The sequence below is a fragment of the Hippocampus zosterae genome, chromosome 7 (genome assembly GCF_025434085.1).
Source record: "Hippocampus zosterae strain Florida chromosome 7, ASM2543408v3, whole genome shotgun sequence".
Classification (NCBI taxonomy): Eukaryota; Metazoa; Chordata; class Actinopteri; order Syngnathiformes; family Syngnathidae; genus Hippocampus; species Hippocampus zosterae.
In genome coordinates this window covers 5,735,530-5,836,455 of record NC_067457.1, presented here as the reverse complement: position 1 = coordinate 5,836,455, position 100,926 = coordinate 5,735,530, and the positions used below count along the sequence as shown (strand labels likewise).

At 45.3% G+C, this 100,926-nt stretch overlaps 5 protein-coding genes across 7 annotated transcripts; 1 reads left to right on the top strand and 4 right to left on the bottom strand.

The window, feature by feature from the left end:
• The first annotated feature begins 6,712 nt into the window (after window positions 1–6,712).
• On the top strand, window positions 6,713–40,566 carry fam20cb (FAM20C golgi associated secretory pathway kinase b). The gene is given in 12 exon segments (XM_052069281.1): window positions 6,713–8,226; window positions 8,762–8,937; window positions 11,644–11,722; window positions 34,321–34,413; window positions 38,016–38,131; window positions 38,545–38,725; window positions 38,808–38,820; window positions 38,822–38,918; window positions 38,996–39,077; window positions 39,518–39,577; window positions 39,668–39,818; window positions 39,956–40,566. Coding segments are annotated over 12 exon segments (1,674 nt in total). The 5' UTR covers window positions 6,713–7,711; the 3' UTR covers window positions 40,067–40,566.
• A 2,667-nt stretch (window positions 40,567–43,233) lies between these two features.
• On the bottom strand, window positions 43,234–59,703 carry si:dkey-191m6.4 (rho GTPase-activating protein 22). 2 transcript variants are annotated; one of them, XM_052069572.1, is made up of 10 exons: window positions 58,002–59,703; window positions 53,440–53,639; window positions 51,662–51,749; window positions 48,044–48,172; window positions 47,396–47,603; window positions 47,173–47,305; window positions 47,018–47,091; window positions 46,817–46,938; window positions 45,587–46,559; window positions 43,234–44,992 (listed from the first exon to the last, which is right to left on the bottom strand). In XM_052069572.1, the coding sequence occupies exons 1-10, from the start codon at window positions 58,042–58,044 to the stop codon at window positions 44,770–44,772; spliced, it is 2,193 nt and encodes a 730-aa protein (XP_051925532.1). In that variant the 5' UTR covers window positions 58,045–59,703; the 3' UTR covers window positions 43,234–44,769. The 2 variants fall into 2 exon arrangements, with proteins under 2 accessions (XP_051925532.1, XP_051925533.1); XM_052069573.1 differs by lacking the exons at window positions 51,662–51,749; window positions 53,440–53,639; window positions 58,002–59,703 and adding an exon at window positions 49,952–50,718.
• Window positions 59,704–62,357: 2,654 nt separating this feature from the next.
• Window positions 62,358–64,665, bottom strand: LOC127603379 (leucine-rich repeat-containing protein 18-like). 2 transcript variants are annotated; one of them, XM_052069571.1, is made up of 4 exons: window positions 64,368–64,665; window positions 63,474–63,525; window positions 63,022–63,303; window positions 62,358–62,850 (listed from the first exon to the last, which is right to left on the bottom strand). In XM_052069571.1, exons 3-4 carry the CDS (start codon window positions 63,277–63,279, stop codon window positions 62,437–62,439), a joined length of 672 nt encoding a protein of 223 aa, XP_051925531.1. In that variant the 5' UTR covers window positions 63,280–63,303; window positions 63,474–63,525; window positions 64,368–64,665; the 3' UTR covers window positions 62,358–62,436. The 2 variants fall into 2 exon arrangements, with proteins under 2 accessions (XP_051925531.1, XP_051925530.1); XM_052069570.1 differs by having other exon boundaries at window positions 63,022–63,283; window positions 64,368–64,664.
• Window positions 64,666–68,265: 3,600 nt separating this feature from the next.
• vstm4b (V-set and transmembrane domain containing 4b) lies at window positions 68,266–77,310 on the bottom strand. Its single transcript, XM_052069959.1, has 8 exons — window positions 77,188–77,310; window positions 75,995–76,402; window positions 71,464–71,517; window positions 71,214–71,321; window positions 71,045–71,078; window positions 70,820–70,944; window positions 70,337–70,401; window positions 68,266–69,819 (listed from the first exon to the last, which is right to left on the bottom strand). Exons 1-8 carry the CDS (start codon window positions 77,234–77,236, stop codon window positions 69,694–69,696), a joined length of 969 nt encoding a protein of 322 aa, XP_051925919.1. The 5' UTR covers window positions 77,237–77,310; the 3' UTR covers window positions 68,266–69,693.
• Window positions 77,311–90,009: 12,699 nt separating this feature from the next.
• LOC127604781 (bone morphogenetic protein 2-like) lies at window positions 90,010–94,565 on the bottom strand. Its single transcript, XM_052072064.1, has 5 exons — window positions 92,216–94,565; window positions 91,723–91,862; window positions 91,386–91,502; window positions 91,117–91,306; window positions 90,010–90,824 (listed from the first exon to the last, which is right to left on the bottom strand). The coding sequence occupies exons 1-5, from the start codon at window positions 92,517–92,519 to the stop codon at window positions 90,409–90,411; spliced, it is 1,167 nt and encodes a 388-aa protein (XP_051928024.1). The 5' UTR covers window positions 92,520–94,565; the 3' UTR covers window positions 90,010–90,408.
• Between the last annotated feature and the right edge of the window lie 6,361 nt (window positions 94,566–100,926).

The window sequence follows — 100,926 nt, the reverse complement described above, 5'->3', positions numbered from 1 at the left end:
TTTAACACTAACGTTTTATCTTTTCAAATCCACTTTAGCTGTGTGGTGAGAACTATTCATTTCTAAGCATAAAGGAATGTTTTCCAACCGTGGTTTGCAAATGGATCAGGGTCAGGCCAGTCCAACACTCGCGCTTTTTTTTTGTTTTTTTTTTTGCTTGGCATTTGCGAAAGAAAGTGGAAAAGCAACAGTAGCACCTCTTTGACTCGCTCTCTATTCAATCCAGCTCCCAGAGAGGCCAACGAAACGGCTGAAACACCTTTTCTTCTTTTCACCCTGTAGGGCGGAGAGAGAAAGTCCCGACGCTGGTGCTGAAAGGTCAAACTACTCGCAATCTCGTGGAAACCCCACACCGCCACTCCATTCCGGCAACAGACTGCGCTCCCATCCGCTTTGATCTTCTCGGTTTCCAAAACCTATTTCCCAAAACAGGTAATGGGATCCGAGGCCCAGATGTTTGCAGAATGTCAGGACAATGTTTTGACCTTTTTGATGGGCGTGACTATCAACGAATATCTTGTAGCGTCGAGGCCACCAAGGGGACCTTTTTTGCATTTGTGGTGGCCTTTTAGCCGGTTCGCTGCTCGGTGTTTGTGTGGTGAGCGCACCCGCTGTGATGCCATGTGTCGCTTTGAAATTGGCGGCGCAGATAAGCGAGCACAGCTTCCATGAAATAACTAACAGCCATTGTCACTGATTCGTGTTCATCCTCCCGTTTGTCTATCAGATGCGGTGGCTGCCACGTGGCAATTTTATTCCTCTCGGAGTCAACTTCCTATGTGATACTGTCAGTCCAATTTTAATACACAAAAATGTGTCGCAATTTTAGTTGGGAAAAGGTACATACCCCTTTTAAAGGATTCTTTTTGGCTAATAAGTATTGCAAATTGTACGCGGTCGCCTTGACTTTTCCGTTGACAAAGATGCAATGTGCTGTGCGTCACTGAAGGGATTTCTGGCAAATGCTGGCGGGTTAGCACACGATTCAACAATCTCCCGTCTTCTTTTGTATATTTTGTCTTTGTGGGTGGTTGGCAAGACCGAGGCCATATCTTATAAAGAAAAAACAAATAAAACTCCAAACGCATGTTGGCAAATGCGAAACTAACATTGAACTTTTTGGGGCCGTAATTCCAAAAGTTATAGTTGGCGTAATCACATTCCGGCATAATTGTTGGAAAAGTTTTGAAATTTATCTTGCTCCCGTTTTTTTTTTCCTTCTTCAAATCGCAAAAGCCTGGCATTTCAAAAGGGGTGTGTAAACTTTTCCAAACCACTAAAAGTGAGCGACTGTCATGTTGCCGAGCGCTGCCGAGTCTCTCCTACCCCCACCGCAAGTTCGCCCTGCGCGTGCGTCTCTGACTGACATTGATGGGACTTTGTTGATGCGCCGCGGCGAGGAGAGGGATGAGCGGGTGGGGGGGGGTGCATTGAGGCTTCATGCGGGCTTTATCACCTCCGTGCACATTGGGGGTGCCAGGTTATTGTGTCATTAACGCACAGCAACTGAACCTTGATAATATTTAAATTATGTACGACGTGCAGGCACCTGCACTTGCCGAAGTCTTTTGCCTTTGCTACAATCGGACTGAAAAAACAAAACAAAACTTGATAGCCCATATTTTCTCCACGTGCAAGCGAGAATATCTCCTTTTTTTCCCCCCAATTTGACGTCCAGACGATTAATGGATGGATGACGATACAAGTTAAATTGAAGGTAATACAGCAGGTCACTTTGCGTAAAAGTCGCTTACACTGATCCTTAGAAAGGCCGATCAAAATGAATCGGCAAGCCAACAATATTGGCGGGTGGTCTGAGTGAGGATTACGGCGTGACGGTAAGAATGTATCAGGAAGAAATAAGACAATCTGTGGCACATACACAAAATAGAAGAATGAGCTCGTTACAAAGTCGGCGGTGATAAGGTGTGTGTGTGTGTGTGTGTCTGTGTACACTGTATATTGTCCCCATTGAGTAAAGATCCCGATGGAATAGCCTCATCGATCATCTGCTAATAGCGTTGGCCCCCCGAGTCAAATTTTTGGGAGAATCACTCTTTCTTTATGACTTAATGACTCCTGGATGTGTCTCCTTTTAGCTCCTGCATGCTGTCTCAACTGTGAGATTTAGTGCGCAGCTCCCACTGCATTTGGCAATGCAGCCGTGCGCCTTTGCAGGGCATTTTTTGCTCCATCCAACCCTTCCCTGTAGGGCTTTTCCTCATAAAGGATGATTATTATTTTTTTTAATACAATTAGGTAAACTCGTGCTTGATTTGAGCTATTTGCAGATTTTTTTTTCTGATACAAAAAAATAATAATTAAATAATAGCACCATATTGTCGCATCTTGGTCCCAAAGAACTATGTTGAAAGTGTGTTGAGGAGCTTCATTGAAACAAAAGTGATGCTTTGCTACCATTTTGTGGCGTCTCGGTACAAAGGAGCCATGTTGAAGTGAATTAAGGCGCTTCATTCAGTGCTTTGGCATCTGAGGGCAATTAGACACTTTTTGGGTGACGTCGTTATTTGTGGCAGGTCTTGGCTCTCATACGCACTTCTATATTCAGAACTAAACTGTGAGTTGAGTGATGGTGCAATCCGGTGTTTAGGAGAACCGCACAGTGAAATAAACGACTCCGAGAGCCGCCCAAATTTGAACGCTCATCAATCTGACCAGCCTTCATTAAAATGGCCTGCCTTGAGCTTTAATTATGGGATTAAAGTGCAGTCACGAGGAAAAGGAAAGCAAGGGTGTTTGGGTGCAACTGCTGAAGCGCGTGCACACACACACTCCATATCCCCCCCCCCCCCCCCCCTACCCCCTGCTTCTTTAGGTTTGCTATCTATTCTGTAAATGGATCAACGGGGGCTGCTGCCTCTCATGTAGTGAAATGGAGGAAAAATCCAAATTAATCTGCACCCCATCAACCCCAAACGTTGCTGGCCCACCGAGTATCTGCCCTGCAGCTCAGATGGCCAGTCCAGCCCTGACTTCCAATCCTTTTATCGATGACCAGTGTGGACGTTTAAGGTGGCTTTTATATTAACTTAAAATCACGTGCGCTAACACCAAGCCCCCTAGCATCACGGCTAAATAGACCAAGTGGTGTTTTGTATGATGTGATCTTGCCGTCGGCCATACCATACTCAACGCTGAAGTCTAATCGCCGTTATGTCCTACTGAAGAAAATGACTCTGATTATTTTGAAATCCTCCGGGGAGCGTCTAATACGCCGGCGGATATTGCAATGGCCGCGCAACTGACGATTGAGTCAACAAAAGCGGACGTTCATTCATTTCGAATGTTTTGAGGAAGTCGATGACAAAGAATGAAGTGAAGAGCAATTTGCAGCAAAGCCTCACGAGATGGGTTTGCTTTTAGGAAGTGATGATTATGACAGTTTATACATACGTGTGTGTGTGTGTTTGCACTCATGGTCTGCTTTGTGAAGGAGCAGCTGAGGAGAGAGGGAGCCAAGGGCAGCGTGAGGCTTATTGAGGCCAACAGAGGCCATTGTTATCCGTAATATCAATTCAAGCGTTCGGTATCAGATGCCGCTGCTCAATCATGGAAATTAGACTTGTTCCTCACTAAACCCCGCTCACGCCAAGGGCACATTCCCACAAATGAATTGGCGCAGGCAGGCAATATGGTGGCGCTCGTGATTGCGAAGCAGCTGAGGAAGCTTGACTCAGAGGAGCGGCGCCAAAGAGGACGGACGCCTCATTTCACTTTCCGACCCCGCCTCCTCCTCCTCATCCTCCTCATCCTCCTCCTTAATAAACACAGGGCTAACATTTTATTTCCACGCGTTTCGTTTGAACGTCATCTATAAGCCCGCGTGATAAATCAGCTCAGCTGTGGTTTGCTATTCTACTGTGAGGGTGGAAAAAAAAAATACACACGATTCAACAGAAACGTACAGCAAGGTTAATGGCGTTTTCAAATTGACATATAAAAAAACTGCAACAGGCATAAGATATACTCTACAAACCCGCTCGAATGAAAACTTGACATCCCTGTTTAAAAAAAAAAAAGACTTCAAAAGTTATGCCGTGTCAATCAACTGAAAAGCCTTCCTGCCGACTGGAACCATCTTGCCTCCTTGTCAGTCTTGATCCAGTGACACACCAGTAAGAATTCCGTGTGACCGCGAAGCCGTGATTTCTCGCGCTCCTCTTTTTTTTCGCTATCTCACCAAGATCCGCTGTGGAACACGCAAAAGGGGATATAAATCTTGTGAATTTACAGCCTGTGCCGTAGTCAGCTATCTGTTCCGATGCCCTCCACCTCCTCCTGATCTTGTCTGTGTAAAGCCTGGTCGCCTTTAATACTGTTGTCACACCACATATCGGCGAATGTTGTTTGCTCTGTCACTTCGTTACTGTATGGCGCGCGCTGTGATAAGGACCTCTGAAGAAGAAGAAGAAGAAAAAAAATGTTTCCCACACGCGTTTGGTAAATTGCTTGCAAGAAATGTGCATTGGGTAAATAATCCACAATATGAGGCGATGGTGCAAAGAAATGAGAAAGAAAGACAAAAAAAAAACATCAGGTTCGGCACCGCCTACAATTTTCCCTAATTCCCGATCATCACCGTTGGAGACGATCCGAGCGTTTCGCCATTTGCGTCACTTCCCACAGTCACACAGTGAGAAATATTAATTCCGCGAGCTTGCCAACAGTTGTCCCGCAACTATCCGCTCCTCTGACCTTCTGAGATCATTTGACAGATGACCGAATGAGATTTTTTTTTCTTCACCCCTAGTATACCAACGTCACAGCTGTGACACAAGCGGCGCTTCTCGATTTCCGCCGAAAGGCTGGACCGCAATCACGCATCAGACGCGGCCTTGTGAGGAACCGCTGACCCATCCGCTGATGTGATCCATGGCTGACTGACATCAATACACATTCATCGGGTATTGTTTTACCTCCAGGCCAGAGGGGCCTCGTGGCTGTCGTGACGTGAGGTAAGTCAACAAACTTCACTTTGTCCTCCACACTCACACCAAAGACCACGACAAAGGGGAATCAGTCCAATAGAACCTTGTCGGAAATTAGACGCCGGTTACAGAAATGAACAGACGATGAAGCTTATTCGAAATAGGACTTGGTTTAGATCAGCGGTCGGCAAACTACGGCCCGCGGGCCAAATCCGGCCCGTTGGTCTTTTTAATCCGGCCCGCCGAAGGTTGGTACACAATTAAGGTTTGATGTCAATGACCGCATTTATTTCATTTGGACTTGTAATGACAGGCATTTCAACGCCAGGTGGCACAGTTACTTGAAGTTGCAGAGCATTGGGAGGAAGGGGCAGACGATACGGAAGCCCGCAGTAGCGCCAAGTCAAGCAAATCCCGTTCGATACGACGGAATAATGTACTCTTAAAGTATGAAAAACGTGCCAAAAAATGCAAAATACTGCTTTTTAAATAAAGAAATCCAATAAATATTATGTCGAATTTAGTTCACCCTTTTGATCCGGCTCTCCATAATATTTTCTGGTTCTCATGTGGCCCTATGCAAAAAATAATTGCCCACCCCTGATTTAGATCATAGATTGTTGCACACATAATCAATTATATGGGTCATTTTAACCCTTTGGGGGACAGCGGTTAATGCAGTGGACAGCTTATGTTAGCATGTACCCTCCAATTGCGCCCCCTGATGGTGAGTCCTTCCCACTGCGTCGAACACAATAAACAATCCTGTGACACTCTGCGCTTCTCTCTGCACTATTAAGCAGTCCAGCTGGGAGCGGCTATGTTCGGCTTCCGCTAGATTCATTTTGCGTCTCCGTCAGCCTCATTAGCATTTCCAACGGGTGTTTTGCTCTTAAGTCATCTCTACTTTGCTCCCTTATGAATCTTGGCTTTCGCCTCCTGCTTAAGCCGTGTCCAACCTCCACTCTCTTCCGCCTCCTTCAATTACAACCTCATCTTAAGACGTGATCACAAACAGGCTCGCCGCTGCATGTACACCACAGTACATGTTAGCTTTTTATTTCATGGAGCTTGTTCTGCAAAAGTCATATTTTATATCAATCGTGCAAAGTGGGAAACGTAATATATACAGCGTATGCGTAATAGCCTTTTTTTTGCACGTGAAAACTTAAACGGTAGACATTAAAACAATGAAATGAAATGTGCAAATCGTAGTCCCATTCTGCCGTCATATTTGAATATTGTTTTCAAACAAAGATGGATTTTAATGCAATGAGTGGACTGTATAGTGTGTATAATAATTCCACAGATGTGTTAATAGTGGCTAAAAATGCATCAAAAAATATACTTGGCATATTTGTGCTATTCATTTTTATCTCTTAGGGGCCAGGGTCAAAGTCTTTTCGCCGTGGACGCATTTCGAGATCTCTTTGATGCAAAGTGTGTCGTAAATAAACCGCGGCTACTATTTGCACTCTGTTTTATCGCCACGGAAATGAATATCTTCCTTGAGGTTTCCCGAGCCAAAAAGAAGACTAAAAATGTGTCTTCCATCTTTCAAACAGACTGAAGCAAGATGAGCGCCGGAGCAGGTTGGGGGGTGGAGGAATGGCTGCGGTGACTGATGAGCGCCCTAATAGGCCTGCCTAATGGTTCATTGATGGACTGACTTGTTGTCTCCATGGAGGCATTTCAGAGAGATTCCAGCAGATGAATTTCATGTGAGGATAAAAAAAAATGAAAAAAAAAATACTGCAATGTATATGAGCCAGGCTAAATATTGGCCAGTGAAAAGACGCCCTCTTCTTGCACGGCCGGGACGTGCAGGTTATTCCAAGAGGAGCACAGAGAATCATTTATGTCTCTCTCGCTCTCTTTCTCTCTCCCCTCGCCGTGGATCGGAGTTCAGCCAATCTGCGCGCAGTGACGCAGAGTGAAAGGCTGGATTTTGCCTTGACTTCACCATCATATTTAACACCCTCACTTGCTCCGAGGCGTGCTTCTTCTCCTTCTTCACCCGCTACCCCCTCCTCTTCCGTTTATCCGGCTGCACGCCCCGAAGGTGTCTCCACTCTCTCCTTCGTCTTGTTACCTGTCCAGACAGAGCCGCCTGCGTTGAGAATCGTTAACCCACGGAGAGCTGATTTTTTTTTCTCCCCCGGATAAGTGCGCGTCGGCCACTTGCGGGGACTTTGCCTTTAAAAAAAAAAGAAAAGAAAAGAAAAAAGCTTGGTAGTGAAGAGACGAGCTTTTGGGTGTTTCTTCTTTGTTTTGGTTTTTTTTTCTACGTGCTGCGCGCGGACGTTGGACCGCGACGCGCGTCTCCGGACCTCCCCCCGTTTAACGGATCCCTATCAGGTTTCCTCGTTTTTGGCCCGATGTGTTTGAAGAGCAGCCGCGTGACGACGATGTGGTTTGCGCAAATCGACCGTTGGTCTGAACCAACTCGACCCGGTCCACCTGGACGCTCGCCGATGAACCTTTGAACAATCTGCACAAAGCTCGAGGGGGTGGAGGGGGGCGTCCGGGGGGGGGGGGGGACCCCTCCAATACCACCAACGGGACTCGGATGCTGAACCTTGAACGCTTGAACACTGAATCCTCTACTCAAGACGGCAAGTGAAGATGGGTCATTGGTCTTTAACGTGTATTTCATTAGACTGGCGTCCAGTCTGATTAACATCATCAGCGATGTAGTCAGCCTGTGCATATGCGTGCTCATCATCTGCAGTAAATACTCACACCTGCTCAAAAGGGAGACCATGAAGATGATCCTCCTGCGGAAATTCCGAGTTTTCATCCTGATGGTGTTCCTGGTGGCGTGCTCCATGCACATCATGATAGACTTGCTGCCCAAGCTGGAGAGGCAAGGCGCGCGAGGCTGCTCCTGCTCGCACTCGCCCAGCGAGGAGCCCCGCGGCTGGGCCAAGCAAGGCTGGCCCAACAAGCACACGCTGCGCATACTGCAGGACTTCAGCAACGAGCCCAGCGCCTCCAACGTCTCGTCCCATTCCCTGGAGAAGGGCCCCGCTGCCGGAGACAAGTCTCAGGGTGGGATCAGGAGACCGGAGCACTACGCCCAACGCGGGGACAGGAAGAGGCAGTACATCCAGGACGCGCCGGTCAGCAAGAACGCTCCGGCCAAGGGTTCGAGGCTGGCCGCCCTCTATGAGCACCCTTTGTATAAAAGGCCTTTGCCTACGCTCACAGATGAGGATACGCTGTTCAACGTCAACACGGACATCCGGTTTGATCCCAAAGCAGCCGAGCAGGACTGGTTAAGTATACTCTATATATATTTTTAAATTTATAATCATGAATCCCAAGTAAGAAAGTTGTCGCCTTTGCAAGACAGCACAGTGATACACAGGACAGGTTCAGAGTTTGAATCTCAGCCTCGGTCTTCTCGGTTGGAGTTTGCATGATTCCTGATGGTCCCTCAAACGTGACTCCACAAACATGCATTTGATATCTGTGAAGAAATATCTGGAAACTCGTTCTTGCCAGAAATGAAAATAACAAACCCATTGAGCAGGAAATATGAAGTAAACCCGTTTTAGTTGCTTTCATGGACCAGAAAAAGTGAGGTGACGGCCGTGATCTGGCCCCCGGGCCTTGAGTTTGACACCTGTGCTCAAAATTGTCCATAGGTGTGAATGACTGCCTGATAGAAAACGAAAGGATGGATTTATTTCACATATGAAGCCACGATACTCTACTTCAGTGTGTGCCGGATTGTGCAATCTCCTTTGTTTGGCTTCCGTGCAACAACTGTCAAAAGAAAAAAAAAATATGACAATCCTCTCACACAGGAATGGCGAAGGAAATCCCGAAGAGTTCAGCCCGACCGGAGAGCTGACGGCCGACTCCTATCCCAACTGGCTACGCTTCCACATCGGGATTAATCGTTACGAGCTCTACTCCAGACACAACCCCGTCATCGACGCTCTGCTGAAGGATCTCGTCAACCAGAGGATCACCAGCGTGGGTGAGTGGCAACCTTCCGCGATTGGCGCTTTCACGTTGTACCAGTGTTTTTGGCACCTTGCTGCTAGCGGGAACGAAAACCGACTCGCTGCAGTCTGCCGATTTGCTTCGTGGAAGGGACAGAGCAGGGAGGAGCACAATGCAACGACTAGCATGGCTTCTTTTTAGCCACGTAGAATTCTTTCCGTTGTTGCCTCCTTGTTTGTTTTCATTTCATTCACCAAAGGCCCCAAATGAGACTTGGACAAGTACACGTGTGTAAATGCTAAAAGACTCTTTCATGCACCCTGGAACCTGATAACATGTTCAGCCGTCCACTGTAGTGACCGCTGTCCCTGAAACAATCAAATATGTCCGGAACTTTTCCTACAAGTGCTTCAATATTTTGTTCTAGTTCCATTTGGTTTTTTTTTTTCTTATCGGTGATAACACTGATAGCAGACGTCGTAAATTGTACAACACAACACAATTTTTTTGACTAGCTTGCGCAATGACTTCACCCATTCTCAGTCCATTTGCGGTCCAATGTTGAATAAAGCCTCTGAATTTTTGTTCAATTCGTTTCATATTGTCCAAAAATTTGAAAAATGGCTGGAGCTTGTATGTCAATTTCTGCCCGTGTGTTTGACTGCAATCTTGGAGTGGGAGGAGCAGAAGCAGGAGGAGGAGGCGGCTGCTAAAGTGACAGTCTAATGCGGTCCTCACCGTCACAAGCGGTGACATTGTGAACACACTCGAGCGCACACGCAAGGATGCATCAAGACTTAAGCCGCCCGCAGGCTTTGTCATACGACACGAGCCGAGTCTGATCAGCCAAAGGCCAAATCGACTCTCCTACGGTGTCAAAAGCGCCGCGGAAGAATGCATTAGGCCTGGAAGAGCAAATCTCCTCACAGCTAGTGGCCGCGGTTTGATTTCCGATCAAATGCTTTTTGATCGACAAGTCACCATGTCAATCAGGCACTCCGCAGAGAGCTGAAAAGTAGACACCTGACAGAGCTCGTATTTTGGGGGGTTTTGGGTTTTTTTTTTCCAAATTCAGAAGGGATTGTCTTCCTGTTTGGCTCAGTCTTGTTCCCAAATTCCAGGAGTGCTTCTTGCCTCAGGTCGCTCACGCTCTTCAAGGGGAAATGTCAGATTCTAGGCTCGGAGAAAGCTCCAAGTGGCCTTTGGCGAAGACGAAGAACTTACCTGGGAGTTTTGCATGAAGCGGTACAAAAGCAACATTCTCGGGTCGACTTGGGGAAAATCCCCCCCCCCCCCCCCCCACACACACACACCCCGCTCCAATTTCTGACTGGGTGTTGCGTGATTTCCTCTCCCTCTTACTTTCTAACTCCCCGCCTGGGTGGATTGAAGGAAGGCGCATTCTAGACAGTTAAATACATGGTGACTCAGTAATTACAGAGCCGTGACACAGGCCGAGGGCACAACACCAACACAAGCCATCGGCACTGTGTTATTATCCGAACTTACGGATAGCAACGCTTGCATTTATCATACGCCAACGAGTTGTTTTTGTTTTCATCGGTGGAAAACTAAGCAAAGGCGGCAAAAATACGTCGAAACAGCAAAAAAAGAGACAAGCCAGACAAATAATAATTTCTTTATTAGCTATGGATGTTTATCCGTTCGTATTAGCGTAAAATCATGATATCGTGCCACGACGACTTGCAATTTATTTGCATCACAACAAGCCGGAGACTTGTAAAAGTCTGCACACCCCCTGTTCAAATGCCAAATCCTTTTGGCGGCTTGCTGAACTGAGGTCTTGTGGCGTATGCTCCAGACCTCGCTCAATGCAGGGGCTGCTGGATTACTAGCATTTTAAATCATTTCTATTGGAGGGGTGGGGGGCGGGGGGGGGGGGGGATTGAGATACAGTGGATCCCTTTTGGCATTGGTGGCAGATTTTTTGTTCATATTTGTTAGGAGTCAAATTAGAGGTTTATCCACCCATTTTTTTTCAAGAATTCTTGAGGTTCTTCAACGTAACCTAACATGCTTGTTTTTGGAACGAACCACGACGTCACCGCGCCGCTCTTGATTCAATATATACAACGAAATTAAATCATTGATTCTGAAGGTTGTTCTTTAGCCCGAGGCCTTCCGAACCCGAGCTTTGCAATCGATCAGCGCTGACGAGAAATAACAAGAAAGGAAAGTCACTTATTTTGCTTTTTGGAACACAGCGTCATGTTCAGAAATATTCATATGACACACGTGTTGGGCATTTTGTTGTGACGCTTCTTCAAGGTTATTTTTGATGAAAACAGGAAATCAGTGAACCCCCGCGGGCAAAAAAAAAAAAAAATGCATCGTTCTTCTTATCATGCTTTAAGAGGTTTATTAAGCTTTGTTTAATTTGAGCAGCTTTATGAGGAAAGCTTTTCAAAAAACAGCTGAAACAGAGGCTTTGGGTGATGGGGAGCTTAACGGAATTAAGTCGGTCGACGTTTTGTTTACCTGTTTTGTACAAAAAAAAATCAACTCATTGGATTAAATTGAACCAGTTATTTATTTATCTCTTTATCTATTTTTCGGAATGCATTCATTGAAGCCCAATTATCAGCTTGATGACAAATGATAATCGGAATGTGCAAAGTTCAACCAAGCTGAGCTTGTCAATAATTTCATATCAATAATTTCATATCAATATTTTACTTATGCCTTTTTTTGTTTGTTTGCTTTTTTTTTACTCCAACAGCGATGAAATCTGGAGGCACTCAACTCAAGCTCATTATGACCTTCCAGAACTATGGACAAGCTCTCTTCAAGCCCATGAAGTAAGATTATTATTTCATAACCTTTTTTTTTTTTAACCTACTTGTCCTTCAAAAATATGTTGGATGGATTTAGAAGTGCACTGTTCCCTTTCCGTTTCACGGTCAATGTTTTGACCTCAAATGCTTTGAATATTTGACATCTTTTGCCATTGCTTTTGTGTTGCTTTAAACTTGAACCGCGTTTGGATTTCGAGTGATCCGCGGTGGATTTTGATTGAGCAGTTGAGTTGCAGCGAAGGCAACCCCGCCCCCGACATCAAAAATTCTCTTCATTTTGAGAACTTGATGACTTATTCCCAATAGGTGTGAATGCGAATGATTGTCTAATATGAGCAAATAGACTGACGGAAAGTGTGGCGGGCGTGCTGGAGCCGATCCCAGCTGTCTTCGGGCAGTAGGCGGGTGGGGGGGGGGGGGACACCCAGAACCGGTCGCCAGCCAATCGCAGGGCACACTTAACAACCCTTCGCGCTCACGATCACACCTCGGAACAACTTAGAGGGTTCCATTAATCTGCCATTCATGTTTCTGGGAATGCGGAAGGAAGACTGAGTACCCGGGGAAAACCCACGCAGGCACGACATGATGATGATGGCCGTTGTCTTGACGCAGCTTCACGATGCCTTCAGGGTTCCGCTCGTACGGAACGGCGGATTGACTCCAAGTGAATGAAAAATCCGCTGAAAGAAATGACTTAATGCGATCTCGCGATCCGCCTGTGATGGACAATTTAACAGCCGCTTTTTAGCGCTAATGCCCCATAATAAGTGTACTTTCTGGCTTAGCGCCCAGTCGGAGTTGAAAGCTGCAGCCTTTCAGGCGTCACTCTCATATCGAACGTGCGACGGTGTCATATTTTATTTCTCATTGGGTTTTTCCAAACCAGTCCTCTGTCATTTTGACAAGCGCGGAGCTTTTTGCCTTTTAATTGCAGATCCGCTCCTCTTGAGGCGTGTTCCTCCCTTCTATTGAAAAACTCTGACAGGTGAACCGCCCATAAAGAAGTGATCGAGAATGCAACAAATATCTTTTTTGTTTTCCTTTTCACCCAGCGGGGGGGATCTCCCGCACAACCGGTTGGCTTAACTTGTTACGATAAGTAAAGCCGAGCCGCTTCTAGACAAGTGGGAAGTTTGATGAATTCACATTAGCATTTCTCCACGGCGTCGCCTCAAGATAACGCATCCCGAGAGAAGTACTCTTTGCACCTAATCCTTCCTCAATTTGTGGATTTAAATGTCACCTCGTCTTTTTGTGATGATGATTGTAATTTAATTGCGGGTTAATAGCGTCCTACAAGGGCCTCGTGTTTGGCCCCCCAGTTTGTCAGCATACAGAGCGGGGTTAAGCCCGCGCTTGATAGGTAGCGGCGGCGTTTCTGAGCTGATGGTAATTACTGCTTCAGTCGTATGACACTAAGTCAGGCCCAGCCCACCGAGCCTGAAATCGCACTGACGGGCCGGGAGGGACGACGAGAGATGAGGAACGAAATGGGAAAGGGCGGAGGTGAGGAGTGCAGAAAAAAAAAGCTTATGGTAAATGGGTAATAATATTGATTAAACTTGTTCAGTGAAAATTAATGTCCTCTAAATTTGACACACCACAAAAAAATTTTTGTTTCCATCTCTGCCAAATTGAAAGTTTAAAAACTGCCAAGTATACGAACTAGGGCTCAGCATCTTTTGTCTGCCGACACATATCGACGTGTACGAGCTGTGACAATGCAACTACTTCCCAGAATCCCTCTGTGACAACGAGGCGCTCTATTGCTGCCATGGCGGCGTGAAGCTCCTGTCCGCATATGCCGGCTGTCACAAAAATCTGAAAGCAACACTTCAGGAAACAAACAACTAAATGGGAACTAAAATGGGAAAAAAAATTGTGAATGAGATAAAATAAAAATTCACTGAGAATTGAGAATCAGACTTAAATTTAACTTCGCAACACTTAGAGAACTTTATTATATTATTTATTTTTTAATCTTGTCGCCATGAAATTTTGCACGTTCAGAAACGCGTCATATATGCTACAGTTAACAATGCTAAAACTAAGCCTAAAACTAAATTGAATTTTAAAAAAAACTAACAAACAAACCCGCTCTCAAAACTATTTAAAATAACGTAATCAAACTAAAAAAAAAAAAAAATTAAAAATGAATTAGAATGGGAGAAAAAAAAAATCCCAAGTTTATCAGAAGCCTGCTTTTCCCACTGTTGCAAATGCTGGATGACAAATTGGACGAAATGTGGCGTTATGGCTCGGACACAAATCTGTTGCTTAACAGTCGGGCTTGTCGTAACTGTGTGATGTTTGATTATCCCGAGGACCAAAGGCAGGCAGAGAGGAAGGAAGTGGTTAGTGTGTGTGTGTGTGTGTTGGCTATTCTCTCCCCAGCCCCCACTGCCAATCCTGCTCGGATGCACTTGACTTGAATGAAATAGGGCAAACCATGATAACGTGTGTGTGTGTGTGTGTGCGTGCACTCATTTGGCCCGGGATCAAGGTCTTGCCAGATTTGCACGCTCATTCCCGCCATTTCCATCATCCACACGCCTCCTCATCTCTTCGGCCGCCGTCTACTTTGATTCGGCGAGTCCCAGAGACGGACGGATGCGTCAAGCGTGCCCGCCGTCAGCCTGGAAGTCGACCGCGCGCGCACATGGCGTCTGGGGTGATCCTATCGATCCGACCATCCGTATCTGTAGATAACGAGCCGCGACTATACAATCCATCACCAGCCGCTGTCTTGCGCTCGGTTTTCTGTCCTTAGCATTTTGGGTCGAAAACACACATGCAGGAATCAATCGGGGACGGGGCGGCGGGGGCTGTGTATATTGACACTAGCTGTATTTTCCTTTACTTTTTGGCTTTGCTTTTTCAAACAGGTGCAGGAACTGCTTTTTCCCTGCAATGGTTCCTTTGTGTATTGAGGTGTAAATGAGGAAGAGTCTATCTGGCTTCATCTGTGGAGGAATATTGTCAGTCCAGAGCAATTTCTAGCCCAATGTCTTGACTTCGGGCGGCCCGGTAGTCCAGTGGTTAGCACGTCGGCTTCACAGTGCAGAGGTACCGGGTTCGATTCCAGCTCCGGCCTCCCTGTGTGGAGTTTGCATGTTCTCCCCGGGCCTGCGTGGGTTTTCTCCGGGTGCTCCGGTTTCCTCCCACATTCCAAAAATATGCATGGCAGGCTGATTGGATGCTCTAAATTGTCCCTAGGTGTGAGTGAGAGCGTGGATGGTTGTTCGTCTCTGTGTGCCCTGTGATTGGCTGGCAACCGATTCAGGGTGTCCCCCGCCTGCTGCCCGAAGACGGCTGGGATAGGCTCCAGCACCCCCCGCGACCCTAGTGAGGATCAAGCGGTACGGAAGATGAATGAATGAATGAATGAATGTCTTGACTTCACTTTCTGTCTCAGCAAGTAGTTGTTTACTGGTTTTAAGATCGTGTGTGTGTGTGTGTGTGTGTGTATGTGTTGCATCAGGTGTTCAGTATGTATCACGGTTTTCACAGTTTTGGATTCAAATTAGGGCCGCGCTGTTTTGGCTGGAGGAGTGGGGTGGGTGGGGGCGTTCTAGCTGATGACGTCACCGAGGACTCCGCCCGATGACATTGTGTCTGCATGCGCTGTGGTTTCTCCAAACATCTAAGCCGGCTAAACGAATGACACACACTGGATCATGTTTTTTTTTGTGGTAATGTTTTACACGACCGAAAAAAAATTATTTTCACAAGAATTATTATTAATACCGTTATTGTGAGAAAATAGCCGTATAATATTCTAGGCAAAATGCTCATATGCAGCATATGTGTCCTAGCCAACGCAAAAACTACAATTGCTGATGTGTTTTTCCCTTTAGTTTTAACCGCGGTGCTATTTGTCAATTTGGTTCATATTTAATTACCAAGAGTGCCACGTAGTTTTGTCTGAGATCATACTCGACACCACTCTCGATCTTGACTTTATTTTGTCATTCAATTTGCTTTTTCCGCTTCGTCCGGGCCTCGGTTCTCCGCGCCAATGGCGGCTTTGTGCCAAAGTTATTTCGGGAAGAGTTGATTGTAATATTCACGCTGAAATTAGCGTGGGGATCACACAAAGCCCATTAGATGATGAGTGCGGATGATCGAGGGGAAAGAGGCGGAGGAACGGCCCGATGATTGATGTAATGATGGTGCGCCGCTCCTTCCTGCTCTCCCACTTAATTGTCGCGCTTGCCAATCAGCCGGCACGCATAGTCTCATCCCAATCGATGGGAGTATTCTCACAAGACCCGCCGGCTGGATCTCCTGATTGGCCGATCCATAATTGTGCCGGATCGGGGGCCGTGAGTCATCTTTGATTGAAGCTGCGGGCGGAGACGGGAGGCGACATAATGGCGCCGAGTTTGTGTCAATAATGTCTTGACAAAGGCGTAAATAATAGCCTGAAGGAAATTTCTGTGTTAAATGCGCGTTATCAGTGAGAAATAGTGCACTCGGCATACGGGAAGTGGTTCTTCGGCCTCTGCGGGAGACGGAATAACGACATTTGTCGACATATGTGAGTTCAAAGTTGCGAAGACCTTTGTCAGAGTTTCGTAAACGGTTTTACTGATCGCAAACAATGTTTTGCTCCGGCAAGTTTTGAACATGATCGAAATGTCTTTGCGACAATCCGTGTGCTGCCGCGCGTGCCTTTGAGGGGCGTGGCCTAGTGAGTGACATCAGAGTCGACATCGGGCTGTCAAGGATGTCAAGTTTCATGTTCTAGTGATTTAACATTAAATATTTCATCCTGAGGATAAAAATAACGTGAATTAGCACGAGTATGACGTATCGTTGAATCAGAATAGCTTGAAAATTACAAGCCATTCAACCACTCTCGGATTTATATTTTGAGGGGGGTTTTTTGCGTTAAGTGTTCCGTTAGGTGTTTTTCTGAAAATGATCTTTAAGTAGAGTAAGAATCAAATTGGTAAAAGCTCCAGAACGAGCGGCGGAGGGATTATGAGCAATCCAATTGCGCCTTCAGGCTTCATGAGTTGCCCCGCCGCCACTGCTCAACCAGACCGCGTTTTGCACCGCTTTGACTTATGAACTCATAACGATCATCGATAACAACAGCATCAATAACTTGAGTGGAGCCGTCTTTGATTCGAATAACATTTTACCGAGCCGAGTATTGTTCATCTATCGAAGTGCACCTTAGACGCGCGTGGCAGCACAGTAAAGAGCACAATAACCTTGAAAAGCAGCGGCACTATTATGGCGCGCGTAGAATAAGCGCTCTTCTTTTGTCGGAATTGCCACTCCAATTTCGCATCCGTTCCACCAGTGATCATTTTTCTTGCGTTGAGATGAGTGTGACGGCAAAGGGCAACGGTGCACGGTCGCTAAGGAAGATTATACTGGGACGGTAGAACTCATCTACAGTCTGGCGGGGAAGGGACAGCTTGTGCCTAAACAAGTCTGCGGTCGTAATCTGTTAATGTTTTGTTGGCGGGATGCCATTGGCAGTATTCAGCGGGCATAGTGACTTTTTTTTTTTTTTTTTTTTTTTGGTAGCTAACAGTAAGTCAGAGGGATTTTGCACACTAATGCATTCTAACACAGTGTTGCTTATAAGCTCATCACTTAAAAAAAATCTAAATCTAAATCAAATACAGTGATCCTTCGCGATTCGTTTATCGTGGCTTCAGTGCATCGCAGATTTTTTCCAAACATATTCATAAAAAATAAAATATATTTTTTTCATATACATGTAGTACAGTACTGTATATGTTGTTCTATGTGACTCACTAATGTTTTGCTGACTTTTGCAGCTTCTCGCGGACCGTTTGCGGACTTAAAAAAAATAATTAGGAATGTAAACACTGATTTTTTTTTTTTTTTTTTTTGGGGTGACATTTGTACTTTCCCCAACCTGGACTTGTAACAAGCAGGTCTGTTTTCACAAATGACTGCTTAAGAGTTTTTAGGTGTCGTTTGTTCTTTGTTTTCATTTCAGTCTTCATGACGCATACGCTCCAAAAACCCGATTCAAGAGTTGGCTTTTCTCACGTCTGTCAACTTGTCGATTGGCTTTGGGTGAGCTGTCAGTCAAAGGCATCTTTTTCCCCGGCTGTCTGGATGCGGCGCACTTCAGCAGTTGACACGCCATTGATTCATTTGGCTCAGTCCCGACATGCGAGAAACGCACTCCGCTCTTGCCTGACTGAAGAGGCGCTTTCTCTTTGTCTTCCCAAATTTAATCGATAAACGGCAGCCGGCTCGCAGTCACATGTTGTTGTGTAGTCCGAGTCATGTGTTGACTGCATGGATGCCAAAGGGATATTCATCACACTAAAAAAAAACCAAAAAAAAAAAAAAACATTAATCATGAATTGTGACATAGACGTGGAAATGTTGCATTTTTGAGTCTTGAGGCTCCGAATGCACGTCATAAGTGAACCACAAAAAAAAAAGGGTGCGATTGTCAAGGAAGAAGTGAGAAAAAGAAAACAAGAAATCAAAAAAGAAAGTACCATAAAATACATTTTCAGTTCGATTCCGTTATCTTTAATTAGTTTTGAGAGCGCATTTGTTTTAGTTTTTTTAAAAAATTCAATTCAGTTTAGTTTTAGGCTTAGTCTTAGCTTTGTTAACTATCGCATATATGACATGTTTTTGAACATGTTCAAAATGTCATGGCAACAAAATTAAAAAATAAATAACACAATAAAAATAAAGAATTTGTCACATGAACAAACATGGCAGATTTAGTGGTGAAACTGTTTTTTTTTTCTTTGGAAGGAGGCGTCGGAGAGCAGCCACAGCTTATGTAACAACAGACCGTCTCTTTTATCCGATACCACGAGGGCAGACTGTTTTCGTTCTAACAGAAGTATGCAGCATTTTATAGCGTGGCGTTGGCTGGCGTGCAGCGCTAGCCAAGCTTTATCCTGTGATCTTCATTCGTCGTGGCTTCACGCTCTTGATCGAACCGCAAGAAGAAACCTGTCCGTTTCGAGTCAGGGAAATCACTTTGTGCCTAGTTGTTAATTGGCAAGAATGAAGCATGCGAGCAATCCCGATTTTCTGCCTTGATTCAACATCTTTAGATTTTTTTTTTTGTTTGTTTGGGGCGAGGGGGTTTCCAAGACATTTTTCTCATTCCGTTAGCTTGGCCTCTTAGCATCTGGACATTCGGCCCTAATGAACCTCTCTCCCCTGACGTGTCAACAGCATCTGTTCCACGCAGCTGCATTTTGCCCTGCACTCGATTGAAGTCCGGCGCTTTCCTCTTGTGTCTGCCTATTGCGCCCAACCCCCCAACTCCCCCTTGCTTCACTCTGCCAAGACAGAGGAGGGCTGCGCAGTCAAAACAAGTGATGCAAGCCACCTCTGATGAGGCGATTAAAAAAAAAAAAAATAGAAAATGCAAGTCTCAACTTGAACGCATGAGTCACACGGGAGCACGGCAAGTTCGTTTTTTTTTTCATCACGTTTCTTATTCTTCGCTGTTACGCATCAAACCGAGCAAGGTCTCATATTTCCCATCCCGAGGTAGCTGAATAGCCTCTCGGTTAATGCAGTTTTAACCGTCACCTACTCTTCATTTTTTCCATTTCCCTTTTTTTGTCTATCCTCATGATTGTCCAAATCCAATTTATAAACTTGCTTTACTACGGCCGCATGTAAAACAGCTGATTGTGCGTCAACCTAAATCATGTTCTAAGTCGGTTGGATGGAAACGGGAAACGTCGTCTGCGGATTGTACAGTCATTTCCCCCCTGACGCCGAGTCGTAAAGTGACGGTTTTATATTGATATCAGACCATAAATGCCCATTAGATGCGTGCATAATGATAAAAAAAGAAAAGGGAAGTTGTTATTAGCGTTTCGGTCCCATCGCATCCCTATACCATCCCTGCCGTCCCCCTGATTATTAACTCATTCACTCCCATAAACGTTTTTAAACGTCTTTTCAGACTTGGTCTAGAATTGTCCGGTACTGAATGATTTAATGTCAGTGCGGTCTGGATAAAGAAAAGACCATATGTTTAGGATTCACCAAAAGGGATTACGGTTTGTTGTTGTTTTGCAAAAAAAAAAATAAAAAGTAAAAAAATAAATATTAAGAAGGGAGAAGGGAATAGGAGAGTCGCAGAGGAAAAGTGACTTTCGCATTATTGGGCCTGCCGAGGAGAAAGCGGCTTGGCAAAGTGGGGCGGATTAGCATGCGGGCAAGTTCGGCCATCCCCGCTGCGAGTGTGACGCTGCGCCGTGTATCCAGTTAACGCAGTGTAGGGGGATAACGTTTGTCCGGCGCTTATTCAAATATGAGCTTTGGAGCCTCAACACAAGCTGGACTAAAAAAAATAAAAAATTAAAAAAAGGAAAAAAACAATAATAATAGTTAAACATTCGACTTCCTTGGACCAGTGGGCAGGGGATGTTATCTGCTCATTACATAAGGCATTATCGGTTGCTCCTGCGTACAGATTTGTGTGTGATGCTACTTTGTGTTCTTGTGATTCCCAAGAGGCCGTAGAATGCAGCCAAGAGAGGAATAATCAACTTCTCTGACAGGCATTTTCACTCATTTACTCCCAAAGACGTTTTTAAACGTCTTTTCAGACTTGGTCTAGAATCGGCTTGTACTGAATGATTACTTGGGACTTGGGGAGTGCAAAAATCTCAAAGACGAACATGTTTGAGGAGGATCCACAGCGGATCCTTCCACAGCGGGGAAAACCGCACGCCAGTTGTTGTTGCCTGTTGTCCGTTCGCCCAGTTGGCAGTCGCGCTTGAAACCGCCGTGCTTCTTTTCCCTTCTGTCCGTCATATTTGAGGTATGTCTCACTCGCGCGGGACTCAAGAGAGAGAGACAGAAACGCTTCCAATTTTCTGCTTGGGATTATTAAATAAGATTCTCATGCGGGTTTCGCGGCCAGCGTGCCGACCTCGATGTCGGCAGATTTGCTTCGAGGTTTCACCGATGGCCTTCTCGGGCGGCGTTGTGTGTGTTTCTCCCCCCGCCACGCGTCATTCCGCTTGTTTTGTCCTACGGCCTGTTATTGTCGCGACAAAATGCAAATCCCCCCCCACCCGCTCCCAATATCCCTTAACCCTGCTGTCATCTTCAGGGCTAAGGCCGCTCCTCTCCCTCTTCGACATCAGCATTCTGGCGACGCTCACATCCCGAGGAAATGTTCACATCCGTCATAAATCGCCGGCCCTCTCGCAAAATGTGTTTTCTCTGCTCATAAAAGCCTTCCAGGCAGTCCTTATAAATGTTTAACAAGGTCAGCTTTGCATTGTGCTTCGCAGCCCTGGCCCATCCACGTGGCTTTCTCTTGCACTTCAGACATTTGAAATGCAATTTTAAAAAAAAATATATATATATATATATATATACAGTGTATATATAGATAAATAAATGAATACATAAAAAGAGGGAGTGAGCGCTTTTAAGTAACAGAACTGATTTCATTTTCATACTGGATATACTTGATACACTCCTGATTTTTTTGTGTGTGGCTGTTGGATCGTTTATTTCTGTCTCTTTCCATCTCGCTGACTTTTACGCCCGACATTTTTTGTTTTTGTTTTTTTTTTGCGCTCCCTCGCCGCCATGGTCTCATGGCTCCATGGTTTTCCCCCATGAGTATTTTTATATGCGCCGAGCCCTGTTTCCCGTCTGCTTATCAACGGTTTGTGCACCCCACCTAACAATTTGCCAACATGGGTCTTACCACAGGCGCTGGCTGGAGCCACTCTCAGTTTACCACACCTTGACGTCTGTCCTCCCCTCTCTTATTCCATCCCCTTTTATCAAAGCATGAAAAAATCCCTTTGTGCATGTGCGCTTCCTCTTATGACGCTACTCACGCTTGTGACCCTTTCACTCGGATTCTTCTTTTTTTTTTTGTGGTAGCACCTGCACACTGTATATAACCTGGTGAGTCCCCAATAGTCGCAACATTTGCAGGGTTTGGTTTCACCTTTCCCGGTGAAGTGTTGTCGAGATCATTTTCCTTCCTGACAACTTTTGCGATACTTATCACGCGCACAGGATTGTGGATTGCGCGGCCTCGTTCTCCACAATTTCCTTTTTCCATCGGGCATGTTTGATATGATCTGCTGCAATGTATTAACCCCGGTGTCTTTGTCTCACTGTTTGACATATTGACCTTGAGACCCATGTTGTCCTTGAGACGGCACCTCTCATTTAGCCACCACGTCATTTCCGATGGTATTGCAGTATATGTTTGAGGATTTGGCATCAAAAACCGGTGGTGCGGAAGCATGTCGAAGGTACAGCTAGCGGCAATAGTTTCGGCAATTCAAATCCAACTCCTTTTTTTTTTTCTTCTTGAACTCAGCAAGATTGCAAATGCAAGCTAAATTAAATGGAGAGGGAAGAAAAAAAATCTTTGCTGCTCTGCAGAAATGAACTATTTATGCAGGAGTGGAAGGCTTGAATATGGAACAGCCCGCCCAAAAAAGCAGCGCATATCTTCCGTTATCTGTATTTGAGCTTCCCCCCCATTAGGGAGCAGCCCGCCGGCGTGGACTAGATTGCAGAAATAAACATATCAGACTTTCTGGTTATTAACAGAAAAGCCCCCTTTGACTCTAATGACGCCCTATTAACAAATTCCCCCAAATCCATTTAGCATCATCGGCATCTTGGTGATTTCTTGCTTCCTTTCATGTCCAAAGCCACAGGAAATTGGGAAAATCCATTAGCTATGCACCCCCCCCCCCCCCCCCCCCACCCGATGCTGCCGTTCACGGAACCGCCGTCCTACCCCCGTGGGCCTTTACCGCAGGGCTGAAGGAAATGGCCCGGGCATTAATGGCGGCTTTGATTACTCTCCTGTCACTAATGTAGCCGACATGAAAGCGGAAAATAAAGAGAGGGGGGATGACTTCTCTGCCCGTATCAAAGGCATTCTGAAGGCATCTCGAGTATGTGCGTCTTTCCATCCGCCGCCGCCAACCTCTGAGCTCATACTGGCTTCATTTCAAAGTTTCGGTGCAGAGGTGGCTAACTATTGAGAGCGATAACATATAAATGCCTAATTAAAAAAAAAAAGTCAATATTGTTTTTGATTAGTGGCAGGGGCCATTTTATCCCAAATAAAGTTGAAGACAACCACCTGGCTTAGGGGTGTCAAACTCACTTCACATTGTGGGCCACATATGGACTCGGTAGATATCAAGTGGGCCAAACCATTAACATGATACCATACTGTGCTACGAATCACCAAAATCTCATCTCTTTCCTTTGTTTTGGTCTCAAGAAGCATTAATTGGCGCTTTCATGTCATTTGCTGTGTTGGGTAACAGACTGAGACTGCTGTTTTCTTCCCCGATCAAAACAATGTTGCCTTTTACAGCAATCAAAACAGTGTGCCCCCTAGCGGATAATCCACAAATTGCATTTTATTTAAAATATTCCTTCTGTGTCTTCAATGCATTTTTTGGTTTCACTTTTAAATGATCCCGTGGGCCGGATCGTACCCCCTTGGGGGCCTGCTCCGGCCCACGGGCCGTATGTTTGACACCCCGACCGAGCTAATCAAATTTAGGGAAACCCTTTTAAAAGTCATTCGTCAACTTTATTTGCCACATTTATATCCAGCTGCTAACAATTGAATTCATCCCTGTTTTGTTGAAACACTTCTTTCAATCAATTTGCTCCAATTATGTGGGTGACTGGGTGATTTAAGTATGTCGTTATAACACTTTGTCATCAGAGTGTTTAACCGGCTTTGGCTCATGTGAAGCAATTTAGGGTGTCAACCTGAGCGGTAATGACAGCGGCTTTGCCTGTTTCAAACCACCCTGGCAAAAAGACCGCTTGTTGCGGAGGGGAATGATTTCGCGCAATCCGCGAGAGAAGCGCACCTAAGAAAAAAAAATGCAAATTCTATCGTGGCGGGGAAGTAAAGGCTCCGAAGGAGAAGCACGGGGTGTTCCCGCTAACTGGCATGCTGTAATTTGGCTTTTTGGCCCAAGCGTGCCACACATGCGGATCACCGAGTGAGAGAAAAATCCCAAAACATTCTTCTCAATAGCATGCGAGCCAGCAGTCAAAGTTCAGCTCGTTTCCACCCCTGCTTGCTATTTAGTGCGCGCCAGTATTTACCAAGTCTCGTCTTTCACTGTAAATTACATCACGCTAGCATTAAGTCACATAATTGCCACTTAAGTCGCATGATTACTTGATTACATTCTTGTAATACAATTTCATCGTGCGCATTTCCCCGCCATCGAGCGTTCTTGAAACTACATAAGGTTTGCAAATGCGTTTTTAAACGGCTTGATGGTGGTTAATGACCAGAGGCGGGTCTGCTCGTGCATGATGAGCTTTGGAAGCGCGTCGTGTGATGCGACCCGAACTGACCGACCCCCGATGGGAGTCTCTTTTCCACGGCAGCGGTGCTCACACGCCACACGCGGCGCCCCGCCCATCCGCCATCCTCCTCCTCTCGCAAGAAATGTACCTGTCGCCGATTTCCTCTCCTGCCCGCCTGCTTTGCCATCCCACAAGTGGATGAGTTCCTTCGGGTGCCTTCAGTGCGACTCAGTTCATTTGATGTGAAGCGCGGCCTCCCTGACCGAGCCCACACAATAGCTGCAACATGCTCACAAGGCTTCCGCTTCGGTGCGGGGAATAAATCTTGGCTGCCATTTTCTTCTCTTTCTCCTGAAATCCTTCTAATTCTATTAACGGCGGCTGTTCAAGAGTGGTCTGATAAGGCGCAATGAGGGCCACGCTGGAGTGGTTCTTCTGGGGTTTGGATAGCGCTGGTCTGCGACACTGTTTCAAATATTTCTACTGTAGAAATGTGTATCCACGGTCTGGTTTCGGTGCTCCAAATCAGGGCTGGACAATTCACTGAATTCAAATTGGCATCGCAATGCACTAGACTGTCGTCTTTGAATCGCAAAGGCTGAACAAAAAAATGTTTATTACCCAGAACAAAAGCACACCGACAATGCATGAACAGATAACGCTGGTCAAACGAACCAGGAAAAACAATACATTAACAAAAGAATCCAATTTACACATAACAAAACAAAAAAAAAGTCCAAACAACACTGTACTGAAAAAATGAGGTAGGAAAGGATCAAGGTCAACTATGACGATAACAAGCGCAGCAACAAGGTCAAAATAATCAGACAAACTGCAGGCAGTTTACGTGTGTGTGTCTATGTATGTATATATATATATATAAAATGAACAATGCACACCCCCGATAAACACTAATCGCACGACCTCGGTCATCGTTCACGTCCTCTCTTGTCCTTCCTGCTCTGCACCCATCAGGATGTGAGCACACGCAAATGAGAGACCATCTCGATAGGAACCTGGCCCGCTAATAAATCCATCCTTCTCCACGGGCGCAAAAGTGCGAGCGAGAGAGAGAGATTTGAGGGAAGGAATATGGAAACCTGCGTCGAGTCGCATGGTCATGAATAATGGAAGGCGCCGGAACTTTCCCCATCAGGCTCGGCGACAGCCCAGCATCCTCCTGTGCCATTGTGGTTACAAGCAGATGAAGGCCACTCGCGCAGCGGGAGAAGCAGATAGAACTGCAGAGAAATGGCCCGAGAAGTGAGCCAATGGATGAGATGGGCGTGCTTTGAGAGCTGAAGAGAGAGCTTGATAATTAGCAGTAATTGTTGTTCCGAGAGGGAGAGAGGGGGGTGGGGAGCCAATTAGATTGGGATTTTTTCATCCCAGGAACTTCTTTCTATTTGCTTCTGTACTTGCTTTTAATGCATTACTTCTTTTCATCCTGCATGAATAATGATCTGAACGTGTTTCGCTTTGTGAAAGGTACGCACGCCCCTCATGATTGGTTTCAATTCTTATTGTGTGTGTTGAGAGATTGTGTCCTTGTGGCTTACTGTACTTTAATAGATATGGATTTCTCATTTTAGTTGCCTTATTTATTTGTTTTACGTTTACTTTAAACTGAGTCGGTTTTCATTTATGTACCGTATTTTCCGTACGTTAAGGCGCTTCGGTGTATAAGACACACCTTCACTGAATGACCTATTTTAAAACTGTTTTTGTATCCATGGCGCTTCGCATTATAAGGCGCATAGAAGGGATGCTCCAATTGCGGCTGGGGTTGCGTTATACATCCACTGGATGGAGCCACGCTAAAGGGAATACAATACAATAAAATACAGCTTTATTTATCCAGCGCTTTCGCAACCGTTGCAGCTCTAACAAAGCGCGTTACAGAACATTTAAAATAATACGTCCAAGAAATCTGAATATTGAGCCATATATAAGGCGCACCGGATGATAACGCACTCTGTTGGCTTTTGAGAACCTGAAATGTACGCCTTATAGTGCGCAAAATCCAGTACGTGTCAGAAAATGTCCATCATCATCTGAGCAGAAGCGTTCATCAGCACGCATGAAAAGGCAGAATCTTTCCCCACGCTGCAGGTCCACCTAATGTAGTTCATACGTGCGTCACATGGCCCACGCATCCGGTGAGGAAATAATGCCAGCTGACCCGCAAAAGGTCCAGCGAGAAGCGGCGCACTGTCAATACAGAGCCGCGCTTGGCAGTCTTCCCGCTGAACTGGAGCGCCGCTGGCTGCAGGCATCAAGTCAAAGAAAGATGGGCCATGACAGAGCTGTAAAGCAGCAGCTCTGTATTTAGTTACACGCTGGCCGTCCTCATAAGCTTCTGTTGCAGCACGCCGCAGAGACAAAAACTGCTTGGAGGTGAACAAGCTTACAGGCGACGCGAGAAGTTCCCGGCGCCTTTTTTTTTTTTTTTAGCGAGACTCGAGAGGCTGTTTCGTACGCTCCTAATCAATCACGCCTTAATTATTCATCTTAAGAGGTCATTAAGAGGTCATCAATCATGGGATTTTACTATGTGCAGGCTAGTTGGAATTTAGAGTTGAGGTCTGCTGCAAGAGATTCCGCTTTAAGAGTAAAAAGTGGCAGAGAAGGTCCTGAACAAAGATACCAGTACCGACACAGTAGACTGTCACTCCCAAAGACGTGTTTAGAAGTCTTTTCAGACTGCAGACGTTCAATCCCAGGTACTTAGATTTTTTTTCCAAGACTTAGGGTAACAAAGGGTCTTAAAATTGGCTGGTAATTGATACAGTTCGTGAACAAACATAGACACAAATAAAATGCTCAACAAAAATATTTATTTCAGGATTTTTTTTTCTTTCCTGAAATAAATATTTTTGTTGGACCAACAAAGTACCAGTAATATATCAATACCAACAAAAAGCCAGAAAAAGGAAACGTGAACAGAAAGCGCTTGCAAAAAGGCGAGGGAACGGCAAAACCCGAGAATACCGTACACGAAATGAAACCAGACTATAAACGGACAAGAACGACTCGGGACATGAGTGAGAAGATTGAGAAAGTAACTTTGGAGGCGGTACAGCGACCAAGGTCAATAATCCGACAAAAACTTGGGGCGCATGGCAGTTCTTAAATACTTGAACAGGTGCACATCCAATTCTCTGACCGTAGTGAATACGGCGCATCCCGCAAACACCGTTTGATGCTGTGCCGCAGGCGGAGGGCGGCCATTGTTGACACGATCGGAATAGGGGGGAGGCATCATCAATCTTGTCATCAAAAAATCAACATGCTTGTTTATCTGTGACGGCGTGCGGCCGCTTGCGTGAGTGTGTGCGTGTGGCGCGCCGAAATGAGATTCATCTTTTTGGTCCGAGCCTGGTTCTTGTGGGCTGCGGTCGATAGATCGATGCGGAGTGGAAGATGCACACACTCAGCAGAGCCAGAATAGCTCCGGAAAGGCCACTGCAATCAGTCTTAGGCGAGACATGTCCCGTAATCATCCCGTAAAGATTGCGACTCCGAACCGAGGCACCGGCGACACTTTCAAAAATGCAGCAATTAGAGACGCCGATAAATGAGCGTCATAATGCATTGTCTGATTTTATTACATTTTTTTTTCTTGTTTGCTTCAAATCCAGCAGCAGGTCCGTCTTAAAATAACATGGAGACAGAGGACGGCTGCTTTTTGTCTCATAGCAAGACTTAAAACCGACGTGGGTTGAGCGAGAAGCGCCGATTGCCAGCCGGCGAACGGAAAATAGAACGCCTTTGTCAAAAATGGCTGGCATTCGTCACCTCAGCGGGACTCGGTAATAACGCCGTAGCATCGTCTCCTCCGTGAAGGTTTTATGTGAAGCGATGGTGTTGTTTCTGCCGCAGAGAAAAAGAGGCTTTAGCTGCCCGCTCTCGTGTCCTTTTTCATTTCAGGAGTAGCTATGATGCTATTTAGCGCAAATATGTCATGCTTTTAGCCTTTTAACTCGTTCAGTACCAGCCAATTCTAGACCAAGTCTGAAAAGACGTTTAAAAACGTCTTTGGGAGTGAATGAGTTAAGGTTCTGATCAGTCGGGCAACTTTGATGATTATAAAAGCGCTCGTGTTTTATCCTTCCAGTACACCTCAAGGGCCACGCGGCATACACGAACCCCCCCCCCTAAGACCCCGACTGCAATATTCTATTATTAATAATTCAGTTCACTGTATCGAAGCCGGCTTTCATACGTTCCATGCATTTCATTTCAGTAATGAGTCATGAATCACCGGATTCAAATTTGCACATGGAGTGCGCAACAAAACAACGGTGTCACGCAGATCGGAAAATATTGTTTGAGCATTTCGCACTTGGTAGCTTCTTGCAAATACCTAAAAAAAAAAAATCATCACGCACTTCAAATGAAATATCAACTGGGTTCGCTTCTAAAGAAAAAACATTTTTCCAAGCTAGTCGCGCTACATGTGTGCATCTTGGACCCCCAAAATTACATCCCAGACGACAATGGTGTGTGTTCTCATCCGGTATTCAATGAAGACGTATCCTGGCGAACGTCATCGCGAACCCAAAGAGATATTGTCGAGACTCTTGCACGTTATATTTCAAAAGCATCACTGACTTGTCGGTCTATTCACAGCGCAGGATGTAGAATTGGGTCGCATAACGTGATTAACTCATTCAGTACCAGCCAATTCTGGACCAAATCTCAAAAGACGTTTCAAAACGTCTTTGGGAGTGAACGAGTTAATTGGTCGGGAATGCCGGCCTTGTGTTGCTGGCGGTACATCGGCGCGGCGGCATCAATGATGGGGATTCGTTCTGAAAGCTGAATGAACGGCGGAGATTAGGGTTCGTCTTTTATGCCACCCGGCGAAATTCATCATCTCCCCACCCACTCCAACGAGGCACACACACACACACACACGCATGTAATCCACCTCTGCTCTAGAAATGGAGATTAGAAAGCGGTGAGGCCTCTTTTATGGCTCGCTCGGGGGGGAATTTGGCGATTTGTGTTTACATTTCTGTTCCCGGGATTCAATTTCAATCGATTCTCCGTGTTTGTCATGTCTCGGCTCGGCGTCTGCATGCGTTTTGAAGCCCTTATTTCAAGCACGTTTCCTCCGCATATCTTAAAAGCATCCGTCGCTACCCTGGCAACGCTCGGATGGATTACAAATCTCCATTTTTAATCAAACGGGCCATCTAATGACCGCAGAACGCTTGTCGATTTCCATCCGGCTTTGATGCGTTTTGAAAGCGAATGAAAGCGATCGGCTCGCCGCGCCTCGCGTTCAAAACTGCCCTGTCACGGTGCTCTTGATGCGCGACCAAAAGCGGAAAATTTATAAAAAAAATAAAGCCTTATAATAAATTTAGACCGGGGAGTATGTTTTGTCCTTGAGTGCCAGTTTTTTTTGTTTTTTTTTAAGCAGTATTTTGGGAGAGGCAAGCCTCACGGTTGGGGATTATAGCAACACTTGTTAGTTTGGCATCCCACAATTGTGTTTTGTATCTCGGCGGAGACAGAATTGTGAATGATTTTTTTTTTTAACAAAATTTTTGCATATGAGAGAATAGCTGGCGAGAGTCTGTGAGGACGATGGAGGCGCGCGTGCTGTAATGCGCAGATAAGGAGGCGACGCGAGCTGTCATTGCATCGTGATCAGATTACGTCGAGATGATGGCTTCATCTTGAAGGCCCGTTTATAAGGTAGCATGACCAACAGCTCCTGATGCCTTTGTGTGTGTTTGTTGGGGGGCTGGGGGGGAGGGGCGGTTATACCTGGCACGCCTCTCCTCAGGGATGAATGCACAGAATGACGATACAAATCCATTTGGACGTAGATTAATGGCGTACGCCTTCCTGTAGCGCCCCCCCCCCCCCCCACACCCCTTCCGCACCCCCCCCCCCATCTGAAAAGCCTCTCAATATCAATCTACTCGAGCATCCTTCTTCCGGCATCCTCCACCTCCACCTCCTGCACTCGCGGCGTCTCGCCACATGCGGAAGCTCGAACAAAAGTGCTTCTGCTCGCTGATTTTGATTTTCGGGCTCTTCTTTTTGTGGCGCTCTGTCCTCTTTGAAGTGGCGGTATAATAAGCTAAGCGTACTTTTTTTTTCCTGTGTGTGTTCTGAGGGTGTTACTCAGGATGTCTGCATTTATGCATGCGGTGCGCCGGCCACCCCTGAGGAGACGGAGGTTAAACTTCAACTGGATTTAGTCAGGACTGCATTATTCATCATATCGATACCGTGTTTATTTGCGCTTCTTTGTGAAGTCCGCTTTTGTCTCGGCGACGGGTCTGTGGCGCAGGATGCGTCAAGTACGCCGGCATGAAGATCGATTCATCGCTTTGGTAGCGTTCGGGTGAACTTGAGTAAAGGATATAGCGAGACGCATATCGAAGCAAGCAACATGATCCAAAAATACAAGAGGACGTCCCCTGTACTGTGTTGCTCAAATTCATCCCAAATGTCGGATGACCTCGACTGACCTGAAGAGCACACCGAGCGGGTTGAATTAATGATGCATCTTGACTGTTTTAAAATCATCGAAGAGGAGCTAAATTTAGCCTGGCTTGCTAGCAGAAGTTACTTCTTGATGATTGCATGCACTCGTTTTTTTTTTTTTTCTTCTTTTGTCTCTTAAATCCAAGCACGAAAGCTCCGTCGCCGTGCCTGTCTTTCCTGGAGCGAAGCGTGACTTAACTCACTCTTGGCTTTTACTTCCTGCGAGTGAGTGGCGCGCTCGCTGGAAGGAAACAGCTGTCTTGCCGCATAGACGACCCGGGTTCTGAAGGGCTAATGGAGTAACGAGATGGAGGGGGGGGGGGGGGGGGGTAAGAGCACTGTAGCGCCTGGGGAGCTGTGACAGCCTGACACTGAAAATGTATGACAAACGCACACACACCTGGATCACACTGTGAAGGTTATTTCGAGAGCCTCGAGGCTTGTGTATTGTGCTTTTTCAAAAAGCTGGAGTGTCCCCCCCCCACACACACACACCATAGTGTCTTATTAGATTGCGGATTTATAGAATTTTCTTTTGGGGGGGCACAAATGCATTGTTTTATCTATTTGGCATTGTGTTTGTAATTGATGAGGGAAGGGGGTGGGGGGGGGGGGGGGGGGTGATAACATGCGAAGACCAGTGTCTCCGAAAGCGAAAAAGAAACATCATTCATGCTTTCAAAATGGAGCAAAATACCTTTCATTTCCTTTTCTGTTCATTTTTCTCATCTTATTCTGGATGTCTAATATTGACGATCAACGATCCTTTTCCATCACTGGCGTCTTTTTTTCCTGTTTCCCGTCCCCCCCCCCCTCCCTCCTCGTTCCCCAATCCCATCCCCACCTCCGCTCACATAAACCAAATGTCATCTCGACCATGTGCGGAGCACTTACTCAAAGCACAATAACCTGTCACGCCTCCCCATTTGGGGGCGCCGAATCCACGCCGCAGACATGAAATTACAGCGCGGTGCCACGGTGGCGACGCGGGTAAATAGCCGCGCGGACGGACGCTCCGTCGCGCAAAGCACATCCTGTCTTGCCCCACTCGCCGAGCGGCATTTTGTCACTTTATCAAATGTCGCAGCTGAAAAGGTCAACCTTCACACAGGCGCGCGCTCGAGATAAAACAATGCTCCGACTCCTCTCATCGCCCGCGGTGATGACTCTGTGCTATCTCTGCCTCCCATGCTTTTAAAAACTCACCTTTGTCCTCTTGGCCCTTTGTGTGTGTGTGTGTGTGTGTGTGTGTGTGTGTGTGTGTGTGTGTGGAGGGCGGGCGGGGGGTTGCAAAAAAAAACATTGGCAAAGTTTAGCGAGCTACAAAAAAAAAAGCTTCAATCTCTTCTCCCCGCTGTTTTTGAGTCGGTACTGAACTCTATCTGCAAATAGATTTCTCCACATGCTGCACTTTCACTCACCTTTCAAATTCTCACACCGCCGTGCGTTTGCTGTTAGACAAATTCACCCCCAAGCCCCCCCCCCCCCCCCTCTCACCGGCTGCTCTGGGGCCCTCTCGGACCTTGGTAGCAAAGCCAAGAAAGTGTCTGCCCAACCAGTGTAAACTATGTGTTTACTGTGGCCCCCCCCCCCACCAACCCCGGGGGGGTCAGCCAGGGCACGTTGGGCCCAGTCTGTCTCACCTGCTGTCATTGATCACAGCTCTGACTTCAGGATGGACAAGCTGTTTATTGTAATACAGATTAATTTATTGCTTGCAGTGGTGAAGGAGGGGCAGGGGGTTGGGGGGGGGGTAATCATGGGACCTTGAAAGCCTTTCAATTAATTTCAATGGGGAACAATTAATTGATACGCGAGTCAAAGTGCAAATTAAACTTGTAAATCATTATATGACTATGCCACTGTATGAAAGCAAAGTGAGTTTGTTCCGGGAAAAGGGAAGCTGTTTTCCTCTCTGTTCCCCCCCCCCCCCCCCCCCTCCAGCTTTCTGGCATACTCAAACATTTATGGAGCCGGGACTTTACGATGTGGTCATGCATTTATGTATATTTCCTCGCGATCTCAAAACATGCATGAACATAGGCACGGCTCTTTTCACATTTGCACTTGTCCCCGCCGCCACCCCGCCACATTCTTGTCCAGAAATAACATTTTCCCGCATATTCTTGCCTCGGCTCGCCTTTGGAAGTGTTTGGGTCGCGGGGTGTTGCGGCACGCTCCAAATAACCGTATAGATTAAAGCAGCGAGTACTGTTGTGGACATGGGAAGTCGTTCTTTAAAACCATAGGTGACCATGGCGTGCATCAATCAGTTGAGGGTGGATATTTCCGATGTACATAACGAAAGAAAGTTCCGAATTCTGGGCAGTCTTGACGTTATTTTTGTTTTTCTTTCACGACATTGCTCTCATAGTCCTGCTTTGCTTACCATTGACGCGCAATTAGTCCGACACAACGCAAAGCTGTCAAGCCCATAGCCTCTATATAGTGCACTAAAATAATATTGTCCATCTGTGGACGCTGCCCTCGCGATCCATCAGTATTATTTTTTTTTCTTTTTATTTACTTCTTACCTCATTCACTGCCATTGACGACGATAGACGTCACAGATCCATTTTCACTTCAATGCAATTCCATTTATTTATTTATTCTTTTGCACTTGAACCCAAGGACCTCTGCCTAGCAACAAGTGACCACAATAACACAAACGGAAGATCTTAAAACGGATTCTTGCCTCGAAGGTTCATGCGATCAGCTAAATTATCGCAAGGGCGCGATGCCTGAGCGATTGTGTGTTGAGGAGTCGAAAATGGAGAGTAGAAATTGAGGCTCGTCCAAGGGATGACTGTGCTTCTGGGCACCGCGTTGGGATAGTTAATGACTGGTATGTATGTCAGTTCCACAGCTGTGGAGCGAGCGAGCCAGCTAGCTGAAGAGTGGAGAAGAAAGAAGAGACGAGGAGAGAGCTAGATGCAGCGAGGGAGTGGGAGGTGGGAGGCGGGGGGGGAGAGATGCGGATCGGTATGAGGCATGAAGCTGTGCGCGCACAAGTGAAGTCAGCAGAGAGTGAATGAAGACGCGGCGGAGGAAGAAGGAACGGCGAGTAGATGCCAAGATATTTCCGAACCTTCTCATCTTCCTCCAGCAAGTTAAAGACGAAATGGCAGAGGTTGTCAGTCTTTGAAATTGTTGCTTCTGTGCAAAAAGAAAAGAAAAAGTAGAGCTCATAAAAAAAGGGGTGGGGGTGGGGGGGAACTCAAATACCATGCTGTCTTGTTTGATTTTTACACATCTGTCCTGCGCCGTTCTGGCTGCTGTTCCATCTGCGCTGGCTTTTCAAGTCTTAAAGGGGGTGATGGTGAGGGGTGGGGGGGGGGGGGGGTGTCTTGCATTTCTTGTAAGAGCTTTAAAATCCGCCGAATGTGTTGCAGGATGCAATTTTTCTGCCGGATCAGAGTCGGCCGGAAAAGGAATGGTCGCTTTAGGATAGGTGGGGGTCGGGGGGGGCTTTGACCTTGAAATTGTCCTCGACCCTGAAACACTCACTTCCTCAAGGGTGTTGATTGAGATGCTTTGATTGCGGCTCGGGTTTATTTCTACAAACGGCAAACGGGGGTGCAAAGGCGGAAAGCCACAGCGTTGAGTGCCCCCCCCCCCCCCCACACACACACACACGCACCCAACTGGCTTTTCTGTCGGACGCCATTCAGACAAACGGCTCAAAAGAGGAGTCGAAGACGTCGCGTGAAGTATCGGACGATTGAGTTTCTCATTTCCCTTTCTTCTGTGTGTCCCTTCAGGCAAACTCGTGAACAGGAGACGCCCCCGGACTTCTTCTATTTCTCCGACTTTGAGCGACACAATGCTGAGATTGCCGCCTTTCATCTCGACAAGTAAGACGGAGCAAAAATTGCAGCCGCTCATATGAATGCCCCCCGAATTTTTTCTTTTTTTTTTTTTAAATCGGCAAGTGGATTAGACGAGCATGAGGGCTGCCGCTTAATACGTCTTTGACGAGAGCAGACCTTTGAACGTTTGAGACTTTTTTTTTTTAATTTGGGGGCCGTGGCGATGTGAAAAACATTCCAGTTTAGCCGAATCCTCAAAAAATATGCATCCGACGATGGCTACGACAAGGTCAAGTTGCCAATGTGGAGGCGGGGGGAAGGGGTGCGGGGGTTGACGACAATGTCCTGCTTGATGTCCTGCTGATTTTACTCGGGCCCCGATTGCAAATCTGCACCTCCTCATGTCAGCTCATTAACCACCTGGCAGGGAAGACGGCGAAACCGCAGAACACTTGACGCCAAGGGCACCTTTGCCTTTGGATTATGACCCGTTATTTTACACGCAGACGAGAATACGAATGTTTTTGAACCGTTATCGCGTCAAATGTGCATCGAGTGATTAGAGCGATGATCAAAGAATCATAGAAGGGGAATAATTACGGATAGGAAACACCGGAACGGGGATTGCAAAGAGGGATAGCGCCGCCAAGGTGCCCTCGAGCAAAGCACCAGCGATTGGCCAACCACATAATGACATAACTGCCTTGTGTGGAGGAGAGTCAATTTAATCCCGGCAACCTGTACTGCTTGGTGGGAAAAAAAAAATCCTTTATTTAATACGAATGAGAGCCATACAGCAGGGTTGACTCATAATTTCAATTTATTTTTGAACCCAAATCCAATTTGCAGTTTGAATCAACGTTGACACATTATTCAAAGCTGGTTTGGTGTTTTTGTTCCCCCCCCTTACCCCTTCCGCTACCCCCTTCTGGGTATTGCTTTATTTCTCCTGATAGCAAACCAGCTATGAAACGGTTTTCTTCCAGCGTCCATTTTTTTTCCCTCCCCTAATCAATGTATCAATCAATAAAAATTAGACCGAGTCAATTTTCAAACATACAGCTCGTCAACAATCGCCTCAAAATGATCATGAATGATTAATCTATTAATTTAATAGTCGTTTAATCATTGACCCCCCAAAAGGTTGGTAATTGCCTGTAGATGCTGCAAGGTGGCAACAATGCGCTGTTTGTTGAAACGAAACTCTTTAACTCACTGTAACATAGTTCCTTGGTTCTAAGATGGCAGCGAGGCACTACTTTTGTCCAAATTAAGTGCCTCTGTTCACTTCAGCATAGTTCCTTGAGAGCAAACGTTTCACAAGATAGTGACAAAGTTGTACTTGCATCGCTTAGGATGAGACCAAAAAAAAAAAAACAACCAAAAACGTGTTTTTCAGAAAATACCGCAGGACAGGTTGAAAAAAAAAAAAGAAATATACAAATAAGTTACTTCAGAGATGCCAAATCGTGAATAGGTTGGGGGTTAACTGTTTGAGCAATGCAAGTTAGCAGGGACGCTCTATTGGAGTAAAAACATTAATAATAATCTTGTCAAATAACCTCGAAAGTCACCCAGGCCAACGGTTATGTTTGCAGATGCGTTCCAAATGGTAACAAGGCAAACAAATACCACCGGTGGTGGAAAACATTCCTTACGTAATGCAGCGACATGAAAGAAGCGGAGAGACCCCCTGAGCAGAAGGTCAAAGTCCTCCAGTCATATTGTAGTTAGCGTCTGAAAGCATTGAATGCTTCCGCGTTTGTTTCACGTCGACTGCCCTTCTACTTCTTGCCTTTCACCGGCTCCATCAATTTGGTATTCTCACAAAACGCGGAGCCCGAACAATGACTGCAACCCCCCCCATACTTGGCAAAGCAGCACGCTTCTTGACTCTTCCCCTCGAGGGAAGCTTGATGAAAAGATAGGAAGCATTGGGAGGCTGCAAAACAGAAACGCTGGTGCGCGCCTTTGTGTGTGTGTGTTTTCCCTTTTCCATGCCGGCACAAGACGAGAGCAAGGTTACAACACTTGCCCCGTTCACATGTGCACCATCATGGCGGGGGCCGAAGAGGGGGAGCGACGTTGAATCTGCTCGCTTCCTTCCTTCGGGCACCGTGACACACTTCTGCATAAATTGCATTAGCAGCAGCTTTTGTCAACAGTCTGCTCCACATCTGGTGCGCTTCTCCGCACACACACACACACACACACACGCATACTGGCAACATATGTGTGTGTGTGGAAGGAGGGGGGGGGGGGCAGGGGGTTGAAGCGAAGGGAAGAGGAGGAAACCAAAAGCATGAAAGACCCCGTGCCCATTCTATATATAAGCCAGGCAAGGGTTTGCCAAAATCAGCACTTGATTTTTTTTTCTCTCTCTTATTTTGTCTGTTCTAAATTAGACCTTGGCTGCGGAGTGGCTGCTCGCTGGTGTCGCAGAGTGAGGCTACATTGCCTCCCAAGGGGGTGGCGGGGGCCCATAACCACACAAAGCCTCCTTTTAAAGCAGCACTAACAGCCAACGCCGCTTCTCTTATAGGCTACATTGCCATTAACACACTTCATTATGTGATTGGATTTGCTTCGGGAGGGGGGGGGGGGCAAAGAGCATGGACCAAAATCTAAAATAAATAAAAATAATAATAATTTATGACCGCATATATGACAGTTTACCTCTTGAACAACTGTGCCTGATCAGGGAACCCCCCCCCCCCCCCAAAAAAAAACTGAGCTAATGCATTCATGGCGGCGCGGGCACCCGCAGCGGCTCCTCTTGTTGTCTGTTTGAGGGAGGAAATTTCATCTGTGCTGTATAGCACATTTGACCATAAAAATTGTACTTGATACTTGATCTGCCTTTTATCCGGATTTTTAAAATCAATCACTACAGTGTTTGCTTTTTCTGTTCGGTGCATTGCCATTTTAATCCAAACTGGCGGACAAAAAAACCCAAAAACAAAACAAACACCTGCTATGAAAAGAAATAGTCGTTTTTGTGCAGTCATCTTCTCTCTGCGGTTGCTCTTTTCTTTCATTTCATGTCGATTTTCCGCTCTTCTTTATCTTTATTCTGATCCGTCCTGTCCTCCCACTGTCTCCCCGGGCCCTGCCCATTTGCAGTTCTGGGGCCACCATCAATTGTTAAAGAGTCAGTGCCGATGTCGGACCCGGAACCCACAGATGCATAAAATCGACACTTGGCACGCACGCGTTCGCACATGCAGCCTGAGGAAAACCTCATCTTCTCTTCCTACCGCAACAATACCACAACCTGGCTTTCCACTTAAACTGCGCCAGCTAAAAGGCGCATGGACCACAAAGCCTTCAATGTTGGAGCGTCAATACAATTTCCCCCCCCCCGGACGGATGGTGAAGTTATCTTACTGGGCTTTTACATCAGGATGCTGTGCGTGCGTGTGTTTGGCAGGGGGGTGGGGGTGAAAAGGCGTCTGGTGCGGAACGACCGCGGTGAGGTGATGCAGAGCGTGGTCACGATGCCCTCTAGTGGCCATAAGCGGGATTATGAATTTTGACATCGTCCTCGTCGGCTATTGGATTTGTTTTATGATGGGATTGTTTCAATTTTAGTCACCCGCCATGCTGACAATCGAATACTCTCCCGTGTTTGCTTTGGCTTGCTGTAGGATTCTGGATTTCCGCCGTGTCCCTCCTGTGGCTGGCAGACTCGTCAACATGACCAAGGAGATCCGAGATGTCACGCGGGATAAAAAGCTGTGGCGGACATTCTTCATCTCACCAGGTAGTGGACACCTCGACTTGATGTTTAAAAAAAATCAAATAAAAAAATATCAATTGTTCTTCGTGTAAAGCTATTTCTGTTGCCTGAGGAGGGGAAAAAAATACTTGGCGATGTTCATCAAATGGAGAGTGACTGGAGGCTTGCTTGCATCAAGGCACAGCAGTTAATGAGTTCTGCAACTTTTTTTTTTTGGTCGCAGGCACGTGAGGGGGGAGGAGGAGGGTGGTCTCACGGGAATGAATTTACTCACAGTCTCAGGAATTAATACAAGTCATTGAATCCCCCCAGGGGCCATTAATCTTGTCTGAACGTCCTTCCAAAATATGTGTGCAATGAATTCTTAAAGAGGAAAAAGAGAGCACAACTGAGGGTGTAAATCACCCCCCCCCCCCCCAACCCCCTTTTTCGCTCAGCCAACAACGTGTGTTTCTACGGGGAATGCTCGTACTACTGCTCGACGGAGCACGCTCTGTGCGGCAAGCCCGACCAGATCGAAGGCTCGCTCGCCGCCTTCCTCCCGGACCTGGCCCTCGCTAAGCGCAAAACCTGGAGGAACCCGTGGAGACGCTCCTACCACAAACGCAAGAAGGCAGAGTAAGAAGATCCTCGCTCCACACCGGTCAGCACGCCATTTTTGTCCGTCTTAAAAATGACGTTTGGCTTTTGTGACACACAGATGGGAAGTTGACCCCCGACTACTGTGAGGAGGTCAAACAGACTCCGCCCTATGACAGCGGGACAAGACTTCTGGACATCATGGATATGACCATTTTTGACTTCCTCATGGGTACGTGAGATATTTTTCATATTTTCACTCGTGAGAGAGTGCACGTGCTATTTCCCGTTCCTTAAATCCCTCGACAGGAAACATGGATCGGCATCATTATGAGACGTTTGAAAAATTTGGAAACGAGACGTTCATCATCCATCTCGACAACGGCAGAGGGTAAGAATAAAGTGTTTTTTTTTTAAATTATAATAATAATGAGGACATTTTTTAAACTCAAATACCTATAATTTGTGTCATTATTTTTTATGAAAAAAAGTATGTATTTATTTTTAGTTAATATCCAGGTAGGCTGTTTGAAGCTAGATAACACTTTGTCAACAGTACAGAATGTGCAACGTCCCTTAATATTTTCTCGAGCTGACACAAACTGAAAATGGTGACCAAACGTGACTCCGCCGTCATCGTTCACGCGGTCGAAACGCGACAACGGTGCAGATTTGACGTCACTCCTCCAGATGGGAATGCAAATTCTAAAGTCACAGAATGAAACTCCATTGGATCACAACCCGACAAATCAATAAATACATCAATAAAAGCCACTTCCAGAAGTCATTCCAAGTTGTATTAACCTTCCATGCTTGTTTCTCTCTCTGTAGGTTTGGAAAACACTCCCACGATGAGAAGTCCATTCTGGTGCCACTGACACAATGCTGCCGGTAAAATTACACTTGTGGGGCTGAGAGCATGCCTGAGTGTGTGTGTGTGTCAGAGTGTGCGCTTGAGCTAATCGCTTGGATTTTGTGCAGGGTACGCAAGTCGACCCACTTGCGTCTGCAGCTGCTGGCTAAGGAGGAATACAAGCTGTCCACTCTAGTGGCGGAATCCTTGGTGAGGGATCGTCTCAGTCCCATCCTCATCCAGCCACACCTGGACGCCATGGACCGCCGACTGCGCCAGGTCAGCACTTTTCCACTGACGTTATTCATTACACCGTGAGCTCCTTCCATCTGTTTTGTTTCCATCTGTCCATAATAATAACATCTTTGTCACTTTTTTGGGGGGTGTGGGGGACTGTCACTCGCCTGTTTTGGCAGGTTCTGCAGGCGCTGGTGGAATGCATTGAAAAGGAGGGCTACAGTTACGTGGTGGAGAACGACCTCCAAGGGAGCCAATGGACAGACCACAGTGGGCCGAGGAGGAGTTAGCCGGATTGAACTTGAGCTGGGAGGATTTGAATCGCCTCCTGATGCGAGATGAGCGCTTTCGGGCCTCACTGCCTGCTGGTCGGAACCCGGTGGACGCAACAGAACTTGACGCAGGTGACCTCAATGCGGAACTGGGATCGGACCATGAACTTGAGTTGGACCTTCCTGCATCGTCTTGGCGTTTACAAAAAAAAAAAAAAAAAGACCCAGCCACACTTAGGTGTAGGGTAGTACCACCACAGCCAGACTGACCTACTGCAGCACTAGCAAACCGTGAAAGTCTTGTAAGAGACGCCTTGTCTATGTCTTCTTCCGGACCTCTTTTGAATTCAGTGAATTCTGAGGGATGTGTTGAGATTCTTCAAGCTGAGCAATCTGTTTCGATACATACTGATGACATCCCAAGCGTTCAATTGAGTTGACTTGGAGGAGGAGCTACTTGTTTTTGTCATCACGAAGAGACAAAAAGTAAAGTTGCCTTGACAGTAAAACAAAAAAAAGTATATTTTATTTCCTGTCAATGATCTTTGGGGTTTAAATAATTTTAATTGGAGTTCAGGTTAACTCTTGAATTTGTCCATTATATTGCCCGGAAATGTCCTCGAAAGAGTATTTATTAAAACCCATATTTATTGTTTGAAATCAAATCAGACCCCAAAATAACATCATAGTGATGTACTTTCTTATTTGCCCCACAAGAGGGCGCAATTGCTGCGTGCAAATTGGTCCCCGGCCATGAAATGTACAATAAATTGGGCAAGAGCGTGTTTACATTTTGAGTTTGTGTCATTTAACTCCCAACTGCTGTCTTACCTGTATCACCTGTCATCACCAGTCACAATATTAGGTACACTTTCACAATGTAATAAATTCCCAGTTGAAGGGCTGTATCAAAATAGTGACCTTTGACATATCATTTTATGTATTCGTTGACCAATGAGCGTTTTTACGGTGGTAGTTTTGATGAGTGCGGAACAGCACTGTAACATATTGAGAAGTGTTTCTATTTATTTTCTTACAATACCATGACGGTGGAAAATATATTGGAAATATGCACAGGATGTTCCGGTGCTGTTTTACCTCTGTTTCAATCAAACCGTTTTTTTTTTGTGGTTTTTTTTTAAACGGAGTGTATTTGTCAAAGCAGAAAGATGGATGTTATATTTGCAAGATGGATGTTATATTTGCATGTGCTGTAGGTGTACCTAATTTTGTGGCCAGTGAGTGAAACGGTACCAAAAAGCCAAATGTTACGTCACATCGTTTTGTATTCTTTGTTTCTTTGTAATATACGACTTATTGTCCAGATGTTGCTGTCACAAAGAGATTATTTTTCGGGATGTACATTTCATTCATCAACAACAGCTTAGAGACGGACGGGCGAGCTGGTGGTTCTGTCGTTGGCTCAAATTTAATATATATCATAGGAAAATCTAGTGCCTGTGCATTGATAGAAACTTGAATGTCTAGTTTCATACTTTTCCCGGATGGTGAGTACAGAGAAGATGGGGAGTTGTTTGTATGGATGCATGTGTGTGTGTGCTCATTGCAGTCCCGTGTCAATACATTGTGCGCGTGTTTGTGAGAGAATCCATGGAGAATGTACACAGTATGTTTTCTGGTTTAAAAACAACTGATGCTTGATGCTAGTTGAATTAAAAAAAAGGGTGGGGGGGGGGGTACACGTTTTTCCCAACTTTCTTTGGAAGGCAAAAAAAGGACATCAGGAAACTGGCCTTTTGTAAGAAAATAAAATACTAGATCTGAGAAGTCTTTTCTTGTATTTAGTGTTGTGTGTGTGAAACGATCCGTACACAAATATATAAATATTATATATATATATGCATGTAGGTAAAATATTTATATAGATAAATACATGTGTATATGAATATTATATATATATTTATATATATACAGCATTTATACGTGAATGAATAAAAAATACATATAAATAAATTACAATATATATATATGTATATTATATTTATATATTATATATTTTTATATATTATATGTATTATATATATATTATATATTTCGCCGCCTTATATATATATATATATATATAAAAGAGCGTAGGAGAGGGGGGAGGGGCGAATAAAATAATAAAATGGCTTCGCCGCCGCCCAGACCCAACCCCTAGGTTCTTTTTTGGGGGGTGGGGGGGGGGGGGGGGGGGGGGGGGGGGGGAGGCGGCGGCTATTTTATTCGGGGAAAAAAAACAATTGTGAACCGATTTCACAATGACCAATTTGGCTCAAATCCAGATCGTCTCACCTGCTGGTAGCCAACGACAATGCCGTCGTATGCCAAACCGATGCCTTACCAACTGAGCTATCCAGCTCGCTCGGTCTCTCTCTCTCTCTCTCTCTCTCTCTCTCTCTCCTCTCTCTCTCTCTCTCTCTCTCTCTCGCTCTCTCTCTCTCTCTCTCTCGCTCTCTCTCTCTCTCTCTCTCTCTCTCTCTCTCTCTCTATATATATATATAATTAATTTATTCATTCACTTATATATATATATATATATAATTTTTTTTTATAGAGTGATTAACCTGGCATAAAGTACGACAAACTGCTCTCGTTACATGTTCATCGTCTTCAGGCGCCACGTTGTCGCCCTCACCTGGTCAGTATGAGAAATGCTGTCGGTGACAACGTCTGGGAAATCCAAAATAAAGACTGGTCAACCCAATTCGAGCCCGGGTTTTGTCCTTAAGCAAAGCCACGATCGTTTCACTTGGATTTTTTTTCAGACTGTCATCGGCCTGACAGTGCAGAGATCCTAGGTTTGGTTCCAGCCTTCATGTGTGGAGTTTGCATGCTCTCTGTGTGGGTGTTTTCCTGCATTCTACAGATTCATGAAACACCAAATTCTCCCTACATGGTGTGAGTGCGGACGGTTGTTTGTTGATCGGTGTCATGCGATCGGCCGGCGACCAGTACAGGGTGTCCCCCGCGTACTGACCAAAGGGTAGGCTGGATAGGCTCCAGCATCCCCCAAACCATTGTGAGGACACACAGCTTGGAAAATGGATGGATGGATAAATTTCCACCACACAGCTTTTTCAATTAAAAAAAAAGTGTAATGACTCAAAGAATACTTTGGTTCATGGTTACTTCTTTTTCTTTCCACACTGATTCCATTTCATTTAAATTCAACATATTAGATGAACTTGATATCAGCTTTATTCTCCATACATGTTTCATTCATTACAATCTTGTGTATCCAAATAAATAAAAATAAAAAAAAACCACCACCACCACCAGTGAAAACATTTAGGCTTGGTTGTGACGCACAGATGAGGAAAATAACAGTATGGGACTGCTGTTAACACTTCGGGGTCGCTAAGAGTGGTCTTTCAGGACATTCCTGTGCAATAAAAACCCACATCTGCCTCTAAAATGCAGCATGTTTGAAATAAAGAATAGCCACGCAATTCTTACAAAAGATTTTTTTTCATTGTTGGGCCCTTTTGTGGAGTCATTTTTAATCAGCATGCAGCGCTCCCTGCGCAAATATGCACAAACTTCATTTTCTTCCCAAGTGTGTTCGGTCCAAAAGACACGAAATGGAGGAAGCGCTCAACAGTGCATTTCCTCTCATGCTGGCTTAATCAAACAACGATTACATTCACGACGAGGATACATTCTTTTCCCATTCAAAAGCACGACATCACTTTGACAATAATTGGCACCTTCTAAGTTATCGGTCATCGGCACTTCTATCGACATTTTCAAGAGTAAACGCAACGACCTGGGCGAAGAAAAGCACACCTTTTCTTTTTCCATCTGAATGTTTCAAAGGACGTCCCTGAAGGCACAAGCAAGGAAATCCCATTGTTACTTGAAGGGCAGTGTTAAGCTTCATGCTGCCAGAATGCGGCTGGCAGGTCAGGCGCACTTTGAACTGGTCTTCATTTGAAACCGCAACACGCGGAAGGGACGACCTGGAAATCGTGTGACTTGAGAGGCACTGGAAGGGCCTCGGGGTGGTGTCTGTGGCACCTCTCCTCAGCTATTCGTGGAAAACGAACCCTTCCGGGAACAGCGGTTACTACAGTGGCCGGCTAATAGGAAAGTAGTAAATTCGGTCAGAGATGTAGAACTGATCGTTCTCAGACTATTATTCAAGATCTTTACTTGCTGGGGCGGAGCCAAGATTAGCCTGGGTTGTTCGCATAAGCCACAGAGTGTTTGTTACCTCAGGCAAGACATGACAAGAGGTGTCATTTTTATTTTATTTTACAATTGCTACATGTAGGGATGGTATTTAAGTGTTTAGGGTTCATAGTTTATGGAATTATTTACAGTTTAACATATTATTTAGAGCCGTTCTAAACATTTTGGAAGCGGGAGGGGGTTAAATTCCTCATGAGGTCTTGGTCCCGGTTTCCCTTGGAAAGGGGATTGTGGCGTTTACCGTTTCCGAATATTTACAGCAAACAGACATCATCACGTGAAACAGCAGAGACAGAACAGCATTCGCCCATCTTTTGACTTGCTACGGTTTGGTCAGTGCGCACCAGTGAGAAGTGACTGCTTTCCCAGTGTGAAGCTTGCCAAACAATGCGCCGCACACATTTCACCTCAAGGCCCCCCCCCCGTTTCCTCCCGCGCTTAGCTTCGATGCGCACAAACACGGGCGAACGTGCCGCTGCATGGAGAACGCCGTGAGCCCTTTATCAAAAATGAACCCCGACGTCGGGTCAAATATCGCTGGTCCTTGTCGTCATGGTGAGATCTCCCAGGGTGGAAAAGAAGTCCTCCATCTCCTTCTCCAGGAGTTTGTTGCGGTTCTCGGCATCCTCGCGAGCTCGCTCCGAGTTGCGCAGTTTGATCTCCAGCATGCGCTGCCGCTTCTTCTCCTGCTCCATCTCCTGCTCCAAACGCTCCATGTGGGCACACAGGGCAGCGCTGGAGTCCTCCAACCTGGACATGGCCATCCACACGCGGCAGCGTTTATGTTTTGAGACTAATAGAGTGACCTCGCTTACAACTTATCTGCCGACGGAAATAAATATTCCACTAGTGCACCTGTTCAAATGCCAGGTTTTTGTCACATCGGAAATGAGACTAAAACGATTCATTTCAAAACTTTTACCACTATTAAGTGTTCAAACTTGGATCAAATGGAACTCAGGCGCCCATTACAAGTACCTCAAATTGACCCGAATTCTTGATTTCAGGCAGAAGCTGCAAGGTGTTTGTTCTACTGCTATCTGGAAATGTTCATAATTCCCTCCATTCCACTATACCTCGGGTGTAGATGAAAAACTTTGACCCAAAGCATTTGATTGGCAGTTTGCAATTTTGCAAGTCACTTCATATCTTTATTGATGTAAGCGTTGAAGGACCCAAAACGTTCATTTATTCAGTATAGATTTTTTTTTCACAAATGAAATCAATTATTGTAGTTTAATAATGGTGGAAAACGGTTTTGAAATGACTTGCGTCGTTCTCTCAACTTACTGTACGTATCAGTTATTAGCTTTTCACATATCGTCAGCTAAGTTGTGTACTCACTTTTGGATCCTGACCTCGTAAGCGGCCTTCTGTTTCCTGAGCTCGTCCTTGAGGCCCTCGACCAGACCGCTCAGCGTGACGCCGACTCCGTCTCCGTCGTCAGACGTGACGACGCACGCAACTCCGGCGAGCACGCCGGCGTTGTCGTTCTCGCTGCCGTTGCCCAGCTCCATGGCCTCAGAGCTGTCCTGCTCGGAGCTCGTTGGCTCCGTGGCTGCTCCTCCGTCCCGTCCTCTATCGGGTCCCCTCTGACTCTCCGCCCACTCCCCCTTATCCCCGCCATCGCAGCTGTGGTGGGCCGAAGCATCGCCGCTCGCCGAGTCTGGCGCCGAGATCTCACAGGAGGAGGTGGACCAAGGAGTGCTGCCGACGCTCTGCACGCTACCCATGCTTGACGAGGAGGTGACGTTGTCATAGGTGGAGAGTCTCTGCGAGGAGCCGGTGGAGTCCCGGTCTCGGGCTGACCTTTCGCCCGAGGAGGTACGTCTGTGCCCCCTCAAGGAAGACAAACCGTTCATCAGCCAGTTGCCGCTTCCTCCTCCCCCGCCGGAAGACACGGCGCTCGGTTCCGCCGCCGAGCCGCTCTGCTTCGGCTGCGGCTGACGAGGCGTTGAGGAACTTTTAAAAGAATACTTCCACGAGGGGATGCTCTTCGCTTGTTTACTCGGGCTCACAACCGTCTCCCCCTTTGCCGAAGAAGACCCCAGTCTCGGCCCGGGATTCGGGGTCTGCCCGGGGGCGACGGCGGCGCACAGTTTGGCTTCGAGCGATGAAGCGCTGCTGTTCAGTTCTTGGTCTGGGTTGGAGACGGGGCAGCTCTGCAGGTCCTCTTCCGAGATCCAGGCACCGAGGCTTCGATTGAGGAGCAGGTGCTCCGCTTGGGGGGCAACGAGGTCCTCTTGGTCCCTCCCTGAATACAAACGCTTGTGTTCCCTGATAAGGACCGTCATGAGGTGCTGCACCAAAGAGGTACCTAAGGCAAAAGGGATCACATGGACTTTCACGCACTGTCCCGTTTTCACGTTTTTGAGCAATCCACCCCCGTTCTATTTGAAGAACTCTTGTGATTTCATTTCAAATTCAATGATAAATTTACCCCCCCCCCCCCCCCCCCACATGCCGTTTTTGCACCATCAAACTAAAATGGCACAGAGAGTTTACAAAAAACATGACAATCTCATCTCCTGAAATCTGTGAGGAAGTGGATGCTCGTCATTTTCGACATTGTACCTTCCATGATAGTGACCGGGTCTTCCATCTTGGGTCGAAGGATATTGGGCCCAAACACTGTGGCCAGGTTCTGGACGCTCATCTTGTTTTCATTACAGTGGGACTGGACTTCATCGAGGAACCTCAAAATGACGACAAATGACATTTCATTTCGCGGCTGCACTTGCGGTGACGCAATTGCCATCCCGACTATCAACTCACTTGCATATGTACTTGAGGAGATTGTAATTAGGCAGAGGTAGCGTGTTGACTTGCTTGCCGAGCTCCTGAACCCCCTTGTCGAAAAGGAAAACGTTTCAACGACCGGCAGCTCGTGTCAGGACACAAACGCAAGCGGCGGCGAAATGCGCACGTACCTCCTCCTCATCTTTGGCCAGAAGCTGCGCGCATGTTAGAAAGTCTTCGTATTTGCAGAAGGGAATGACGGGTTCAGGCAGCTCTCGCAGGTACAACTTCAGCAAGGAGGCCACCGTGTGAACGTCTGTGTTGCTGCAGGGGAATTCACCAAAAGGGACGCCAGGCGTCTTCAGTCAACAGGTTAGTTTCTCCGCTTCTTCGGAATCGCTTGACGTTGCCTACCTGTCAAAAAGAGGCTTGTCGCCGCAGTCGAAAGCCTCTTGCAGATCTTTGACCAGGTTGGCCTGGCCCGGCATTCGGAAAAGACCCTCCTCGTCCAAGCCCCTCTCCCTGATGAAATCCACACACTGCTCCACCAGCAGCGGCGCCAGCCGGGGGCCAAACTTCTTCTCATACTGCACCGTGTCCTCTAATCGCTGGCCGAATATCCCTGGAGAAACAAACAACAGCAACCAAAAGATTATTCAGTAGTTTAACAAGACCATTTATCCACTGAAGATAAGCTTGACATTTTCCTATGTTGTGGCATCTGGGTGAACAAAGAACTATGCTGAAGTGAGGTTGCTGAGCTTCATTCAGAAAAGCGGTGCTACCGAGTGTCTTTGTTTCAACAAATAGTTAAACAAGTCACGACGCGACTGAGAAGCAGAAACAAACCATGTTGCTGTTCAAAGCGAGCCAAGTTTGGCTCGACTTTTAAGCACCCCAACCCCATGGCTTTGCTCATGTGACAAAAAGCTGCATTAGCTAATAACAGAAAAATATAGAAGGAATAACCGTGCAATCAAGAGACTTGTGTTCAGATTACAGTTGTTTCGGCAAGCGGCTCTCGCAGTGATGACCGCGCGACACTCGAAGCGTTGGCTTTACCTCCTCCAAACGGTGCCCAGATAACCCGCCGTATGGCCTTGACCCAGTCATCCATGTCTGTCTGGGAGTTGGCCATGAGCAGGAAGGATTCATGGCTGATCGGTGGGCGGTCCTTCTCCCCCGTTCCACCTGCAAACACATACAACGGCTATATAAGGGATGCGCATGTATTTTATTTTTATTACGCACACTCTATTATACACATTAAGATTGTAAAACTGGAATTCTTATTTTACACTATACGTGGTCACTTAACTCTGAATTAAAAATAAACTGTGTACACGTTGCAAAATGTTTAATGTGTCGAAAAAAATAAAAAGGGGACTGGACCGTCTGCCTGAATGTAACATGAAACACAAGCAAACACGCTGTGAATGTTTCTCACCACCAGACGGCAGCAGAGCTCAAGCAATTTAATTCAAGGGTCGTTCTCACCATACGTCAGCTTTTACTGAGAGCAGATTGTGTCTTTGAAAAGAGAAATACTCAAGTAAAAAAAAAAAAAAACAATCAAGGTCACAATAAAACACTAGACATCTCGTTTCTTTGGCCAAAAAAAAGAGACATCATGCAAATAAAGAAATCAATTCTGTACTAAACAGCATTTTGATCTTAAAAAAGTGCACTTTATTTCAGAATCACGGGGTAATGGTGCGACCACATTCAGTCATTCAGCTGTGAGAGTCGGAGTCCAAATATAAACAGTAGTGCCATCAAGCGAAATGCTATTGTCACCCAGCTTTGCAAACTCACACCATCATGATGATCACACCGGTTTGTCTTTTGGTGTACACTTGATATGGTCAACTCAATGCTGATTATTTATTGTTTTGCCGCCAAACACGATGCACAAGCTTAACGTGGGAGATATGGATTGGCACCACAGGCAGTCCGTGGATTTGCCTGCACAGCTGAGATAACTAGAAATGAGACTCGAAATGCAAAGACAAGACTCAGACATGAAGGAGCCTGGACATCTTTTGATTCCACTCTGCAGAATTATGTCCCGATAATGCGCACAGACAGAGATAGCCCGCACAAAATCAATGCGCCCAAAGCTAGTGGACGGCAAAAACCACAACAGCATCTCAGCTTGAAGTGAATGAATGTAGAGTACAAAGATCCCCGTCGGAGCGAATTAAGATAAGAGCGACTGGCAGGCTTTGGAGACAATTTCCAAGATGAGCTCCTCTTGAGGTGAATGGAACCTATTGCGGTGTGTCGACATGGCGTCAGGCAGACGTTGACATTTGGGCTCACCGGGAGGCTGATTGATAAACAGTGTCAGGCTGGAACATTTGAGTGTTTATCGATGATACAGCCTCAATTACAACTGCACTTTTTTGCCAGACAGTACACACAGGCGGTGCTGGCAGGAAGCAGGGAGGCACTGCGGCGTTTATGGTGCCGGAAATGATTTCACAACAAACAAGAAAGTCATCCTTTAATAATTGCCTGAAAGCAAAGGTACGTTAAAAAAAATAAGTCCTTTGAAGGAATCGCACCCACTCTCTAATTAACCATAGGAGGACTTTTTGAAGCACTCTCGAGATTAAGTGTGCCACAGGTTAAGAAGACAACAATGGAGCTGTCAAAAAGTGAAGCATGGAGAGTCTGTGTCATCGAAATGCACAAGTGCAGTCAATGAACAGAGGGGCGGAGGGCTATCATTTTCAACAGCCTCTGATACCTCCACACCTACTCCTTTCTTTTCTGCGATGGATGTCCTGTCTTTGGGTGGGTGTGCAGCAAGAAACAACATAGTAGTGCAACCAACAGCAGAACATTGTGCTTCTCCACAACGTGACAAAGTTAGCTTACATCGAGTGAAGTGCTCGGCTGCCCCAATGCCTCCTCTCGTCGCTTTACTACTCTAGTTAAAAAGCTCCAGCATCTGTTTCCCGTTACCTTGGAGATGTTGCTTCTTCAGCGTGTCCGGCTTACAGCAGACCGGCCCCATGTCTGCGCCAACAGTTCAGACTAGAGCTGGAACCGGCTCCGGGTCTCCCTTTGCACCTAAACCCTGCAAGCATGGAGCGCCTTGGCCTCCGCTTGGAAGCAGATCACGACGCAGGTAGCAGCAGCGACGGCCTGCAAGCTGCAAGCGCGGCACGCTCGCTGCCAAACGGGAACGGAATCCATCCAAGAGAGTCCCACTCCTACAACTACGTCTTGCCTCTTTCCATGAGCCGCTTTCTTCCCGTCTTGCCTATTGAGCATTGTGGCCCGCAGGTCCTTTCCCTCAGCCCCCCTGGGGAGAAGTAAATCCCTGAAGGGGAGTGTGACGAGACTCTCTCTCTCTTTCCCCCGCTCTCTGTCTGTGTCACTTGTGTGTGCTGGAAGATGGGTTGTCCTCCAATCTTTGCCAAATAAACTAGTGTGCACACTTAAAAAAAAGGACTGGGAGGGGATGTGCCAATCAATTACTGTGAGATACAGTCTGCATAGTCTTTGGGTTCTTGGGTTCTTGGGTTCGCCGACTAGTTCATGCAATGCAAATTATTTTCTGGCCAGTTGCTGTCTTTCCAGGAGCATGTTTATGAGATCACCAACCTACATTTGAAGAAAAAGACGACACAGCAGTGTTTAAGATTAAATGCCGTGATCGTTTGCACTTTCTAACGCTTGCATCCGTTTCTAACATTATTCAGCATTACCACCGCGGTATTATGCAGATTTCAATGCGACAAAGGTCAAGCAACATCAAACCCGACAAGTCGGTACGTAGACAGATTGTGTCGTTGTGCAGCCACAGCTCTCGGATGCCGCTTCATCCGAGCACAACAGAAGTTTACGCCCTGTGTCAGCTACTCTATATATATTAAAACAAAAAAAATTAAACTAAACTGCTTCTGTTTGGCCGAAATGCTTCCAGGATTTCTTTTCCAGACAATAACTACGATTGGAAAACAGTCAGTTATTTGTGGTATATGTTGGCGTCGGTGTGGACAAGGAATGCATCTCACCGTCTGACGAGTTATGTAAGGTCATTGTTCTCAGTGACCTTGGAAAGGTGCAACAAGGCATATGGACAGACATGAAATAGCACAGAAAACAAGAATGATGTGCTGAATTTATTTTAAAAATAATGACCGTCACTGAAGGTATAGGGGCAATATAAACGCTCCAGGTAAGTGTCCAGATGTGCACGCTTTGCATCAGTTTCCGCCTGATGACATTTCCAACAGGGCTGTGTGCCCGTGGCGAGAGGCTCATTGGAGTTCGCACCCTTCCGCAACGTTGACCGGCCATAAACTAAACACACAGGAGACTCACAAGTAGGTCGTCCACTCCAAACACAAGGAGAGTTCCTCCGAGTAAACACAGCGTGCCACAGGCAGCGAGAGCGGACTCGACATTATCCCGGTGCTCGGATTCAACAGCACATGGTCTGATTGTAACTCGCTCATTGCTTCATCTCAAAATGTATCCCTGCAGAATGGCTATTAGGGCAATACTCGACTCCTGAGACACACTGGACATGTGAAGGTACACAAATAATATACGATTACAAACCGCCCCCCAAAAAAAACTGATTAGCATTGCCACCGACGAGATGAGAATGTTACTCTGACTTGCACAATGGTGCCACCTGTTGTTTACGTCAAGAAATCTTACTTGGCACAATCTCAAAAAGATGTCTTCCTGGTTCATCCGGGTTCGCGGTGAGCTCGTTCACTTGGCAGGCCTGCAGAGGGATGCAGCCCTGAAATGTACAAAAAAACAACACTGAGCTTCAACAAAAGCAGAAAGCGCGATTTGCTGTCGTTTGTGGCTTCACCTGTGAGAGGCACAGAATTAATTTCATATTTTTCCCCATTTTCTCACCCCTGTCATCCAACGGGGAGCCACACAGATTATCAGAATACATGATCAAGATCAATCCCCTATCTAGGTGCGACAAATTACGGCCAAGTGAGCTGTGAAAAGATGCCAGCGTCTGTTGAGAATCTGTTGACTGGCATCCTCCAGCAAGTCTGGCGAATTGCCTCAGTCTGTGGGCCGGGCCCTCGCCAACATTAGTAGCCATGGCAACAAATGGAAGAGGCGGGTGCTGGTTGCAGCACAGGGGAAGTGTTGGAACGGGGGGATTAAAGGTTCGGGGGGGGGGGGGGGGGGGGGGTCCCTGGGGGATGCCCAGCGCTGAGAACAACGCAGGCAGGGGATTTTAAAGTGCTCACCTCATCGCAGACAATCACACCATTTGGGGGGGAGTGCACATGGAAAATACTTGCCGATCAATTTGAAATTGATCTGGCAAACAGAAATGCAGTGAGGTCACAATTTTCTTTCATTATTTGTACGGGGGGAGAAATTCTATTGCAACAATAAGCCGACATCTCCCCCGGAGAGCACCACTCCCAGATTCAAATATCCCATCGACTAGAAGATCAGAGAGACGACCACGGCAGGCTGACACTTTTGCACGCATCCCGTTTTCAGACGGGGAGGCCGCGTCGATGCAGATGACTGTTCCCCCTCACTGCATGTGCGCCAGAGACCTGAACCCATCGGTGTTTTCAAATCAATACAGCTCGGATGAGTATTGGCAAGCTGTGATGAAAGGGCAGTCTGTGGACTCGCTCCGTCATTCGGTCCCCATAGGATAGAGCGACTGCAATGAATCGAAGACGTCATCCGATGTGGTGTGCGCTCTTTGTACGTGGGTGTGAGGGAAAAGACAGCCATGGCAGATGGGCCTCTGCATTAAATAAACAGCAGTCATCCAGAATGAAAAAACAAAAAAATCAATACAAGTGTCAAGGTTTCAGTCAGGAATTTGCAGCGATGATGTTTTAAATGGCGCGTGTGTATATGTCTGATGAAGATGGACCTGCTGTCTATTTCTATTGTTGGATTACATCATCCCTTCTTGTTAGCCCATTGTAAGCCTAGTCAGCTAACCTGCTGCAACACCCCTCTCCCCCAACCCCTCAACCCGAGCAAGGCCAGTTGAGTGACACGCCCACTCCATTACTGGTAAGTGGTTATTAAAGAGGGAAAGGATGAGTCAGCGCGTGGCCACAAAATGTGTCTTAAATTGAGAAAGGAATCAAATCAGTTGGGGCATTTTTTTTTCCTTATCAATATTTTTAGGTTGATGCACTAATGGAGGAGGAAAACAAGCGCTCTGCTGTGTGTACTAGCAGCACTTAGGGGAACTGTCAGTCTCAAGTGTCTTTAGCCATTAGCATAGTGTTAAAACCTCGTGTTGAAGTTACATTATTTGGTGGCGATTGGTAATTTTATGATACCAACTGCGGCAAAATGGGGAAAAAAAGGTTAAAGTGTGACTAGGTTCCGAAAATTAAAAGACCCCGTAAAGTGAATCCAGAGATTTTGTCATAAAATAAGTTCAAGTAACAGCTTCAACATGCGTCTCGCTTTGCAATTACCTGTGGTTTGGTTTCGTCTTCGTCCTTATAGAAGTCGAGCTGTTCTGAACGCAGCACGAACCAGCGCAGTTGCCAGTTTTTCATGATGCTGCGCTGCTTCTTGAGCCAGCCGGCCTTTAGTGCCCCCTCCTGGAGGCTGGGCGAGGCTGGCTGGCAGGAGCCCCGCGTCACCTCGCCCATCACCATGCTCTTGGACCTGGCTGCACACACATTTCCATTTTCAGTGGGCACACAAAAATACGGTAGTCCAGTGATTAGTGGTTAGTGCGTCGGCTTCACAGTGCAGAGGTACCGGGTTCGATTCCAGCTCCGGCCTCCCTGTGTGGAGTTTGCATGGTCTCCCCGGGCCTGCGTGGGTTTTCTCCGGGTGCTCCGGTTTCCTCCCACATTCTAAAAACATGCATGGCAGGCTGATTGGACGCTCTAAATTGTCCCTACGTGTGAATGTGAGCGTGGATGGTTGTTCGTTTCTGTGTGCCCTGCGATTGGCTGGCAACCGATTCAGGGTGTCCCCTTCCTACTGCCCGAAGACGGCTGGGATAGGCTCCAGCACCCCCCGCGACCCTAGTGAGGATTAAGCGGTTTGGAAAATGGATGGATGGACACAAAAGTACAGTAGGCAGTCCGGATTTTTGGAGAAGCGCAAACACTTGTGACACATGTCTCTGGTAAAAATGCTGAAGTCGAAATTTTTTTTTGAATTTTGTTATATAAAATACCCATTTGATAAATGGACACAAAAAGGAAAAAAAACGACATTGAGTTAACATCTTATGTTGTCACCATCTGTTGAAAAAGGGCAATTTTTGTTTTCAAATGAACAGCAAAAGTCAGAAAAATAAATGGTCAAAATAAAGTACAGATTTAAATACAGTAACACACACCGCTGAATGCAGGCTCGTCAATGATTGAGTTGACAAAGATTAGACGACTCCATTATCCATCTTGGCCCGTTGCCCTGTTTTCATTTTTTTCCTTTTCTTTTTCATTTTCACCCCTGCAGTGTTATCTTTCATTGCGTATGCCGCTCATCACTCAGGAACACACAACCTTCTGCCCCCGGGCTAGAACACCTCAAGATGAGATACAGAGGCAGCAGGGCACAAATATGAATTGAACACAAATAATGTCGAGACAGTGATGGGGGCGCACACACAACACACATACTTCCTGAAGCCTGGGGTGACAGGGATTGTACCCCCCCCGACCCCACCCGCCTTCCATTTGGAAGGTCCTTGGGAGAGAGACTTATTGCCTCGCCACAAGCCAAAAGACAGGCAAACAGCTTTGGCTGGAGATAATAGGACCACGTGGGACCGACTGATTCATTCTCAACAAATGCGCGAAACCTGAGCTGGCTCCACGGCGGTTTCAAACCTAAGGGGACAAGCGGCCGGTATAGCCGTGTCCCAATGCGACATCCGTCTTTCCATGACGCCGAGAACACACGTTGCCCTTATCTTCAAACGAGTTCACGAAAGCAGCAGGGGTTCAAGTTGCAAGGACATTTGGCTGCCAACTGGGCCATATGGATTTATGGGACACAGGTATGAACTCCTTGCAGGCTATGCAAACAAGGCGATGCAATTTAATGATCATGAATAATTTACAGGACTCGACTGCGCAGACGACCTCCCTTGCGTGTGTGTAGACGATATGATCAATGTTGTGGAGGGAATATGGTGATGGAGAAAGGATCAATTGTATTTGATTGTCTTGTTTTCTTTTTTAGCATACATGGGGTGTTTTATAGGCACCACTGTTCCATTTATAGAAAAAAAAATGATCAGGATACAGTTAGATTAGATTCAGTTAATCGCTCTTTGACCTTGTCTCCAAGGTGGGACGTGTTTGATTCATTTGAACTGCCATGGTTCAATGACTACCCAGTAAAAAAAAAAAATCTGTAACTCTAATACCATGACAAATGGATTAATACCCACGGTTACAAAAGTATTCACGTGGGAATATGCTCCAAAATGCGGCTGTGATAAATGCGCACTGCTAACGAGGTGTTTTGAATACGTCTTTTTTTCTTCTCGCAAAAAGGCCAAGTCATCCAAATGGCCGAAAGAAATCTCAGTGAGATCACTTCAAGCTGACACAGTTGTGGCACCGCATCACTCAGAGGCTTGACTGATGTCAACGTCCGCTCAGCAAATACGTCACATTGAAGAATGTACTCGGCACGCTTGGCCATAGACAACTTCATTTGTCAAGTGGACGTTTCGGGCTCTTTGGCATTTAGTGAAGAGTAACAGCAACATTACATTTGAGGGCATTGAAAGCAACAGAGCTATGTTGGAACACTAAGATAAGCAATTTCAGATGGGCAACACTGGCTAATTTCTCTTTGCTCATCCTTCTTTTGATAAGTCTCTCGTTTTTACCAAACACCACATCCATCATGTCGTAATCGATGAAGTGAAGCTCCGTTGTCATATTTCACGTTAATGACGCTTATCCGTGCATGAGTCTTCCTTAGACGCGGTCCAGTTATCATTCCTGTGGCGCCGTTTTTCACCGAGAATCACTCGTTGCTCTGTTATTACCGAGAGGATGCAGACGCATTTATTCTCATGGAGAACACACACGGATTATTGAAAACTAAATTTGATACTCTACTGCTGTAGATTTCCTTTAAAAGATGTGGAAATGTTTTTGCTTCTGACCCATTTCTATCTTTCAATGTACTACCTTCTACGAACATCAAGAGTATAAAAACAGTACCCTGGAGGATACCACCCTTGCAAAGAACTTATGCCACGACTATTGTACCTGCACGGAAACGCAGCTATTATATAGTGTGCATAGTTTCCTCTTGGGGGTCCTTTGAAGGCATAAATTTCAGTCTCAGAATATTGATAAGTCAGAATTTTCTATCACAGAATGTCGTTAGCTGCATATGTCTGATTGTTTTTGTGAAATGCTTTCATTTCGTCCGTACAAAATATTGTAATAATATTGTATTCACTGCCCATAACATTAAGTACACCCCATACAGTAAATAATAGGGGTGTAGGAAAAAAACAGAAGGAAAAAAAAATACACTCCATGTAGTCAGACTTCCTCTTTGGGTGGTCAATAATAGAGTTTGAAGCGGCACTGGGTTTTTACTATGTCTGACACGTACTGTCAAGCTATACATACACTTCATTTCATACACACACCCAAAGATGCGCCGGCATGCCGGAGGAATTTAATACCATTAATCTAGTCGTTGTGTGATGATTGATGGTGGGCATAGTTACAGGTGCATCAGCGCGGAACTCACGGTCAGCCTACCACCGTGGATAAATTACCTGGTCGGTTTGTGTGTGTGTGCATTTAAATCTACGCTCTGACAATCTGCTGGGGCTGGGGGGGCGGGGGTTAAATCATCTTGCGCCTGTATGTGGAACCTGCGGCAAAGTGGAACAGATGCAGCACGATGTGCCTATCTCATCATGTTATGTCCACGTGTATACGAGTACGCCATTGGAGGGATTGCCGCCGGTTGGCGCATACTGTTTTCACGCGGAATGGCAGCGCTGCCACGTCGCCTGACTTTGATCGTAAAACCATGGCAACGCACATCAAGTAGATGCTGGAGGAGAAGGAAGCGGCTTATATGGAGGCAATTAAAACAGTGACGGGAGCACCGAAGACAGAAGCCGAGCCACAATGTATTTGCATTTTTTCAGAGCAGGACACTTTAGATATTTGCTGCTAATGGTTTGACCCAGCACTGTGGGTCAAGACAATACAGCAAGGAGCAAAAACTATCCGTTGCGATGACTTACTGATTGGTCACCAGGTAATCAGTCTGTTGTCAAAATGAATATTAATTTTATCGCCAGCTTTTTCTCATATTCGTCGGCTCAAGAAAGAAAAGAGCAAACTCAACTAGCGAGACGACGGGCGTCACGCAACCTCTCAACAATTTTCAGTTTCAAAAATTTACCAGCCGTTTGGCAAGGCCTTCGAAGTTCCAGTTGAACAATTTGTTTTTATTTCTTTTATTTTCGGATGGATATGAAAATACAAACCGTGACACACATTATCATCATAATCGAGATGCTAGCAGCTAATGTGGCAATTCATAAAACACACATGACCAATGTCTATTGTCTGATAATCTATGCAAATGCAAGGCTGAATCCTCTTTAGGAGCAATTTCACGCAGCTCCAGGAGAGGATTTCCGCATCGCGCACCAATTATCGGGAGCTATTCATTACATCTTAATCACATCCAGATGAATAATTGGGAATCGGGATGCAACGGAGGACACGTGGACTTGGACATACATGCACAGCAAGGGCTTATTAACGCATCCTTTTACGAGTGCAAACACATCACAGGCTACACACGCACGCAGACGCAGGCACGCGCGCGGCACCAGCTGACAGCCGGCGATGAAACTCGAGATGCAATTGCTTCCCGACAGATTTTACACCGGCATCTTCGTCCAGTTGTAGGATCTTTAATTTTTTTTTTTTAATGTTTGAAATGTTTTGGTGTCAGTCACCATAAAGCGCCATTTCTGTTGAGAACAGTCGAGAAGGAGACAAAAGCGTCCTACCTCTTCGGGTCTGTCGGATCTTGGGACTCAGCATGGTTGTCATGGCTTGTGCGCGCTCTCTCCTCTCGGCATGTTTGTGTCCATCCAAGCACCGCACCCGTCGCCTGCGCCGCCCTCAGCCTCCTCTTCGTCTCCCTCTCCTCTCTCTGACCTTCTGCAGTTGCAGCCGCCAGCTGGGGGTTGGGAACACAGGGGAGGGGAACGGAACGAGAAAAGAGGGAGGGGACTGGATGGAGAGGAACTACCCCGTTTTTTTTTCCCCTTGTTCCATGCACATGGCTAGTGGCCTCAACACCCCCCCCCTCTGTATTATTCATAGCGTGGCATCCGCCTCGGGTGGATGGAGCTTTTTGATTCGAACAATCTACTGTATACCTGATCAAATTGAATCCTGCTTTTAGGTTTCTGGAAGTATGTGAATGGTTTCAAAGTGAAAGGCAATTAAGTGGGGGAGGTGGGTCATGTGGCAGGTGTCAACACTGCCTCCACCTCATTAAGACTTTGAGCTTGCCCCCCATAATCACTACCCGCCACCCACGATTAATCCCCCTCCTTTATCATGTACTCTCGCTGTTCTAAGAAGTCCATTTAGTCTCGGTAGAATTCCCTTCTACTGTAAATCTGTGGGTCTATTCAACCACGTTCCTAAAATATGCCATCCAGGCCTCTTCTGGTTTTCCTCGAGTGACAGTGCCTTTCGACTCAAAAGTCAAAATTGCGGAACCCCCACATGCTACACCCGCTCGATAATTACTTGCATTCCAACGGCACAACTCTGAAAAACCCACAGAGAAAAATAGGGTTCCAAATGGTTCTGACAACATCCTATCCAGTTCAAACTGCAATGGAGTCTACGTTTGACACATTAGGATTGTGGCATCAGAGGCAAAACAAGTCGAAATTTGGCTATGCGCTCCGGTTATAAATATTTGATAATCGCTGTATGCTGTCATGTTGTCTCATACATTCATTTTGAGAAGTGTGTTTTACACAGACTGGAGAGTGGCGTTGAAAAGTCAACTCCGCCCAGCCTTCACCTGCAACGCAACACATTTGGGAAGAATCCATGGTGTGAGTTCATACAGGCTAGCAGGGTAGCCTCGTAAACGTTAGCGTGTCAATATCTCTGCATGACTCGACTGTCACCAGTCACCTAAAATGACCCCCAAAGTGTATCATTTCAGGAACTCAACACTACTGCACTTTGAAAAAAACAACACCCTCCACGTCATTAAAAAAAAAATCAAAACCGCAGTCAGGTGAAAAGAAACCTCATTCCCATTAGTGTCCCCTCTGCAACATTTTTTTAAATTTCGCTTGTGGTATGTCTATGTTTACGACTCTCAAGTCAGTTTTCTGGCGTTGTTGGAGGCGCAGCTGTTCCACAGCAGCAGCAGCCAGTCGACACTGGATAATAGCCATAAGTCCTGCACTGCAATTGAATCAGAGCGGCCACAGCTGCTCTTATTACAGAGCAAAGAGGGAAGGAGGAACTGAGAGGGTGGAGGGCCCCCCTCCCTTTTTTTTAATGTGTATGTGCACATGTGTCCTTTTTTGACACATGGTACATGCACCGTAAAGCCAACAAGAGTCTGAAATGAGGCGGCACATGCTCTAACACACGCACGGCTCAAAGTCAAACACACATACAATGAGGTCAAAGACAGAAGGTCACATGACTTGAATGTGGAAGAACCAGGATCTAAAAAGAAAAAAAATGTACAATTAAAAAAAAAAAGAACCTTCAATGCCAGTCTGGGTTTTCAAAGTAAAAGGAGTGTGGGCACTCCCATCCAGGGTGTGGCATTGAAAGTTGTTTGTGATTCTACCACCCAACCCAATGTTGTTTTTATCCCGAGTGGAAATATTTGGGGCGGGGGAAACCATACAAAAAACAGCCGATAGTGTGCAGCTGAAATCAAAAAGGTTAAACTGCCCATTTTCATTTTTTCCAGACCACTCCATCTCCACTAACAACATGACTGCTTCCTTCTCAGAGTGCCAGAGCCCAAGGTGATCTTGAGCGACAGCTGTCCCCGTCGAGTCCACCCACAATACAGCCAGAAGTCGGCCCGTTCTCTGTTCGCCACTGTAGCCGAACGCCATCACTGAATTTGAGAGGACGTTTTGAAATATTGAAACGCGGCGTGATTAAAATTTCATTGCGACAGGGAGGGGCTGGCGTTAAAACAGGACAGTCGGGGGGACTGTTGAAGGTGTGACTGTTGACTGCGTTATTTATTGTTTGGGGCATGAGTGGCTGCAGTGGTCCTGTTTCAGTCATCTGCTGCAGGCCAAAAAAACGACTGGATGGTTGTGTGACTCGATATTTATTCATTTTTAGAACCGATACCAATATTTTGTTACACAAGTATACATCGAAGTGATTTAAATTCATTTGTATGATTTAGTAGGTGACTTATTTTGCTGTCCTGTGGTTAACACACACGCGTCGAATTTACTGCGAGATGTAATGGCATCCATTTCAACAAATTTAAAAATGGCAAAACTAACAATATCTCACTCTGACATTGCCATGAAGTGAAAATGTCTTATTAATTTTGACCAGACTAAGGAGACACCAGGTAGACCAGTTGAGCTTTTTCACTCCTTTCAGCTTGCCTCTCACTCCTGTCATTCCCTCTAACAAATGCGATGAGCAGAGTGGGCAGGATAAGCAGACTGTGACAAACACGAAAGATGCCCCCCCCCCCCCCCCCCCCCGACTGAAAGCTTCAAAGTCGCAGACATTTTTCTTGCTATGAAATGGGAGCTTGGTTCATACTCATCGCATCTCATTGACTTATAATTCATGTTTGTGGGGGTCGAAAAAAAAATCCATTTGTTGAGTTTTGATTTTCCAGGTTTTCAACTTGAAACGACAGACCAATCCTTGAACTAACATTTCATACGCAGACATGGCATGTCTTCTTAACGTGCAAGAAAGGGCTTGCTAATGTGTCTGTTGATATTATCTCATTCAGATAACGGAAGTGATTCTTGTCAAGACATCGCAGCACACAACGGATGAAACTTAAAAAGAGTGCCACGTTTGCTTTTTGGACTTTTCACTTTTGTTTTCTACAGTCCAATTAGCCTCTCAGCCGATACGGGAAACAAAGCCAGGTTGTTGAAATTAATTCAATTCTATTTGTGGCCACGGACGGGCTTGGCTGCGGCGGCAGTTTTATTCATCCTGCCTGCCCGTATGTATTAAGGCGACTGACACACTGAGTGGGAGAAAGTGAGCGGGGATGGAGAGCAGACTAATGGAATAGCCGAGTGGGGAAGCGAGAAGCCACAAAAAGACAGTCCATCCAGAGGTGTGTGGATAGCTGTGAATTGATTTTCAATAGCAACGGCAGAGCGCTTGTGTCCGGGAGCCTCGTGCAATGAGCATTCGATTGTCAAGGGCCCCCTTTACCCCCCCAAAAAGGCTGCAGGGTCAACGAAGGTCTTGGTTTATTAGTGATTTGTATTCAAGCTGGAATATGGTGAGAGCGGAAGGCTTGGAATATTTTGGATACGAGTTCTAAATGAGAAAAAAAATCCAAGTACATGAAATTGGAAGCGTTTTACGATCCGCGAGTCTCTTCTGTCACGTTTCGCTGTAACAAAAGGTCGCAACTCAGCTGAGTCAATATCAGACAGCTCGCATCCTAATGAGTGTATCTGATGAGATCTTATTTCTGTCCACTCAGCACTCCTCAGCTCAGCCGTGCGGCTTAAAAAAAAATGCGGAAGTTCGTTGCGAGGTTATTTGCACTTTTTTATGTCTTATCGACCGCTTGTGAGTCACAAGAAATTGGCTTGAGGGAGGGACTTAGGAAAAAGTTATTTAATTATTCATGTCGATGGATATATATATATATTATATATATATATAAAATGAAACCTAGAACAAAAACAATCATTTCAGATTAATTTCCTTTCTACAGTGGCTAGTGAGTCATCTTTGAGCAAGTCTTTGTCGCCCTCTACTGGACACAAATTGATTTTCTGCTGGTTGAGGGTTACTTTATCTGCAGGCAGGGGGACAGGAAAATAAAATCAGGTACCGCCAACAATAATTCACGACCCCCCCCCCCCCCCCAAAAAAAAAAATCAATGTAGGCTTTTAGCAGGTGTGAAGGAAGAACAAATTTGAGACTTCGAAATACACTCATACTCTGAAGGCGATGAAGAGGTGTGCGCTAAAAGCTCAACATTTGTGACATTTTGGCTATCTTGAATTGTACATGTAATATGAAATGCACTTTTTGAATTCAACGACATCACCTAAATAAATTACAAAATAAAATGACAACTTCATTTATGGAGAATACCTGTAAGGTTTTTTTTTTTTAACAACATGTTAACATTTGTTTGGGTCCAAATTTTATTGAACTTGGATTTAAATCGTCTCCACTCGTGGCACAAGCCCTGCCGTGGCTTCCTACATTTGTGTTGTTTCCTCCATCTTGTATCTATCTAGTTTGCAATTTTTACGGCAGTCTTTACAGAGGTCGCGCGCATGAGCCAGGAAAAACTTTCTTGGGATTTCAACTTTCTTCTCGTCCGGGGGCGGAGGAAAGGGATTTCTGTCCAGGTTAACTTTTTCTAGCTTTTGGAGATTTGCGAGGCACTTAGGCACTGAAGAAAATCTGTTATCAGACAGGCCGATATAGATGAGCTCCTTCAAGTTACCGATGGCTGTGGGGAGCATTTGAAGCCGGTTGAGTCCCAAGTACAGCATCTGGAGGTTCTGGAGCAGACCCAGCTGCTTGGGGACTTGCGTTAGACGGTTGTTGCATAAATTTAGAACGACCAGGTTCTTTAGGAGGCCGATGGTCGGAGGGATCTGCTCCAGCTGCAGTCAAAAACATAAGTTGTCCATTTTCTTTGCAATTGATTGACATGCCATACCCATGGGGATGATTAAGACTAACAAGTCACTTGTGATCTATTTGGGACTGTGTAATTTTTTTGCAGTGAGTGAAGATTAAGCTAATCAAGCACATAAAGTCTACATTATACTCACATAGTTGCTATGCAGGTCCAAAACTTGGATGTTGTTGAAATCATGAATGAAGTCGGGGAGGCTCACGATGAGGTTCCTGCTCAGGATCAATTCGTCGACTCGACTCAGCTTCTGGATGCTTGGTGGCACGGCGTCCAACTCTTTGAAACTGAGATTGAGGCGCGTTCTGCCATCGGGTGTCGGCTGAACGCAATTCAGGGCCATGCCTGAGGTGAACGCCAAGCTCCGTGGAATGTTGGCTTTCTTTTTCTTTGGCATGCTCCTGCAAGGTCATGTTGAAGCCTGACAATGTTAACGCGTCAGCTTTGTGTGCACGACCTGTTCATACGCTGATCAATGATTGATTTTGAGCAGATTACAATATGCTTCAATTTATTTGTTGGGGGTGTACATTTGGAGTAGGTATTTTTACCATGAACCATGTAGGAAAATGGATTGAAGAGGTTTCTTACCAGTATTAAGTTGGTCCCCGAAAAGGTCCGTATCATCAATTCAGCTGCCCAACTGCAAATGATGACAAAAAAGTCAACCTTCAACATATTGTTTCTCGATAGTAGTCAGCAATATCACCTGTCGTTATATTGTGTGCCTGATTCACCTGAACAAATGTTCCATTTGTTTTCTTATGTTTCCTAGTGACTGTCGCAAGTGTCCCCGAGTAACACCACAGTTGCAACTTTCTATGTTGAAATTTTTCAAAATCTGACACCATTACTGGGAAGGTTCATTTGCTGAGTCAGAAAAGGTTCCATTAGGTAGATGTAAGAGCTCATAAAGTATTGGCAACACAATTACATTTTGAAATAATATCACAGCTCCGAGGAGACCAAACGAGTGTGATTCCTTTGCCTAGCACTGAGCAAACATGAACTGGATTAACATTTTAAAACACGTCCAAAAAACGACTCCCAACTCGTACTTAAAGTCTCTTTGATTTATTAAGATTTATGCGATGTCACTGTATTCTGTATCAGTCTCCAGGTATTAGATATTTTTTCGGAACGACGTTTTCAAAAGGTTTCATGAGACAGAGAAAAGGGAAAGTCCTTTTTCTTTTTTGCTACATTACAGGTACTTGTTTTTGCAGGTGGAGAAATCGCAAATGTGACCCGACAAAGACAAACAGGTGCACGTTATCAAATAAAGAAGAAAATAGCCCCCACACACGACACAGTTATGGCAGTTTCAGTTTTACGATACCCACCATTTTGAGCATTTCCCTTCACTTAACAAGCCTGTAAATCCACAATCAAAAGACTGACATTTTGGCATATTTTTATTATATATGTATTCTGTCTAATCTTTTTTTGAAGTGGAATGCAACTCCAACAGTAATATGTACTCACAGTGCCTGCCGTAGGCTTTTAATTCGGCTGTGTTTCGTCGACCGTGGCCTTGGCGTCCAAGGACTGTCCCAGGTGGCTGAAGCTAATTAGTAGCTCCCACTATAGCTGGCGTAATGGCATTTTAGGCTAAACGAAATATTCTAGACATAAAATTAGCAACATACGCAATTAACTAGATGTGGTTAAAGGCTGGGAAATGTGAGAACCGCCGCTGACGTAACGTTATTCTATGTGCTCATCCAATGTTTTTAATTCAGAGACATCTTCTGTACTTTAGTTGCGTGACGTCATAGGCCAGCGCGAGCATCTCGTGCAGGTAAATGTTTTCACAGCACGAAGAAAAAGTTGCTCATTTCAAAACAAACTTTAATGTGAATAAGCGCAAAATATTCATTACTAAACATTGTTCGGGTATTTGCACTCTGAAGTGTTTACATTAAACATTTACACATAAACATATACCAATCAATGATATTTGTTGTTTACTGTAGTCCAGTGATTAGCACGTCGGCTTCACAGTGCAGAGGTACCGGGTTCGATTCCAGCTCGGGCCTCCCTGTGTGGAGTTTGCATGTTCTCCCCGGGCCTGCGTGGGTTTTCTCCGGGTGCTCCGGTTTCCTCCCACATTCCAAAAACATGCGTGGCAGGCTGATTGAACACTCTAAATTGTCCCTAGGTGTGAGTGTGAGTGCAAATGGTTGTTTGTTTCTGTGTGCCCTGCGATTGGCTGGCAACCGATTCAGGGTGTCCCCCGCCTACTGCCCGAAGACATCTGGGATAGGCTCCAGCACCCCCCGCGACCCTAGTGAGGCTCAAGCGGCTCGGAAGATGAATGAATGAATAATGTCCACAGCTCACTTTACGCACAATACTGATGTAGAGCTGGAGGAACCCATCTTAACATTAAAACAACCTGAAAAACAATTTGAAAATGTGAAATGCGATTGTTTTTAGGTGCTCGATAAATTAAATCAAATCGTATTAAATTGGGCTCGATGCTCTAGAATAGTGGTTTATGACGTCGTCGTCATTTTGGGGTGAAACGGAATACGTCACGTGACAAAGACAGTGACACAATCTTACCACCAGGCGGCAATGTAATTCCCCAAATCGTTTTGAGTGGGCTATTGACAGATAAAAATAGTTGCATTTTCTCCCCATACATGCTGTGCAAGTTAAACAAATGTTTATTATGATGCCTCCATACATTAAAAACACGCCCAGGTGCCAATGTTGCTGCGGAATGAGTTTTTTTTTCCCCGATTGTAGGACTTAGTCACTGCACAACGCAACACATGATCATCTGAGCATGTTGATGAAGTATTCTTTTTACACAAGAATTTACAAATTTGCACAACACTCACTAGCTTAGCACATGAATTGACCTGCCTTGACATTTTATTGTGGTCTGTTTTTATTCACTTTTTTATCCTCTCATTTGTACTGTCCGGTATGTGTTACAGCCCTCACGTAATGTGTTATGTTGTCTCTACATTTCTTGTATAAAGTTGAACAAGCATTTGCATGTCTCAAATTTAATGGCTTTTGAATCCAAACAAACAATTTAAGTGGGCAGAAGAATTATAGCCTGCTGGACGTGTTTAGGAAAGCAGGCACCATGGACGCAGTCCTTCATGTGTTTGTCTAAGCTTCAAAATGGTTGTGGCTTTCCCGCCCTCAAACTATATGCCTGATATGTTGTCTTTGGTTCAGTCCTGGCGGTTTCAGAAGGCCGTCCCTTTTTGCGGATGCTTGTTTGCCTTCCAGTCAGGAATGCTGACCATTGACAACAAAATATTTGGAAAGGAAAAAGTGGAGCAGCCTCTGTCGACAGTTGTCAACTGCCTGCCTGTGATAAAAGTTGGGGAACAAAAGATGGGACAGTTTTCATAAAATCTTTCAGTCATCTTACTTTAACATTTTCCCCCCTCTACTCTGGGCCAAAAAGTCATTGTCCATATGATGTCATTGATATTACAGAGTCGACATACGCCAATCTGTTTCGCTTTAGTCTACTTGGACCTGAGATCCACGGGAAAGCAGATCATAGCATTAGCAGACGAATAAATATTCGCTGTGAAACGCTTCAACACTTCAAGTGGCTCCACGGCAGCCAAGTGTGAGGCAACCCCCCTCTTCCACAAATAAAGATCTGACTTTTTCATCTACATTTTGTGAGTATGCTTCATTCCTTCAGAGAAAATAATGAGCGAACATGTTCAAAGTGATGGTGGTGCTGTCTCTGGCCAGGAATGTCAATGAAAGGAATGAAAGGGATGCTGGGAGATGACTTTTTTAAGTTATTCGCTATCGGTCAAGCTACAGAACTGAGTTCAAAAGAGGAGGCAGCGTTACTTGTTCCCAGGGTTAAACATAAGGGATTGTCCTCGACTGGACACCGTGTTATTTGGCGTTTCCCAATTTGAAATCTATCTTTTCCCTCAATCCTGTGATTTAGCTCTACGCTTTCATTACGTTTGTTTTTGTCCTCTCAAAAGGCCGCACGTTTGCGCAACCACACAGGATGTGCTTTTCGTGCACATAATGGGAGATGATGACATGAGGCATAATGGTTGTTGAGAAATGTGGCGGTTTCGCCTCTAACAATAGGTTTTGTTTTCCTCTTTTGAACCGTTGACATCACTTGTCCATAAGTGAAGGGGATGTGCACGATGTCCGCTGTTTTGTCCTCACGCACAGGGCACTGCTTTGTCGGACAATCTCTTTCCTCGCCGTTGACAATCACTGCCGGACTTGGCGCTGCCTCACGCACGTGTGAGCATCAGCTTCTTCTGTTGTCTCAAATATGTCGGGAGGACGCACAGTCAGTAAACTAAACCTTATACTTATCTCCCCTCTCATTGCCTTACCAGCCACCCACACTTCCTATGCCAGCATGGAGATAACTGAGGCATGACTCGGAGGGAATGGCCCAAGTCAAAGAGAAATATCATGTGACATGACAAAACGTTATTATCCAAAGCAATACAGGAGAATAGTTTGATCAAAATGCAATTAAAGGATTTGGTACAATGTATTTTATATACTCGTGTTGGATACGCAGAATTTCCACATTACAAATCAGTCTTTTTTTTTAAATGCATTTCCTGGCCGTAAACCAGTTGGGTTGCATCGACATGCAGCAGTACTTTTTAACTCAACTGCCAGTCGGTTATTTGAGATTTGCCACACATGGGACGAATTTTCCTGTCAGGGGGGGGGTTTGCTATTAAATTATAGCATGAGAAGAAGAAGGTGCGATGAGATGGTGTGGTTCCAAGTGTTGACAGTTAAACGGCAAATAGTAAAATGCAACATAGCAAATTGGAATGGGGATGGGGAATAGGAGTCATTTCATTTGCGTCTTTTCAGGGTCGTGCCCTTTGGAGGCGCCAGAATGTTTTTGCAAAAATGCAAGGTGAGGAAACGGTGGAGCTGGAGAGTAGATGACATTTTGGGGGGGGGGGGGGATGGAGTAGAAAACAGCGTCAATTTAAAGCACAGCGTGCTTTATTTACTGTTCTACAACAGACATGAAAAAAACAAGGAAAAGTAACAATCGAGGCCATAAATACTTCACTTGAAAAAAAAAATACTGAGGTAACAAATCAAATAAGAAGTGCCCTTTATACTTCTTATTGCACTTCCTCCCTGCTTGGTCAAAAAAAGTACACAAATTTATCGGCGACAATCCATACGCAGTCACACAAAAAATAAGTATGATACATTTTGACCCACTATTGCATTTCGAGGTTGGCGCAGGGCAGCAAGAAAGCAAACCGAGAAGCGGAGAGGCGCCAATCACACACATGGTCCTTGTTAGGCGATTCCCATGAAGGGCATTGTGGTTGGGAACCGACTTAATATTTCACAGTTTTAAAACGACATTTGAAAAAGGTTTCTGCTCACAACTGGATTTATTCATTCAGTCTTTTGTCAAATGAGTGCATATTACTGGCACACAGCTGAAAAAAAATACACACACACGCACACATAGAAAAACAATGTTGGGGGAACTGCAACGTGAGCACACGTCACCAGTTTTCATCTCTGGAATTGTTGTCATGTTGTTTTGCGACATCAAATCATTAAGTGTGATTTGAAGCAACAGTTCAAATTGCATTATATACAGTGTAAAAAAAAAACCCAAACAAAACAGCAAGACATCAGCTTTTTAGAAAGTGAGAGTTGACAAAATTGGAATCAACTTTGATAACTCTTGTGATTGGGCAAAATAGAACACAATCACCCAAAACAGGAGTTTGGAAAAAAAAAATCACTCACATTAAAGATAATATCTCGTAATCGTTTGGATAAGCGTGCGTTAATTTACGAGTTTTCAGTTTCAAAAGAAAGGTTTTGTGCAAAAAAATAAAATCTAATCATCATGTATCCAGTTAGACGTAAAAGACAATTTAAAAGGGGCCCAACTGCATCGATGACACTCTTGAGTCCCGATAGTTGAAGCAGTGGGGGCAGGGGAAAGAATGTGTTGCCTTTTGCGTCCGGGTTTCAAATTCACACTTGCTGCTTTTCCATGCCTCAATCCAAAGACCGAAATGGAAATGAGAGACCGAAGCACACTGACACCGTGAGCCTATAGCACAGATCGCTTATCACACATTCGGTGAAAAATTGGACATCAACGACTTGGATTAAAGACACATAGTTGGCATGTCTTTTGCCGCAGACGTGGCCGCAGGCCTGGATTGCGTATGTGCGTGTGTGTGTGTGTGTGTCGCTGGTTAAATTGGCTGTTAAAACGCACAATGAAAGCCTCTGGCAAACTTAACAGTGCGAGGGTTGCAGTCTCAGGGCTAATCGCTACTTTAAAATCAAACTCGTCTTGTGTTGTGGTGAGTGTAAATTGCAGAGTGACACACGGGAACAGACGGCGCACAGATGTTGCGTGGCGAGATAAGTCTGGGGACACGCTGGGAGCAAATCACAGGAATGACCTCATGTTCGCATTCATGTTTGCGTTTCTTGTGTCTTGTCGCGACAAGAGTTTGGTACGATCAATTGGAATGAGACGGAGCCATTAGATGTGAAAGCAGATCACAAAAGCCCCAAATATGAAGATGTGATCGTCACAATGGGCAAATGACGCACTGTCGGAACAAGTAGTCAACATCCTGCCTCATCCCAATGTAAACCTGACCGCTGTTGCCTTTGAAGGCCTCGTTAAAAAGTGAAATCAAAGTTTGTATAAAATTATATGTACAGTCATTTCAGATGGACAGCATTTTGCCATTAAAATACAAAAAACAAACGATAAATAGAAAAATATTTACAAAAAAAGGGGCAAAATTAGAAGAGTTCCTTTTCACAGCTGCTGTTCCCCAAAAAGTATCTGAGCGTACACCGTGCCATTCCGCGACGCCATCGCTTCCGGGATCGGCTTCACCAGATCCAACTCTGCGTAGGTCAGATTCTCCTCCACTATCCTCGGCTGAGGAGGTCAAGGCCGAGTAAGGCGAGGTATTAAAATGGAGGAGGAGAAGGGGGGAGGGGGGGAGAGAGAAGGAAAAAGTGGTACACATTGTGCTATTTTGCCAACGATATCAAGCCTGTCACAATTACAGGGAGAGCATTATCATTAAAAGACTGGGAGAAAACGATACCCGGCGATATCAACTTCACGAGACATCCCAGTTTACCGGCGCAAGCACGCAAAACATAAAATATGAAACAATGGAAGGACATCATGTATAAGGAGGGTAGAATAATCGGAATATTACTGACGGTTACTTCAGAATTTTGGCTCGTCTGATATCAGACATCACGGCGGTTTCGCAAGCTGGATGTGATTCCTTTTGCCGTGCATTTGGCTTCGTATACAAGCGCGATGGTGACCGAAAGCAAATGGAAGCGATTACTGGAGGGGTTTTTGGAGTCATTTGGCATCAATAAGAAAACTGCGAAGCTCAGCAGAAGAGAGCGTTGTTGGAAATGGGATTTGTACTCACCAAAACTACTTTCCTTGGTTGTGGTTTTAAAAGTTTGGGTTTGCGTGCTTTGTCTCCGATGGGAACTGCAGGGGTGAAATAAAGGTTTGTGGTGGTTGTTTTTTTTTTTTCTTTCAGCAAATATGATGAGTGTTTCAAACAGTAAACAGAACAATAAGCCGTGGCTTCGAAAAAGAGCTACAATCAGTATTCTCTGGTCTGAGAAAAAAAAAAAAACAAAGGCCGGAATTTTATGAAGAAATACAGAGTCATGTGCCATCATATGTCATATTTGCTGTCGTTAACACCGCTCCGAAATGTGGTGAAAGAGCAACACGGGATTGGATGTGACAGAATTTGCATTCCAGCGCCGAATTACCAAGAGCGGACCAAGACGTGGTCGGCTTCGATTGAGAATGTTAAGCTTTCACAAAACAACATGACTCCCATTTATACTTGAAAATGCTGAATGTTTGCTCAGCAAAGCAGAACAGAATTTGATACCTTTTGCTGGTATCTCTGGTGGTATTTCTTCTTGGTAATCTCTGCTCCTTTTCTTTCTGTATCTCCTCTCCTTCTGAGGCAAGGCCGGAGACACGCTGACCGCACTGGTGACGGTTTCTCCTGAGCTACAATGAAAAAAAACAAAACAGAAAAATAACCATTGTTCCACGTCTACCAAATCGGGCTGTACGGAATGATAGACGTCTCCGTGGCTCAATAGTTTACCTATTCCTTGAGCTTTTGACCAAGTGGTAATTATCTACAACGAAACAGAGAAGAGACCAGAAAAAAAATAGCCAGGTCAATTGAGTTGAGCTGGTGAGCATCAGAGTTAAAATAACTCGCTCGAGAGGTCTAAGGTCGATCGTGAGAGGTCCCTTCTCGGTCTGCTGACCTTTTAACCGCTGCTTCTTCTGTATACACTGGCAGGTTACCGTCATTGTGAACATGCACATGCACAGCAGGCCCACAGAGCAAAGCAGTACAGCACAAAGGTACACATCTGAAACACAAACATAAAAAAAAGGGGAAGTTAAAAAAAAAAGGGATGTGGCTGTGCTTTATTTTAGGAAGAAGTTCATCCTTTTGGTTGGGCTATTTTTGACACACACATGTGCGCACACTTTACAAATATAATAACTTACCTTCGAACAAGCTCCACAGGCCGTCTTTGGCCTCAGTGGCCGGAAACGCGTGCACTACACGGAAGGGAAAACGCACAGAGAGAGAAAAAAGAACATGTCATGTAAAGTCTCGAGTCATCACTGCGGCTTCCTTTGCTGCCAGACTAAATTGACTGTTCAAACAAAAACGACATTTAGCACCACGGGCTACTTGTGGTTCCGCCTTAATATGAGACTGGTGTTGACATAGAAAAAGGTGTATATGTGACAAGTGCAGACCGTTCATCAACAGTAGTCCTTTGCGGCATTTTCACCAGAGAAATTTTGAGTTGGAAGAATTTAAAAATGTCCCAGAAACTGTGAAAATAGTCATTTGAAATTCTATTGGGGAGATCCTTTCACACATCCGCTGTAACTGAAATCTAATTTCAAAAAGACTTACAAATACAGTAAAACAGTCTGGGAGGATTTAAAAACATTTTTTTGGGGCATCGCTTTTCTGTGGATGCGCCGTAACAACACGGCGTTATCCTTTAAAGCTATTTCTGATCTTCCTCGTCCCTTTTGTGCAGCTAAAAAGGACAAACCAAAATATGTACAAGGTTAAAATTAAAAGTATTTCAAGTTCAATCTATCGCAGTATCATTTAAAGAGACATGAAATGTAATAGTTTCCTCAACCCCCACCCGCCCGCCGCGTATGACAATCCTGTAGGATATCCTTCCAAAGTGACATCATTTTCACAATGCCCATCTCATCACAATGATACGATCATAAGCGATGATCTCATGAAGCCTTACAAACAAATAGCCAACGATGCCATAGAGTTGCATTAAAGCTACGGCTTACCGCCGCAGCAGCACGGCGCAGTGTCCGCTGTTGCGGACCCGCCTGCTCACCAAAAATGTCACCATAATGCCACAAGTGACACTACTTTACACTGTGATCTCAAAACTGGCCACGTTTCTGTGAAAGCACCATGGAGCTGCATGCGAAATACACATTTCACCACCAAATGTTTTGTAAACAGGGCCTTTTATCGACCAGTTCCTTGAACCTGAGGTAAGCCGATACAAACTACGATTCCTTTTATCCATTTCATGCACCTATATTGATAACATGTAACCTGATTTAACTGTCCACTGTAGTAACCGCTCTCCCTGAAAGTGGCCACGCAACGCCATGTTGGAAGGTGATGTCAGTCTCTGATGTCATTACATGCATGGCTTTGGTGTGTGTGCGGGATGAGGGGGGAAGCTTCAGTTTACATGATTGAAGGTTTCTGTATGTTGTGTATCCCCCACAGAGCTCCATAAAGATGTCGCTTTGATTAACCCCGTCAGGGACAGCGGTTACTACAGTGGACGGCTTATCGTGTTATCGGGTCACAGGGTGCATGAAAAGGGTTAAAAAGGTTGTGGAGCCAGTATGCCGAGTTGGTCAGAGGTGAACCGGTGCCTCTGAATGGACTCTAAAGGTTCCACACTGTTAACCCCAACCTGCTTCAGTCCCGCTAAAACTAATTCATTGATTGTTTTCAGATAAAAAATGGAAGTACAAGGCGACGGCCAACACAACGGTCCAATTCGTAAGTATTTCCCTGCTTACCGACAACGTTTTGAGCTGGAACTGTCACGTGTTGAGCTCGTTTTCTAAATATGACCATCTGTTGCTTCCACTACGTTCCAGGCCGCCGTTTCCGACGAAGATTAGGACAAGGCGCACCAAACGTGGGAGCCCTCAGAGTCAACGTTTGCGTCTCCAATCAGGAGATCACTATCTCCTTTCAGGTGGTGCCTACGCCAGCCGGAGACGCCGACAACGAAAACAACGCCAACGATGCCAATACAGAAGAAAGTGAAGGGAATAGTGAAGACATTGACCCTAATCGTAATAGTGAAGACAATGATGGCGAAGTTGAAAACAATGACAGTGAGGCTCACGTTGAAGAAAGTGACGGGAATAGTGAAGACGTCGAACATCAACCTACCAGTGAAGACAACGACGGCAATACTGAAAACAATGACAGCGACGTCGATATTGACGACGACGTTGCCAATAATGAAGACGGCGACGAGAATAACGAAGAAGCCCTCGCCGGCGTCGAAGACAACGATGCTAATAACGAACACGCTGACAGTGGTGTCAGCGTTGAACGCAATGACAGCGATGTCAGTGTTGAAGATCATAACAACGAGGCCAATATCGAAAACGACAACATTGATGCCAATGCCGAAAACGACAACGATCCCAACGAGGACGACAGCAAGGCATCAACGGAAGAAAGCGGCAGCGACGCAAGCAGCCTAGAGAGCGACGATTGCTCCGGCGAAAATCCCGAATTCAACATTTCAATGGGCGTCTTGCCATTTGCGCGCGGCAATATCGCGCAGAACATTTTCGTTGAATTTCACGGGACGAGTATAGACGACTTGTTTAATTACAATGATAGCGACAGCGACAGTTCGCTGGAATGAAATGCAGAAGACCGTCAAAAGATTGAAAACAACGATTTCAATAACAGGACTTGATCATCATTGGAAAGATGACCCGAGTTTGAGGTCTACGTAAGAGCATTTTGCACAGAATACAATTTAAGGACATTGCAAAATCGCCAGAATTGCTGTGATGTGACTTATTTTAGATTTGAAGCCATCATCAAATCAATCACAAGCCTGCGATAAAGCTGCAAAAAAACCTCCAATGCCCATACAGAATGCACCCTCTATTTTAAAGCGCTTTAAAGGACTACAGTCGCCCAGAATGAATGAGTCAACCCATGGGAGGAACAGAGTTGCATTGAGGGCAATGTCTTGGCTCTTTTTGGTGCCCCAACACCAGATGCGGACTGCGGTGAATGATGAATCTGTGCATTCATCACACGCCCATTAAACCGCTGTTATCTTGTGTTCCAATAAATTGGTCTCACAGTTACCCAGTATTCAATTTGCACACGTCTGCATTCGGATACATGTCATCGTTCGATAGCATGTCTTTTGGAACGATGACGAGAGTACCCCGGAGCTTTCCAGAAACCGCCCTGGCTAAGCCGCTACTGCCATTTACCTAGAAAAACTGCACAATCTCAGTTTGTTTATGCCAAGCGCAGTCTCGGCTCTGTTTTACGACCAGAGATGTGTTTATTATTGTTAGTGCTAGCAGGTCTCGTGTGAGAGACGGAACGAGGAAACACCTGGCCACCTGATGTCATCGGGGCCACAGGGATTCCACGAGGCCGCCGTCTACACTCCAAAACACATTAAACTATCGTACTCGGTCATCCTGAGTCGTTTCGGTTAATGTACATGCGTGCCTGTGCGCTGCCAAGCAGACTGCCCCCGAGACAGAAAAATATAATAATACAATCTTCAATCAATTCACACATTTGTGTTGATTCAACATCATATGCGATTGTGCGGAAACATCTGACAAGAAAAATATTAAGTCAACATTTTGGATGCTTTTATGCACCCTGTGAGCTGATAAACATGTCCACTGTCGTCACCGCTGTCCCCGAAAGGGTTACGTTTTTCCATCTGAAAAACTGCTCTGCGTGAAGTAGAAAATGCGTATGGGAAAAGAAATAAAAACATAGCAACACGATGTGGCAATTCAACCGCTCGCGCTCATGCAGAGTGGCTTCCCCCTTCCCTACAACATTCTATTGTCCCATTTCTACCAAGCCTGTCTGCTCTCTGTGCCCTACATTGGGAGGAAACTCTTTGACGTGGCCAACGTAAACAACTCGCGTTCAGGTCCGCGTGTCGGTCCAACCCAGACTTGGCCCGGGACACGGTCACCCGAAAGTCACAGCCCATAGCCGCTTTTTTTTCTTTTTAATAAAAGCGAAAAAAGCTCCAATGACACACGTGTCATCCGCTCCGCTCGGTGAGTCAGTCAAAGCCGCACAAAAACCTCATACTGCCTCTGGTCTCCACTTCAAGTTGATCTCCTCAGTCAAAGCCGCAGCTTACCGCCGCGGATGATCCTTGTATATGCAGGCTGGATCGCAACCAGTGACATTTCTCCCTCCGACTGGAAAGCAGGAAAATGCTTTTTGCTTGAAGGAGACATCGTGATTCTTGTTCTGCCGGTTGTGCACTGACATACATTTGTGTAACCTACTGTCTCACACGGCACACGGTCAAAGTCATCGTTAGCACTTTTCGCTAATGGGACCAGATTTTTACACTGCACAGAAACGTCCCATTGTAAAACCTCAAACGGCTTCATCACATCTGGGAGCTGTTGAGCAACATCTGCGGCGCCGCCGACCATCCCTGCGGAGCGACCTGCGTAAAAATGCGGTTGAACTTCTATCACGGCAAGGTTTGACAGCGCTTCTGTTGCGGACGACTGAAATAACTGTTGAAGTCTCTCCGCCCAGCTTAGCGAGGTCATCGGTGTGCAGTGAGGTCGCAAGAAACGACAACCGCTACACCGAGTTCTCGTGAAAATGCAAGTTAGCGCAATAGAAAGGTTCTCGGCCAATTTTGGACATTTCAATATATTCTTAATCTTGGGGGGGAAATAAAATGGCATTGCTGCTCACCTCTCAGTTCAGTTGTAGCCGTCGAGTTGGACGAGGCCTTCCAGCGATCCTGCTGCTTTTTGAATTCCTGAACCCGACAGATGTAGCAACCTCTGTCCCCCTCGGACACGTTCAAGATCACCAAGTCGAAGATCTTGCCCTGCTTCACTACCGTCAGCTTCATCTTGGGCCACGCGAAGCTCTTGGTGTAATTTCCGTAGAAACGGGCCTTTCTCATGTTGACCCGGGCGATGAGGTGTTCGTCCTCCGGCCTGTCGGAGCCCGCCGGCAGGAAAGTCCATTTCACAACGGGCAGCGCGGAATTGCGACGGCGCTGGGACACCACGCAAGAGAATGTGACGTTTTGGCCTTCCTGGGCCATCGTGAAGGGCGACGGGGTGATTGTAACGTTGATGGCGGAACACAAATCTGTCGAATGCAAAATTTAAACAAGTAAAATGTATTTTTTTTTTGTGAAGAGAAAACAGTTTTTGCCTTCATTTTCTGCGATGTTTGTAATTGCCTAAAGATGCCACAAAGTGGTGGCAAAGTACTTATGTCTAAATGAAGCTACTCAACTCACTTCTAAATGGTTGGTCAGAACCTAGATGCCACTAGATGGCGCCAAAATAATACTACTGAGGAGTTTTTGGATCAGAACAAAGGTTCTGTTCCTTTCAAATCTGCCAAGAAGCAAATTTGTGAATACGTCAAGTGTTAAAATCTATTCCGAGCCGCTGCAATATGAAGAGCCACATCTGTGCAACCAATTCAGAACCAAATCAAAACTTGTCACATTCACTCAAGTCAAGATTTTGGCGCTGTCAGAGTGAAATGAATTAATTAAACAAGGAGTCATTATTGCAGTTACTGTGTTTGTAGTTGTCGATCTGCACCACATTACAAGGACTGGTTTTTTTGCCATGACTTATGATGCAGAATATGAAAACCCTGCATTTTTTGCCATCAAACTCTCACATCTTTCATTTAAACACCGACAGGAAATGCAAAACCACAGCCCATCGACAAACAGCTGCAACACATCGTTTTGCCCGACCAGTCAGTGCACCCACAAAGAAAGAAACAAAAAAAAAACAATCAACAAATTTGTTGATCAACTGTTTAAATGAATCTCTCCTCCCCCATTTATCCGATGTGCTCAGCCTATGCAGCATCCCTTCCAAAATATCTCAACATTTGTGCATCTTTCCTACCTCCAAACAGCGCGTGAACCAGGAGAGCCAAGAACACCGAAGAGAGCATTTTCCACAACTGCAAACTCCATAAACCTTCACTTGAATGATTCAGAGGAAAAGTTGCCCAAAAGCTTCCTCCGCCTACTTCCCCCCACCACCCCCCTTTCCAATAGAGAAGTGTAATATGAAACACTACACTCTACACACAACCTCCCCAAGCCCTCCCCTGCACTGTCTCGAAGCCATTGAGGGAACGTTTGGCCGCCCCGCACGCACACACTGGCGCACACACACTAGCGGAAGGTGAGCGCGCGCACCCACACACCCACATATGCATTCTTTACATCTGGCAAACGTGCGGGAAACGTGAGTTCCTGCGTGCGGTGGAGTCCGACGCCGAGAAAATCACACTTCCAGCTGTGGAGAGCGCTCGGCCCTCACTCAAGGGCTTTTATTTTGGACAAGGGAGGGGGCGGCAATGGGTGAATTAGTCTGTGCTTGTGTGTGGGCCTTGGTGGGGCCGCGAAATAAGTTGGCTGATGGGCACCAGGGTCACTCAGGGCCTACATGAGTAGCCAGCGGGACTGATAAAAAAAAAACGACCAAAAAAAAACAAAACGCAGCGGTGATGGCACATAGTCATTTCCTGGGAATATCTAAGAAATTATCATTTGAAAATGTAAAAAACTTGCAGAGGATCACACATAGTGTTGCCGATGACGTTTGTAATTGCCGAAGGTCCTGAAACATATTTGACAGATTTAAAAAAAACAAAAAAAACACCTGTTGTGGAACCTAAGACATCATTCAAAAAAAAAAAAACCTCAAAGATAGTGGCAACGCACTATTTTTGTTCAAAAGAGTCTCCTCAGCTCATTCCAACATAATTCTTTGGCACCCAAATGCCCCGAGATCATAAAGCGTTACTTTTGTCTCAATGAAGCTCCTCAACTCACCTCAGTGTCATTCCCTCCTCGTCGTAAAAAGAAAAGGCTGGACGCATTTTCACATAGTATTGAACGAGAAACAGTCTTGCCTGGTAATTTCTCTGCACGATTGCTGTCAAAAAATAAGTGAGGCCAGTGCATAAACATTTCTAAATGGCGAATCAAAGTCTTCATTGGTGTGAAATGTGTTCAACAAAACTCACACAACAACCATCAATGCTTAGCAGTCTTCTAAAAGCTTTCCATGTGGAATGCTGGCCTCTTGTGGCAGACAACTTTTTTTTTTTTTCATGCTGGGGCCATGCGCTCCCGAAATAATGAGGCTGCAGTATGTGTGTCAGTAGAGCAGCGGGACAGTGAGACACAAATACACATGTATCTATGGGCTCTTCGGTTGCTGGTTCATTTTGATGCCCTGTTGTGTTCAAATGATCCAGCTTCTCCCATCCGAATAAAAGCTGTGTGGTCTTCAGACCTATGGAGAAACAGTTGAGAAAAAAAAAATCATGTAGGATTGATCAGGTAGGACAGCATGTCGACACGTTGAGTCGTGAAGAAGAAGGCTGCAAAAAAGCAGTAAAAGAAAGTATGGAGGTCAGTGAGCATCCATTGTCATGCCATGTGAAGATCACAGCGTCACACTACTTGGTACAAAAACACAAATGTAAAGGATTATAACCAGTGTACCATGACAATGTGTATTGTACTATGTTTTTGTTTTCATAAAATGGTTCTATTATTTTGAAAAGTGCTCGACGTAATAAAAAAAAAAAAAACAGACTCAATCTCATTACAATAATTGTAAAATGCATCCACGCCCCTCCCACCCAAATTAAAAAATAAATAAATATATATGGTATGTAAAGTCACCAGATTGTTATAAAATGCTAAAATTTCGAAATGAACACATTCGGGGGAAAAATAAATAAAATAGAAAAAACAGAACAAAGAACAAAAAACATACGATTTTTAATTGCCACACGCTCACCTTTTCTCTTGCATGTGTTTTCGGATGATGCAGTACTTGATGATGACAATGAAGAGAGTCAAAAACAGGCCAAGGCCACATCCGATCAAAATATATTCCATCTCTGAAAGGAAAATCAACCAGTGGGCAACATCAAACAAACGAACAGAATGCACCATGACGCCTACAAATTGTACCAGCGAAGTCATCTGTGTGTTTTTGAAGACTTTTGTTTTCCATTTTTTATGCAGAATAAACCAAAGGGGGAGAAAAAAGATTTACTGACCCAGTTTCTCTTTGGATTCCGCGTCTCCTCCTCTTCCTCTTCCTCCAACCACATTCGTCAGCAGCATCTCTGCCACAAATCATAATCAGGTCACAAAACAGGCCGTGCAAAGCAGACAGGAAGGACACGAAGGGCACTGAGTTGCTCTTAGACTCGATTAGGATCCTTTCCGTGTCAAGATTCAGCACTACATTCAAAAAACGAACAAGAAAGTATCATGGATGGATTTGTCGGGTGCAGGGGCATGAACACGAGGACACACTCAAAGGGGTCAGCAAGCGTTCACGTGCTTATTTTAGACGCTGCATGACATGTGGCGGTTGTCGCAAGTGCCAGAGCCCTCTGAATTACTGTGTCTGACCCGACACCCACTTACATCAATGTATCAATTTGACACCCCTGCAACCACAATAATTAACATCTTGTGAAATGACTGAATCAATAAATTGAGGAAGATCATCTGATGGGCTAAATGAGTCAAAACGTGATGAAAATGAAGGCACTGAGGCAAGAAAATATGTGAAAATCGGTGAAATATTCTGATGAAAATATCATTTTAAAGGAATAAAAACTTAACTTAAATAATTTCAGCATAAAAACATTGAATTTTACAACAATCTTCACAAAATCATATCACTGAAAAAAAAAAGACTACATGCACTGACTTTTTTCCCCCCTTGGGCTGGGAACTATCCCGACCAGATCTTATTCAAAGTAATTCATCAAAAACTTTGAAATCTTGAAATACGGATGGCATTCAACTCACCGACGACAATGATGGCTCTGATCATGGAGTGCATGTCGGATATTCTTCTTACTCTCTTCTGCGTGATGTTCAAGGGCTGCCGCGGGTGTAATCATTTCCTGAAATACAACCTTTCGAGTGTTGCTGATTAAATGATCAGATTGCAAGTTACTGACGTGGTCCGCACAGTTTTGGGTCATTAAATAAATAAATAAATTGAAAACTGACACACTATGACATTTTATAAATACGCACATCCATCAAACTTTATAGTGGTGACTGATTAAATGGAATACAGTACTAATAACACTAGTGTGAAGGTAAAAGCTCCCTTTTGAATAAATATGCGTCACTCATGTCAATAATTTTTTGTGAAATAACAGAGAGCCGTTGAATGTTCCACCAATTGGGAGTCGGGCAGCAGTCGACCGCGGCTGCCCACCTTGACTCGCGTGTTGGGCGCCAAATGCACTTTCATATCTTCCAACCAGGGGGTGTCGAGTCCTGAAGGCCACTTTACCCATCCGCCTCCTCGTCCATGTTTCCCTTCCTGGCGCGAGGCCGGCGGCTTTCTCGCCAGCCGGCTGGAGGCCCGACGCATGCGGGTGTCCGTCACAGCGGCATAAACAAAAGGCTGGATGGGCTGCCTCTTGCTGAATTCTTCACCTACTTTCCTTCTCTGGGGGCATTAAGCTTTGCCTCAACTGAGATCTCATTGCTGTGCCATTACATTTGATTTCTATTAGTGCACAGGGAACACACGGTGTTAACGCGGATGCGACTGGGTCCGTATTCCCGAGCCGGAGCCAATAAATTATCACATCGGTTATCATTAACTGACTACTTGCTATTGCATTCCCAACAAAAAAAAAAAATCGCACACAGAAAATTCTCTGTGACCTATTCATCATAATCCTTGAAAAATAAAATCATCAAATCATTTATTATTAGTAAGTCACGTTCAAAGGTGGCAGTTAACCAACTACCAGATGTGCGGAAGGTGACAGAGTGGTATGCTGTTACCTCATGAGATACAACACGACAAAAATAGATGAGCTTATGTATAGAACAGGCATAAGAACGGCACCTTGAGGGAGCACAGCTATATGTAGGCCCGCGGGGGCCGGAGAGCTGTTGGGTCATGACAAGCCTCAGCAGTCCATTATTTATTTATTTTCTTCTTCAGGCCTCCCTCCAGCTCATTTGAACACATTTGGTCACCATCGGATGAACACGCAATAGCCATAAAAATAAAAAGGGAAAAGCGCTAGTTGGCATTAAGGATGACGGAGAGCGTACGACATTCATCCTGTTGAGACTTCATGGCACTCCGGATGTGAGCTCATCTAATGCCTCGGTGTGACTCACGAAGGGGAACAACAAGTGGACAAAACATTGACCCCCCCAATCCTCTCCAATCACAGCAACAACAGCTGTGTGGATCCTAAAACCAGACAACAACATCCCCGGTTACAACACGGCCATGTCAAGAGAGCGTCACGTCGTCACACGTTAGCTAATCTCCACCTTAGGTGGCGTGGGACCAGACTGGTCGAGATGCTGTTGAATACATGACAAAGATTTCCAAGATAGATTCACAGACTATTAAATAGCAATAAAATTGAACAAGAATGACTCCACAGTATTGTGAGGAGAAAAATACGTCACAAATATATTGGTGAGTTTTGGCTGACAGTCAGAAGTTTATATTAATGTAAGTATTTTTGAAAAAGTAAATCCTTTTATCATCTCAGGAGCATTATTATAATTTATTAGGACAATGAAGTGAAAATATAAGAATGAATTAGTCATTTCACAAGATAAAATTCAATATACTGTATATATGGCAGCTATTTGCTGCTGGTCCAAGACTGTCTGCTACGATCCTACTATTGACATTTATTCTCATAATTGTATCACACTTGTACGTAAAAGATCTCAATCCAAACGGTTGAGTCTCTGTGTTATCTTCTCAAAAGGTGACTAACAGTAGAGAGGAAGTCCATGTGGCAGTCGACGACGCCGTGCTGCTTGCTTTCAAAAATAACCAATGACAGTGTCCATTTCATCTCGCTCGGCCTGTCTTAGGGCCTGCTACTCGACACCCCTCGGTTATTTCAATAGGAACGAGCTGGATGTGACAGAGGGTCTCTACTCGCTTTGGCCACACTGAACTGTGCGTCTATTTTTGTAGATTCTCAGCTCGCTATCAGGAGCCTGGCCACGCCGAGTGCATTTGAACATGGAACAGAAGGCCTAACTTGGTGGGCTGAGAATTTTCTCCGTTATTGAACTGGATTTTGCGCTGAGGATTTGTGCGACTACTTTCCAGATGGAACCTTTTGATGCAACATGAAAAAAACCCCCGCCATCAACAAGGTGAGCGCACTGGCATCGCGTGTGCGTGTTTTTTAAAGTTACATAGTGAACATTCACTGACTTAAAGGTTACCCGGTACCATTTGAGTAACCTACAGTTGCAGTAAAAACTTGAATTGACCTGTCAAAATCAATGTGGAAATGTAGAACTATGAAGAAGGCTATTAAATCATCTTCCAAAGTGTACACATGCATACAATGCATTTAAAGGAACAGTGTCTCATTGCTCGGGTATAAATACTCAAACAGATGTTGGGAAAGTACCGTGGCCTCTTACTGTCTCAGGTTATAACAGCACTTGTTGGCCACAGACATCTCGATGAAAAGTCAAAGAGCTCACAAGTGTATCATCTTTGTTGGGGCCTCAACATGCCTGAAAATGCAATTTTAGGGTATATCCTGGTGAAATTTTATCGTATTTCCCGCACAATAAGGCACGCCGATTCCATTTTCTCAAAAGCTGAGAGTGCGCCATATAATCCGATGTGCCTTATATATTAATCAATATTCTGATTTCTTGGATGTAGTCTAAATCATAGCTGTATTGTATTGTATTGCCTGAAGCCTACAACCAGCTTCACTGACCAGAGGAAATTTGGTGCTTTGATTTTTGGCGACGCAACGGGGTCATGGCTAGTTTTAGAGTAAAATAATAAGCCATGAAGTGACCATGTTCCTGGGTCAAGACATAGAAATGGGTTAAAGAGCTATTCTAAGAGCTCACCCAGATAGCTAAAGTAAGATACAGCAGAGCAGCTGCGGCCGAAGGGGGACACAACGTTAAATCCAATGCTTTACTTCCAGCGTGGCTGGGAAAAGGTTTTTGAGTGTTCACAGGGTGTAAATTTGACATGGTGTAAATTTAAGCATTGATTCTAGATTGGCCTTCAAACAAAAGCAATCCTGAACCATTTTCCTTCTTTTTCTTAGGAGGTTTCTTCTGCCTGATGTCAACCTGAGCACCAGGGGATCTACTCGTGTATGAGCCAGCCACACAGGTGATGGCGCAAAACAGGAAGAAACCTGTTGACCTCATGGGCTGCGCGGAAAAGCGTCACGTCAGCCACCGGGGAGGCAACATGCTCCATCATCGCTTCCCGAATGGCTTCACCGACCTGCTTATGGACGAGACCGACCGCGAGGTCAGCACGCTCACCGACCGAGCCTTCCGGAGCCTCTGCGTTGGAGATGACGCCATTTACAACGATGATTTCTTGTATGGATATTCACCGTTCAGCTGTCATAAACCGTTGGCAGGGGAGCCGTTGAAAAAAAATCACCAAAAGGAATCCAAAAAGCAAAGGAAAAATGACAGAGAGAAAGAAAAGAAGATCTCAAGCATGTCATCGTTTCTCAAGGCATTAAGTACCACGGGGGCTAACTGTGAACGAATACTCCTCAAAAATGGCGACATGGCAGACTCCAATGGGGAATCATGGGATAAGTCTGCGCTCCGCAGCATCCAAAGAGAACTGTCGGAATTCTCCTCTGACTATCACAGCCATCTCGTGGGTGGACATGATGACAAACGTACTTTTCATCAATCTGGGTACGATTCGTCGAGCAAAGGTCTGTTTTCTGGAAAGTCATCCAAGATGAAAAATGGGAAAGCCACGGTCAAACTGAAGAAGCTCAATGTCAAAAACTTTTTCCTACACAGTGAGTTCAGCCCTTTCCGGACATGGGAAGGTATGAATCAGTTCTGCTTCGGCCATGAGAATGCTTCTATCCTCCCTGCAGAAATGACTCCAAAATGGTATGACCTACCATTTTACAAAGAGTTAACAGAGGCTCATATGAAAGAGACTCTGCATACACAAGAGATACTGAAAGAAGTAGATGAGCCGCCTGCTCCCGCTTCCCTTCCTCCTCCTGCAACTCCTCCGGCTCCACCCCCACCTCCCCCTCCTCCTCCTGCTCTACCTTCACCACCTCCTCCTCCCATTGCCCCTAAACCTGTCACTTCCACTTCACCACCCAAAGTCCTGCCAAAGCCCCAGAAAAGGTGCTCTTCTGATATAACTGATGGAAATGTTGTCCCCTGGAGGCAGACGCATACAAGTGTGAAGACTGCGGTTCCACTTAAGCAAGAGCCTCAGGACGAGAGCTCAACAGCAAAACTGGACAAAAATGTTTCACTGATCCCCAACACCACAAGGCCTAAGGAGGCGCAAGTGGTCGAAGAGCTCAGCCCTCCGGTCTCAACTCCATTCAGCATCTGCCAGCTGATGACACCCCTCATTCCCTCCAGACAACCAACAGAAACATCGGAAATCCTCTCCGCCATCCTTTCACCTTCTGTACTGGATCTTCCCCAAGGGCCTCACTCGGAGGCCAAACTGACACCCGAACCTCCCATCAAGAGGGATGGCTACAAATCACTGGCGTCGAGCATCCTCTTCAACCTCAAAGACAACAGGAAGCGGGTCAAAAGTCGCTACAGCCCACCTAAATTCAAAACTTTAGAAGCACCTGGAAACGACACCCAATCTCCATTGTCGGAGAGTCTTAAGCAACAAAATAATTCAGAGGGCGACACATGTGGTTTAAGCACTCCTGCTATTTCAAAAGAAGGCCAGACGGTACGCAGTCCAGTTTTAGAGTCTGTCAAGCCCCCAACTGTCGGCCTTAGCCAGCGTGCAGGTGATGGGTCGCGGTCTGATGATTACTTGTTATCTAATCTGCTACACAACAAAAGGGAGGCTCTCAGTAATGGAAATCTCTGTGATGAGAATGCAAACTCCCAAATTATGGACACAAAAAGGAACAAAAGCCACACGGCTAAAAAGCAAAGTTATCCGTCGCTTAATCTGTACAAGAAAGCCAGCCCTCCCGTCTTAATGCATTACTCCAATGAGTCACCAGGGCTTTCACCTAACATCAATTGTGGTCATTCACCACTATTCGCAGCCTCGGAACATGATCAGGAAACCCTTCCGTTAAGCGAATCAATCAGGAAAGAGCCACCAAATGTACGAGACAAAACAAACATGCCCGTGAAATCCTTAAAAGAAAACCATTTTGGAGAAGATAGCGCGAGTTCTAAAGTGAGGGATAGCAAGGGCCAAGCGATGAGCACATTGGATGTCATCAGGGCTGCAAAGGACGCGATTAATGCAACAAAAACTAGAGTCCTCCACGCGCCTCAGTCCGAGAGCATCAATAAAGCCATGTCAGACAGAGAAGAATGTAAAGACAAAGATGACATGTTTGTATGTTCCGATGTTATTATTGAGAATAGAAACGCAGCCGAAAATGATCAAGTCAGAAGTGAGTCCAAAAATGTCGTCAAGAAAGAGCCCCCACCGGTTCCAAAGAAAAACCTTACCAAGGAGAATGTTCAACAGTCTCCATACAAAAAGAAAACACACCTCACGGATGAACTTTCTAATTGTGACTTAGGGGAAACCGCCCCAGATAGTCAAGACAGGCTAAAGCACAAATTCTCAGACAGACTGAACAATTACATCAAATGTCAGCGGCATACTGTAACAGATGAGGAACACAGAGATGATGAAGATGATACGAAGGTGACCTTGAGAATCGGAAAGGATGCCACGACTGACAGCGAACACATCATTCATGACTTGCACGCTCTGAAAGAGCTGGAGATGGCCCGCCTAAGCGATCGGGAGCACCAAGCGGGAGGTCCCAACCTAGACGAAGTGGCCAGAGCAAAAAATGATTTGATCTCCCGGGAGTTAAAGAACATCAAGAAGGGAATGTTGTCCATGAGAGGGAACACTTTGGCAAAGAGGGAACTATTTACCATGAAAGAGAAGCAGCTGAGTAAGCGGGAGGTTCCCACTAAGAAGGGTGGCAGCGTCATGATCAACAAAGCACTGGTGAATGACAATTACGACAAGGCCAAATTAGCACTGGAGGAGGTTATCTTGAGTAGGGAGATGACAAGGAATAAAGCCATGAATCAGGATGCAAATACGGCATTTGCCGCATATGCCACGGACGGAAGTTACGGATCAAGGGTACAGGCAAGTAAAAATGTGATGAAAGACTCAATTGCAGAAGCCGACAGAGACAAAAGTTACATGGCAGATAAAGAGAAAGACTTCAGAGAAAGATTGGGGGATTTGAGAGACCATAAGCACATGAGGCAGATCCTCTCCCAGACTGAACCCAGACTGGCTGAGACTCAGAGATCAGACGAGAGAGTGGAGGCCCTGCCAGGTATGAGCAATGTTGACAGCGGCTTAAATTCACCTTCAAGATTGGACTTCAAGTATGCCAATGAGCGACGAATTGACAGTTCCGCTCATTGGCCTGAGAAGGATGTAAATTTAAAGCAATTCTCGGAAAATGTCGCCGGGAGAGGGATTTGTGACAACCAAGCGTTGGAAAAACCCTCTGTTCCTCCTCGGAGTAAAAAAGCCGGAAACAGAAGAAATGAGACCAGTGATAAAGAAGCTCTCTATAACAGAGATGTGGAAGTGAACAGAATACAAAATACAACAAGCACAAAAGTTGCTTTGCCAACCAACTCCAGTGAAGAAAATAGCAACGTGGCAATTAACGACGCAGTTACCCGCGACCTATATTTGCCTTCCAAGCACAGCCACGGTGAAAAACGCTACTCTTTGTTGTCAGACATTGAAGCAAATACAGAGACAGTTGAGAATGCCCCCGAAGAAGCCACAGGCAGAAATATTGAGAGGTCTTTACAACCCGACAGTGCAGCAATTCACGTCCTGGCGGAAGATCTTGGCAAAATGCCTAAAGGCAAGAGCGATATGGATGTAGAGGCTCTAACGAGGACTATAATATCCCCTGAAATTCTTGTAAACGGCGTCGGCATTGACGACCACACCAGCATGTCCTCAAAATCTTCTTACTTCTCTGTGGAGAGTCCACCACAAAGGAATGCTGAGTCAATCCTTTATCACTCTCTGGAGAACCTAGATAAGGTTGGCCTGGACAACAGAGGAGATCATCTTCTTGGACCCGTTAAAAAAGATTCAGACAAGCCAGGGATTGAATATTATTCTTTCAATGATCTGGAGAGTGAATCGGCGATTGCGAGGGAATCAGTCAAGCATGAAGAAGAGAACGTGAACCAAAAGGAAAGCAAACAACATACCACCAAATGTCCTCGCCCATCCCAAGATGAAGATATCCATAATCCGATGTCACCTTCGAACATCTTAACTCCAATGTTGGATATCCCTGCTTTATTTAAAATAAAAGACAACACTTTCAGTAACAAGATGAAGAAGATTACACAACCCTGGACACGGCAGGGCCTCATGAATAACTCTGAGAAGCTTGCGGAGGACTTGCATCCATTAAATGAAAACTCAAATCCACCATCGGCAAATGAAACAAGCCCCTCATTTACAAGTGAAGTCTTCCAGCCTGAAGAGACATTGTCAATCGTCTCATCGCCATCACTGTTCCCTCCATTGATTCAGCAACAGAAGTCAGGGAGACCCCGCAAAGTAGTACTTCCTGCTCCCCAAAAGGAGAACGACAGTTTTTCTGTGGTGAGTCCCATACCAGAAGGTGTGGAGACTTTGACAGTGCCAACAACGGAGCGAGACATATCAAAGGTTCCAAGCGAACGCTCCGGGTCCACTTGCAGTTTTAACGACAGCCAATTAGGGTTCGCCAAACCTCCAGCCGTCTTACCCAAATCCGAGCGGGCCGTTCTCAAAGCTATGAAACTGACAAACCGGCGGATTAAAAAAGCCGAGGCTGAGAAGTCAAGTCCGAGCAAACACAGAAGTGACAAATCCGTACCGAGGAGCGGTGAGAAAAAGCATCACAGAGAAGGTCAGAAACGTGGCGGAAACAGCAACGATGCGGCCGTTGCCGACGATGAAGAATTTCCTCCGAAAAAAGCAGAAACGAGCCAGAAGACAAGACAATCCAGCCACCATTCAATAGAAGGCAATCACCTTACCGAAGGACTTGCAACTGAACGAGGCCGTAGTCGTGGCAAACAAACTCGAGAGAAACCAGAACAAAGACACTGCAGCAGTGATCGTCTCATCGGTATCGCTCCTGTCTACAAACCCAATGTTGGACCAGTGCCGAATATTCGCTCGCAAAGCATCGACAGATACTTAGGCGACAGAGTGGGTCGCAGGTATAGCACCGGCACGTCTGTCAATGAGAGACTTGACCCGAGAAGTACACACATTGAGAGATCCATCGTGGACGAGTTTCATCAGCGGGGCCGAGCCAAAGAAAAAATGCTGAGAGAGAAACCGCTGAGGAGGAGTCAGAGCATCGACACGCACAGCCTGCAGTCCGCCAGGCCGCCAAGCTTCTCCCGCCAGCTCAGCCACACCGGCCAATTCTCTCGCCAGTCCAGCATCGAACACACTGGCGTCATGCAGTCCATCCCCGCGACCCAACGAAAACTCCTGCAGGATCCAGACTCGGGACAGTATTATTTTGTAGACCTGCCCGTCCAAGTCCAAACAAAAACCTTCTTTGATCCTGAGACTGGAAGCTACGTGCAGCTGCCCGTCCAGCCCCCAGACGGCGCTGTTCTTCAGGCATCCTCCATGGAAGTTTTATCCCCTCCGTTGGTAGTTTACCATGGCTTTGTCCCAGTGCCTCTGACCCCCATGGCCCAGAATGCTACCATCCAAGTACCTTATGTGGAGCAAGAACAGCAGCAATTGAACATGTCAAGGCAAGTCCATTGCAAGGACGGGCATCCTTATTTAGAGCCTGTCTATGGGGAGCATGAACATATTTTGGGCGAGTTCCTCGGTACCGAGGAAGTGGACTCTCCTAGTTGATAGGATAAGGATTTTGCACACATTTATGGTTCTTTCACCAACCTTCTTGTGGTTATGAATTCTGTTTTTTTTATGGGTTTGAAATGACAATCAACATATGATTGATGGCTTTCAATCTTCTTTGATTCACATTGGTACACAACGACTGCCATTTGACGTGTTCTATTTCAATTCATTCGAATACGTAACAGATACAGTTTTGTTCACCTCATCCGTCCACATTAGGTACCCCGTCTGATTTTGGGCAAGAAGCATGCTATACACTGGGCCGACGAGTCGCCAGTCAATTGAGGGCCACGTGCAGACAAATAATTCAATCTGATGGAGAATTTAGCCTCAATTTAGACAATATGCATGTGTGGAAAGCAGCCAGAGTAGGTTGGAGTCTAGATTTGAAAGCCAATACTCAAGCACACGTTGCAACCACAATATTCCACCGTGCTGCCTACATGTTTGTTTTCAGTTGAACTCGCTAACCCCGGTCATTTTATTGATTTAATTTTATGCCTTATGACTTGAATGCACACTGAAAAATATGTAAAAAGACAAATGTTTGAATGTAAATGTGGAATATTTATTCTAAATGCAGTGTGTTATTAAAGGATGAATGTGGTATGAGTTTCCATTACTTCTTAAACGATGCCGCGCTGAATCCAGAATGAACACAAATGAAAGTCAAAACGTTTTGCCTACTGATGAGGGAATGTGTTGGAGAATTATGCTCACCTAATTTAGATTAGATAGTGCTATTTTTTTTTGCTGTGTGTTTTGAAATACGCATGTATATGAAATGGTTTTGCAAAACAATTTGTTGAATTGGTATTTTTTTTTCCTTTTTAAATTAGCATAAACCAGGTGTGCGTTATGTAGATCAGCCTTCTCCCCCGCCCACCCCACCAAAAAAACTAAGCAGTAATGTTACATTTAAGTTTTTGCCTGTGTTCATAAAGCATTGCTGAAAACAGCCACTAGGGGGCATATTTGCAGGGTATTGGGGGCTGCTATGATTCACTGATGAACAGAATTCATCATGAGCGGTCTCATTGGCAATTCATTTCTCATTCTGTCATCGTGCTGATGTAGGTCTCTAATAATAATAATCTTAAAACATCTCCCTGTCACTTATTGTCCCATTTTCTGTGTGAAATATCAGTGGCAGCCGCAGCTCAAGGCCACCATGTCATCATACTGTTTCAAAACCACATTCTCCTCGTCATCAAAATACAACAAACTGATGGACTGAAGTTTGTCGGGCACACAGCAGGGCGCTTCGACTTCATCCACGGACAGCTTGAGTGCGTGCATGATGGAGCGGACGGTGGCGTGGTTGGTGGCTCGGAGGTTACCTCCCAGCGGGAAGGGACAAGAGCCCTTGCAGTGGTAAGCGTTGTAACCCCGCGGCGAGATGATCCAGCCTGACCAACCAATCTCCTCGAAGTCTACAAAGAGGGAGACCCTGTGGCAGGATCGGGAATGGCCACGAGGTAAGAGCCCGGGGGCTCCACGTCGCCTCCTAGTGGGGCGGTAGTGGAGTTCAGCAGCAGCAGGCGAAGACTGGGCTGGTCCTGGCCGAACGAGAGAGAAAATTAGAAACAAGGTTCAGCACATTTGTGTCATAGGATGTTGGAAATTCATTTTGAGAGATGTATCTAATTTGACTCTTTCATCCAGTTACAAACAGCTCGCAGTCACATGCAGCACATTCTTCACTATTTTGAATGTGGGGCCTTGAGACTTTTCCATCAGTCCTGTTGGGATAGATGTGATACTAGATTTTTTGTGTGGATTGGATCAACCGTTTTTATTTTGGGGGGTGGTGGGGCAAATTTGACATGTTAGATTCCACCGTTAACTCACCAAAGTAAGACTGGTTGGATGCTCCTGCCCTCCCATCATCAGAGAATATCACCAAGTAGGCGTTAGTGTCTGCTGGCTCCCCACGAAACTTAGATGACATAACCACAGAGTCCATCCAAGTCCCAGATGGCAGCGTGGTCACTATCAGGATGCCGTTGTTATCTTGGCTGTTGCAGATCCACTTAGCCACCTAAAAAAAAAAAAAAAAAGTCAACTAGGCCTTTTCCCAAATTTATTTTGCTGATGAGGGGTAAATGAAGAATACCAACTGTTTGTGTGACATTGAAGACTTCCCATCCCTGGGTGTAAAGAGGAACCAGTCTGGAGGTGATGAGGTTTCCTCGCCAAGGTTTCACTTGACTGTCCAGTACTTCATACAAATCCACCTGAGTGGTAACAAGACACAGCCATAAGTTTGATCTAATGCTAGAGCTGTTTGTGAGCGATGACCTCTGTTGGTAATTTGTTCTTTCAAAATTCAACTGTCAAAAAAAGAAAAAAAAATCACATTTGAAAACAGACGGCCCCTTTTGGAAGGTATCCTGCTGACATACATAACTTCGCCCTCCCACAAATACCTTCAAGAACACAGATCATTAATTCTACCTTGTAAAAATGGGGCCTGTAGGACTTTTCTCTGAAATGCTTCTGTTTCCTTCGAAACCAACGGAACTCGGCTTTAATCATCCTCTCTTCTCTTCTAAAGGAAGAGAGGTTGAAAAAGTGAAACCTCTCACCATAACGACCTGAAACGCAAGAAAAACTACTTCAGTTAAACCACATACTCTTATTTGCAGAAGCCTGACTTTTTGTTGTCAAAAGCAAAAATAACTTCTCTGCACACAAAACATTTCCCCTTATTAGCGTACATCATGAGGTTGCTTGACTCGTGCAAAAAAAAAAAAAAAGTTTTTCTACCTGATAAGTCGCGAATATCTCCATCAATCAAAAGAAAACGTGCAACTGTAAAAGTAAAAACGCGTCACTGGTGATGCGCAATTACGCATTTGAAAAACAACTGCGAACCCGAATGAGTATTATTCAACGCTGTTATACACAACACAAATCATTCAATCCCGTTCTTCAAAGTGCCACCAACCTTTATCCTCAAAGCTCCTCACCACATTTCCTTCCAGAATCTCCTTTTGACTTTTTCTCGTCCCGTCCGACACGGACACTGCGTGAAACAAATCCAACATGAACTGAGGCGCCTTCTTGTGGGGGGCCTGCCCCGGTGCGCCCCGGAGCAACTCCTTCCAATTGAATAAAACGTCAAGCTTTTCGGACAACATCCTGTCGGGGTCCGAGTCCGCCCGCGTCCCCGTCGGCCCGGCCAGCAGCACCGTGACGCAGCGTAGCTGGAGGGCGAGGACGAGCCAGAAGCGCACAGCTCCTCTTGACATATTGGCAAGGGGCGGACTGAGCTGGACACCTGCCGGACTAAGCGTGATAAGGACACACTCGTGCCATTTGATGACACTATTTAGCTAACATCAGCGGGTGATTGGACCTTGATTGATGATGATGATGATGGAAGGCGGGGGCGAAAATAACCTCGCAGACACAAAGGAAAGGTGAAAATGGCCCAAAAGTGAGTCGTAGAGATAATATCCCTCCGGCTTCCCACCCAAAAAAAAAACTAATAACTAATATATAACAGACGATTAGGGTAAATCATCATCATTACTGACATTAAAATACGGTAGTAGCCCAAGTGTTCATTAGACAGTGGTTTTATTCCACAGCAACCCAATATCGTACATATGGATAAGGCTGAGGGGGGAATAAACCTGCGCCTGCAAATTCAATTTAGAAAAATACCAAAATAACAGTAATAACAGTTGTAGAACAATAAATGTAGGAAAATAGATAAATACAACTGAACTCGTTTCTTCCATGTGCCACTAGAGGGAGCACACGAGCAGCTGGTCGAGCCATGGCAGAAGGTCACTTCACGTCGCGTTTTAGAAATACATTAAATATGTAAATTTCACGATTACCGAATTAAGTAAACCATGGAAATGAATCTATTGTTGACATACACAAATAAGTAAACTAATATTTCAGATTCTTTTCAATCAAGAATTAATTGCAAGGCACTAAATGCAAACGCGGAAAAAAAAATCACGAGAAAATAAACATGTGTAAAATGTATGCAGATTTCTATTGATGATCATACAAGCTACATTTTTGCTACAGCATCTCAATGGAGCGCATTTTACACCGGGGTGAGGAGGGTTCAACCAAAGTAAAGTTTCCCCATCATCATGTTCTTTCTTTTTTCATGGCCATCTGTCTGTTATCAGTGTGAAGCCAGTTGCAAGAAAGCAAACGAAGAGCGAAAGCCATGACGCACATGATGCGCATTGTTAGCGTGCACATGTGCCCCCCCCCATCGTGCACACATTGGCTCTGTTTGGACAGTGACTGAGGATGACGCTCATGACCCCCCTACGTGAGAATTAATCTCAGACGACCTCCAATCACATGGAACAAAGGGAATCAAATTCTCCAGACCATCAGGTTGATCAAAAGTTCATCTGATTACAGAGGAATGACAAGGCCGTATTTGGGAAGAACCGTTACTCATTTTTAGGCTCTTCATATTGAATGGGACTTGTCTGATAACTCTGCTTGGCCAGGCTGTCAGATAAGGCAGGATACATTCTGTAGTCATAAATTAAGCTAACTAAAAGCTCCCTGCTGATTGGATTTGATGCGACAAAGTCAAGGACACATGACAAAGTGTGGTATGGAAATCCATGTTTACTGACAATAGGGATGTGAGGATTTTCCTTCTCTTGCGGTCGGAGTCCACAAAGGCCTGATTGACTGTGGTGGTGTTTGTGTTAAAAATGCTTTTTATTTTTATTTGCAACATTGCTTGATGATTTATCTTGGTTAAGGAGTTTGATTCTCCTCTCATTTCATGCATGCAAGCACCGCGCATGTCTTCACAACGCTGTCATGTTGGATTGGGCCAACTCAACACACAAGCCACGACATTTATTGCCACTAATCCAACACAATATCTCTCAGATGATTAACAATGGATATATGATTACAGTTGTATCTGCAATTAAGTTAGATTAATAGTGAGACTGATGAATTTGCCCAATATTGCAGGTCATAATAATATCTGCATTTTGACTCATGCAGCAAAACAGTGACCAGTGTTCACGTCACAGAGACTGGTCGCCCATATTTGGTTGCAGGATTTGCAATTGAACACCAGGTGGCAATGTTGACCTTGATATGGCTATTGACAAATCACAGCATGTTAAAAAAAATCTTCCTACAATAAATCCGCCTGATGTTATAATGGGACATAATTTACTATCCAGGGCGTCATGACCTATTTTAATCCAGAATTTAAAGAAAAAAAATGACCTTCTCCCTTGGCCTACAGCCTCGTCATAGGTCAGCTAATGGCCGAAAAGCAACAAAAGACTGCTCACATTCTAATTGGGATTGGCTATGATTTGGCCTGACGCACCAACAAAACGGATCGGAAATAAATCAATCAAGATGTGATGTACGCGGGGGAAGTTGCGCATACAGAGTACAGTCCTATGAAAGATTAAATCGCGGAACCTCACCACTTTGTGACATATGCCGTCATGACACCATCTTCGTATCCATTCATGATCTATATTTTGGAGTGAAAATCAATAGCCAAAAAGGGTTGTAGGTGGATGTCACATTCATTTTGGTTGTCCGCGATCAGCCAAGGGCCACCTGGCTTCACATCTGACAAGTGTGTGCATGTGTTAATGACTTCACCTTGTGTTAAATACCTGTACTGAGACAATTAGACACACATGGAAGGCATTTCACCTCAAGTGCTGGCCACCACCGCCGCTGCCGCCGCCGCTACGTTCTCTGAATGAATAATGAAGAGGAATACAATCACAGTAAAAGTGGAACCACATGACATGACTTTCAATGTGACATTCAAAATGGGGGCCCCCACGCCCCACTCCCCTGTTCCCCTATTGCCACTGACTGCAAACATGTTCGGTTTAGCCTGTTTGTTTTTTTCCATCCCCCCCCCCCCGGAGTATTTGGTTACTTTTGAGTCTTGTTTAACTATCAAGATTTTGGAAAGCTCATGTGGACTGTTGAGGGATTGAAATTTTCACTGGCTACATGTGACAGACCAGCGCAGTCGAATGGCACAATGCTATATGCCAATGACGTTGACACCAACTGCAATACTATCATGTGCATAAAAATAATCCTCAAAGTGCTGTGTGCACCTAAACAGAAAATATTGCTTAGTTAGTCCAATCGTAGGCAGAATTTGAATACAATTATCTAATCAGAATTTTAATATGACGTTGAGGTCGCTTAGCCGTATATTTGTCATTCAAGCTTTATTTTTGGAGCGCCATCAAAAGAGTATTTAGTTTTGGTTCAAGCTTCGGAGTCAGCTAAATTACTGTATATGTGCTCATGGACCAGCTTAGCCTTTTTTTTTTCTTCCCCCTAGTCAACAACTCATTTCCCCCCACAGCGCGCTCACCACACTGCACGAGTGCCTCACCTTTGCGCTATTAAATCCGCCAGACGCTACTTCATCTGGCAAGTTGTCGCGGTTTTTTGGGGTGATATTCATAATTGCCGAAACATACTTGTTTCCCTTCTGACTCTCCGTTCATTATTATCCAATATTTTGCAGCACTAATTGACATATGACGTTCACCTGCTCGTAATTATGCTGTTTGTTATGCTGGTGGGCCACCTGCATGGTCCGCTTAGTATGTGTGTGTGTGTGTGTGTGTGTGTGTGCGTAGGGCTTCGTCTGTAGAAATCCATTCACGTTTAAATGCTTGTTTACCTAATTGGACTCCACTTACTCAAGTATAATTAGAATTCAGGTTCAACTCCAGTTGTGTGGCTAACTGGATGGAGCGTGTGGACGCGGATGATGGATTTCCCAACGGCAATATTCTGTTGATGAATGACAATGGGACCAAAGTGAGACTTTCCAGCGAATTTGGAGGCTCACGGAATCAAGGCATCATTTGCCACCCTGTTTAGCGAGTTTATAAATGTCATGTTTCAGACAGAAAAGTGAGTTTGTGACATAACATTAAAAAAAAAACGTGACAACTTTTTTTTTTTACTCTGTATGAGGCACAAAAAGAGTAGGAAAGAAAACGGGAATGGCGTCTCAGATTGGGTCGTCATAAAGGTTACAATATTGTACTGTACCAAAAAAAACGAAATGCTCCTGTGACTTCAGGTGTTAGTTAATGCAACATGAGCTCCGCGTGATTAAACTTCCAAATCATATCGCGTGTTTATGAATGCTCCTAGATGATTTGAAGGGATTGGTCTGCTATTTAAGTTGGCTCGTTGGTCATGCTTGCAGCCCATTATTGCTGAGGTCTGTTATCTGGATCGCACATCTGCCGCTCCCTTTTTGTGGTCTTTATTTGCATAAACTGGTCACCGCTCTGAAAAATGTTGATGATAAATGATGCGAGGAGAAACTGGAGCCGGGCCTATCTGCTTGAGTTTTTTTTTTTGGATTGCCATGATTTTTCTGCCTTTTGACTCTTGTTGTTGTCCCTCGCAAAAAGCCTTGACTAAGCACTCCGACGACCAACATCCAGTCAATGTGCGTCGACTTTTTTGACAGCTAATTTTCCCATGACAAAGCAAATATCTACACTGCTTATAAATTGAATTTCATTTGAGGGATTTTTGGGGAATCAACAATTAGCAATTAGCCTGATTGCTAATTGTCGATTCCCCAAACATCATCTTTCTAATTTACATCATGGCTCCCTCGGACCTAGTTTCTCCGCATATGACCCCAGACTTCAGATTTCGAATGAAATAAGCATATGTGGCTGTAGTCATTCATTGTATCAATAAGTTTAAAAAAAAAAGTGTATTTTTTGGGACATTTTTCAAATCCGCAGGTCTCGAAAATATACCTTGCGGCAGAGGCGTGAGGAATTGCTGCTCAATGCTTTCAGACGAGGATTTGCGATAAGTAATCTGATCCAAGACTCCCGTCTGAGACGAGGGCGGCATATGGAATTCATCCAGTGCACGCATCCATTTTTCATCATCACCCTCCTCCCGTTACCCTATTGTAGTGTCTAATGGTGCACCCATTGGCCGTTTAGACACGCCAGATACTCCACACGCTTTCATCTTCGTCACCTTCGTCCACTGTCTGGCTTCAGAAATGTCTTCTCAAGTGTACTTAAACTGTTACAAAGCTCCAAGGGGTCCTTTTTTTTTTTAAGGAATCCTCCTCTCATTGTGGTTTTGGAGACAGTCAACGTATGGCGATTCTATAAGTACACGAATGAAGTAAAGGTTTCATTTATTTCCTGCAAAGACTCCGAGAATAATCGCAGACAAGCCTCATTTCTGCAGAAGAATCTCAATTGCTTGCGTGGCGCTAAGGAGATCACAGATGTGCGCTTTGTGCAACCACACAGATCTCCAAGGATTTATGAAGTGTTTTATAGTAAGTGCAAGAAGCCGATAACCATTTAGGCAATATGTAATTACGTTTAATTATTGAGTGAAAAACAAGAGTTTGCCCCTGCCAGCCTGTCATTTTTTTTTTAATAGAAACACTTTCTCCCATGCACAGAAATGCATGTAATTCTGTGTAATGCTTGGCTTTGAGGGAGTTACTCCTTTTTTTTTTTTTTAAATGGGCCATTATGATGGCGGAATGTTTATGAGTACTCAGATTGCGGCGTCGCCTTTATCACCCTTTGTCAAACCTTCCAATGCAACACCTCTTAAAATATTCAATCTTTTGAAAGAGTCAAGGTCAGGGAGGCGATGCTTTCTGCTTTTCTCTTTGCTTCAAGAGGTGTTCCGAGCCAACAAGTAGCAGATGTAACAAATTACAGAGCGCATTGTTACATTTGGGCTTAAGGAATTGGACTGAACTTGTTCATGTTCCAGTGGCGGAACTGCAGCCCCCCGTAACCCCACCCCAGGATGGCCTCCAATGTGCAGTCAGTCCACACCACTAAGTTATATACAGTGGAACTTCTGAAGTCAGAGTCGCAGTTCCGGGACGCAGGTCCACATCGGATTTGGAAATCATCATTTTTCATGAGAAATAATATACTGTAAATAAAACTGGTCCACATCGGATTTGGAAATCATCATTTTTCATGAGAAATAATATACTGTAAATAAAACTGCCACAACCGCAAAACATTTCAAGAGGGTTTTTGATGCAGTGCTGTTTCTGTTCCGCTCAGCCAATAGAAAAGGCATTCATTCATTCATCTTCCGTACCGCTTGATCCTCACTAGGGTCGCGGGGGGTGCTGGAGCCCATCCCAGCCGTCTCCGGGCAGTAGGCGGGGGACACCCTGAATCGGTTGCCAGCCAATCGCAGGGCACACATAGACGAACAACCATCCACGCTTACACTCACACATAGGGACAATTTAGAGTGTTCAATCAGCCTACCATGCATGTTTTTGGAATGTGGGAGGAAACCGGAGCACCCGGAGAAAACCCACGCAGACCCGGGGAGAACATGCAAACTCCACACAGGGAGGCCGGAGCTGGAATCGAACCCGGTACCTCTGCACTGTGAAGCCGACGTGCTAACCACTGGACTACTGGGCCGCTAGAAAAAGGCATAACTGCAGCAATAATAAATAAATACATTAAATTAAAATAATACCAATGGCAACAAATGAGTAGATGGCACCAAACACAATAATATATATAATAATAATAATTTGCAAAGGGCTTTAAAATCAGGAAGGCAAAACTCTCTTTGCAGCAACCAAGTCCTCCTGCAGGTCTCAATCTGCCCTGCCAGGGGGCAGTAGAGTATCACGTATAAGCTCAACTGGGCCCTCAGCTCACTTGCATTTTTGCAGCTGACTGGTTAAGCAACTAAATGTGCAACAAGTTTGGCTTCAATACAGAAATGAGCGTGAATGTAAAGAATATGAGTTGTCTTCCTACTTGCATCTGCTCGGATGTAAAGAAGCGGAGGCGTACAGCATGTTTACACCTTCCTGTGCGTTCACATCCTACTCACAATGTGTCATCTGAGTACGCCGTGGGTTTCTTTTGCGCACAAAGGACGCTCACGAGTGTGTTACAGTACAAACACGATGCAAAGGGGGTTATCAAGCAGCAATATTTGACCTCAGGAATGACATCATCACCACGGGATCCAGTGGGGATGCTGAGGCCAGTTGGGAAAGGATATAAAGAGCTTTGGTTAAACGTTCGATTTGTATCGCTAACCTCCTTTATTGGCATTTGGGAATAGATTAGCGTGTTTTGGGGAGGAAGTCGATCTTTGAAGACTTGGCTGTGGTTCCCTTTGCGGTTCCAAGTCTCGAGTTTTCTAATGGTGGGAATGGGAAGATAGCTGCAGTGAGGGATTACTGTAATCCTGAATACATTTGGAATCGTTTACTCTCTCTCATCCTATTTATACACAAGTGGTTACAAGAAATGAAAGATTCAGAGAAATAAATTAATTGAAGAAAATTATGTTGGACAACTATATCGTGGCCAAACTAAATGTTTTCGAGATTTATGTCATGATCACTTCCAAACATGACGGGCCCTATTGTGGTAGTATCGGGGCGTGATGAGGCATTTGTGTCTTTGTGCGCCGTTGCGGGATTGCCAATCCGAGTTGCAGCCCTCATTTGCGTCAAAATCAGGGCGGTCGGAGGCACAGCACACACAAATACGCCGTACTTGACATTGCATGATCACTGGCTGGTTAACTGCAAGCTCTCCCCTTGCTGATGATGTCATTGGCCGTGCACGCGATATGCGCAATTGTGTGTATTTTTGTCTGGGTTTTCTGGGTCTGGCTAGTAATGTATATACAATGTATCAAATTCCATCCACAAATTAATCTAAACCTGTTTTGAGATGTATCTTTTTTTTCTCCAATTATCCCATTCATCCATTTTCTACAGCATTTGGTCTCATCCTGGTGCTGATCGCCAATCACCCCCCCCCCCCACCCGACTTCACAAATATGGCAGACGCAGCAGCACCTTTCGCCATCCACGCCAATCCTGCGAGCTATACACAATATGCATGTAACAAAGGTGTGTACGTGCAGGTGAACCTCGCAGCTGCAACCCTCACTGACATCACCCGCCGAGTTCATATTTTTAGCACGATCTCTTTAATTAGACTGGAGTTGCCCTGTCATCACTTCCTACTGTTATCATCCAAGCAGCTGCTCCAGACAGACACTGTCACACATGCGGCAGCAATTACACCAGGTGTCCTAACCTGAAAAAGCCATCATAACAATCTTCGGAGAAGAGCAAAGACCAAACGGCAACATCAAGAGAGATTTTCAGTTCCTGTTGGCAGATCCCCAAAAAACAATAAAAACATTAATACAGTATACGCACCAGGCCATAGCTGGCATCAAAGACGGGCCATGATTATGCATGCTTCCATTTATTTTTAAAATTGCTGGTGTCAAACTCAAGGCCCAGGGGCCAGAAATGGCCGCACACATCATTTTTTTGTCACACTCATATTTAAATCCACAATTTACATTCTTCAATGAACCTAACATACATGTTTTTTGGTTTTGTTTTTGTAACATGTAAGGAAGCCAGAGGAGTTCACAATGGGCCTAAAGGACGATTCAAAGCCAGCACCACTTAGTTATGAGGCAGACATGCTAACCACAAGTCCACCCTGAGCCCACCCCCCTTGTGTTGTGTTATTCTGGGTATTGTCAGCGCATGACCAAGCTGGCAGGATGCTGCTTGTTGCAGCTGCTAGTGATTTTGACAACACACAGGGAGTG

Bases quoted from the DNA above. Each gene is read 5' to 3' on its own strand.
- vstm4b (XM_052069959.1), bottom strand. From the start codon at position 77,236: ATGCTCTCTTCGGTGTTCTTGGCTCTCCTGGTTCACGCGCTGTTTGGA. The intron at 71,079-71,213 runs GTCAGCAGACCG...GTTTCGTTGTAG, and splicing joins GAAGAAGCAGCGGTTAAAAG to ATAATTACCACTTGGTCAAA. The intron at 70,945-71,044 runs GTAAACTATTGA...TTTTCATTGTAG, and splicing joins GTCAAAAGCTCAAGGAATAG to CTCAGGAGAAACCGTCACCA.
- LOC127604781 (XM_052072064.1), bottom strand. From the start codon at position 92,519: ATGTCAAGAGGAGCTGTGCGCTTCTGGCTCGTCCTCGCCCTCCAGCTA. The intron at 91,503-91,722 runs GTAGAATTAATG...GTTACCACTCAG, and splicing joins ACAGGCCCCATTTTTACAAG to GTGGATTTGTATGAAGTACT. The intron at 90,825-91,116 runs GTGAGTTAACGG...TCGTTCGGCCAG, and splicing joins ATCCAACCAGTCTTACTTTG to GACCAGCCCAGTCTTCGCCT.
- si:dkey-191m6.4 (XM_052069572.1), bottom strand. From the start codon at position 58,044: ATGACAACCATGCTGAGTCCCAAGATCCGACAGACCCGAAGAG. The intron at 47,306-47,395 runs GTAGGCAACGTC...ATTCCCCTGCAG, and splicing joins GACAAGCCTCTTTTTGACAG to CAACACAGACGTTCACACGG. The intron at 46,560-46,816 runs GTACAATGTCGA...CTTTTGCCTTAG, and splicing joins CCCGGTCACTATCATGGAAG to GTACCTCTTTGGTGCAGCAC.
- LOC127603379 (XM_052069571.1), bottom strand. From the start codon at position 63,279: ATGCCAAAGAAAAAGAAAGCCAACATTCCACGGAGCTTGGCGTTCACC. The intron at 62,851-63,021 runs GTGAGTATAATG...TTTTGACTGCAG, and splicing joins TGGACCTGCATAGCAACTAT to CTGGAGCAGATCCCTCCGAC.